General features: G+C 33.0%; 3 protein-coding genes across 4 annotated transcripts; 1 reads left to right on the top strand and 2 right to left on the bottom strand.

The window, feature by feature from the left end:
* The first annotated feature begins 3,035 nt into the window (after positions 1-3,035).
* LOC125074322 (NAD kinase 2, mitochondrial) lies at positions 3,036-25,679 on the top strand. The gene is made up of 11 exons (XM_047685619.1): positions 3,036-3,265; positions 15,177-15,309; positions 15,710-15,874; positions 17,899-18,000; positions 18,273-18,381; positions 18,741-18,850; positions 19,483-19,603; positions 20,035-20,168; positions 21,112-21,251; positions 22,318-22,443; positions 22,838-25,679. The coding sequence occupies exons 1-11, from the start codon at positions 3,217-3,219 to the stop codon at positions 22,954-22,956; spliced, it is 1,308 nt and encodes a 435-aa protein (XP_047541575.1). The 5' UTR covers positions 3,036-3,216; the 3' UTR covers positions 22,957-25,679.
* Positions 25,680-27,352: 1,673 nt separating this feature from the next.
* LOC125074278 (cuticlin-4) lies at positions 27,353-86,102 on the bottom strand. 2 transcript variants are annotated; one of them, XM_047685568.1, is made up of 10 exons: positions 85,771-86,102; positions 53,710-53,787; positions 50,474-50,624; positions 48,775-48,916; positions 33,221-33,399; positions 31,725-31,803; positions 30,979-31,121; positions 30,254-30,410; positions 29,444-29,578; positions 27,353-28,905 (listed from the first exon to the last, which is right to left on the bottom strand). In XM_047685568.1, exons 2-10 carry the CDS (start codon positions 53,777-53,779, stop codon positions 28,708-28,710), a joined length of 1,254 nt encoding a protein of 417 aa, XP_047541524.1. In that variant the 5' UTR covers positions 53,780-53,787; positions 85,771-86,102; the 3' UTR covers positions 27,353-28,707. The 2 variants fall into 2 exon arrangements, with proteins under 2 accessions (XP_047541524.1, XP_047541525.1); XM_047685569.1 differs by lacking the exons at positions 53,710-53,787; positions 85,771-86,102 and adding an exon at positions 57,036-57,040.
* Positions 86,103-96,409: 10,307 nt separating this feature from the next.
* On the bottom strand, positions 96,410-119,201 carry LOC125074294 (serine proteinase stubble-like). Its single transcript, XM_047685586.1, has 7 exons — positions 119,168-119,201; positions 113,706-113,885; positions 100,741-100,918; positions 99,646-99,838; positions 98,497-98,601; positions 97,203-97,310; positions 96,410-96,589 (listed from the first exon to the last, which is right to left on the bottom strand). Exons 1-7 carry the CDS (start codon positions 119,184-119,186, stop codon positions 96,410-96,412), a joined length of 963 nt encoding a protein of 320 aa, XP_047541542.1. The 5' UTR covers positions 119,187-119,201.
* Between the last annotated feature and the right edge of the window lie 13,861 nt (positions 119,202-133,062).

Raw genomic sequence — 133,062 nt, 5'->3', positions numbered from 1 at the left:
AATAAACATATAATTGGTTACTTACTGCTTTTCATCACATTATTGTTAAGGTAATTATTTGCGTTTTTTTTTTGTCTTAAAGTTATGTTCGGATCATACTTGTTTTTTTAGTATTCAAAGATCTAGCCGCAGCTTCATCTTTAAATCACTCATACTAATAGCATTTTTTTTTAATCTTTTTGATCTATTCTTAATGTCTATAGATGATTTTGAGATAGATTTTGTTGCAATATAGCTATATCGCATATATTTATCGTGCACTGAATAATTTTAAATATTGTTAAAAATAATCAAAATAATTTAGCATTGGACTAATATTTAAAACATTTTAATTTACTTATACGATTTGCTGACGATTATGTTTAAGATTAACAAAATGCAATGACTGGTGACCAGTAATGTTATTTTGATGATGACCAAACGTTAAAATATATTAATATAACAATGCAAATTCTCTGTTAATTAATGAAAAAGTTTTCACAACTGCGTTGAGCCGGCTTTGGATTGTTTGATACATTTGATTTACAGACTTTAGAGGAATATTATATGTTTAGACTTTATAGCATCAATTGCGATCAGTTTTTTTTGTCGCCATAATATAGTCCTTCGCTTAAGCATTTTTTTTAAATATGTAAAGTTGACATATGAAATGTCTATGTATAGCGAAACGTCACTTTTCCCGCTCTTTTTTAAATGTATAATTTAAGCAATTGACTCTAAATGTTTCTGTGTCTCATTAAAACTGAACATGGTATCGGCCCTTTAACTGCGTTAAAAGCTTTCTTTAAACATTTTAAGTACCACGCTAGTTACACTAAAATATACATATTTATGTTAGATTAAATTGGACTTTTGTTATACAACAATCTCCAAAAAAACCAGATGTATACATTTTTCAACTTTTTTAATTATTATCATACTTTCACTCATTTTTTTTTTTATTTAACAATATTTACATTGTAATAATCTCATATAAAAATCAGATGACTACAAGTTTTGTAAGACGTTAACATACATATTATTTATCGAACGATAAGTGATAATTATATAAGAGTTGAAGAGTGAATGGCAGAATTAATTAAAATTGTTGAATTGTTTGGACATGGGCAGTTAGGGGCCTTAAAAACGACGTTGTTTAAATTTGTCCACGAACGATGAATGACACTTAACTTTTTTATGATTCCAATTACTGCATATTATTAAGATGTAAAGACAATAATATTCATGAAAGAGGTTACATGAAACTGCATTTTTTAAATCGACAAACTTTACTCCAAGGATTTACAGTCACAGATAAAGAATAAGTTTTTTAAATCCTCCCTTGTGATCAAGGTGAAGTCGAATAATTAGCGTTGTTAAATTTGTTATTTATTGCTTGTATCGTTGATTAGCCGTTTTATAATGGAACTAATATATTATAAGAAACTATTTGTCTTTTTTTTAATCTGTACCAAATTTTTAATATAAAGCATAATGTTTTACTTACTTGAGCTTCATTTAAATTAAGGATTTTATTTCCTTTACACTGTTATATTGGATATATATATATATATAATGTGATATCATGAAATTATATATATATATGTATATATATATATATATATAATTTCATGATATCACATTGTGTATTCCTCATCTGCTGATCTCATTTTTCATACCTTTGTGCTCCGTAGGGTAGAGGTAAGAAGTATCTCTGGGTACATTTTTCTAGAGAAGGTAGGCGTACGAGCAATTGCCACGTGATGGTAAATAATCATCACTGTAGATGTCCATGGGCGGTGGTAATCAGTTTCTAACTGGAGAGCATCCTGCTTTTATTTAAAAAAAAAAGAAACAGCTTGCTCCCTTCAGCTTCAGTAGCGCAGTTCTAGCAATTTGAGGAAGCTTTATGGCATACATATCCGTAAACACTGTCGGGGAAATCTCATATGCTGATCACGTGATTAATTATTAACTTAAATAAAGCAGCCATTGCACAAGACCAAATCGGTTCGAACCACTGCTCTAAATAGACGTAGAATTATTTAGGTTCAAAGTACGCTTAAGAATAAGTTATTGTTGATGTTAAAATATATATTAATAAAATAGCTACGTTTTGCATTTTAAAATATAATTATAGATATATTATAATATATTTAATGATCAATATCATAATCTTTCATATTTTGATAAATTATAAAATGAATATAATTCATTATTGCGACATTCATACATACATAATAATTTACATAAAATATTTTTTAACAATTTAAGGAAGAGCACAATTACTAACCGTACTTGGCCTCTTAAAAGAAAGTATGATGACACAGATGATATCAAAAATATTATATTCTCATAGGTGATTGTGTTACGATTGTAAACGATTGGACCGATTCCGTAAACGGTCAAAATAATATGATATCCTTATATGGTATTTTTTAGAGACTGGTCGACTAATATCATCATAGAAACATTTATTAAAATGCAAAGGGGGCGCTGTAATCCGTTATTAAAGATATTATCTTTTATGTTCCTTTCTGATTAAATATCAGTGTATTTCAATAATAGACAGGTCAGTCCTGCTTAGTAATCTTTAATACATAAGTCATTAAAATTACTATGTTTGATTATTTAGGTAACATTAGGAGACTTACAACAAAAAATTACATGTATTTTGAAATAATTTATATATACAGTTCTATTATTATTATTCCGTTCAATGGCAATGTGACCAGGGAATTCAAAATATCTTATTATCCTTGTAATTACAATTGCTTCTAAAAACTTTATACTTTTTGCTAAACAAATCTATGGATATGTAAAGAAATTGTTGAAAACTAACTTTAACTTCGTTATTGACCAGTTACACATATAAATTCAATAATAATTATTCATAATATACGTGTGGCGTTGGGCTTAAAAATTACAAAAAAAAGCTTTAGAACGAAAAATATCTGTCAAAGTCAAAATGATTACCTTTTAATCTGTAGATATTCTGTAGGAATTAAATTCGCTATCAAATTTCACAAGGTCGTGCAAAAGATTTTAGGTTTTATGACAGTTTATCAAACACATTATTATCAATTATAACTGATTAAAAATATATGGAAATAATTTATCTGTTGGTCACGCCTCTAATCAACAGTTCATTCACAGCTGTGAAGGCGTGTACATGTATATTGGAGTAGTGAAAAAATAATATTTATATATTATTTACGTTTGGAAAAAGTGTTTAAAATGTCAGTGTTAAATAATTTTACAGTGTCGATAGCAAAGGGCTTGAGGCGTAAGTATTTATATTTTATTTTTGATTATGAATACTTTTTGTTGAACAAAATAACACGTCTTGTGATTACGGTAAAACTGTGCAAATTTTCGTATACGTATATTAAATTTTTTCTATCAATGTCTATATATATTTTAAATAAATTTATAATACTAAATGAAAATATTCTTTTTGTGTAAATGGGCAGACGTGTTTACCTTTGTAAAAAGTTATAAGAAAAAAAAGTAGAACATGTAGTTTAAATTCATTTTTGATAAGTTATATTAATCTATTTGTAGCATTACAATTTCATCATATATACATATATAATTATTTTAAAGAAGTAAATAAAATATATATAACATTCTGTTTGTAAACTTAGTTATTTCTACAAGGTAAAATTTATTTATCTGTTAAGTATACTTTAAACACTAGCAAGCATTGTTTGTAGCAAAACAAAAAACGTCATTATTGTCGAGAAGCTAATATTATAAAAAAAATAAAAATATTAAAACAAATAAATATTTCCAAGGTTTTTCTAGAAAATTCTATCCTGAAATTAATTAAAACTGTATAAGAGTGATAAAATATAAAACTAACTGCTATATTGTCTATTTTGGATGTTCACTGTTTTTATTGGCATCTGTATAAATTAGCATCCATAAAGTAATATTTTTGAATTGTGTCTTAGTCGGTCACATGCTTGATATAAGACCCATACAAGTCGTAGAAAAATGTCGGTCAATTCACAATATAATTATAGACCATCTATTTATACTTTATTTTTGGCAATTTATAATGAAAGCAATCATTGAATTAATCAATTAACCTTTTAACTTTGAAAAATCTATCGTTAATTGCATAATTTAATAAAGAAGGACACTATCAAGATCATTCTATTTGTTATTATACTAATGTTATCTTTCCGTATATAGATAAGGAACCAAAATAGCGATTAATTACCATAATATTATGATAATTAGTTGATTACTTTGGTATTCCTAGGGTTAAGGTTGAAACTATACATCTATCTAATCTAATACCTATCTAATACCCACGAGGTGAAGATGTAAAAAAAATTTATTGTTTTGCTGTAGTTAAGAAGTAGTAGAATATCCCTCTCATATGAATATTAAAAACATATCTAACTTAAAAAGTACTAATTGTCTATGGGTTCATCTTAATAATAAAATATACTATTTAGTTTATTTGAAAGTATACCCGAAGGATATATGTATATGAGTATGGAACAGGGTAAATTTGTTTGTTTGTATGTAGGGGTAAACTCCAGAATGAATAAATAAATTCAAAAAAAAAAAAAATCACTGGTAGAAAGCAACATTATTTCCGTGTACCATAGATAATAAATTATATTTATGTCATGTATTTTATTTTATCAATAAATTGCAAGCGAAGCCTTCAATCGTTATTAAGATATAAGAGACTTAACAATTCTTCTGATAATAATATACCGGAAAGAGTTTATTGTTTTTGTTAGAATGATATATTTACTGTTAATTAAAACTAGATTGAAATTGAGACAAAACATGATTCTTAGATCTAATAAGGGTCATAGGTCAACATAGTTACACATGTTATTCAACTATATATTGTATATTATATTACACATGTTTATAAACTATGTTTAAAAGAACAAACAGTTTAGATAACGCCGTTTAATATATAATCATGAATAGACATCAATATTATTATAAGTTAATAATAAATTGCTAATAATAAATCTATAGACATGTGTAATATTTTCGCTTGACTAAATTTTATGATATAAAAAAAATGTCCATAACAGGATGCTGATGTACGACATCATCAGAAATAAAATTATTAAAAAAAATAATAAATATATATAGAGCAAAATACCATAATAAAAAATATTTAAAAGTAAAAGTACCCATTGCCGGTCAAAGGCCTTATTTCAATTTTGAGTACAAATTGGAGCTTTCCATGCAGGTTTCCTCACAATGTTTTTTTTTACTGTTGAGCACGAGAATGTCGTTAATGAAGTTAATATATTTTACTTTTTATTATATTCATGTAAAGCAAAGAAATATACAGTAGCAACAAGATAAGGCTTATGTTATCTGTGATGTTTAATCAATTGAGATTTTTTGTTTTTTATCGGTACTAAACTTTACGAAACTAGTTCACTAAGCTGCTGCAGACTCATAACTTATGATATGTCACCTAAAGAGTCAGTGAACCCATCTTAAGAAACCCTGATCTATACAAATATGTTAACCCATCAGATTCATGGCTAGTATTAGGAGATAACTCGCTTTTAATATAGACTATTGACTTGTTGAAGAGTGAATTGCATATTCTTTTATGAAATAATCATCACCTTCTTATTCTACAAACATAATTGACTTTTAAAAAACGATATTATATTTTTTTTTTGTTCTTCATTAATTATATTTTTTACTTGATTACTGATAAAATAAAGTTTCTCTGACTATTTATAGAATAGAAATAAACAAATAAGTGATAAAAATAATAATTGTAATTACTTTTAAGAGATAGTAATATTTAAATAATTAAATATTGTTAAGTAAGCCGTGTTGCATAATCTCGAACTATATTATGTACTAGAGATAAATTATTTTAAAGTTTTTAAGGGTTTTCACATTCAGGGTCCGCCCTTGGATGCTCAGGCATTTTAATAGAACTGCGATATAATACATCAAGATCAATTAAGGGTACACGTGCGACAGAGACAAAGCGATTTGTAAATACAGACTTAAACTTACGCTAGCAGCAAAACTTATCTAGTCCAAAAAAAGTAATCCAAGTTTCACCCGCATTTTTAAGACATTTCCTGCCTCGCACAACCACTCTGTGGAACAAGCTTTCGCTCGTTTTTCCGAACCGGTACGACTTGGGAACCTCCAAGAAAAGAGCGTATCTACTCATTCCTTAAAGGCCGGCTATGCACCTACAAGCCCCACGGTGGCAGATGTCCATGGGCGGTGGTAATCACTTTCCATCAGGTGAGCTGCTCGTTTGCCACCTATAACATAAAAAAATATTTCTGTGTTCGGGTTTGAAGGGCGAGTGAAGTGTAGCTACAGGTCCAAAATACGTGACATCTTATTATTCTTCTTATGTATTACAACCCTTTAAGGTTTTAATAAGAAGTGACACCGTTGCACTGTGCTTTAATTGGTCAGTATCTTATTCTATGTCTTTAACATCCTGTAAATTTTATCTGTGGTCAAACAACAATGACAAGTTAGTTAAATAACTTTTTTAATTATAATAAAAACGTATGTACGCAAATTGTACAGTAATCTTATGTAGAGCATATTGTAGCGTGATTACCACGTGCGTATGTTTGTATCATGAGTTTATGTAATATTTATTAATTATTGCTTAGTATATTATGTAATAGAAGCAAAAAATAAATGAATATAAATTCGATAAGAAATCGTTACGCGTATTCGCGATCATTGAAATTCAACCTAGATAGTTCTTTTAGATTATAAAAATTGTTGATAAACAATTTTAAAGAAATAATTTTATCGTGGATTTGTAATAGATATAATTGTATATGACGTAATGATTAGTTTGTGTAATGTACGAGGATCCCGGACTTTGGAAGCTCCGAGTACGATTTATTTTACAATATAAAAAGGAATTAAAACTCGGTCTAATATTCCAATATTTGGAACAAACCTTATCAAGGATTGTGTTCGATTTCCATTTAAAAAAAAGTATGAATGATTCTATGTTTAAAATACAATGTAAGACTAAATAAGTAATATATGGTTAAAACTATATTAAATGCTTAGGAAATCATTTGGATAAAATAAACAACATTTGACATCGATTGACGCTATATCATTGGACTTGGTTAATCTATGACATTTATTATGGATATGCGGAAAATTGCCTTTTTGAACGTCGAAAAAGCTGAATATTTTGAAGTAAAATTAAAGTGGATATATATGTGACTTGCCATCAATTAGGTATTTTTGCCCGCCCACGCCAACTTATCTGTTGGCCGTTGAATGTAAAGAACGTCCCACAAAATAAAAATACAGTCGAGACATGCACTACAATTGGAAATCCATCTTAAAAATCGCAGTTATCGACACTAACCCTTTCTCAATAACCGTTGGGGTTCGCTAGGGCTCAGTTCTGAGGCCTTTTTTGTTTAGTGCTTAACGTTGGCACAGTAATAATAATTAATTTTTAATTTAAAGGTAAATAAAATAATAATAATACATATACTATTAATAAAATTGCCTACTTAGACTAAGACTTCCGTGTTCCGTATTGAAAGCAACGCTTAAAGACGAAGTAGCCTTTTATGATAGCGAATAATATAAGATACTCTACGCTTTAGGTGGTCGTTTTATCTAATCTTGGCTATATTGACGGTAATCATTATCGATTGAAAAGGTCAAATAGGCAATAAATACCTGACTGATAATAATTTATAATATAAGTATCAGATGGAAAAATGCCATGGAAAAAAGTGCCAATATACCCAAAAAATTAAGACAATCATGAGGATCAAGAAGTATTTACATCTTTACATTCACAAAGCCACCAGTAGTGTCACGATGACCTTTCCTTTTGTGCACGCCGATAATGTATTCTGTTTGTTTTCATTATCATGTGAATTTTATCTTTTAATTCATTACTAAGAACTTAAGGAATTAGACAAGACGATTAAGAGCGTTGGCGTCACAATTAATATTAATCTTACGTATAACCACAATAATATTGATTATTTTGATTGAGAAATATTGACAAATACTTTATAAACACATAGTGGAGATAAACAAAACACTAACCCTTGTTTTTGAAATGGAAATGGAGCTATCATGGCAGTTGGTAAACGTAGTAGCCGCAGTGCAACAACTCGCACTGTGTGGACGTACCGTACGAGTTACTCGCACTTGCGATTTGGATAGTAGCTTGCATCCTATCTTTAAGATTTTTGGCTTTCACTCGCTTTTCACTGCTTACATTTTCCCACCACTCGTCATGCAAATAGATTGCCAGTCAGTTGCGAGAGGACGATATAACGATATAACGATTATAACGATTTCGATACGTTGCCGTTTCTTATCCGATCCAACTTCGACAATTATATACAAGAATAATTCTCAGTGTATAACAGTTACGGTACAAACATTGATTATTTATATGTTTATATAGACCGTCGAAGCTGAGAACGCGTCGAAAAAAGTAGTGGCCAACGGTTGGTCGCTAAGTACACGCACACTCGTAAAGCGACATGACGTTTGGCGAGTGTCAATGTCAATTAGTTGTTATGCAAATAATAAAGTTTTGCTACTACTATACTTGTCTTCAAAATTTAATTATGTTTGTTATCTCAACCGTACCGATCAATCTCTTTCGTGTCTTCTCCATCCTACGTGACATTGGCGAAATAATCTGTGCCTTGTCGGCACAACTGAAAGCCAATAAACTAAGAATTGAATTGAATTGTTAATAAAGTTGGCCCGTTTGCTTTAGTTCCTCTGTAGTGTGACACTCTTATCAAGATGTAAGTAATCCAAGAAGTAGTCGTCCAGTTATATTTCTATATATTAGTTTCAAATTGTATTTCTACTATAGCTTGGAATGCGCTAGAACCTCGTTATTAAAATAGAATATTATAAACGAATTCTGGATTACATCAGATTACCTTGATATTGTTAACCTCAAACAACAACGAATGATTAATGTTTTCGAGTTATAATAAAGCGGAGACTACCCCTTCATAATTCCCCGTAACGTAACATAACGGCATACGGTTTCGAAGCTTATTAATCTAAAAAAATATCTATTACTAGCTGTGGCTCGCGTTTTGTGATTAGTCGTTATTTGTTAGGCTTAACAGAATTAAAGTAGCCTGTGTCCTTCATTGGAGTTCAAGCTTGGTTCATACTGATTTTCATCAAATTCGGGTCAGTGCTTTTAGTCATGAGAGCAACTGACAGACAGACAGACTTTCCCATTTAGTTTAAATATTAGTATATATATAAAGTCAAAGTCAAAAATCTTTATTCAATATAGAAGTGTTTACACTTGCTTATTGATTGTCAAAAATCTATCACCGGTTCGGAATTTAGCACCTCGGACCTGAGAAGAACCGGCGAAAGAAACTCAGCGGGATATATATATATATATTTATAGTATTGATATATATATGTCGGAGGAGCAGGATGCCGAACAGTTGGATTTGGGGATTGATCCGACATTCGGAAGACTATGTGGGCGTGCAATGGAGATATTCACAAAATAAAACTTATTTAATATCGTCTAATCACTGTATTAATTGATTCAATAATCGTACACCACAAAAATATCAAAGGATTACAATAATTCATCTCGATGAAGAGCAAATGGGTTTGCAAGCAACCATCGCATTCGAGTCGCTTGTCAAAACATAACAACTCGCGTTGCCATGACACTTACAACTCCATTCGGTGTGACCCGCTCTATATTCATTTATTATCCAATTCAACAACCAAAGTAACCGCGCCCCGTTATTTATATATATAAAATATTCCCACACCTATTGCACAAAGCGGTTACGTGACTTATCTTCTAAATGACCCAAAAAAATATGATCTAATGTTTGGCATTAAAAGTAAATACATAGTATGACGCAATAATACGATAAATCGTTAAATAATAGATATCAATACTTATCTATTTACTATTAAATATTATTTTAAAAATTGACGTTTTCTGTTTAGTTTATGTTTTAAGAAACTGCATGATTGAAACTTGTAGTAAATTTAATTTGATAATCTGCATACTTATTTGAAGGAAAATTGAGGCTGTTTTTGTTTTTCGCTGAAATGTTGAATGAATAGAATATGCCCTCAAGCCTGGTAAGCACTACTTGGAACATATATTTCTTGAATATTATACGCATTCGGTTTATATTATAAATAAACCGAATGCGTCTTCTGCTTCACGTACGTTTTTGGAATTGGTTGTCAGTAAAAACTGACGACCAATTCCTAAAAGGTATAAAATAGTGAACCAATGAGGTCCTTCCCTGAGGTTCAAGATTGTTTCCTACAAAATTTCATCAGTTCAGTGAAAGAGTAACAGGCAGACAAACTGATAGAGTTACTTTCGCATTTATAATATTAGTTTGGATAAAGTTTAGTACGTGTGCGTTATGAGCTGAAAGTGACTTATTTGTGGCTAAGACCACTAATAAGTAATTATATTCTTGAAAGAGAGCAGTCGTCATCTATTAATACTAAAAATGCAAAACCTCTGTTACCTCTTCACTCTTAAACCGCTGAACCAATTAAGATGAAACTGAAATATAAATAGTTTCGAGTCCCGGGGAAGGAGATAAGCTACTTTCTTTAATTCACCCCTAGAGGTAAAATTGAAGATGCCAGTTTGTGTGCTATAGGTAAAGTTTTATAAATTTCAAAGTGTAAAGCCGGTTCAGTTAATATGAACATCAATGAATTTTTTATATCCCATGAATTTCTAACTGTTTATCAACTATTTTATTACGCTTCAACTTGTTTGTAGATAATTAAAACATTAGGGACAAGTGGTCCATATTCAAACCTTCATGCTTAATATCTATTTAACTCTTGCAGACACAGGTTCAGCTACAGGTTATTTAATATATCGGAGTGCTATGCAAATGGCATTTTAATTATATGTGATTTGCTTGATGCCATATGGTTCCAGATTTCAAAGTGTATAATTTACCATTATGATAATTCCAATTGAAATTTTTGCCAATCAGATAGATAGCTTATCTCTGCTGTAATTTAAATATTCGTAACAAATCCAGCCATATAATTTATATACACTATAGTTTTAAAGTTAGCATTATTTATACTTCCGGGTCTTGGAAATCACGTAAATATCTCGGGTGCCTGAAATGTTTCCAATCCTAACCGATTTGTCGATATTATAGATCTCTGATGTTCTTCTGATCGATTCCGCCTTAACTATTACTTCTATGTGAGTGTAAAGCGATACCGTACGACGAGGCGTGCAAACTTTTGCTTTTACTTCTATGTAAGTGGAAACATTGTCAACGTAAGACGAGGCGTGCACACTTTTGCACTAGAATGTTCTGCGCATATCTGTCAATCAGAAATAAGTAATCAAAATCTATGGGCTTATTATTAATAGTATCATGACACTAAAATTAATTCTCAGTAATTTATTTAGAGCTCAGTAAATTAATGAGATAATTGGAATGATTAAAGATGAAATTAAATAGTCTGTAATATTGGTGCATAAGTAATACATGGTACTAGACTACATGCAGTAAGAAACCCTTTTGTGTGGTAATGTATACAGGCTTACAACAGGATCGGACAATACTTGATGGTAGGTTTTTTATTCCACTCACTCATCATATATTTTACCGCCAGTCAGCAATACTTGGTATTGTTGTGTTCTTGTTTGAAGGGTGAGTGATGCAGTGTCACTAGAGCTAGGGACGTAACATCTCAGTTTCCTAGGTTGGTGGCACATTGGCAATGAGAGAAATTGGCAAAGGAATGGTTGGTATTTCTTACAGCGCCAATGTCTATGGGCGGTGGTGACCATCCTCATCATCAGGTGGCCCATTTGTCTATCGTTTGCCTATACCATAAAATAAAGACTTGTGACCAGACAAGCGTGAACTTTATGTTCTTGTATTTAATAAAGGTATTTGAATTTTCATTCGAGCAATGTAATTCATTTGACAGGCAGTTGCATTAATTGAGGGCATGGTCAATGAGAACGATCGTATAAAGTTTCCTATCATAATAAATTGACAAAATAACGATACATACATGTTTCGTCGTAAACAAATAGCTTATCGTCACTATTTTGTCGATAAATAGAAATTCCTCGGTAAGTTTAAGCGGACATTATGTGTCATCGATATATTTGTTTACATTTTAGCCGCAAGCTGGAACTAGAGTTTAATAAACTGATTCAGAAAATCTGAAAAATTCTGGTTTATTTATCGAGCTAAAAATAAAAGAGGAAATCAATTCAGGATTTTTTTGTGTCGTTTGATTTGGCTACATGTGTTAGTCTGAGGTGCTTATTTTCGAAACTGAGGTAAATTTTTTTGACAAACACTCTTGAGTGTAACTTCACGCTTATATATTGATGTATTGTCTTTGCGTGGATATTGACGCAAGAATTGTCTTGTAACTGAAAATATTTTAAACTAGAATCAAAGTTTTAAACCACTTCCACTCGATTGAAGTGAAATTTTGCACACCATTGTGGTATTGGTGATAAAAAAATATGGTATACTAAATCTCGTAATTTATTAATGTCCGCAAAGTAAAGTTTTTAATTTTAACTTAATAAATATAACTTTTTACAATAATTTTAAAGTAACTTGTCTATAAAACGAAGTAAAATCTGCTTTGCTGTTAAGAAGGCTGCACATTACACTGACACTTTGAACGACGAAAGTGTCAGGCAAAAAAATATCTTTGTATTTAGAAGTATCAGACCATAGCCACGAGACCGTCATCAACCAATACGTTAAAGTTTTGTGCTTCGTCACAACGTGATGTTAAATCAAATCTATAACATCTTTCAATGTATTGACTATTTAACGCTAAAAAATTTTTCTAATAATAAATAAACTCTTCCTTTTTATGTATTGGTATAGATGTCTTAAATTGTTATATCAAAAGTGTAACGCTTATAAAAATTTTTAAAACACAATAATAAAATAATCTTTACGTCCCAATAAATACGAAATATTAATAAGACGAAACCGCTTCACGAAGTTTCTCTCGATTGCATTCCGAACAATTCCAGTGTTTATCGCGTACCCTCTGCCCTTCGTCCGGTCCGTGCGTTCGAACCAATTCTTTCCGGTGCCCGCTAAATATAGCAATCAATGGAAAATTACCAGTCTTAAGATAAAAGTATCATGCGGTTATTGGGTCGATATTAATCTTTCTTTATCAACAATAGAAGCTTCGTTTTTATCTGTTTCGTTAACGCAAATAAGTGATTCAGTTTTTCTGCACGAGTACAGAGATAAAGTTATTAAATGAATGCGTCTAAGTTGGTGATATGCGTTGTTTTATATTTATTTATTTTAACTTTAAGAACTGTCACGGTGTCTATTGGCTTATAAGGCTCATTCTGAAGTCCTCAGTCACCAGTTTGGGTTAGTAAAATCTTCAAGACCGTCGGAAGAAGCGTTTTCCTAGCAATAGTATACATACGAGCTCTTCGTTTGATACAAAAAATGTCGTAAAAAATGTATCTATTAATACGAATAAAATAACTGTGTCAGTGGTTTAGTGGCCTATAAATGCTGCAAAATTCTGAGGTCAAAGGTTAAAATCTTCAGGACCTTCAGAAGGAGTATTTTTCTATCACTAAGATATTTCTGAGTTTTTTTTCTGTTATACATTGTCTTATTACGATCTAAATATCGATGATACGAAAAACCCGTTTAAAATTATCGAGGAATTTCTATTTATCAACGGTAAATTGTTTTGTTATCGTAAATAGATACTATTACTGTAAACATGATGATGCTATGATATCTTATTGTGACTGATGAAATTCTTCTCCTTGTTAGAAGAAGTATCTAGCCCGGGATATTAATGGGCTTTTGGTAATCTCTTTGTGGTGGATGAAATTCTTCTCGTGGGATATTTATGGGTTGGACTGATTTCGGCCACGACCAACATTTTCAAGGAAAGCTAGCTATTAAAGGCGGAGGAGAGTACTCAGGCTGCTACTGAGAATTTTTCTAAACCCAATACCATTTTAATGGCCTAAAGTCCTGGTTTCAATCAGGACTTCATTTTTGTGGTTTCGAGTATTTATATGTAACCTAGACCAAATAAGCAGTAAATATTACCCAGTAAACAAATAAGCCACACTTGGACAGAGCCCTTTTTAAAATTGTAAAGCAGGAGTTTTAGGTCTAACATTTCATCGGGAATCATCGCACTCTGGATTATTTAGTGCATGTTAACTGCCCCATTGCTGTGCAAAAGTTTATCTTCTTATGGAAAAGGTTTTAGACCTTAGGACACCATACTGTCCACACGCGGGGGTGGATTCGTCATTGAAGATTTGTGAATACATTGAAGCACCATAGTAATCAGATGTATGCCTTTTCGCTGTATGTGATTAACAGGCACACCAAATAGGCTAACGTTTATTACATATACTACATTAAATAACAAATAATACCGCAAAATTAAACAAATATTCTTATGAATGTACAAAAAGTTACATTACAGGTACTAAGCCTTTTTATTTGGTATCACTTCTATGGTACCTCTTCTACTTCTAATGAATAAAAAATAAATTAATAAATAATTACACCATTGTTTTTCGGTGATTATTTCGTTAGATTATTATAAGCAAGTAACTTATCAGATGTTGTTGTAAACAAATGCGGACTACTTTATATTTATATATCTATAGTATTCCGTAGTTCTATATATAAATATAAGTCTAATGTATTGTGATTGGGTATAGAAAACAAAAAGAGATAGTGTTATGTTCAACGACGATCCTATGTCAATGTACGTATGACGACTTTTTGACAAATATTTTGCTATAACATCGAATCCTAATATACTAAGTATAAAAATAACATTTAAGTAGTGAATCACGTAAATAACAAAAAACAATCTTGGCTTGATTAGATATGCCTTCAAAACAATTAAATATAAGTACATTATATTAAGCCTGCTATTGTTGGCGAAATATAATAATTACTCTGTTTTTGTGTACATTACGTGGAGTAAATTGCCTGAATCGGCTAAAAAATTGAAATAAATTAAAGTACTACCTATCCAGTAACATATTTAAGCCTCGTGTATCTCGCCAAAAACTTTTGGACAAAATTCGTAAAAATACTGAACCAATCCTCAATTTTGTTGTATAATAAAATGCTGTAATTTACTTTTAGGTCTTCGTCAAAGTAAGGAGCTTTGCGATCGGGGCTCAGGTCTCACACGAAAACAGCACGGCTCCAATGAACAACGTCTGAAAATGCAGAAATGTCTCATCGTCTCCAAAGTTACCAGATATGAATATGAAAAGTAAGATTTATGATAAATAAATCTAAACTGTTTTAGTTTAACCTGTAGATATTCTACACGGAGCTAATGTTTTCTTACTGTTGGGGGTTGTTCCAACATGCTGCTTTATTGTGGGCTTATTCTAGTATCACATGTACCAAAATTTCAACGAATTCTACTACTTCGGACAAATTAAATAAAGAACGTAAAAAATCAGTGGTGTTGTCGTATTTGAACGGCTAAGGTCCATACGTTCTATCAACTGGGCCATTTTAGCTTTCATGCTGAAAGTAATTGTATTCTCTAAAACATACAAAAACACTCCTGAAGTAACATATGTTTAAAGAATAAGTTCAAGCTTTTCACTTTTCCTTGAATTTGTTATAAAAGTTCTACTTATATTTGCAAAAATATTTTTCAGGCACAGCCATGATAATATAGAAGATTCAAAGCTGGAGAAGATCTTGAGGAAGCGTGGATCAGATTATGACGCAATGATCAGCACTCATCGGGAACAGAAAGCGTTTGAGGAGAGTGTTGCCAGAAATTTGAAAGATATGGGACTTGAAGTCGAAATGGCTAGTAGGTAAGGTATTTAAATAATATTGTAAAAAATATAAAACCTCATGTTGAACAAATATAAAAAAATATTGCAAAGATGTATTTTTTTATTATTTAAAAAATAAATTGATTTCTTCGATAATGAAATGGAACGGATATAGATAACGATTTTCAATTGGGTTCTGTATCTGAAATAATAATAATTTAAATAACAATGACTTTCGGAAACACAATTTAAGTGTTTTTAGAAAGTCATCTTTTGTTATCAAAATTTAAGTCACTCGTCACATTGTACCGCCAAACAACAATATTGTTGTGTGAAGCTTGGTTATGTTATTGAGGTGTTGCATCGCCAATACCAAGAAATGGTCAATATTTCTTATAGCGCCAATGTCTGCTGTCGGCGCTAAGCACTTAATATCAGGGGACGCGTTGGCGTGTCCTTATAAAAAAAATTAAATTCTGCGAAAGACCGAGATATTTTGTCTCTTGATTTGGGACTGGTACTGATAGTTTAACTATTATGGGCTCGATTCGGGATTAAAAAGCAGGACTTCTGAATCCAAACACTTATAAATCAATGGGCATGTCCGGAATTGCAGTATTTTTTCTATACGTTGTATTAAGTTTTAATTATTTAAAAGTTAATTATGTTGACCTTGGATTATTCTCATTATTGGTAAGCAATCAGATAAGAGAATCGGTTTTGTTAATATTATTTAGGGTACACATATAACATTATCGGAAATTCCAATTCTTATGATCGAATAGTTTGATAAGATATATTCTCAAAATAATGTTATTTGCGGGATATTTTGTGCATAAAATAAATGATTCGATATCAATATCTATAATAGATGATCTCTGCATGTGATTGATCTTTATGATAAAAAAACTGTTTGAACGATTGGATTGCCTATTGGCATCATCATTGGGATTCTCCTACTTTGATGAAGTGTTAGTTTTGAGATAATTTTCTCTGTCTTTGTCTGTATTTTTACGTAACGGTAACGTTATCCAATTTACATATAAATAGGACACCGAATTTTCCTACAAACATTCATTTAATTTTTTTTCATTAAATTCTTATGGTTACGATCGACCTACGCGTAAATCATGCTCTCAAAAGTATTACAGAAATATTCTTGTCCAAAATTCTTATCTACTAATTATTTCATATCATAAGTAGACAAGTTATGTATTTTAATTTAACATAGATTTAAGATTGAATAATAATATCATACATTATGTATAGTCTATTCCAACCACGAGAGGACAAAACCAAAATAAACAACTTTTGACATTGAATTAGCGCGATATTATTGGCCGAGAGCTTGCATAAACTATGATATTCACTATGAATTTTCAAAAAATGTCGTTTTGAATGTCGACGAAGTTGTTATCGAAACTTTGGGAGTAAAACTAAAGTGGATATGAATAGATAAGTGAAATAGTGTGGTGTTATACATAAATAAATATTAATCAAGATCTGTTAGTAGTGTGCAATATATATAGTTGAGCTTTTAGCAAAACGCATGAAATATTTAAATCACAGGTTTGTTTATGTTTATTCCTTTTTTTTATGGCATTGGTTGGCGCACGAGCATATGGGCCACCTGATGGTAAGTGGTCACCACCGCCCATAGACATAGGCGCTGTAAGAAATATTAACCATTACATCACCTATGCGCCACCAACCTTGGGAACTAAGATGTTATGTCCTTGTGCCTGTGATTACACTGGCTCACTCACCGTTCCAACCGGAACACAACAATACGGAGTACTGTTATTTGGCGGTAGAATATCTGATGAGTGGTGGGTGGTACCTACCCAGACGGGCTTTAATTGAAGAATATTTCGTCTTAAGAAAGCAAAGATAGCATTCGACGTCTAGTTGTCTGGACGTCAATAAATGTCAATTATTAAGAAACTAATCATTCGTTTGTTCGTCAAATATGCTCATGCATTTGGGGATAAGATCGTTGTAAAATACGAAGGTCAATGTTTGTCTGCGCCTTTAGTAGTTTAAGATAATTTCATTCGTTTCAGATTAACATACAACGAAGAATTAATAAATTGGTGCGACGTAGTGGTACCGTGTGGTGGGGATGGAACGTTTCTTCTGGCAGCTTCTAGAGTTCGAGATGCGAAGTGAGTTTGGATGATTTTAAAATTATTGAATCTCTCTTCTTAGTTTAAATAAATTTTCTATTCATAGCAAAAATGCTGATGGGCAAAAAGTGACTTTATGTCAATAAAATAAGGTCCACTATCTTATGTGTAGTATGCTTAGAAGAATTTTATAGAAACCAATCATTACTTCTGCGTGTTCTTCTTTTGTTTATTTATCTTTTGCCAGTCAGTGGTCTCATTTACAGCGTTCAGGCAAACGGATGTAATTATTTGTAATTTATGTGTTTTAGTAAACCAGTCATCGGCTTCAATAGCGCTCCACACAAGTCAGTCGGTCGTCTCTGTCTGCCAACATGGTGTTCAAACGACGTTAAGGGTGCGCTGCAGGCGTTGAAAGAGGTAATACATCCATTTATACCATTTTCAGATAACCTAGACGTTTATTAAAGTCGTATATAGTAACAGAATACAGTCAAAATCAAAATGTGACACGGGTTTTATTAGGTCCTAATAGATATCTTTGCTCAAGTTTCCTCGTGAATTTAACTGTAAATGCCTCTGCATCGTTGGCGTTTCTAATTTGAGAATGGCTGCACGTGATTGGTGGATATCGTCACTAATGGCGTTTTTAATTTTATTCCAAATATATAGTAATTACCATTGTTGTGATCTAAGGAATGGTTAATATTTCTTACAGTACCAATGGCCATATGAATATATGTATACATTTGATAATCTACAATGCTGTATTATTTTAGGGCAGGTTCACATGGATGAGGCGTTCCAGGATAAGGACAACGATTAAATCTGAGCCGAAACTTCTGGACACAATAACACCAGTTGACCTGCACACCTTGCACTATTGCAGGTAAGAAATGTTTTGACTATTATCGTTTTTGTTGTGTGGGTAATAAATGCGTTTTTGAAGTGATAACTTCTTATGTAACCCGCTTCGTTACGTAACGCGTAACGGCGCCTGTCTGTCTGGTTTCTCTTTCTCTCACGCATACGGCAGCGGTAGGCAGGCTCGTCCTCTCTCACTCTAAGCCACAGCGCTAGCCGTATTTCGGACAGTTCAAATTATTACTTCTGTCGGGCGCACTGAGACGCACATTTAATTTTTTTATAATCTGAAATTTAAATTAAAATAATAATTGTTTATTGTATTTAACTGTGATATTTGGTAGCTGTCATGCAAAATATCTAAAAAATCTAAGTTACGTTCAATGTTATGTAGTCGTGAAATAAGGCATTGAATTGTAGTCAGAAGCATGTAGCCTTTTAGTAGTGAGCTTAAGGCCAATGCCCTATATTAATTTTTGGGAAAAAACCAAAAAGGTCTAGAATTAGAAAGCGATTATCCTGAAAATCTTTGTAAAATAAGATCAGGTCTTACATGTTTTCTGAGGCCTGAGAAGAGGAGGAGCAGTGTGAATGTCAAACTCTGTACTGATCTGAGAAGTTCTGCTTTAAATTTTATTTGTTTATTTTTTGATACAGGTATCCCCCAGTATCAAATCCACACGACAGTCCAGAAACGTCGAACAGTCCGAACTTCAGTACTGAGGAGTCGAATTCGACGTTAGCAACTAAAGTTCTACCGTTTCTAGCTTTAAATGAGGTAAAGACATTTTTGTATTTGAAATAATTCTCAAAGGCGTATTGAAAGTTTAATATTTCTTACAGTTTCTTATGAAGCCAATGCGTCACCAACTTTGGGAACTAAGATGTCATGTCCCGTGACTGTAGTTAACTGTACATTACTGAGTAATCATAGAATTAAACTGTCTCCAGGGTATTTGTATCTGACGCGTAAGAGCGTAAGGTAGTAGCTTCACTTCATATAGTTTTTAAAATGACAATTCAAAAGGGCTTGTAAAAGCATATTTAATATATGACTATATTTTGATTTTTGGTACGTACAGTACGTTGGTACTGGTACGTTCAACCGGATATTTGATGAGTATCTAAGTCAGTCAAGTAAAATAAAAATGTATATATAATCTGGTGAAATGACTTTGACAGTTGAAAGTATTTGTGCATACCTTCTAGGTATTCATAGGGGAGAGTGTGACGTCTCGCGTGTCTCTGCTCCGGCTACAGATCGACAACGGTCAGTGGACGCACACGAAGAGTTCCGGTCTGTGCGTCACTACCGGTACGGGCAGCACTTCGTGGCATTACAGGTATGGACTTTTTTTTTCAGTTGCGTACGCTTATATAAGAGCCCTGATGGTAAGTGGTCATCCCTGCACATAGACATTGACGCTGTATGAAAAAATTACCATTACTTACATCGCCAGTGCGCCACCAACCATGGGAACTATGATGTCCCTGGTGTCTGTAGTTTTCAGGAGGTTTATAGGTTCATTCACCCTTCAAGTCGGAACACATTGGGGTTTAGCTGAAGAATATGTGGAGGTACCACCTAAAACCAAGTAAAACACTCGTGATATAATATTATAAATGCAAAAGTGACCTAGTTTGTGTGTTCTCTACCAAAGACATGCCTAACATGAGTTAGGTTAGGCTGCTTCTCCCTTCATCATTAAACGCGGGCGAAGTCGCAGAGGTAACCAGTATACGATAAAGTGGCGATTGTTCGGTATGAACACGCACACTACGTTGGCGTGTACTTGACACGCACACTAGTAAATTTGTATGACGTTTGCGCGTGTCAATCGTAGTAGTTACGCACACCAAGATAATAATGTTGGTACGTTTGTTATAGTTCTTTTGTTGGGCGTCTCTCTATCAAAATATGTAAATAATTCAACGTCGTAAAACCGTCAAAGGGAACAGAACGTTAAGAATAACACAAAAGAATTATAACTTTTTCGTTTTGTCTGAATTATTTTGACACAACATTGACATAGTTAGAAGGAATGGTACGAAAGACTTTATCTTTAAAATAAATAGAGGCGAATTGCTGAATTAATCGTAAGGAATCCCTTTTACGCAAAAACTTTTTAACAAATATAGCCTGCAACGTTCATTCGTTTCCTATCAAATATTTTCATATTTCGATGTGTATTTAATGTAGTGGTATCACTGTCTTATTCCATAAAAAAGCGTTACATGGTAACTTTATCAAAATAACGATATTTAAGTTTTAAATTTGTTTTCCAGTATAAATTGCCTCCGAACCCACTCAGTACTGGAGCTGATGAAGATTCTCGGCGAGGAGTTCGGCGTAAAGATGGACAGCTCCTTGGAGAAGGCGAGAGAAGTGACCGAGAGATATAACCAGAAGTTGATGTTTCCAGCTGGTAGGTTTAAGATTATCACCACAATAGGCTATTTGACAATGCGAAAAATAAAGTGTCAATTTTTGTATATAGTATATATTATGAGTTTAAAAATGGTTATTTATTTACGAAAGTTAAAAATAATAATTAATTAATTCATAAATCCATAAATAAAAATGCATTTTTTTAAACGTTTGTCACGTGACACAAAACGCTCCTTTTTGGTCGGGCTTATGATGACGTCACTTGCGTGTTAACCTAGTTTGCCTACTGTATGTGGACTATATGTGCCACGGATTACAATACAGGAAAGTGACGTCACCGACCCCATTGCAGCGCCATATTGTCAAAGTAGCGTTTTCGCGCGCTATTTAAATGTGGAATTTTTAATTTGATATTTTTCAGCAAATATGTACTAGAATAAAAAAAAAAAACAACTTTTACTGGGTTTCTTAATGGATTTTTATTGTTCTTTTGATGATTTTGTGATGGATTTAGATTGGCCGCATCTTAAACCGAGTTAACGACTTTCCTTCCGCTTTTTGAGTCGATATGTGACGCTAATTTATTTTCGAAGTTTTCATAACTTTTATTTTGTTTTGAAGTTTGAATATTGTTGAAAATAATTGTTTAAATGAAAACTGAGTGAAGTAAATCCATGTCGGATTATCAAAATTAATTCCGATATCTGTCGCCTCGTGGGAATTTTTAGAATATTTCTCACGATGCATTTCGTTATTTGTGACCAAACCATGTTATTCCATCACTCTGTTCCATTGCGGGTTGGTAGATAGTCACCACACGAATGCCAACGGCTTTGCCTGATGTAACAGTTGGACCCTTTCGGCTCTATGGCATACGAGTAGAAGGCCACTCCTCATCAAACACTGACCGAAATCAAAATCACTAACTTGTGTTTAGTTATAGTTCGTGTAAATGCAATCGTAAGACAAAATTAAACCACAGCTATTGCCTTAAGGTATCTTCTTTTATTATTTTAAAAAAGTTTTGTCACTTTACTCTTTAGAATTGAGCCATTATTTTATAGTAAACATATACAAGCAGGCTAACGGAGGTGCGGTTTCAGACTCGGAGTACCTGGCGTACTCGGTGCGCGAGTACATCACGTTCGAGGAGTGGCCGGCGCCGCGCGGGCTGCGCGTGCGCGACCGCGCCGCCGCCGTGCGCGTGCGCTCGCACTGCACCGACGCCGGTCAGTACTGTTCCGAATTCTAATTTCAACTATTCATTTCGTTCGTATTGTACACGTGATGATAATGTTACTTAAATAATTTGTTCTGTGACAAATATTATTTCCAATTCGTACTAAATTAATCAAATTTCCTCTGAGGTAACTGAAAAATTAAAAATAAACATTTATTTTCAAGACTTCTACAGCCTTAAAACCTCACTAAAATATGTTTTACAACTGCCGCATATTTTTTAAAAGATAGAGATGAAGTCACGTCTCTTTAAAATTTCTTATAGATAATGCTAAAATACTTTTACTTTCAAGACCACCGGGCCATCTTAAACAAGGGCCTATCTACATAAATCTAGATTTTGCGTTTAGACAAAAAGTTTTAAGATAAACATTTGTGTTCCAGGCTTAGTCGTCGACGGCAGTGTATCGTTTCCTTTCAACGATGGAACGGAAGCGTTGCTCGAAATCCACCCGGAAGATTCACTCATGACAGTACACATGGATGACAAGTTGCCGTATTGATAACAACGTACATCGAATTCATTCGTATTTCTCCTCACTTTCCTCCGGGTAACCGTTATACAACGCGATGAAGAGTATATTTTTTGGTATCCCAGAATGATCCCGTGAGTGTTGCTAGTTTAATGATGCGCAAACGCAAATAATATTTAAGGAAACGTTTAAAGCTTCGATAATATGCTTTATGTTTTTTTTGTAGATTATTGCATTTAAGATCGACACTGAGAGTGTTCTTACCTGGGTTACCAGTTATATCCAGTGTAGTTGATACGGTGACCCAGGGCGCATTTTGGGCTTGCTATAAGATTTAGCCTTTCTGAGCGTGATGCACGGATAGAACAATAATTAAAAAAATTGTCTTTTTTTTATATACATATATATATAAGTCCCATGTATAATAACTATACTCTATACGAAGTTTTCTCTCTTATCTTAACGGAGACCAGTCAAATCCGCAAGCGCACAAATGTGCACACACACACAAGAGGTGCACAGTCTGTTCAATAACTCTTATAATCCGACGGGACGGCAAAGAGTTTTAGTAACTGTTATTTGTAGTGGTTGAAATTGTTATCACATAAACATGGAGTAACAATTTTATTTTATAGAGATATATTTTTTAAGTCTAATTCGTGTTGAAGCAATGCGGAGACAGTCAAGGTTATTAACATGTTAAATATACATGGTGATGCTGTACTATATAAATAATTTTAAAAATAACGATTTTTTTTTTAATTATAATTTAGCTCAAGGTAGCAACGTAGTCGGTTAAATAGAGTTTGAAGTACAAGCCTAAACACTTAGCGTGTTTTTTTAATTAATTTTTGGTTATACATGCAAAAAGTTTATAAATAAAATAGGTATGTCATAATTTATTTTTAAGATAAAATGGTTCGTAAATGTTCAATAATTCAAAATATGTTCAAATGAATTTATAATGAGATTAATTGCGAACTTTTAAAATTAAATTTAGTTTTTAAGTGTAAAGGAACGTTGAATTATTATGTATAATCGATTCCAATGGCAGAAGTTGTAAAGGTAAACAAACTACTTTGACCTTGAACTGACATAACATCATTGGTCGATATTTTTATAATCTGTGTTGTTATGGATTCGTAAAAAAATGGCGTTTTGAATATCGAATAAAATCGTTGTGTCGAAATTTAAAGATATTTAATCGAGAACTGTTTGTAGTGCTTAATATAATATATCATAAGATTAATATATATTTTGTTTATCTTAACTCCTGCTGTTGGTATATAGTATAGTATAAGACTGAATTTATGTAAGAAATACTTGCCTTATGTAAACAAATGTGCTACCTATGTGATAATTATATATTAGTATCCGTATTTCGAAGTGTTTGTTTTGATTTCGTCGTCTTATCGTATTGACGTCTATGGTACTAGGACAAAATGTCACAACTTAAAAATTTGGATTTTTCTTTTATAAGATTTTCGTATATCTCGGTTGTATTTCGATTGTACTTGATAAGGTTGTTTTGAGCGTGACTTTTAGTATCTGAAAGTTTGGGGTGAGATATGGTTCTGGGTTGATGTTTGTTCCGTGATTATAATAATACCGTGGAGTATTTACTTCACGTTACAAGGTAGGTTAGGAAGGTAGTTCTGGGATTAGTTGCATTTCAGATATGTTGACTGTTAATGTTTAAAAAGCCTTGTTTATGGTTTTTATTATTTTTTACCGTAACGAGAGTATCATGGTCAAGGATTAAACTTAAATCTAAAATAAAATTTAAACTTGCTTTTTTAAGTTTGATACACTATATACAGATACTATTTTTCATATATATGATACAGTACTATATATATGATACAGATACTATTTTTACCAAACTCTTGCTAACGATAACTAATGACAAACTGTTTCTTTATCACCCTGCTCATTGAGATATGTAAGCATTTATCGTCACAAATATAAACAAATTATTTTCCTTTTATATACAGAAAGACGTACCGACAAAGAGTCCTAAGGATAGATTTAAAAAATATATGATAATTGATTTTCATTATGTTTAACGTATGCCGTTTTCTCCCTTACCCTAAGAATTAACGCGATAAAATAACGGAACTTACTTATATTACAGTGAGTACTGATACATTTGAAAACATAGTCGTCAACAAAACATGTCATTTTAAATGTATTAAATATGTTCTTGCTTGATGAATATTTAATTTGACCTCATTGTAGTTATATAATCCTATTTTTCATAAGAGGAGAGACAAGCATTGGAATTGTGGTAGAAGTTATATACACTTATGTTACAGTCAGAAATCTTATGTTGGTTAAAATTAGTTGTGATCTTTAAAACTAGTTATTACTAGATTTACGATGGAGCGAGTGCATGGGGACCTCAGCCAAAAAACCTATGAATGTTCTGTGTTCTGGAACACCTAGATTGGGATTTCTAGGGATATCATAAATGAAGTGACTTGATAGGTTGAGTTTGTTTCTGTAAACGTGCCGTCTGACCGTATCTCAGTACAAGGATGATAGGCTTGCAGTACTCCTTTCTCAGATAACACGCTAACAGAAATAAGACTTACTTAACATATGACATAAGTCCATTGCATGATTGTGTTGCCAGTTAAAAGTAAGGCTTGCAGGACTAATCTCTCATGATATGACATATGTCTATAGCATGATTGTGTTGCTAGTTAAAAGTCTATTTGACGGAAGTTAGTTTCGACTGTAATATATTTTTTTACACTTTGTCGTCCTTATTTTTCCTAATAAGTAATCATATAATAATATTGGCCTTTTTACAAATGTTTTAAATATATTATTTGTATTAAATTTTTTAAAATTATTATTAATGAGAAAAAAAATCACAAATTGTATAACTGTAGCTTTGGTAAATCTTCGTTTATTTTAATTTCTTTAAACTAAGTTTAATTAATGATTAAGATGTAAAAATAGATCAAATTTAAATGTTTAATATAAGTATGAAATTATTTTAAGCTAAATTTACATTTGTGTATGTCTTGCTGATGTTATAAGTCGGTACTCACCTTTATATACATTATTTAAACAACTAAACAACGTACTTATCACAATTTTATTAATAAAATCAATTTATGTATTCTTATCAAGGAGTTATTAAAGACATTTTATTATTGATATATTTTTTTTGTTTTATTTTGTAATAACCATAAGGGTCTATATAGAGTCAGATCAAAGAATTAACATAACAAGAATAATTCTTGTTTTATTCCGGATAGGAAAGTTGAAGTTCTCTACTATAATATGTAAGTATTATACATGTATACCTTCCTCTTGAATCACTCTATTTATTGGTAATAATCGCATTAAAATCCTTTGCGTAGTTTATGAGATCGACGCGTACAGACGGCAGGCGCGTCTTTTGTTTTATACTATATAGATATTACTGTTGCATTCGAAACCTCTATCAAAATTAATCTCGAATTGTATTTTTTAGAAGATCTAAGCGTACAGATTAATTACTGGATGAGATTTTGTTTTGTACTATGGACAGATGTCACAGATCACGATCTGTCATTTCACGATCATGTTCTGAGTTGAGTTTTGAGTTTGTTCTCATGTAACTCTACAGTAATGAAACTTCACATGCTTTTATGCAATCGGTAGGTGGACGTGCTAATGGCCCACTTTGTGGTAAGTCAACATTCCGCATAGACATTAATGCTATAAGAATTAACCATTCCCTACATCGTCACTGCGCCACCAACCTGGGGAACTAAGTTGTCCCTTATGCCTGTAGTTACACTGGCTCACTTATATTTTCAACCAGAACACAACAACGCTAAGTATTGCTTCTTGGTAGTGGAATATCGTAAGTGGTTGGTTACTCAGACGGACTTGGAGAAAATGAACCTTCAAGTAAAACTAAAGCTATCTTAATGGACTTTTAAATACATTATTTAAGTAACTGCGTATTAATGACCCATAAATGGGGATAGATCCCCATTCCCCTTGAGGAGGAGGTTTCGAGTTCATTCTACAATGATTCGGGATTAATTTACAAAATAATACCGCCACAGGTATTCTGCAAACGCTTTTTAGAGGCAAATATTGCATGTTTAGGGCCCCAATTATTCCAAAACATGTATCATAATTCATAACTAATTATTCTAAGGTCAATCCCAGGCAAGAACCACTGACTTAATGCCTCATTTGTGTTTATAATCTCGTGCTCGTCGGAAAACATCGCAAGGAATCTCGCACGTGGCGAATCTGCCACGTGTATCCACCAACTCGCATTGGAGCAGCGTTGTGGAGCTCAAACCATCTCCTCAAAAAGGAAAGGATGTCTTTGACCAGCAGTGGGACATAATTTACTTTTACTTAAAGATCTAATTTACTTTAGGGCATAAGGGTAACAAAATTAAAAAAAGCATAATTTTTATGTCAGTATATTTGTTAAAAATTCGTACACATACAATTTAAACCTATGTTTTACGCTTCGATATGGTTCCAGAACTCCATTGTAACTAAAAAAAAAACTAGGTAAATTAGTCATATACTAAAAGACAATGGAGTAATTATGAAACACGTATCAAAATTCGTTGTTACAACGTTATAGGAAGCAAAAAGCATTTAAAAAGCTAGTTATATAAAAATAGCACCTATACTTGGACGGAATACTGGCTACTAAGAAGATTTAAAAATTAAATATGGCATCTATATGATGAAAAAAAATTCGATACAGATTATAATTACATATTTAAATAAAATGACTACAGACTGTACTTCGAGATAGTATTGAGTACCTGTGATATTAAACTATTCTCTTAAACAAATTAGCGCCATCTATTGGATTTGAGTTGGAACATTCAATAAACTATTATATTTATGAAAACTCTTTTGTAATTATAATTGTCAAATAGCCATGCTATCACAGACTATATATAATATTATGTAGTCATTATATTTTTCTACATAAAGAGGGACCTCTAACCATGGACAGATTTAGTTCCCGCCACCGAAAACATAAAAATAAGGCCCCGTGCAAACTATCAAGAAAGAAATTGAGATGGTCATTTGTTTTTCTTATGTTATTGTCAGTGATTGTAGTATTTTTACATACATTTATTTCAATAGTTAACACGGGTTCAAAGTTAAACTAAACTAAAATCACATAAAATATTGATATCGAAGAACAATTTATACATTCTTATAAATGAAGCTTCAATTTGTTTCTACACTTTATTACGTAATGCAAGGCAACCATTTGACGTAACTTAAGGGACGGATACGTTAATGCACGAATTATCACAAACGATGTATTAAATATATAATATCCCCGCTGTTTAAGACTTAATATTAATTTATTGGTAATACTTAACTAAAATTGACTGAATCGTTGTGGTTTCCGAACACAACATTCTATTTTTAAATAATACGTGAACCTAAATTAGAAATATCGACGTATCGATTAAACCGTCGAATAAATGATTATGTCATTAAGGTGTTATGACTGTACCTTAAAAAAGTATTAAGACGTTATTAAGATAATAGTATTTTGGAACACTCAAACACATCTTGAATACAAACAGACATTCAAACACACTAACATTTTTTTTCTCAATTGTCATTTATATTCGTTGTAATATTTTAAAACCAATTTATTTTATCCTAAATTACTATAACGAAATAGTCACGTTTACCCTATAATTTGTCTCTTACTGGTTACAAATTCAATACACAATGCAACCTCGTACGTAGGGTAAAGTAACTTATTCATGGGCAGTATTAACTCGTGTGTGAATATCCGGTGTTAGTGTAAGGTCCACTGTAGAGGGAGCTTCCGGTTCTTGAATACGTTTTAGGGTTTCTTCTCCTCGCGAGAATAAACGCAATGGCGGCGATCACGCATATCATCAAAATTACTCCGGCGACACATATACCGATGGCGAAGTTGCGCTGAGAAATGCAGATTTCATCTTCTTTCTGTAATATAAAAAATAAATTAAGTAGGAGTAAATAGAGTGTCGTATTGGGTTTGGTGAAGCGGACGACTGTTTGGGAGTAGCGTTGAGTTTCTGGAGCACAGGCACACACAATTACAATATGATAACACATAAATACACTTAATTAGGATAGGTTTCGCCACAGATAGCAAATAGTTTCTTTAGCTTAACACATAAAACGGGTGATGTGTCATAATCTACGCTGTGAATCTCAATAAGTACAATTAACGATTTCTGACAATTCGTTCAATAATTTGGATAAACCTTTATATATACTTTTACTATTCTATATACTGTTCCTCTCGATAAGGTAACTTACAATTATTGATTAAAATATGTGTTTATTTGTGTAGTTCTTTTAAAATATTAACCATTGAGTTCGGTTGTCGAAAAAAAATCTACTAATAGACCATATCCAATAGTGCGTGATTTTTGTTCTATATATGGGAACACTCTTAAATGAAAACAAAACATTAAAACATTGTACTTTTTGGATTATTCAAAGATCATGAACTAACCTTTTCGCTGGTAACCTCATCGTTATCAGGCGAGTCAGCTTCATTGACGTATAACCCTGAGAACACTTCCACTGTGGCTGGTGATCCTTCGTCCGATTGGCGACGTACTCGGTTCTTCTTATGGGAACATGGCTCCTGGAATTTTGTTAAAAAAAATTCACTAGCTTAATTATATTAAGTAAAATATATTTTTTATCGACGACTCTTGTATCTTATGTTATGATTAATAGATTTTTATTTAAATGTTCAAACCGAAAGGCAGAGGGTTAAACGGTTTAATTGTAAGTGGTCATCTTTGCTCGTAACCACATGGACTATTTTTTTTTAACATTAGCAGCCTGTAAATTTCCCTCTGCTGGGCAAAGGCCTCCTATCCCTTTGAGGAGAAGGTTTGGAGCATATTCCACCACGCTGCTCTAATGGTTAGTGGAATACACATGTAGCAGAATTTCATTGAAATTAGACACATGCAGGTTTCTTCACGATGTTTTCCTTCACCAGCGAGCACGAAATGAATTATAAACACAAATTAAGCACATGGAAATTCAGTAGTGCTTGCCTAGGTTTGGACTAAATAATAATAGTAATAATAGCTTTACTTAACATCTAAATACTTCAGGAAAAACTTCCTCACATAGTAATGTGTAGTATACAGCATTGTTCTGTTTTAATTTAGGACTATGTTTGAATTGAATTTTATTTATTTGAGCAAATCTCATCAACGAACACTAATAAAATAGTGCACCACGGTCCACGATGTTTAGATTATATCTTCGAGTTGCGATGCTGTTTCGGTATAATGTTACTTACGCAATCGGTCGGGTGATTAAGATCACAGAGTTTAACTTCGCACGTGTAGTACACGCTGGCAGTGTAGGGGAATTTGTGAGCGGGGAAGGACACGCGGGCCTCTTGCTTCTCGCGAGAATATTGGAACAATCCCATAATCTCACCGTCTAGTGGACATCTAGAATAAAATTATGGCATTAGTTTTTATTTTTTTAATTATCGTATAAATGTAATCTTGCAAATAGTTTTTTTGATGGCGACATCTTCAAAGCGTAACTAATCGTAGTTTCTAAAATGTTATACATGTTGTTTCCTAATTTTGTGTGTTTTCTACATCTATTTACTTCATTGAAACGACGTTTACGATTGAATGGAAACGTCGCAAAATGAAGAACTATTTTGTTATAAATTGACAAATGTATTAGACCATCGCTTACAAATTTCAACGTTCCTGTGCAGGATGTAGTTTAGTATACACATAAAGCTGTTGGCTTGCAGTTGATCTTTCTTCAGTGGTATCGGATTACAATTTTATTTTTCATATGGAAGTTTGTGCACAACAATATCTCCAGCCTTAGCAGTTGGATACCGTGGACAAAATTCGAGCACATCATTATGGAGTCATCAATTCCAAATGACTTAATAAACATAAACAAGTTCCAACTACGAAATATCAACAGCAAAGGATAAATAATTGGTTATGTGTGATTAATTCTCAACTATAGGATAGAATAAACAAATCTTACCCATCATCCGCTATAAGGCTCTGTTCAGCCCATCCCAGACCATCTCTAACGGAACATTCGGAGACCAGAAGACCATACTGCCGTTGCTTCTCCAACGAAACGACCAGGGTCAGAGTGTCACCAATTTTAACGTTTGACGCCACCTAGAAGAGTATGATACACATTAACAGTGATTTATCATTAAAATAAAATTAATACAAATTTTCCTTTATTAAGTATTTGTCAATATAATTTTTTTATTGAATATATATCTATGGCAAGGTGTTTCGTTATCTGAATGATTAATATCGAATATTATTAAAATATTTAATCAAAATTGTATCAACTTAATATATTTTAGCGTGGATTAATTGGTGATGATTTAGAGAGGGGAAAAACTACTCCTATAATGGCTTTTTTTAATTTTTCTGATAAAAATAATAATCAAATAGTATTATGTCATCTTTTAATTATTATATATATATATTTTTTTTAGGTTATTGGTAGGTGTACGGTCAAAAGAGCTCAACTATCAACTCGCCACCAACCTTGGGAACTAAGATGTTATTTCCATTGTGCCGGTAGTTACGCTGGCTAACTCACCCTTCAAACCGAAACACAACAATACTGAATACTGAATGGCGGAAGAATATCTGATGAAAGTGTGATACCTACCCAAACAGCAGAAAGCCCTACCACCAAGTGAACCTTTACCATTCAAGTTTTTATCTATATTTATGCACTAGGAGATCATAAATCAATCGTACCTCTTTATCTTCAGGGTCTCCTTTATATATCTTCATTGTGACTGATGGTAGCAATCCTGAGTCTTCATCGTATTCGTCGCTATTCAAAAATATAAATATATAATTAAAATTTGTCAATACTTATTCAACTAACCGTCCCCAAACGTTAGATAAAATGGTAGAGCAAATATCATTTAGATTTATCTGTGAAAATCACATCGCAGCGGACCAGCAATGTGTTATATCTACTAACCATGTCTTATAAGAAGACGTGACTTTGCCCAGCTGTGGGCAACATTAATGGGCATAATTCGTGGGACATTATTTATGTTGCACCTCTTTAAGTCCATGTTTTAAATATTGTATAAAATGTTAATTAATGTTAATATAATATTGATTTTATTTTATGATTACACGTTTTATATTCATTTTAATGAATACTATTTAATACAAAAGGTACCAAGTGAGATATTTCTATTTTTAATAAGATTCAACTGTATTGAATTATAAGGAAAAAAATGTCATATCCAATAATTCGTTAAAAGCTTGAACATTTAAATGTAATAGTTGGGAATCACCAAGTATGAACATTCATTTATCATTGACTTTACGATCGTCCTTGGTCGTAAGTAGATATGATTTTGTATTAAATGTCAATTCGAGAAATAAATAAGAGTCGTGAAATAGGTAAAAGTTTTCGAAACTATATAGTGGATTTAAAGTTGATTCCTGTCGTTGATTCCAATTTTGTTGTGTCATAAGCTTTCCGAAGCACGGGTGTATACACGCTTCCAATTTTGTGACGAATATACGGTAGAATAAGGGCCTACATAGAAAGAATGTAATTATTTTTCATACAAAATAAAAATAAAAATATACTTTATTCAAGTAGGCTTTTACAAGAGCTTTGGATTGTAATTTAAGAAACTATATTAAGTGAAGCTACCACCGGTTCGGAATGCAGATTCTACCGAGAAAAACTGGCAAGAAACTGTACGGCATAGTATAACACACAAACATTTGAAACAAAAATAAGTCACCAAATTTCCATTGTTACATAAAACAAATAATAATAATTAAAGATCAAGCATAAAAAGAAAAACAATTTTGGAGTCTGGAAAGATCCCTAGCGTACGCAAAATAACTCACCACAATTTCCATCAAAATCAATGGTTCAGGAACGCATGAACGACAAATAGGAAAACATTATTTTTTTCTTCAAAAGGTGTAAATATTTTCATTATTTAAGGTATTTAGTTTAATAATAATAAATTTATTATTAATATTGTTTTTGGAACTAGCTAAACTTTTAAATTTATTAACATAAGAATTGATAACATTAAGTGCTTAAATATATGTACAAATATGAATTAAAAATAGTTACTGTATAAATCTTGACCGCGGGGAATGGTGGAAAGAATGCTAGCAGCATTTCCCCGTTGAATCGCAATACAAAATATTAACCAAGCCTTCTGTCACTAGTAGAGGCAATAAAGCGAGCTGTTAGCTAAACTTACTTATTATAATTATCCCTGGTGTTAGTCAAACGGTCAGCGTGTGGTCGATGTAGATGGTAAAGGTTGAGGTCACGGCGACGGTAGCGGCAGCGAACGTGGTACCCTCGTCCTTGACCAGTCACGAGCCGAAGGTGTGGCTGAACGATTATGTTATTGTAATATTCTACAGTACCATCGTCCTGGAAGAGAAGAAAAATATTTGATTAAATAAATGTATGTTCGTTTGTATGTTACAGCTAAAACTTAAACTGCTCCAAATTGACATATGGTATCGTCGTGTTGATATACATTTAGTGATTAGATAAGTTGGACAAGTTAGGACGTCGAAATTTGAATCATTAGATGAAAATGACATCAAAATAATTTCTTTTTCAACATTTAAAAATTCAAAGTCATGTTAGTTAAATACAATTACATATGTATATAATACATCCTGTCTGGAAGTCAACAAGTATTAGCTCCACGCTTTTTTATCATCTATATATCTTCTATTGAATAATATTCCTTCTTTACCAATGATTTTTTTACAAATGATTTGAATTTATGAAACGGCAAAGATAAAAATATCTGCCGGATTAAAAAAAAACGGATACCTTGCGCCAATAGGATTTATTAACTTTGCGACAAGATACATTTTAATTTATCAATACGAAATGTTAAAGCAATGAATCTATATAAATATTGTAAATCTGTAACTTTGTTTGTCGGTCACTCCACGTTATAACACTTATAGACCATATCAAAGGCAATCAAAACCGCGAACGACAACTAGTACTAGTAGAGCGAACAACTGTTCGCTCTGTGGTCAATATCATATAAATCATCCATTTTAAGATTACTTTTTTACGTTCATTTCCATTTTTTATTCTAAACAAAAACAAAAACGGTTGACATACAGAAGTGAAAGATATACGGAACTGTTGTGTCTATATCTATCTATATAGACAAACATTGCACACAAACATACATGTAAAGGGGCGTGGCGGTTAATGTCTCTTTCTTATTTCAGCCTAGCTCTCATTCGCCAAGCCATGAATCTTGCGATAAGGAAGTTCATACGTCAAGTCAATTATAACACAAAAATATTCAAAATGAATGGTTTGAAGTAATAATAATAATAATAAGAATTCTATTAATACTAAATATTTATCGACTAGCTTTGTTTTCGTGTTAAGTATTAACAGAATTTGTGTTAAATATTTATATCGTGTTGAGCATTTCATGAATTGAGGAAATACTTTGTTTTAGATTGTATTCCAATGTCACGTCTGTATTAAATGCAGAATCATTTAGAATATATCTATTAATATCGTGAGGTGGAAAAAGAAATCCTGAAACGTCAAAATGATATTTCTGACATCTGTCAGGATTTGTTATCCCTTTTTAACCCCACGCAAATGAATGAAATAGCTATATTTGAACACATACCTAGGTGTCACCTGTTGGGTTGCTTGAGAGGGATATGCAAGTGAGTGAGATAGACATATATTAACTTACATAAGCATTACACGAATAAATATTCGTAGCAGGCGAAGGAGGTCGGGGTTGACAATCTGCCAGACTATTCTAGCCAAGTGTAATAGACACACGCTGTCCTTATTTACTTAACATAGCTCTTGAAGAGAAGCGGTAGCGAGTAGCGATTTCAGGACATTCTTTCTTATAAAAAAAAAATGTGTTTCTTTTATATAATAAATGGAACTATTTACAAAAAAAATATATTCACATAAAACTCGTTAGTCAAATTTACATGAGCTACACTTATCGCTTATTGATTACCAAAAATCGAACTCCTAACTTATTACTCATTAGCAGCCCGTAAATGTCCCACTGCTGGGATAAAGGCCTCCTCTCCCTTTGAGGAGAAGGTTTGGAGCATATTCCACCACGCTACTCCAATGCGGGTTGGCGAAATACACATGTGGCAGAATTTCGTTGAAATTAGACGCATGCAGGTTTCCTCACGATGTTTTCCTTCACCGCCGAGCATGAGATGAATTATAAACACAAATTAAGCACATGAAATTTCAGTGGTGCCTGACTGGGTTTGAACCCGAAATCATCGGTTAAGATGCACGCGTTCTAGCCACTGGGCCATCTCGGCTCATTACTTATCTTAATGAAAAGATCAAAAACAGCCAAATACATGTGTAAAAATATGAACTAATTTTCTTTTATGATTAATTTATTATTTGACTACATTTGTCCATGTGATTGGTGTGTCTGTGAAGTGTAATAGCACTGCGTTACATATCTTCGTTGCAATTGAAGTGATACGGAACCCTAGTTACTTCGGATGCTTATCAATTTATAACGATTTGGCTGATTTCCGTGAATCATATTTACCCGGTAGCGGAAACTACATGAGATATTTTAATTTTTTTTCATAAGTTTTCACTATATTATAAGGAACAGGGGTTCACAAAAAACATTCTCGTCTGGGTGTTAGGATATAAAAAGTAAAGTAATTGTACATGTCGCACCGTTGGGCTAAAGTCTCCTCTCCCTTTAAGAAGATTAGGAGCCAATTCAACCACGTTGCTCCAATTGGTGTATACACATGTAGCCGATTTTCATTGAAATTAGACACACGCAGGTTTTCCCATGACTTTTCTTTCATCGACAAGCGTGAAATTTATAATAATAAACACAAATTAAGGACATGACAATTCAGTGGTGCTTGCCTGAGTTTGAATCCACGAACATTGGCTAAGATGCGTACGTTCTAACCACTCGGATCTATGTAATTTATGCGTGTATATGTACTTCTATTGTTCCAATAAAACATTTCTCAACTGTTAAAACCTTCCGTTTAGTTTCTCCACGAATACGACTTGTGTAATTAAGGACGCTGAGTTTAGAAATGTTTTTAATGTTCCATAAAAAAAATTTAACCGAATTTTGGTCACGGTATCTTTTATTAACGGCGAGTACCGGCGAGTACTAGTATGTGTGTAATTACTCACTTCTATAGTTCCCAGAGACGATAACCCATCCAATTTAATCTCTAACCGAAGGGTCTATTCGGCAAAAATATTCGATCGTAATTCACGATCAATAATCATATCACATTGACAACTTTATAAATTTTGTTTGTCTGATTGAATTAAATATCAACATACTGTATTTATAACGACTGTATGAATTCGGATTGTTCGAATGGTATTTTTAGTATGTGATATTAAATATTGTAGCTGTATATTAAGAACTAAAGTGCTCCGAGCTATATTTCCTCCAAAATTGTATATTTTAATGATTTGTGATTTTATTTTTTCCATTTAGTCAGATAATATCAATGCATTGTTTAATTGTACTTATAAATTCCTACCACATGTGTCCGTTTCCTTCCGACAGCTGTAGGACCGGATGTGACGTCAGCTCCCCCTTCGTCATGGCCACTGCGCGGTTCTAACGATAATTACGCATTTTTGGGAGATTTTCAAAGTTTTACAAAATTTAAATATTTATATTAATGTTATTATTAAAAAATTAACTCTGTTTGTCTGTGAAGCTGTCACGGCTAGACTAGTGAACTGAAATTGATTGCTGGCGATACATTTATGGTATAAGGTGAAGAACATTTATGAAAAAAACATTAACTAGGATAAGGAAAAAAGTATAATCATCTTCTTTTGATTTATTTAGTTCACGGCGGCTAGAGAGACACAACTATGCAGAACATAATTTAGCTCAAATTTGTGCGTTATTAAAGACGCACTGTCTAATCCTTTACTCTCATATTCGATGAGAATGAATTAACTTGCTTTGCTTTACGTATTTTAGTAAGTTTTTTTCTTAGACACACTAACAAAGTTCAATCTTGAGAAGTATTAGAGGTTCTTTTTAATTGATTTTTGTTATGTAATAGGTAGGCGGACATTTCGCTAAATAGATATTTTGGCTACCTGGAAGTTTTGCTACTTAGACTTATTGATCACAAGCCGAGTACAAGACCACAGGGTCTGCAATCTTACAAATAGTTACAGGCGTAGTAACGGAAGTTACGCGAAGAATCTGACGTAGACCAAGTATCGAGGAACAGTTGAGACTAGTTGTGACAGAGCCAGCATTCTTTTTACAAAATGACATTAAGCCGGACTTACACATGCAGTGTAATTTGCGTCAGTTAATATTCATAAATTGTCCAAGCCGCCTCCACACAGCAAGGCCAACAAAAGGTCTCTTGATTCTTGCTTTTGAATATTTGACATTTTTACACAGATATTTAATTTATGAAAATGTTTCTGCTTGAATGTATACTTATAAATGAACCTAAATGGTTTTTTTTTTGGTTTGAACGCACTTATTTCTGGATCTATTCGGATTAGCAACAGTCTTCTCGTATTTGACAGCCCAGTTATTGAAGAAATTTATAAGCCTTTGTTAAATATAAGAAGTTTGACTTTGGTGAAAATGCACGGAGTAGCAAGTAAAATATTTTGATTGACATTTGATATTAATCTATGTAAAATTTAATTATATGTTATGAAAATTATAATGATTAGCACACTCTTAATTTTGTTTATTAGATAAAACATAGTTGACCGATTACGTTAAACATAATTTAATTGAATATAACGAAACTAGCTTGAATTCGAAATAAATTTCGTACAAAATACATTCTTATTTTTTAAATCGAAAAGATTTTTTTTTGTAATTCCTTGTTGAAAAATCGACTGCACCTATATACTACACAATACATACTACTTATGCAATGATATTAGAAGAGGCAGCCCGTATCGGAGAAGGTTTATATAATAGATAGCTGCGTTGCGTAATCACAACGGATTTAAATTAAAACTATTAAAAAAAGTTAATATAAATTTCTTATAAATAAATATAAAAAAAAAAATCTAAATTCATCTATATAAGAAGGATAATGTATTTATCTCATTTGCATGCTGACTACACCTTGAAACGTGTTAATTAATGTCAAGTTCAAAAATAATAATAAATACATCAAATTTAAATGTTAAACAGCGAATTAATATTATTAATTTTTATTAATTGTAATCTTTATAACTCAACATACAAAAGTTATTTAAGGGTAGAATAGTTAATGCTGTCTTCTTCTTTCGAATGACAAATCAATGATGACTGAGAGAGAAAACTGTGTTTAAATAAACACAGCTATACAACGAATATAGGTGAGACCGTTCATAAGCATCGTCAGTAAAAAGTAAGTAAACGCTAAAGCACCATTTTGGACTTTTTGAAAATTAGTTTTGCTGACTTAACTTTAAATCTAATTTCTCAAAAGTATAATCTTGGCGCATTAGTTTTTTTTCCTTTCCACTGACGATGCATAAATTTAAGAGCCAAGGAGCTCATAGAACTCAGGATGTTGGTCTTATTGATTATGATCTACCTTTTTTCTCGGTTGAGTCTCAGTACTCCCCCCCCCCACACAAACCATTGACGATGTCAAAGCCAGTAATGAGCAGAGGTAGAGTAATTTATTGGTGCAAAAGCGTTACCATTTATGGAACTGTGCCACCCACACAACAGTCATTATAGCGCCATATGTGACTTCGAGTCTGTGTGTCAATTTTAAGCTTGTATTATCTTTGATTCTATGGTTATAAACATTGTCGTTGCAAGAAATGTTTAGTCTAAACAACTTGACATTAGGTGTCAACAATTTTTATGTCGGTCTTCAAGTTTAATAATTCCAATTATTGACGTGGATCCCAATGAAGCTAACAGGTATAATATCATCAAGATCAGGTATCATTACTTACTAGTGAAAGAAATTACACATATAGCATATTTAAATTTGTTTTTAATTATTGTCAAATTAAATGACATAGAAAATATACGTGAATATTAAAATAAAAGGTCACTAAGAATTTATTATGTGTAAATTTTATTTTAAGACATAATGCACCCTCTTAATCTTCAACTTTACCTGATTGTTGTAGATTATTTTAAGCACAACCACACAGATATTTTTTTTTTTTACGTTTGTGAATTAGGAAATAGTCGCGATTATAACGCACTAAAACCTTTTTCAAAAACCCCGAGACAAAACCGCGAAGTTTTATAATATAAAATGTAGTAATATGTACCAGGTTAAGACAGGTCGTCTGTCTGTGGGCAATTACGAGATGGATAGAACAATGCCATTAGATAAGACGTGAGGTTAAAAATATTAACGAGTATATTTTTAGTATTTAGATTTAATCGACTGTTTTGTTCGTAACGCGATACACTTCGACCTTCGTTAAGGTACTTAGTAAACGCATCAAATAAATATACATACATCCTACGACGTTGTTGTTCTATATAAGGTACATTTTTTGGCATTACCAGCCTGAAAGTTTCCCACTGCTTGGCTAAGGCCTCCTCTCCCTTTGAGGAGAAGGTTTGGAGCATATTCCACCACGCTGCACCAATGCGGGTTGATGGAATAGAATGTAGCAGAATTTCGTTGAAATTAAACACATGCAGGTTTCCTCACGATGTTTTCCTTCATCGCCGAGCACGAGATGAATTATAAACACAAATTAAGCACATGAAAATTCAGTGGTGCTTGCCTGGGTTTGAACCCGAAATCATCGGTTAAGATGCACGCGTTCTAACCAATGGGCCATCTCGGCTATATAAGGTAAAGCTCGCGATTATTGACCTCTGTTAATTTTTCGTTGTTTTGCTTTAATTAAAATATGCAGATAACATTGAGTTAAAAATTTTAAAGATAGCTACTACTGTACCCTGCCTATTTCTGTACGCCTGACAACGTGTATGCAAAATTTCATGATGATCGTTTTAGTACTTAAGATGTGAAAGCGTAACAAATAAACAAATTCACTTTCATATATATAATATTAGTAAAAATGTACATTCATTATTTATGTGTTAAATTAATGAGAAAATAATGCATGTTTCTGTTCGTTGTCTATGCGTTCACGCATCGTTTATCTGATTAAGTTGTTTTTTATATTTATTGTTAATATTGCTTTTTCAATTTTTGCCTAATGTATATGGATAAAATTTTATAATATTTTTTATATTAAATATATTTATTATAAATAAGTAATCTTATTAGCTCCATAATTTAGTGAATCTATACTGATAATGGTTTCTCATATAAACCCTATTTAAAATAAAACAATCTCTTGGAGACAGTAATTGTATCTGTTACCCTACAATCATAAAATATTAATGAGATTAGTTTTTATGAATTATTGTAATTATTCAACGTCATCTAAATACTTTTACACTTAAGTACAGAGAACGTCTAAAGTTATTTAAAGCGGCATTCTTTCTCATACTTAGTACCATAATTGGCAATGTGTAGGCGCTGCTGGATATTTGCATTAATAATCTCGGTATTCTTAAAGAATTTCCAAGATTATGAAATGTTCTGTACACATAATTGTGAAAAGCAAAAGTATAAATGGAAATATTTATTCAAAGAAGGTTGTGAGGTGTCAAGGGACACCCGGATGGAACGATGTTCTTATAAGATTTTTTTTTTTATTATTATTTATTATGTACAAAAAACCCTGTATACACTCAACAAAAATAATCATCGTAACAGCACACTGTTCAATGCGAAATAGTAATGAAAATATCTGGCTTGCTTTCTATAAGAGAGAGAGAGAAAGAGAGAGAGAGAGAGAGAGACAGACAGAGAAACATGCGCACGCCGCACAGCTTACAATAGCAAAATGTGTCGTTACAACTTTTCGTGAGAATTTTTTCCCCTGTCACAACGCGCCGTAAGGAACTTCGTTCCAAAAGCTGGAGAAAAATAAAATATTAACAAAACAAAACCGACTTCATGTAATATCCTGAGAAAATAAACTTGTAAATAAAAATCGACTCCATGCCTTTTCATATTCCGTATTTTGTTGGAACTTTGGAAGTAAAATGAAACTTTTTTTTATACTTTTACTTTTTTTTAATATTTTCTTGGTGGTAGGGCTTTGTCCAAGCCGGTCTGGGTAGGTACCACCCATTCATCAGTTATTCTACCGCCAAACAGCAGTACTAATTATTCTTGTGTTTGAGCTTGAAGTGAGTGAGCCAGTGTTAAAGTTAAGTCAACAAAAGGGACGTAACATCTTGGTTCCCAAGGTTGGTGGCGCATTGGTGATGTAAGGAATGGTTAATTTCTTACAACGCCATTGTCCATGGGCGGTGGTGACCACTTACCATCAGGTGTCGCATTTGTTCGTCCGCCTACTAATATCAAAACAAAAAACCTGATGTTGCTAGTTAATTGGAGTAGTATCGTTTTCACTAACCACGAGTAATTTTGATGTTTGATATTGCTTACTGACACTTGAATACGTTGCTTCACAAAAAGGTCTTGCAGTGTGAATGCACCTTTACACCTTACTGATTCTACGTTTAATATATAAACTTAAATCAGCTTCGTTTCTTTCGAAAGTGTCTTAATGGTGGCAGATAAGGTCAAGGTCACAAAACAATTTGGCATTCGCTGGTTGAATTGGCAACGTTAGGCGTGATTAATGCCTCTTACAATGCACAGCTTGTCAGCAACGCTGATGTTAATCAGATCAACTTACCGCCTCCATCTTCTAGATGCAAAACTCCATTTAAAACCAGATAGGCTAGTCAGATGCAAATGAGCACCTGATGGTAAGTGACCGTTCGTATTGCCAATGAATGATCAATTTTGGGCACTGTACTCGTCTTTGTGGTTACGCTCAACTTTTAAAACTAGAACACTACAATGCTAAGAATTAATGTTAAGATCTACCTACATGGGCTTCTAACACCAAGGATAATAAGAATAATATAAATAAAAAACCTTCTACTCTTAAATACAGCTTAAGGATCTTGGATACAGATTCCATCTTGTTTCATTTGAATATGATCATAGTTTTGACGCTTAATAAAGACTAAGTATAATAATGTTATGACTTTACATTACATTAACAACCTGCAAATTTCCCACTAAGGCTAAGGCCTCCTCTCCCTTTGAGGAGAAGGTTTGGAGCATATTCTACCACGCTGCTCCAAAGCGGGTAGGTGGATACACATGTGGCAGAATTTCGTTGAAATTAGACAGACGCAGGTTTCCTCACGATATTTTCCTTCACCGCCGAGCACGAGATGAATTAATTATAAACAAAAATTAAGCACATGAAAATTCAGTGGTGCCTGCCTGGATTTGAACCCGAAATCATCGGTTAAAATGCACGCGTTCTAACCAATGGGCCATCTCGGCTCTCTCTCCGTTATGACATTAATATTGTTGTAATTTTGTAAAATTACAACAATTTGATGTATAAGTTGTCCATTTCGAATTCGTAAGGATTGGATTAAAATTTTATTCCGAGTTATTTTTTAAACGTCGACAGCATTAAATAAAAATCAAATTTAATTAAAAAATATCGAAGGGCTGATTTGTTAACGTTAATAACATACACTTCAAGTAAAACCTTAACAGTTAATAAAAGTAGATGTACTGAACATAATCAAGAACAAACTTCAAAATCGGTTCATAGCCGAAAAAGTTATACGCGAACATAAATAACAAAAAAAAAAACAAAGACGTGTTAAAAGTGTGTGATAATATTGTGACGACACAATACGAACTAATATTTGAATTTCGAATGTTTTTGAATTTCGAATGTCACTTTTTTAGAACTATTTATTTAGGTTCCGTTGTTTAAACATAAATAGTGTAACAATGACGGTATTAGTATGAAAACGGGGTCGTAAATATTTGAGTAAGAAATATACTGATTATTTGTATATTTAGATAGAGTGTCGTATTACAAAAGGACTAAAACAAACGAGCAATTTAAATACCAACCAATAATTGTCTCCAATTTTTTGACGCCAGTAAACCTTTCTATCTTTATTTAATAGTAGAGAGGATTTCTATTGCCTCATTAGTCTATGGGCTGGTCTCGAGGCTTAGAGTTCAAATCAGGTCTGGCCACTAAAAAGTTATTGCGTTTCCTATTGAAACGCGTATCGATGTGTATAAAACCGTTGGTACTACGCCTGAACTCTTTCCGGTCGTGATACATTTGCCGTCTCATCGGATATTGAGATTGAGCGAAAAGAGAGCCACATGTTTATTCCACCAACCCGCATAATGGGAGCAGCGTTGTGGAATATGCTCCAAACCTTCTCCTCAATAGGAGTAATGTAAATGTAATGAAAAGTGAGTGCATCTGTATTTGTGCGCACATTTGGCACTTTAATATGTTTGAGTAGTTGTTTCTCTCGAGATTGACGTCGTGGAAAAATCAATCAGGATGACATCATCATCAAAAATGCATAAACTTCGTAAGATTAAATTTAAATGTATGTACATCTCAAAATAACAGTTATAAAATTATTAACGGCTTGGCATTCAGCTGGTTTCCATCGACTATTGAGCATAGAGATAAAAAAAAAAACAATATAATGACAAAAAAAAAACAATAACATTAGCCCGATCCGATTTGAACCTGGGACTCATGATCCGTTCGTATATGTTACGCATCTAACATTTGCACAATGCACACTTATATCGATTTAAGACTTTATTTATCGTAATAATCTTTAATATATCACATGTTAACGAAATTAAAAAAAAAACTAAGAAGTATGTCTATAGATAATTTAACTTTTTTTTTTAATAAATATAAGTGTGTTTAGGCTCTCCTTTTTTATTCCGTCATATAAACATTTCAATAACCCGACAAGTTTTTTTTTTCTATTACGTAATATCAGTACAATTTAAAGTAACAAGTATCTATGAATTCGTGATCGTGATCTTTGCGTTACTCACGGTCGATGATGTTATAAATTCAAAACACCAAGTCATGCGAGCAAATAAGTAATATAAATTATATTAGCTGACGTAAAAAAAAAAAACTTCACCTGTCAACTGATTTAGATATATTCCAATAATGTATTACACTATACAGCCTAATATTGACCTAATATTATTGTTAATTTATGAATATCTTTTAAATAAATATTTAAACATAAAAAAAAACTTTTTTATTTAAATTTGTATTATAACGCGTTAAATAAGCGATTATCTAAAAGTTGAAATTTTTAGGATAATTTGGCTTTTAATTTTGGCTTGACGCCATTTTGATTCGTGATTATATCCATTACACTTTATACGTGTGATATCTTGTCTTGTCTATATTTCTATTGGAATAACTGTTGTACATTAATTATTTACTCAATGGTATATATAATATATGTAATATATATATATATATATATATTTATATTTTTTTTTCGCCTGTAATGAGTCGTTTTTATTGAATAGTTTATAGTTCAACGAAAACCCTTTTATTAATTTAAATTAAAAATCCATTGTCTGTCATTTGTTTTATAATTTGAGATTAACATCAAAAGTTAATACATATCAAATAAATTAATCCCAGTATAAATATTAGAGCATATTCCACTGCGTCACTTCAGTGCAGATCGGTCAATGACCGAATTAGCAACATAACAAAAAATCCATCCTCGCTGAGTACGATTTGAAACCAGTACATTCTGTTAGGATTCACATGTATCTATCCTCTAAACTACAACTGCGTTTAGGAGAATATAACATGAGATTTATCAAAAGCAATGCCGCTTATATGATTATATTGTACGGAATCTATGACTTATGACTTCACAGTCGTGACCTCCGTGAGGTTTTCGTCACGAAACATGAACATATATTGTTTGTTTTACATATTCTTACCAATCATGACATTTCCTGTTCCACGTTAGCTCGTGGGGTGGTACCACCCACTCAAGTTTAAATACAGTTCGTATACATTGTTGCGTTAGTAGAGGTCTTGTTATAGTGGTTATTTAAATCGGTACTCTAGTTGCTTATGTAAGTAATGTCGTGAAGAATTCTCTTAAACAGTCATCGTCACATTTGAGAGAAATATTGGTAACAATTTTTAGGGTTCCGTAAAAAAGGAAAAAAAGGATCCCTTATCAGATCACTTCGTTTTTTGTCTGTTCGTACATTTGTTTATCCTGTCTGTCTATGAGCCTGTCCGTCAAGATCCTGGTTGTCAAAAACGCGTAGAGTTATAGAGTTGAATACCAAATACGGTCGTTTACGTCGTATTTGCCATACTTCAGCAAAATAAATCAAACCTATATATGCTATTATAAGTATAGGAATGGCACCGAAAACTGGTACATCTTTCAGTATTGTATGGCGGTACGGAACCCTCAGTGCACGAGTCCAATTCGCTCTTGCTGGTTTTTTAAGTTAATTTGCACATATAGACGCGAACTTTTATTATGGTTAGTGGTGCAAACCACATTACTTTATTACATTTTACTTGGTGGTAGGGCTTTGTGCAAGCCCGTCTTCATATGTACCACTCATCATATATTCTACCGTCAAATACTGATAGAGTATTGTACTCTGCATTGTTGTGTTCCGGCTAGAAGGGTGAGTGAGCCAGTGTAATCACAGGCACAAGGGACATAACATCTTAGTTATTAATGTTGGTGGTGCATAGGTGATGTAAGGAATGGTTAATATTTCTTACTGCGCCTTTGTCCACTTACCATCAGGTGGCTCATATGCTTGTCCGCCAACCAATGCCTTAAAAAATATATTAAAACACTCCGCATTCAGTAGAAGATTTTCGGTGCAACTTTAGAAGTTAAGAGAAAGCTCCAAGTGTTACAAGTATCAACCTGTTACGTTTGATACCATACCGGGTAAGAAATTCTTTAACCACAGATAATAACGCTGTAAGAAATATTAACTATAACTACGTCCCCTGTGCCCGTAGTTACACTGACTCACTCACCCTTCAAACCGGAACACAACAATACTGAGTACTGTAACCTACCCAGACGGCTTGCACAAAGCCCAACCACCAAGAAAACTCCACCACTACTCCTGCAAAGATATAGAGTTTTATGTACCATAGCGCCATCTAGTGGCGAGCTACAACAAAAAATGATACTATAAAACAGTTCTCAATATTATATACAAGGTTTGACCTTATAGGTCAAAACAACTGAACCCGTAACGTTACCGGTGTGGAAAAGCCCGGGTTTTTCCTCGATCCTTGATTTGCGTATCCGGACTCATTTTTACAGATCAGTCAAGAAGTCACTCTATCGTTTTCTCAGTAGAAGAAATAAATTTAAGTGCGAGATCAAACATACCAACATCGATACAGTAAAATATTTTCATCTAATTCTTCAAAATAACAACTCCAATATTACTAATTGTTATAAAATGCCAAGGTCCGTTACGACGAACGTTTCCTTCGAATAGATCGTAAGAGATGCATCGATTCATATCACGTGTTTCCTCTTGCGTGCGCTTGCGCAACCACACGCACACATTTGCGTAGTGTTAGTGACTTTGATGATATGTAACAATACCTGTGAATTTGAGGAAGACCAAATAAACTGAATTTGTACTCGATGTACAAACCAGTTGAAGACAATGGAGAAAAAGTTCCGTATGATATATTAATTTACGTTCAGTTATATTTATGGAACTGGTCACGTAAGGAATAAGCGTAACATGACTCCAGGTAATCCTTTCCTCTCTCTCTATTTATCTTTGTCTCTTTCTATTATATACGGTTTTATAATAAACACATTTAGACTTAGTTTCTGTTATCATTTTAATTCATCCGATGTGTGAGTAACAAACTCAAACTCAAATTCCTTTTTTCAATATAGAAGCATTACACTTACTTATTGATAGTCAAAATAAACACAACCACACACCCTGACCTGAGAAGAACCGGCGAAAGAAACTCAGCGGGTTTTTTTTTTTTGTCAATCTAATAACGATTTGATTTCTTGTCATTTCAATATTTCAAACATTTTATTCTTGAAGTGAACAAACGATACTTGTAATCGTCTCTTATTCCAAATCATGTTTCTGTCCCATTTACTTATGTAAACGTTGTTAGTTTATTTAATTGTTTCTGTCATTACTATATAATAATATATGGCAACACTAACTTCGTTCCAAAAAGATGTCCACCACCTCTTTTTTAGATAACAGAGAAGAATTTACTTTAATATCAGTTAAGAACTCAAGTATACTTACATTTTTTTTTTAGTTTGTATTAACAAACTAAAATAAAAAAAGGCTAAATTAATTAAAAATAACTCAATTAATTTGAATTAAGTATTAATTGATTTTACTTAGGTAGGGAGCAAGCCTAAGTGGGGTATCACCCACTCATTATGTATTCTATCTCCAAGCACACTAACAGCCTGTAAATTTCCCATTGCTGGGCTAAGGTCTCTCCTTCTGAGGAGAAGGTTTGGAGCATATTCCACACACACACATGCAGGTTTCCTCACGATGTTTTCCTTCATCGCCGAGCATGAGATGAACAATAAACAGAAATTAAGTACTTGAAAATTAATTGGTGCTCGACTGGGTTTGAACCCGCAATCATCATCATAATTTACTTTTTACTATAGTTTAAAATATTTTATAAACTCAAAACGCTTCAAAAAAATGATTACGCAAAGAAACTTCATGCTGTTTAAAAAAAAATTGAATTATTTTATAATTTTACGCAAGATTCCTTTATAATTTACACGATTACTTTTTATTACGCTACGGCATATAACTTCTTGGATGGACCCCGTTAATTGAATTGCGTTAAATGTGAAAGTTTACGAACATTTTGTAACGCACAATGATGTTTTTGTAATTCCATGTATGAAGTGAGCTTGACGATCAAATTACATTAGGAAGTTAATGTAATATTCGATTATTTGGAGTATGAAGTTGACAGAACGCCATTTTTATTTTTTTAGTTACAGGCACAAGGGACATAACATCTTAATTTAAAGGTCGGTGGCATTGGCGATGTATGGAATGGATAACATTTCTTACAGCGCCATTGTCTATGATGGAGACCACTTGCCATTAGGTGGCCTATTTGTACTCGTTCGCCTAATTACATAATTTAAAAAAAAATATTGAGGTCAACAGAGTTCATACCGCCCTTTGATTCGAATCTTGATTTTGATGCTTTATATAAGAAAATTCAAATTTGAATTTCTTCAAAATATAAACATGATTTTTTTAGTTTTTATTTTGCTAGCAATATTTCGACCTACTTCAAAGTTATATTAAAATAATATCTGTACTAATATTATAAATGCGAAAGTATCTAGTCTGTTACCCAGGTTCGGCTACTATAGTATACAATTAAAGCGTGTACAGATTAACGCATAATTATTAATAAATAATTTACCCATTCGAAAAATACTTACATTTATGGGAAACTGATGAGAGATTTTTTGTATAAATTTTCTATACAGGTTCTGTCATTTGCATTATAAGTAGAATTTTTTTTTTTTATAATAAAAAGGAAGTTTCTTTATTATTATGACTGTTTCTAAGTTGAAGTATACGTGTGTCTGTATATGTACGAGCTTAAGTTATTTTTAAAGCTTATGTATTTGTTTATCGCTATAACCAATTATAATTACTAAAAACGATTTTCAGAATTTAACGAAATTTCTCCAGCATAGGAAAAGTGCGTTTTTTTTTATTTCATGAATGTTGTTAATTATAATTAAATAATAACAAACGTATGACTTACATTATCGATAGACATCGTATTGCATCCCTTTAGAGGTAGAGTGTATTGCAGATCTCCTCTTGCTGTTACGTATTCCCGGAGACACGTCGAGTTGCTCCCCAGTCCCGCTGGATACACGATGCCGTTGAAGGTGTCGTATATACTGGAAATTGTTTAGACGTCAGTTTCAGTGATATAAGAGCCCCCTGTCTCTATCGCTGGGGATTTACAAACTTTATAAGTTAAATAAAAGGTACAATCTGTAAACATCTTACACGCTGATGCCTCAATCTGGCTTAGATTAGACACAGGATAGAGGCAAATGGCAGAAGAGTGGCCTCTGCTCATTAGTAGGATAAAAAAGGCTGCTCATGATGAAACAGCTACATGTATAAAAAGGTCACTCTTCCAATCAAAGTCTAAAGATTTAATAAGAGAATAAATATTGAGTACTTTATTTAGCTTATTTCAATGGCAGGACGAGTAAAGATAAAAAAACCACTTAGACCTTGAATTGATATGACGTCAGTGGTCGAGATCTAAAATATACTAGTGGATTTCATTAAGGATTCGTGAATAAATATCGTTTTGTATCATAGCGAAGTTGTTATCAGAACTTTTAAACGATATATGTAGATTGGCGGACGGCCGAATGTGCCACCTAATAGTAAGTGGTAACCATTACCCATAGACAATAGCGCTATAAGAATTATTAACGATTCCTTGCTTCGCCAATGCATAATAATTTTGGGAACTAAGATGTTATCCTCCTTGTGCCTGTAGCTACATTGGCACACTCGCCATTTAAGGCAATAATACAAATACAACAATACTGAGTACTGATGTTTGGCGGTAGATTATTTGGAAGTAATCTTAAAGTTGATATAAATAATAAAGTGGAATAGTGTTGTATTATAAATAAAGATATATCGATCAAGAGCTATTCGTAGTGAGCAGAAATCGAATAGGATTTTTAAATATAAAGTTTGTTTATACTCCTCTTGCCATTGGAATGGACTTTAGATGTATTTTGATTGGGCGTAAATATAGAACGGAATGTCAGTAACACGAGTAGTGCGGTTGTGTGTATGTCTTCGTCTTCGTGGTTTGATTACTTAAACAAACCAGTGTACGTATAAAAATGTCGGTATATTTAATCGGTAGAAATATATATATATAATTTTTTTCGATTATTATTATTAAAATTATTATATATTGTTGAAATTATTTTATTAATTTGTTTACAAATACCTATTAGCTATGTTTGTTTTGATTGAATTAGTAATTGTAGTAATTGGAGGTGGGACTATAATGGTATAATGAGTCAGAAAGAGAGATGTTGAATCCCTCAGCGAATAATTTTTGAGCTAAGACTAAAATGTTACAGAAGAAATTACGCATTATTTTTTTTTTTTAATTATAATTTAAACAGAAATAAGGTTTACTGTTTCAAAAAATTTTTTTCGGTTTGGAAGATTTTTATATCGGACTAATTTAATGAATTGTAAACATATTACACAAATTGAACTAAAGTATAATTCAAAGTGCAATTAATAAGGTTATTGTAAAAATAACGCGCAAAATGTATTATATTTTGTTGACTGTACTTATAAATAAAAAAAGTAACTATTTATAAAACCTCTTTATATTATATTAAGGATTTTAACATTTCTTTGTACATTCTGTGAAAATTATCTGTGCGACAATTTTTGCACTATACCTGTTTGGATGTGACTGGATGTGTGCGAGGGAGATGGTGACATGCATGTTCTCTTTCTCGCAAGCAACTGCAAGAGTGTCGAGGGGCGCTAATGCTCCGGGCCATTCCGAGACCGGCTCCGTGGCCGTCGCTACAGTTGTAGTAGCTATTTCTGTGAACAAAAATAATTTAATTGTATCTGTTAAAGCAAAGAAAGATAATCTAGTTATAAAGAGGCAAAGGCGAAACAGTAATGTACTAAACGTTATGTCCTCTAGTTGTCAATCGTTGTATTTTGTTTGGTAGCTGTACTGTTTTTAAAAAAAATGGAATCAAGATTAGGAAAAATAAGTTCGATTTATGAAAATTCATAAATGTTCTTCGTTTTTGGTTGAACTTTGATCACGGGGCGAAAGCTAGTATTCATAGTATGGCAAATGTATTCAACTATACAGCCTACGATTAAAAAAAATACTGTTGACTAATGTACATTAGATACGACTCGCCTCGGTTTGTAATATGGGATAATTAAGCCTATATTTATAACTCCCACTCATCACATTCTACCCCCAAACAGCGATACTTGGCATATATGTTCGGTTTGCAGGGCGAGTTGCCAGTGTAATTATAGGCACAAGGGACATACCATCTTACTGTCTAGGGTTGGTAGCTGATTGATGACGTAATCACTTATTATTTCATTTAGCGCCAATGTCTTGACTGGTGGTGATCATCACATATCTTATGATCGATAAATATGAGGCTTCAATAATAATATATATTCTATAACATATATCTACTTTTTAAATAAAAAAGAACGTATATAAACTATATTGAGGTCATAAATCAGTGGTCCTTATCGTCTTACAATTAGTTACGGATCTCTAATTCATGTAACGTCTACTATATCGCATGTCCGGAACCGTGTTCACGGATGCGGAACTTACACTTGACTAATTTATACTTCCTTCGGGAGTACTGGACCAAATCGGTGGTGTTTTCTATCTGTTATAAATCATAATACTTAATGAAAAAATGCCTAAAAATATATACATAACTTAGCCAATATTTACAAATAAAATACGGACTTAATTTATTTTTTACAATGTTATTGAAAAGTGTATGTTGGTTTACTTGGTGGTATGGCTTTGTACAAACCCGTCTGGATGGTAAAACCACTGATGTGGTTGCGGAGTGGGTGGTACCAGCCAGGCAAGAATATCTGATGAGATTCTGTTGTTGTGTTTTGTTCTGGTTTGAAAGGCGATTGAGTCAGCGCAACTATAGGTACTATGGAAGTAATATCTTAGGTTCAAAGGTTGGTGGAACATTGGTGATGTAAGGAATGATTATTTCTTATAACGCCAATGTTTAGGAAGGTGATGAGCACTTACTATCACGTCCCGTTGCCTAATTATTAGATTATTTTTTTTATGGCATTGTTTGGCGGACGAGCATATGGGCCACCTGATGGTAAGTGGTCACCACCGCCCATAGACAAAGGCGCTGTAAGAAATATTAACCATTCCTTACATCACCTATGCGCCACCAACCTCGGGAACTAAGATGTTATGTCCCTTGTGCCTGTGATTACACTGGCTCAATATATCATAATTAGATAATATTAAATGTCTGTCCTTCAATGCAATGTAGAAATAAAACGACATGATTTGTAGAGAGTATCGCGACCGAATAGTGACTTGAATGTTTTACCACAGAAAATGAAATAGAAGATAAATCGTCTGTCAAACTTAAAAGTTTAATGTCGCCCGTTGAGAAGAAGGTTTGGAGTCTAACTCATCACCCCGCTTCTTATTGTTTGAAAGATTTTTATCCGACTCATGTTAGCATTCCACGATATTTTGCTCCAACAACGAGCACAACGATAAATGTTGATATTGTTCAGTAGAACAGATGTTCTAGCCTCTGGACCATCAGCGGTAAAACTGAGAATCAGTTAAATATTTATACCTTAACATTGGTACCACAAGTCACGTAATGTAAGTATAAGAGTGTATGTTGACATATATAAGCGTAGGTTATTTAAAATCTATAAATAATTTTCTCAAGGATCGTTATAATCGTGAAGGATCCGTCGCCGGCCGGTCATTGACCTGGTCGAGCACCCGGCTTAAGGTAGCTGTACTTTTGGACATCGTGCGATGGCGACAATAATGACACCGTTAACAACCACAAACTTATACGAATGTATTAATAAAACGAATAATAAAAATAAAGAGATATAACTGTTTATCACACAAACAGTACTTTTTTTTTTATAAATATTGGACAACATCACCTACATTACTCTGATCCCAATGTAAATAGCTAAAGCACTTGTGTTATGGAAAATCAGAATTAACGACGGTACCACAAACATCCAGACCCAAGACAACATAGAAAACTAATGAACTTTTTCTACATCGACTCGGCCGGAATCGAACCCAGGACCTCGGAGTGGCGTACCCATGAAAACCGGTGTATACACTACTCGACCACCGCGGTCGTCAAATATAATCTGTTCCAACTATTTGAATAAAGTTCCCATTTCAACCATAATTTATTTTAATGAAACGAGAGTTTTAATTAGACCCTGGTAAGCCACGGAGGTTTTATATGCTTGATGTCAATTAGGAAAACATATTTTGGAGAGAAGCATGTGTGAAATGAGAATCTGCCACATTTGTATCCAATAAGTACTAAGACTTGAGTACAATACTAAGACGTACATAGGTTGGACAAGGGTGGACCAACTCCACTCCATACATCGTCAATGCGCCACCAACCTTGGTAACTAAGGTGTTATATCCCTTGTGCCTCTTATACTAGCTCACTTATCCTTCCAACCAGAACATAACATATACTTAGTGTTGCTGCTTGGCGTTATATGTGACGAGTTCGTGTTTGAATCCTGAGCTTTGGTCTTGGTTAGCACAAAGTCGTTAAAGTAAATTACGTTCAGTTCAATAAGCTCCAAATCTTCTCGACATAAGAGGAAGCCTAAGTTTTGCTGTGGGACGTTTAGAGTACTATTAATAAATATATATGTACATACGTAGAGTGTCACACTATAAAAGAACTGAAATAAATGAGTTAACGTTATTATCTTGGTGTGCGTGAGATCTACGTTTGACATTCGCCAAACGTCCTACAACTTTACTAGTGTGCGTGTAATATGCACTTATTTTTTTTTCTGACGCGTTCTTCGCTTCGATTGTCTAGACATGTAAATTAAAGGTTTAAACAAATAATGTTACCGGTGTTGGAGGGTATTTGCTTAGAACGCGCGGTCGCGAACAGCGCTGCTACCATCAGTATACTCCACATATTTCAGTCTGAAAACAAAAAAATACATATATATTTATACATATTTAACAACCGAATAATTTAAAACTAATCGTAAAATAAAACTATATATATAAATAAATTCATAAAGGTTTGCCTGTAGCTATACAATTATTAACAAATGTTTGTGATGACAACTATATTTGACCGGTTAATATACCATTCGAAATCGGTACACTGACAGATATTAGGATGGTTATATAAATATTTAATCTACAATTATTAAAAAGATTTAGCGACCCGCCCCGACTTCTCACGGTTGCAATTTATATAGTAAGGGCGCACACTGTACCCTATAAAATTTAGCCATAATGTAGCTTTCTAGTACTCTTACGTACCAAGAAACCAAGTATACTATTTAGAATATCAGTATAGATTTGTAATATCAGACGAGTCTAGGTAAAAATTCCGCTTGATTTTTTACAGCAGTACTTAAAAATTCTAAAATAATTAAGATATGTGTACTTTACGTGTGTTTTTTGTTTACTCACGAATACATATTTTTATCTTTAAATTAATTAACTAATTTATGCACCATGAAATTTAATAAAGATTTTTTTTATAAATATTAATGAAACTTAATTATTTGTCTAAACTAGGTCATACGTCATTTTGAATAAATCACATAATGAATGTAATATATTCAAATATACACAGAGTTTACCAACCAAATATGGACCAGCTAAAGTAAACATTGTTTCAACAATTTCGTAACACATAATATTCTTTTGTGAGTAACAGTTGGTTAAATATGTCGACAGATAATTTTGTCTTACGTTGCACGAAATGGCAATTTTTTAAATACGAAATATGTAAACTATAATGACACAATTACTGGACGATTCACATTAAATACTTTTTGCGATGTACATTTTTATCCGGCCGTAAATATAACCATTTCGAAATGAAGCTTAGATAAGATAAAAGTATCAAAATCAAATTATTCTTTATTCAAGTCGGCTCACCGTAAAATCACATTTGAATTACATGTTAAATTCAAAGCTCACGATCGGAAAGTAGATTGTAGATTCTACCGAGAACCGGGCAAGAAACTCACTATCTACTCTTCTCTATCATTTTAATTACAGAGTATGTCAGTAAACGACAATTAATTTATTATATATCGTGCCTAGAAGTCAATAAATACTAAGTCCTCGCTTTTTTATCTTTACTATAATCTCGTATTGAGTAATATGCCTTATTTATCAATGTTTTTTTTTAAATGAGCTTTAATTTTTTTTAATAGGTCAACTTAAAAATAGCCGTGGAATCTTATTATTGAAACGACTAGTTTGAATTAGCTTCTTCGTTTTTAAGTCTGATTAATTAAAAAATTAAAGTACCGTGCGAAGCCCGGGAGGGTCGCTAGTCAATTATAAAATAAGGTACAAAAAATAAGTAAAGTTAAGTAATCGCTTGAAAACATTTCACTTCCATAGTAAAGCCTCCTTCCCTCCCTCGAGGCTTTTGGGTTTATTTATTTTATTATTTTTATTTGTATATTTCATCAAAATTGTTAGCTGGCTACATACTATGAACCTAACATTTATCGATTTAATATACAATTAGGAAGAGACTACCCCCAAAGTCATGGGGCTATACCAGTTGGTAGTCCAGTGTAATTTCGTGAACAAATAAAGACTCGTTTTTTTATTATTTGTAACGTTAAATTCTATACGATTGATATAACAGATACGTTTAATTTAGTATCCTAGGAGAGAAAGTTATACCTAGGCACTAGTCTAAACCTAGGCGTTACGCAATATATTCCGTTCACTTAGGTGCAGACTACGCCTACTTTAAAGTCCTTAGAACAAATTAATTAGAAGTGACACCAATTACAGTTAAATGGAGTAAGATTTTTATAAATTTTACTTCTTTGCATTTGTTTGTATCAAACATACGAAATATAATGTCATTCCAAATTTAAATGAAGTTTCTTTTATTTGATGTTTAATTCAGTTAATTATGTTTATTATTTAACTGTATTGGAATACCTTTTCTATTTAATCAATAAGTCTAAAATATCATTAAGTTTTATTATTATACTAGCGACCTGCCCCGGCTTCGCACGGGTACAATGTTGATACTAAATATATTACAGAATCTAAGACAACGTTCACAGTTTTTCAGACATTAGAAAATACAAACTATGTCTATGTCCTTGCGTTTTAAATCTGTATTATCTTCGAAAATATTCACTTAAATTACAAGATGTATAGGGTCATATTGATTTATATTAAATGCACAATGTATTTAATGATAAGGGTTAATTTTGTATTGCTTAAAATCGCTTCGAAAATAAAACATTATTTCTCGTAAAAAGTAAGGGATAAAAAATCCTTGTTGTGGGTTATCCCTAAGAGATAGACATATACCATCGCGGACTTTTTTGAATACCTTTTTGAGATGTACAACATGTAGGGGAGAGGAGGCGTTAGCCCGGAAATGTGACAGATTGACTCACTTTTTTTTTTAAATATCATTATTTTATTTTAAGAAGAATAGCTAAGAGTGTATGTTTAAACGGGGAAGCATTAGATGTTTTAGAATCAACAGAGTTCCTTGGTATGACAATAGACTCAGCTCTGCAGCCTATGCGGTAAAAAAAATTAGACTTTTGACTGATGTGGATACGGCTCGCCTTGTGTACTTCAGTTATTTCCATAGTATAATGTCGTATGGCATCCTACTCTGGGGTAATGCAGCTGACATTAATACTATTTTTGTACTTCAGAAGAGGGCTATTCGTGCAATTTATAACCTGGGCCCAAAAGATTCGTTAAGAGGTAAATTTAAAGAAATTAAAATAATGACTGTCGCTTCTCAATTTGTTTTTGATAATGTTATGTATGTACCCAAAAACATAAATGATTTTCCCAGAAATTGTGACGTACATTCTGTTAACACTAGGAACAAGAATAAACTTGTTACTCCAAGTACCCGATTACACAGGGTTAGTAACTCTTTTTTGGGGCAATGTATACGTTTTTACAACAGGATCCCAGAAAACGTTCAAAATTATTCAATTATAAAATTTAAAAGAATCGTTAAAGAGCGTTTGTGTGCTTAAGGATATTACAACACTAATGACTTTTTAGTTGACTGCACACCTTGGGAATGAAATGATCGCCTCCAGGCTGTTTCAAATAACTAAAATATAATTTTCATTGTACACGGAATATATATATCCCGCTGAGTTTCTTTCGCCTCAGGTCTGAGGTGCTAAATTCCGAACCGGTGGTAGATTTTTGACAATCAATAAGCAAGTGTATACACTTTTTATTGAATAAAGATTTTTGACTTTGACTTTGACTAAGCAATGATGGTAATTTTAAATGATTTCGAACCAATGTTCGCGTTATATTACAAACACGACGGCGCTGTTCGTCTTTCGCTCTTGGATGAGGAATTAAAGTGTTATATGAATTAAAAACAAAAATCAACTTACTAATACTAATTATATGTTCATTTAAAAATATTTTTTAATAGTGAAATTTACATTTTATGGCAACGTGAAGTATGTTGAAAAACAGTTCTCGGATTATCTAAATTCTTGACAAATCGCCTGTAATAGTATAATTATGCAATCAGGCTTTTTTGAATTAAGAATGCGAACCGATAATCTTACTCCACAAAGTTAAAATGCCGTAAGTACATCAGAAAGCACGTAAGCTATTGGTCTTTTTTGGATTGTCTGGAAGAGATTCATAAGTCCACCCGTTAATTCAATTTTTTTTTTATTTTTGCTTTTATTTTTAGTATTATTTCCTCTTTTGTCCTAAGATTTCTGTATTTTTTGTTTGTGGTACAATTTAGGTATATATTAACATATATTTTTTAAAGTATTGCGATGGTCGTCTTCATTACGGATCGGAGATCGGCTGCGAGATCGTGCTTATGTAACGCATCCGCGGCTCCTCTCGTGAAGCCATTCATAGATCCTGCGTAACCTGACCTTGTGTTTAGGTACACTACAATGCTGCTGGTGTTTTTGCCACCACGCGTTCCTGAATTTCACAGTAGCAAATTTTAATTTTTATAAATTTGAGGCCTTAATGTAAATACATTAAATATATAAAAAACTAAACTACTGACAGTTATTTTTTTAGGTTATCAAAAGAATCAAAATAAGTAGGTATGCGTTATTCCTATTGATCGTTAATATTTAAATTAAGAATGGCAACAATCGAAATTCAAAAACAAGAATAAATCTATCATATTAAACTTTAGTGATTCTTTGTAAAAAAAAAAACATTAAAAACAGAGAATTCACATGATAATGCTGATGAGAGTTATCACATATACCTCTATTACTGACACCCACAATTATTTTGATTCTTAGACCATTATTTCTGTCTGAATGTCATGCTTCGCGGAGTATGACCTCTTCCGCGTTTAAATGGATGTACGAATGGCTGTTTTTTAAATCTATACGTACAGATAATAAAATATATATGTTTTTTTTTTTTAAATAACAATAACATGTCAAAGTTCGCGGTAATAACACAAAAACAATATGTCAAAAATCCCTGTGAACTTCTTTTTTTTATTACAGTTTATCACGGATCACGGTGATACAGCCATGAATGAACTTCGAATAACTAATAATTTTATTTTATTAATGGGGTTATTGAGCTTATAATGTTTTAAATTTAAAGAGATAATATTATACTCGTCAATTTATAGAATACTCTTTGTGTAGAATGTTTTTGATCTGGTTTTAGCTTAAGCAGGGCGAGTTACAATTCAAAGTGCCCAAAAATAATATTTTATATTGGTATAGTTGAACTATTACTTCTTAACCAATTTTTATACCATTTATGCTTTTCCAACCACTTGCTCACTCACCCTTCAAATCGTATACATACACATTTGCAAATAGATATTCGCAAGTTACCGTCACTATTAATTCTTAAGAAAACAGACGACATTGTAGTCAAAATTAATATATACGTATTATTTAATATAAACCTACGGATGCAAGTTACGTAGGTACGTCTAAAATATACCGTATTGTAAATTAGAACGATTATGATAATAACACTAAAACGAACGTCTTCTATTATGAAAATTTTAAGTTTCATAACCTTTTAGAATTGCTTTTTTTTTGTTATTTGAAATAATCTTATAGTTCGTTTTTTTAATGGAATTGTTTCGCTACAGTCTTGCCAAATTTGATTAGCATATCTTCGTTAGTTTCTTGATATTTTATTCATCATGAGGAACTTACGTACAGATAATATAAAATAACATTAAAAAATATATTAACGCTTTTATTAGTACGTTTAGGAGAACTAAAATGCAAAAAATAATAATGTTGTCCGATGTCTATTTACCCTGTTGCAATCTATTGTGGCTTTGCTCGCGTTTTAGAGGTTGGGCGTTAGGTGTAAAAAAGTATGTTCTTGGGGTTTAAGCTTGCTTCATAACAAATTTCATCAAATTCGGTTCAGTAATTTGACCGTAAAAGCGTAGTGGACAGACAGACAAACAGACAGGGCTGGATCTAACGTATGGCTTTTTGGGCTTCAGCTCAGGGCCCCCTCGATTCAACGGGGCCCCAGTCAAAGTAAAAAATAGACGATGATGCCAAAGAATCCATAAAGTTATTAAATTAAACAGATCGTTTGGTTTGCAGCCCTGCGAATCCTGCAATTAATCAAACCCATTCAATCAATGTCTATGTATACGTCTTAGATGGGCCCCTAAGTAGTGTTAGCTCAGGGCCCCCTTAACTTATGGTCCGGCCCTGCAAACAAAGTTGCTTTTGCATTTATAATATTACTATAGGTATAAATGTAAAATCGTGACCATTACGAGACTAGATAATGATGTTCTGAAAAACAGAACAGTTCTGAAAAACCCTTAACGGGAGTGTACACGATACCTTAACCTACCTTATACCAGCCGGTTCTTCCCGATAGATTTTACATCCCGAACTGGTGGTAGCTTCGCTTAATATAGTTTGTAAAATGAATAAAGTATATTTTGATTTTATAGGCTCAGAGCTATTACTGAGAATTTCTCGACCAAAAAACCCATCTCTTGGCTTGAACTTAATCGGATTTGAACATACTTGAAGCCCTCAGTTCTGTCATACTAATTCTAGATTCTATATCTATACTAATATTATAAATGCGAAAGTAACTCTGTTACGCTTTTTCGACTTAAAGACTGACCGGAAATTGATATGGAACAACCTCCCCCCCAGGGAAGGTTACTTTTTTATACCTAACACCTAACGATCAGCCATTTAAACGCGAAAGAAGCCGCGGGCTTACTCAACTTACAACGAATAAATGGACATACATATTTATAAGAAATTATGGCATGACCTTTAGAGCAGATCCAATCATTATACGACATAATTATAATCACAAAAAGGTCACTTGCTGTACCGAAAACGATGATTCAAAAACGGTTATACATATTTAAGGCGAAGTCAGTGCTTGTGAAAGTAGGCCGCTTGCGTAACTAAGGACGCGTATGTGTGTCATACATAAAAAAAAAACAGCAGTAATATTTAGTGTCTGTGTTTCTTGTAAATCGTCTCGGAAACATTATTTAACATGATAATAGAGACACGTTACTTCTGTGTTACGAGAATGTACACTGTACATGTATTTAAACCGTGCTAAAATTTTCTAAAGTATTTTGTCTTGGAGTTTAATCTGGCGGATTCTCCAATGTTTGGTTACAACGTTACATATAGTTGAAAACCACCCCCATCTGTACTGATATTGTACATGCGAAAGTAACTCTGTCTTTCTGTCTGACTGTTATGCTTTCATGCGTAAACCACTGAACTAAATTTGAAGTCACGTATCCGTATTGGCGCAGCGTGTTGGAGTTAGCTCCCTTTCCTCAAAAGGGAGAAGAAGCCTTTGCCCAACACTGGGATAATAACAGGCTGTTACTTTACCTATATACCAATCGCAACATAAGCTTTACTTTTAACTGGAAGAAAACATATTAGCAACCCCTTGCAATAGAACTATTTAATCTCGAGTACGAATTGAATGGAATGGAATAACCCATACAGCCAACTATAGCCTATTCTAATGAAAGTAGGAAAAAAGATAAACAAACCTTAGATTTACGTATTCCATGCGATCGTCAGCGATCGGCGTTTCGTCGACGTTCAAAACGTCGTTTTTTCGCAAATCATAGTGAATATCATAGATTAATCAAGCTATCGACCAATGATATCGCGCCAATTTGCTGTCAAAAGTTGTTAATTTAAGTATAGGTGTTAATATTGTCGACGACAATGGCGCAAAGGGTCCTTAAGCTATTATGGTCCCCTCTTAAAATTCTAAGCATCATTCCATGCAAAAAAATATGACTGACTTTTTTTTAAATGTAAGTTTTAATCAATGGAATATATTTGAAACTAGTGTTCATTTAAACACTGTTTTCTCTGTCTATCATCCTCGATTTCACATTCGAAAGAAGAAGACAGAGCATTGTTTGACTAATCACACGTTAAGTAATATTTATACCTAATATTAAACCACATTAGCGTGTATAAAACCGTTTAAACTACATCGGTTAGTCTGAGTCAATATTTCATAACGTAAATAGTCGAAAGTAAGTTTATGAAAACTCAAACCAATGCCATTAGTACTGTAGAAAGAACACACCAATCTGTATTGGTTTTGAGAGTACTGTAAGCAAAAAAAATATTTTTTAATTATTTATTTAAATGACTATTATTATTTGACGACCTCTGTGGTCGAGTAGTGTGAACACCGGTTTTCCCGGCTTCGATTCCCGATCGAGTCGATGTAGAAAAAGTTCATTAGTTTTCTATGTTGTCTTGGGTCTGGGTGTTTGTGGTACCGGCGTTACTTCTGATTTTCCATAACACAAGTGCTTTAGCTACTTACATTGGGATCAGAGTAATGTATGTGATGTTGTCCAATATTTATTTTATTTATTGATTATATTATTAGTAACTAATTAACCTTCTTCTTGTCCAGAGGGTTATATACAGGCTGTGAAAAAAAACAATGTAAATTTTGTGTAAGGTGCGGACTATAAAAGACTATCAACGTAGTATTATCACATGACTCATTTTATAATAAACAGCGATGCGTAACGTAAAATTAATAATTTTAAATTTCAATATTTCAGTTCCATTGAGTAAGAGCCACGCCATGTTTGATTCATAAATATAAAAAAATACCCTTGACGTTTTTCCCTAAGCATTTAAGCTGAACTCCACGAGGTCGAATTACGCAATTGTGTGCTTCTTTTAACGATGAGTGGTCTCCATTCCATAACAGAATATTGCATTGATTTAATTAAATTCGTATTTTGTAATTAAATAAAAATAATAGTTTGTCTTTATTGAGTGTTTCAGTAAGAGTTTTGAGTGGGAATCAATTAGAATTGACGTGGGTATCTCATGAAGTAAAGTCTCACTGCCAGGCTAAGGTTAAGCCCCTTTTAATGAAGATCCCTAGCTTATTTCAAGGTGCTTTAATTTTGACCGATTTTCAACCGAAATACGATCGATCCACCCGCACGATTGTATCCGTAATAAACGGTAAAGATTCATGGCTCTTAATCACTGGACCATTTCTGGGCTCGAAGTACATGTCACACAAGAGTTTATTTTAAATTTAATATTAATGCTTTGGCTGTACTTGATTAATGTTTGATATTCGTATGACTTAACAATAAATGATATCAATTAAAATCTGTGTCGAGAAAAAAACCACAACATGGTTTTAATTGTGTTAATGTTATATAACACTATTGTTTTGCTGACTCTACTTAAGAGCCGGTTGCACAAGGTTACTTACGTCAGATTTCGGGGCGAGTGGTCGCCACTCGAGTATCAGATCAATGCTATGTGCCGTTAGTCCGATGTTCATTTTTTTATTTAGTTTAAAATGGTCTTAAATGTAACCATAGTTCTATTTTTAAATAGTCGAATGCATTATAAAATTTATGTCACATAGTATATGTAACTGCTCTTAAATATATAGATATATATTGTAGAATTATAGTTTTAGGTTTTTTAGTTTTAGTATTAAAAAAAATTTAATAAAAAAAAAAAAAATGCATGATATTTAAATCATAAGTTTATTGAGTAACTTTTTGGTATCCAGGAAGTACACTAATGACATCACGTTTCCTTTGATAGTTTGATATTAACAAATTAAAAAATATATTTTTTTTTTGGCTGCAACAACCGGATTTTATTTTGTTTATGTTCCGAGCGTTTCAAATGCAAACGGTTTTTTTTTTATGGCATTGGTTGGCGGACGAGCATATAGGCCACCAGGTAAGTGGTCACCACCGCCCATAGACAAAGGCGCTGTAAGAAATATTAACCATTCCTTACATCACCCATGCGCCACCAACCCTGGGAACTAAGATGTTATGTCCTTTGTGCCTGTGATTACACTGGCTCACTCACCCTTCTAACGTCTTATAAGTAAATACAGCAGTCTTTAAATAATAATGCATATATGTATACAATTAATTTCAATAATAATAATAATAAGATTGTAACGGAGTTATAAGGTAAAAATAATTGCAACGGATCAACGATATCATTTTAAAATACCATATTATGTCATATTAATAAAATAAATTTAAAAAAGGAACGCTTGTTTGCAAAAGTTTATTATTAGAGATAGGCTGAATGTGAATTGTACCGAATACGGAATTCGGCAGAACATTAGGCGAAAAAAAAAAAAAAAAAATCTTACATCGAATGTTCGACGTTTGAACCGAATTTCGGCCGAATGTCGAAGTTCGGCCCATCGCTAGTTATTATATAATAAGTTAATTCATAGTTGATTTGGAAATGGAACGATCGCCTCCTGGATATATGTTTTTTTTTAATCTTTTAAATCTGTAAAAAAACACAAATTCACTAAACGTTCTAAAACCAATTCATCGGTTCTTCTCAAGTCGGAGTATTTTCATTTCCGAACCGTTGGCTGTGTTTAATTTGACGATCAATAAGCAATTCTTGTATATTGAACAAAGGAATATGATTTTATTTTTCAAATCAAATCAAAATATACTTTATTTCAGTAGACTTTAACAAGAACTTTTGAAACGTAATTTAACAAACTATTTAAAGTAAAGCTACCACCGGTTCGGAATGTAGATTCTACCGAGAAGAACCGGCAAGAAAGTCAGTAGTTACTCTTTTTCAACGTCTAATAATACAGTAATGTTAGTTAAATACAATTATATATGTATATGTTATGTCTCCTGCCTGGAAGTCAACAAGCATTATCGAATAATATGCCTTCTTTACCAATGTATTTTTTACAGATAACTTGAATCTATGAAACGGCAACGTTAAAAATGTCTGCGGAATTTTATTATAGAAGCGGATACCTTGCCCTAAGAATGATTTATTTGATGTATTATCTAAAACAGAAAGCTATATATATTTCATAATCATTTTTAAATCCCACTAGACAAATTATAATCCGATACCCGACTAGTTCGTCCGGTATTGCGGTGGTCAGTTGGCAATCGACTTTAAAAAATCCGGATCGGTATAATATAGATAAAAAAAAAACACCGTTACTATTACGATATCGTTTCTAAATTTAATTTAAAAGTTCCATAACATTACACACACAAATAAATGTTTTAAGTGTACGTAATATCTTTAAGTAATTAGGTCGCATGAACATTTTAAAAACATATTAAACCTCGTTTGAAAGACTTCATTGGTTACAGAGGAGTTGGTTCTTTTTTCGTAAATTTAAATTGCGATTAAAACATTTCGCACTGTTATGATTTGTACAACTATTATGAGTTTTTATTCATATATTCTTACTATCAGATATATGGTCTACATAGAAAAATAAATCTCCTAATATAAATCTCTATTGGTCGTCATGTTTTTTCCGAGAATTTTAACAATAATACTCAGCCAATTTACAAAGAAATCTTATACATCTAAATCTTCCTCATTAATCACTCAATTTTGTAATATGTAATAATTTAATTGCTCAAAAATTAATTATTTATTATCAAGTTTTTGTCCTACTAAATTATTTTATATAATTCTGATAAAACCACGGGCCTGAACTAGTTTTTTTTCAAGTATAATATGTTAAAGAAGGTCAATACCGATATGCATCAGTGACAGTGCGTGCGCGCAGCCAATCAGTGATCGACTTATGTAACTAAATCACTTGTAGTCTGACTTTGCATTCAATATTAGTTTTATAGCTCCACACGATTTATTATTTACAATTTAATATAACTGATTTTTCAAGGTCGGTGGACATATTTATTTTTCCCTACAAAACTATTAGTAATCTACATTATAAGTTTTACAACCATACCTTATCATTACATTAGCAGCCTGTAAATTTCCCACTGCTGGGCTAAGGCCTGCTCTCCCTTTGAGGGGAAGGTTTGAATCATCCACTACGTTTCTCCAATGCAGGTTGGTGTTATACACCTGTGGCAGAACTTCGTTGAAATTAGGCACATGCAGGTTTCCTCACGATGCTCACCGCCGAGCACGAGATGAATTATAAACACGAATTAAGCATATGAAAATTCAGTGGTGCATGCCTGGGTTTGAACGCGAGATCATCGGCTAGGATGCATTATAATATTGACTGAATTAAAGTAAATTGTATTAATTAAATTTTTAGTGATTGTAAATTTTAAATCGGAATAATCAAATATTTTAATATTCCAATGTTTTTGTAATTCAATAGTCGATTGTACTGCGGTATGGTATATTTTTTTCAAGTGTTCCGTTGCCAGCATTCGTTTGCGAAAACGTTCGTTTCTCATAGGCCTTTGTTCGCTGGGAAAATTGTGAAATTAGAGTTGGTAACATTTTGTAACAGTCACACACAGGTGTTGGGAGTAAGTCGAGGCATTTTAAGCGAATTATTTAACAAATATTCTCCTTCAGAAGTCAGCTACGGCGAAGTTCTTGAGACTATGCTATCTGTACACAAACTCTTCACTGACTGAGTGAACTTCATTCAGATATGTTTTTTTGGAATGATGATTTTACCAAGAAAAACGTGCATTAACCTCAATTGGTCTTGTCAGTCCGATGACCTGGCAATCAGATGAGATTTGAGACAATTCATCAACAAGATGGTTTTCCCGGATAAATAAATTAGAGATCCGAAAGTTCTATAAGTTATAATATCCTAACCGATATAAGCCATTGCTCATTCTCAATTGAAGCTTGTTTATAATGCGATTATAATTATGGAATGTTTAAAATTTCGGCACCAATGTCTATGAGCAGTGGTGACCACTTGCCATCGGGTGGCCCATTTATATGCTCATTTGCTCGCTTAAGGAATGTTTAATATTTCTTAAAGTGCAAATCTTAAAATTAAAATGCTTAATAATTGTTACTGGCCTAAAATAAATTCATAGACTTCTTACATCATAAACTAAAGTACATCAGTCGACAAACAATGATATTAAGACTCCAAATTAAAAAGATGCAAATTTTCAAGAGACGAGATATAATCATTTATACTTTCATAAGTCCAGCCTTGATTTTAAAAAGGTAATGTAAAACGTGATAAAGCCGCTCTATATTGTCCATGGTGTTACAACACTGTAATTGCTTCGTTTGAGCACCAGTAGCTCAATAGTTAACGAGCTGGCATGGAGGCTATTATCGTGGGTTCAAGTAGTTCTAACCAGGAAGTAAGCTAATTAGTAATACTTAGGACTGTTGTGTTCCGGTTTGAAGGGTGAGTGAGGGTATAACATCTCAGTTCCCAAGGTTGATGCCGTATTGGTGTAGGTTATTTTATGGCATCTATGTCTACGGGCGGTGGCCACTTACCACCAAGTGGCCCATTTTCAAGTATGCCGTCCTAAATGAATTAAATAAAACTATTCAAACTGTTATTAGTAGTAGTTCGATTTATTACAAAAGCTTATATACATACTTATAAGAAAACGCGCAGAGGATAATACTAGAGGTATTATATGCTTTGTTATTTATAAACTTCAATACAGTTCAACCGACCAAATTAAGTTGGCTCACGTATGCAGTACGACTTCTATATTGCTTTAAGCTATAATAAATAAATATAACGATACTATTTAAAATTGTCGCACACACACAAAACAATATTGACAATTAATAATGACTATTTAAATTTCACGTATAATGTGTGGCGGAAAAACACAAAAGGTATTTTTTGCTATTAATATATAAATATATACTAATTATGAAGAGTTTTACTATTCTAGTAATTATTTAATTATTATATTTAATAATCTATGCATCTAATTGTCGGAGAAGAGTAACTTCTGAATTTATTGTCGCTTCATCTCAGCAGAATTTACATTCAGAACCGCTGGTTTTAATTTAACTTTATCATGTAAAATCACGATTTAAGATGCGGTGCCTATTTTATCAGGTGTATAGGTGTAAGTATATAGGTACGTCTGTGAGATGATCCATATATATATATATGTCGCAGCGTCAGATAATTAAAAACTTTGATTGTAATCTCTTAGTTTTGAGATTTGATTCTGGATGGCCAGTGAAGTCAATCACTCTATGTCACGTTAGAAAAACATAAAATATCAGTTGTCAAGAAGGATAAGACAGATGTGGTCGCGGCCAATGAAATATTTTAAAAATCAATATACGATAATCTAGCTATCGATTTGTTGTATTATTTGTGAACATGTATGACGAAGATGGTAACCCCGAACCAAACAATATTACCGGCTCACCTTTATATATATTATTATGAGTTTTTAATTTAGACTATTTATGTGACAAATAATTTCCATATATATGTTTTATATATTAACGAAATTCAATCCACGAAAACATCTCGTGATTCTTTTTATTACCGTGTAAGAGACCATGACGTTAATTGCGTGTTTTCGAATAAACTCCGAGACGTGTTAAATCGTCAATTTGCAACAGATCATCGTAAAAAACCTTCAAGTTATCATTGAATTAGAGAACTTTACTTCGGAAATATATAGGACGTTAAAAATAAATTTGATATATTACTAGCTAAACATGCGACTTTACCCGAACAAAATTTATAAAACTTTATATATAGCACATAAACCGTTACTTACAAATCTACCTCTTCGAGGGATGAATAAAAAAACTGTAGGTTATGTCCTTCCCCAGCGAAACGAAACCACGGCACAGCGGTTTAAGCGAGAAAAGGTAACAGACAGATTAACTATTTGACGACCTTGGAGGTCGAGTAGTGTGTACACCGGTTTTCATGGGTACGCTACTCTGAGGTCCCAGGTTCGATTTCTGGCCTGTCTTGGGTCTGGGTATTTGTGGAACCGTCGTTACTTCTGATTTTCCATAACACAAGTGCTTTAGCTACATACATTGGGATCATTTATTTATTTCTAATTATCGCATTTACATATATATTAGTTTAGATATAGTTTCTACCAGTATAAATTTAAAAAAAAATAATATAAAATCAAAACAAGATACTTCATGATCACGGATTTGTATAATAAATATTATATAACAAAGGAAGGAAGACGACATCAAGGTAAGAAGTCACCAACATATTAAGAACTATATGCTAAAACATTTCTATAGTTATTATGTGTCAAGTTAAAATTGTTAAAACCTTTAAATTTAACCTCGAAAATGACCTTACTGTCAATTGTTATATAAGTTTGCTTATGTAATGTTTAGCGAACTTATATGAAGTCCAATTTCCAGTATAGGTTATAATTACAACTAACCAGTTAAACTCACGGCGTTAACTGCGTGAAATTCAATCTGTGACAGAAACCCTTGAAGAACTTCCATGCAAACTCCTTTTTAAAATTATACCCTTGAAGGGTGAAGAAAAAGTAGTCTATGCCCTTTATTAGGCTTCAAACTTGCTTCATGAAATTCGGTGCATTATTAAGTACTAAAACGTAACAGACAGACGGAACTACTTTCCCATTTATAATATTAGTATGGATTTATAAAGTATTTTGTGTTAATATCGTTATTTTATTTTTAAGTGTGAAGTCGAGGGATTTCACTAGTCAACAATGAGAAATCATAAAATACATTGTCATGTTATTCGGAAAAAAAAAATTTGCGAGACAACCTACACGCGACGAATGAAATTCTGCCTCATGTTGATACACGAACTTCATTGAAATAGCACCAAAAAACAGCTTAAAATTATCTTGTTAAGAGGAGACAGCTATCTATAGCCTATTCCAACTACAAGAATATCAAGAAGACGAAATCATGAACATTTGACATTGAATTAACGCGATATAATTGTTCTTGAGCATGGATGATATATGATCTTCGTTATGTATTTGCGTAAAAATGGCATTTTGAACGTTGAGCAAACTGTCATCGGAACATTGGAAGTATAATTAAAGTGGAATAATATTGTATTGTAAATAAAAATATTTTCATCAACTGTTAGTAGGACAATATGGCTGAGCTATTAACAAACCGCATGGAATACGTATGTAAATCTACGGTTTGTTTATCTTCATTCCTTCTTCGAAAAACGACGACAGTAGAACATTTAAGGCCTTATTTACTTACAATAAAACAATCATTGGAATCGTTTTCGCATTTATGATTATAAAAATACGAACATTAATGAATCGCTGATAAATTCCTGCCCTACTGAGTCAGTATGCATATTGATGAAGGTCATAAAAACTGGTAAACATCCTGTGAACATTGTATTTGCTAGTTATAATACGAGTTTTCGACCGACTTTGTCTCTGGCAAAGCTTTTTTTTTTTGTTTCACATATTGGCAAATATGTGGATACTACCATAGACACTGTTAGAAATATTTACCATCGTTAGAATATTAATGCCATACAACAACAGCGACTACTATAAGAGCTACTAACACACACGACTCAAATTTATCACACACACAGACCTGGTCTTGTGGCTTTATGGTCTTTATGGTCCTTATGGCCGTGGATCAAGGCGCCCTATGGATCTAGGGCCCAGCTAAGTCAAGTCAAAGTCAAAAATAGACGATGATGCGAAAGAATTACCTAATTTTATTAAATTAAACAGATCCTATGGTTTGCAGCCCCTTTTTTTTTTTTTTTTTCGCTGGAAAAACGCGTTACGCGTTTCCCACGTGGAAGTGGGGGGGTATGTGGGACTCGCCGGTGCCCAAGATGTTAGCGGCACACCGGAATACCCACTAAAAAAGCAGCGGTACCCTCTCCGTCTCATCGGTAGGCGCCACGGGATCGCTTTCGCATACTACCGTGACGCCCTGACGGTCGGCCCACCTATGCGGGCCTCCAATTCCTAGGGGGGATTCCCGGGGTACTGAGAACCCTCCTAGCTCCTGTGGCGCCTATTGAGGCGAGGGGAGAAGGTGCGCGTAGCGTTGTTTCCTCCTCCCCGGTCTTCTTCGGCGGATCGGGTCTGCAGCAGCGTCAACCTCCCGCTCCCGTTCCGCTGCCTCCTTCTGCGACATAACGTTTTCGCAGAAGGAGCGCATTTCTGACCAGCACGCCTCGCTACCGAGCATTGCGTTGATGACGCTCGGCAGCGTGAGGTCTCCGCCCAAAGACGCCACCAGGGAATGCCTCTGGGGCCCCCACGCAGCACACTCAGTCAGGGTGTGGTACGCCGTGTCCACTGACGCGCCACACTGATGGCAGGAGGGTGACACCTCCCGCCGCGCTATCCCGTGCAGGTACTTACCGAAGCATCCGTGCCCGGTAAGTACCTGCGTCATCCTAAACGTGAGCGTGCCACGCTTTATCTTGACCCAGCGACTCAAGTGGGGACGAACCGCCTCCACTGTCGCCAGGCCTGCCGTGGGTGATCCCAGATCCTCCTCCCATCGGGCGATCAGGGCTTGCTGGGCTATGGCCCTGATCCGCCCGACCTCCGCCAAATGGTTTGCAGCCCTGCGGATCTTGCAATTAATCAAACGCATTCAATTCTACATTCAGGTGTACATCTAGGTGGGCCCCTAAGTAGTATTAGCCCAGGGCCCCCTAAACTCATGGTCCAGCCCTGCACACACAGACGGTAAAATATGTATATGAGTGGTTAACAACAACCACTCATACACATACCAACAAAATATTAGTATTAGTATCACTTTTCGCATATTAATTATAAAGACAGTTTAATTTTTTTTATGATATGGCCAACGATCAAGAGGCTCACCAGATGAAAAGCGACTAGCACCAGACATCTGCAACACCGAGAGTCTTACAGGTGAGTTGCCCGCTTATGAGAAATGTGTGGGTCTTTCCTTAACAGTTACCAATCGCATTGGTTCGGAAAAACCGCCAACGAAAGCTGGTTACACAAAGTGATTGTGCGGCAGAAAATACCTTAAAAATCGTGCTGTTGTGGATTCTCCTATATAATCACTATTCGTATGTCAATTGTATTATAAATAAATATTGGACAACATCAGATACATTACTCTGATCCCAATGTAAGTAGCTAAAGCACTTGTGTTATGGAAATCAGAAGTAACGACGGTACCACAAACACCCAGACCCAAGACAACATAGAAAACTAATGAAATTTTACCCGGGACCTCGGACCACGGAGGTCATCATTATAGTTTAATTAAAATCCCTTCATCATATATATATATATATATATATATATATATATATACAGTTTTAATATTCTAAAATATATTTTATTAAACAGACAAAAGCAATATATTTTTTAATTAATGTCTTCCGGGTGATGTTTACACAGACGATCACGTCATTTATAAAAATATAATCTATTGAAAATAATCCTTCTTCGTATATCCTGGTACTTGCGCTCAACTGACATTAAGGGGGTGATTGCGTTATGAAATCGACGACAAATTTTTTTTTGTTGCTGATAGGGCCACAGATTGTTGAACTCTTGCTACTGTTGTAACAATTTGTTAATACGTCAATAATTAATATTTAAATTGACAGCACTTTCGACGTATTATTAAAAAGTTGCGTCGTTTGGTACTACAGGGAATTTGTAATTTTTGTTGCTTCACTATATTGTTCCGAAAGCTCCACCTGTCTTTTGTTTTATGAGATACTCTACGCTTTAGGTGGTCGGTTTATTTAATCTGTGCAATATTAAATGTTAAATAAATGCAAAGAGGTCATATAATATGGTAAATATCTATATGTTATACTGATTTCTCTATGTTCAAATGTGAATTCTATATCAAATCAAATCCGGGGAACGCCATTGAGTTTCCATGTGCTTAATATTTTTTTATCACATGGTCAACGCTAAACTAAACATCTTGAGAAAATCTGCACATTTTATCCTTTCGAGTAGAGATTTTTAAACACTGGGGTCTTGTTGGTGTACTACAAGCCTTCAAGAAATGTGTAGGCTCTCTTAAAGGTGCCCAAGTATCGTGTAGTTGTGCGAGGCATAAAATGTTCAAATATCGCGTTTTTGTAGATTTACCCGACGTTACTTTTTACTTGACTATTCCATTATTTAAGTAAAGCGAATCTATTTCATGCTTCATTACGATTTATAGAATATTTTAGTCTTCATGAGGAAACAGACACATAGAGTGTTTCCCAATTCACAATAGTTCGATTGCTGTAAACGGACGCGATGAAATTGCAGTTCGTATTCTTGACGATGAGTTCGCAATGAACTTGACACATGAAACGACACTTCATTTTTTTTTAAATCATTGGTCTTCAATGAATAAAACACGATTAATAATCGATTTTTAAACATACTAATTCCTATCGCTCGATGACATTCGTATACCTGCCCACATGTAAAATGACGTAAACTTACGTGACATCATTGGGTTTTAAGGCTTGTCTACACTGTGTCTATATTAAATGCATTTTGTAATGAAACATTTTAGAGAACATTGGAAGTCATTTTTATGATTTTTTTGAGAGACTATTATATACTTTAAGTTAAACTTCCTATGATAAATAAAAAATAAATAAATAAGTAAATCCTATTTTGTTATTTACGCGTGCATCTTAACCGATGATTACGGGCTCAAACCCAGGCAAGCACCACTGAATTTTCATTTGGTTAATTTCTTTTTATAATTCATCTCGTGCTCGGTAGTGAAGGAAAACATCGTGAGAAAACCTGCATATGTCTAATTTCAACGAGATTCTGCCACATGTGTTTCCACTAACTCGCATTGTAGCAGCGTGGTGGTATATGCTTCAAATCTTTTTCTCGAAGAGAGAGGGGCTTTAGCCTAGAAGTGGGAAATGTTCAGTTTGTTAATGTTTTTGTTTGTTTGCGTCTTTCATGATATTGATGATATCGTAGATCTATCACCGCTAATTTTTTATATTAACAGTGTCCAATTTAAGGCATTAAATGTATGTATGGTCTTAAAATGTTGCGCTTCTTTTTCATCATCAAAAGAGGCATTTGCCTCTATAGACGCCTTGACCTCAGATGACTATACATATATAATCAGATCAGCTGTAATTTGAAAACTACGTAAATAAAAATATTTTATATTTGTGTATTTAGAAAAATTTTTATCGAACTCGATATATCTTCCGTGAACGTGCTAAAGACTATATATCAAACTTTAAATTTTTTAAAAATGATATGGACTTATAACTATAGTGTGAACCAATCTTTGTCAGGCAGAAGTCACAGGTGATTACGACCGACCTCGACTCGAGGACGTACAAACAGGCACACATATGCCATTAATTTGTGCCTTATCTCTAACTATTTATAGTTCATTTTCCCTTAAAAATGATTATGAATAGTTTTGTTACGCGGATTACATATTCAAATGAGTTTAACAGAATATAAAACTTATCATTTTGAGATAAGATTCATTTCGCAATGTAATAATGATTGCTTTTTGTTCATACACGTTTTTAGGCAAATAATCTGTTCCTTTAGTTTACTATGTTTGCGGGGGTTCACTTATTTGCCTTTATGTTAAAACGCTATTATGTAAAATTGTAAAAAAATCCATTAATATACATGCTGTAGGATAATTTGATAATTTGAATTTATCGAAAACCCTAAGGATATTGCGAAAACTCGAATGATTAGATAATAGTGAAACATATCTTACACATTTGTTTGTGCAAAATTCACACAAAACCCCAGCGCTGAATTTACACAAGTGCCAATCGGGGCTCGTGCCCAGGGCAGCGAAATTACTCGGAGGAAACACACACACAAATTACAGTAGATATTATTAGTAGGAACTTAGCGTTGACAATGAATTTGTATCTAAGTTCAAATTGTAAGAGATCGAAAACTTGCTCTACATTTTTTTTTAATTTTACTTAATATTATAAATGCAAAAGCAACTCTGTATGTCTGTTGTTCTACTGAACCTTCTTTCATGGCTAAACTACTGAAACGAGTTTTAATAAATTTGATATCCAACAAGCTTGAACTCCAAGGAAAGACAAAATTTTTTTATGCCTGATACTTATATATTGTTAAAACATTCTTATTTCAAAAATATTATGATTTATTTATTAATGACTAAAGTTTTATTAATAACATAGACTTTCAAGTCTAATTTCTGATCAACTGACTGCGTGTTCAAATTTAACGGAACTACGAAAAAAAAAAACAATTAGAAAAAAAAGGAAATTAATTATGTACGACAGCGGACGTCAGTGAAGAAACAAAATAAAAACGACAAATCTAAATCATTGGTACGATTTCTTAATTTCAATATTATTAAAATTCGGTTCCGGTTTGAAGGGTGAGTGACCCAGTGTAACTATAAGCACATACTATTCTATAATACTGACGCACAAGTGATACGCGGATTAATATATCATGCATTACCAATGTAGTAGTAGTGACTACTGATATACTATGACCAAAAAAAATCACGATATAAAATTGTGATTGTGATACTTTTATAATTAACTCACAATAATAATTTACAATTAAATCACACAAACCGTCAAACCCCATTTCAACCCTTCGATGAGTAAAATAAAAAAGTCGTAGCTAGTCGTAGTAGTCTGATGAGTGGATGGTACCTACCGAGACGGGTTTGCAGTTTTATGAAGTTTCGTTTTGCCATCTAGTTCTACTAATTTTTCGTCATGTAGATTGTGAACCACTTCAATATATATCTGCTTTATGTATTAGTGTTGCACGAATTAAATCTACTTTATTTCCACAGTATATAATTACGTTTGGGCATAAAATTTAGGACCAGTTTAGCCAGATAGTTTACCGTCGAAAATTTATGAACGGTTTTGTTTTTAATGTGACTAGTAAATTTGAGTTTAATTATAAACCTATTTACCTAATTTGACCTTAAATAAAATACTGTGGATATTTTATGCGTTCTTTTGTAAATGGAATGCTTCGTTTACAATATTTCGACAATTCAAAATCTGCCTAGATTTATTATAAACTAAAGGTCTTGAGAATTTTAAGGTGACATATACCTACGTACATAATTATTTTATAACTAGTTGTAGCTCGCGGTTTTGCTAGCGTTTTAGTGGTTAGTTGTCATGTGTTAAGCAAAAAAAGGAAGCCTATGAGGAGGAGGACCCATGCTTGGAGGTCAAGTTTGCTTCATACCAAATTTCGTCAAAATCGGTTCGTTGGTTTGGTAGTGAAAGAGCTACAGACAGACAGACAGAGTTACTTCCACATTTATAATATTAAGTATACAATATAGATATAGGTTGGCGGACGGTCAATTACCTATACAATATAAATGGGCCACCTGATCATCACCTGCGATCATCGGTTAAGATACACGCGTTCTAACCACTGGGTTACTTAAGCCCAACATTGTTTTTAATTTTGAGGTTATTATTTGGAATCATTTCAAAAGAAATTGACACAAAATTTAAACGATGATGAAAATGTTATACATTTATCTCAAAAAGTATGCCGGTCAAGGAGCCTTTAATAAAATATATAATATATTAATCCAAATTATTTTAACATTGATTTCATATTGTAATTTAAAACAATGTTTTATTGTCGATATATAAGTATTTTTTTCATCTTATTATTGCAACATCTAACTCTGTATTGCTTAATAGAACGGCCTTAAATATAAATACGTATTTGGCGATAAAACATATCTCTATGCTAATGTGCGAATGAATCATGTGAGTTAAATACATTATAGCTATTTTTGGTCAAGAGTGGGTAGATTTTGACAGTAGGCGGTATTGTCAAATATGTACAAAACCATATAATTTCGTATGCGATTACTTGACGTTTATTCACGTCTTAAGTTTTTATTTCAAATAATTAATATTTTGTTATTAAATTAATATATTATGAAACTGTGTTACGAGTCAAATAGTGTTAATATTGTTTTAAGTGATTTTCATCACGATGATCCCTTTTCTGATACTAGTTGTTCTGGGTACCACCCACTCATCAGATATTCTACCAACGAACAGCAATATCTACTATTGTTGTGTATCTATAGGTACAAGGGATATGACGTCTTAGTTTCCAAGGTTGGTAGCGCATTGGCGATGCATTGGCAATTTTAACCATTCCTTACATCGCATAGTAAGGAATGGTTAAAATTTCTTAATGTCTATGGGTCTAGTGATGACCTAACGGATACACCATTACCCATAAACATTCAGACCATCATTGGTTCATTTGCTCAAACGCCAACGAAATATTTAAGAAACTATTCAAATTATTTTGATAAAATTATCCATAATTCCAACAAGGCGTTTAACTTTATAATATTAAATAGGAACATCTACCTAACATAACTATTTATATCTCTATGCATTAATATACATTTGATAAAGAGACTGTATGACGCAACACCTTTGCCATTTTTGAGAGAAAGTTAATAAACAAAAAAAACAATTGACAGCTGTCAAAATAATATCGAGTTTGAAGTTCGAATTATGAACGAATGGAACGGAACGAACTTGCGTACTATTGCTTAACATTGCAAATAGTTATTCAAGTGGAAGACGCGGACAGTAAGGCCAGGATTCGAACCCGTTACGGTCGCAAGGGCGTGCGCGGGCGTGTAAGTTACCTTGGTCAAACCTTCCTATCTATTTTGTTTAAATGGCAGCAATATATTTTTAACCAAACAATTATCATGCCACTATTAAATAACTATTTTATATAAGCAAAGACCAGATAAAAGGTTAAATTAAATCTTACCGTGGACCTGAATGATTGGGGCTTCTCATTAAAATCCAAATCAAATCGAAGGTTAATATGTCAAATTAATTTTTTATAATCAGTTTTGAACTTACAAGACCAAAGATATAAAGCTATCGTCTATTTGTAATGTATATTCTTATTTCTTAGTAGTTTCTTTTAGTTTTAGTTAAATCCTATAAATATCCGGCAGCTGGGCTAAGGCAGTCTCTCCATTTGGGTAGAAGCTTATTCCTCGTAGCTACAATGAGGGTACAGATTCATCAAACAGATTTCCTCACGATGTTACCCATCATCGCGGAGCACGAGATTAATTACAATTTACACAAATACAACAAAATCACTGGGTTCAAATTATCGGTTAAGACTCACGTGATCTAAGCTCTGGACTCTAGTACGAAATTAGTAGTCACTGAACTAAAGAGAGAATCAATTCTTGTTTACATTCTAACACCATTTATATTATTCCTTACTTTATTAGCTGGCACGTGTTTTATATTCATATAAATCCATCCAATTATTTGCACTTTTGGGGTCAAGCAATACAATATATATGTATATACATGTGTATATATATACTTACTCTTAAACATCTACTGCTATTCTGTAATGTAACTGCTCCATATATATGACAAGACATTACCATAAATTTATAAGTTATGTTTCAAACTAAATTGGAAAATTTAGTTTGCTTAATTTTACAGATGTCACCCAAAACAGTCAACGAGACCAGTCACTGATCTTGTTGACTGTCTTGTTGGTGTAATGGCTAGGTTGTAAGGTTAATTCCGAGGTCTTGGGAAGAAACCCTGGAACGTATAATTAAAAGGTATATGGGGTTTTCTTTAGATCATAATAAGTAGTAGTTCGTACAGACTTTAGTGTTGCGCCGGAATTCTGATCAAACGGATCGTATCCTATCGGATTATTAGGAATACAGTGCTACTGTGTTTGGGCACACACTTGTGCACTATGTCAAAAAATGTCTTGCACAATCTGTGGCCGATTTCGGTCAGGAGGACATTATTATTATAAACTTCAACTGTTCAACCTTTCCAAACCCACAGTCACCAAATAACCTGAACTTTGATGTTCCGAATTGTACATAAGTATCCAATCAATAATAATCTTACAAAACAACTACTTCTAATGTTATACACGTTTGGCAATACTCCCACGATACTCGTCTTCGGCGTTCGTAAACTTACTAAATAAAATTCGTAACAGCAAGTGCGTACCGTGGGAATTATATTTCTTAACATTAAACCTAAATTAACTTTGCAGAATTGTGATGGCTCAGTGGACGAGGAGCTTAAGATTACCATCGCCGGCACTTATCAGAGCAGAGCCGTTATATCCACAAAATTCTTACTAAGAGAAGAACAGGTTTTTGTCTAGCTATGCGGCATTTGTGGGTAATTTTTTATTTTGATACATATTCTAATCTAATTACAATATAGATTTTCATGTTGTACATATAAAACTTATATATAAATGATTCTTTCGTCTATATTCGTTCGTCTAATAGATATTATGATGAACATTACAGAACTATAGCGTTCTGACAACTTCGTTGGTCCAGTGGCGTGATGTAAGACCACAGATCAAAATTTATTGGGTTTTTCTATTAATAAATATTCAGCAGCACTTCGGAGTCTGCAAGTTCGAAGCCAGAACCGAGATGGCCCAGTGGTTAGAACGCGTGCATCTTAACCGATGATTGCAGGTTCAAACCCAGGCAGGCACCACTGAATTTTCATGTGCTTAACTTATGTTTATAATTCATCTCATGGTCGGCGGTGAATGAAAACATCGTGAGGAAACCCGCTTGTGTCTAATTTCAACGAAATTCTGCCACATGTGTATTCCACCAACCCGCATTGGAGCAGCGTGGTGGAATATGCTTCAAACCTTCTCCTCAAAGGAAGAGGAGGCCTTAACCCAGCAGTGGGAAATTTACAGGCTGCTAAGGTAAAAAAAAAAGTTCGAAGTATGAACACTTGTCTATCTCTACTCTCTCTATCGCGGAAAGCACGTAAACTCGCTCGTCCTTTGCTTGAACTCTTTCCAATCTTCAATTTTGAATGAACATTTACATAAAAAAAAAAACCATAAAACCGATCTAGATGTTTGATTTATAGCGATTGTATTCATGCAAACACATAATAGAAATACTGTTTTATAAAAGGTTAATGAAACCGGGTCGTGTCGTCGCTCAAATATAAAACGAGATATTTCAATCATTAATTCGTACATGGATTACATTATGTAAGAGTCGTTCGACCTTATTTAATGAAAGGCCGTCCTTTATTGGTAGCTTAGACAGCCTTGTTGGTTTAGTGGCTTGTTTTTGAAGCTGAATGCTTCGAGGTCCTGGTCAACCTGCTGTGATTGAATCTGGAAATTGGTAGTATTATTGTGCATATTAATTTTGTGTGATTTTTTAATCTGTCGGATTTCAGATCCCATATGTGTACAAGAGACGGAATAGGGAGTTTATGTATAGTTTCACTTATGTAAACTTACACCCTTGTGTCCTTTAAAATAAACTACCGTGGTCGAAATCATGGATAAGGAGGATTTTGTCAACATCATTACATATTATAAAAAATATTACCGAGCGCCTCTGTCTAAACGCGACAACTCCAAAATCATGCAAAACACGCATTGATTCACGAGGAAGGTACGTATGTCTTATTCGAAATATAATTTTGAATATATCGGAAAAAAACACTTTTAGCTTACGCATCCATCACGTGAATTAATATATTTATATGAATTACGATACATAGACGTTTTATATGGTTATTCTACTCAGGGCGGGTAGCTGGTAATATACTATATAATAAAAAGGTTCTAAGGGTTTAGGGTGCTATAAACGTCAGACGCTCCTAGTCCTGGTTTCTCAAACTGTTTATTGAAATGAATTGTTAAAAATATTGGTACTGTACGATAACAAAAGGCTATAATATTTTATTTTTTTTATACTTTATATTTAAAACACCATATGGGGGGGGGATCAATTATAATGATCGCCATATACAAAGATGATTATACTATAGAACGTAAAGATGACATTGAAAAATTTGATATAACAAAGAAACATCAGGCCAACCTTCCCAGCAAATATGGCAGAACAACAATTACTCTATCGCGTGAACCGCGACATAATTGGAACGATCAGACAATACCTCGATACGTTAAATTTGTTTACAGACTTGTTGTGCGTCTGGTATATTTTATTTTTAATTTGTATTTTTTTATATTTGTGTGCCTGTACTTTTTATTACCAGACAGCATCAAAAATTATGTTTGAGGATGTTTTTAGGGTTCCGTACCAAAGGGTAAATCGGGAACCTATTACTAAGACTCCGTTGTTCGTCCGTCTGTCACCAGGTTGTATCTAATGAACCGTGAGTTGAAATTTTCACTGATGATGTATTTCTTTTGCCGCTATAAAAACAAATCCTAAAAAAACGACTAAATAAATATTTAAAGGCGCTTCCATGCAACAGACATAGTTTTTTTGCCGTTTTTATAGATACCATACGGAGCCATTCCTTCGTGAATTCGACTCGCCATTAGCTGGTTTTTTATGGTATTCATATTAATATCTGGCTGTCTAAATAAAAAATAAAAAAGTAACTTATAATCTTTGGGGTTCAAGAGTGCTTCGTACTCATCTAATTTTGTATAATAAAGCGTAACAGATAGAAAGACAGAGTTACTTTGATAATACTTGCCAATATTAGTTAATATTAAATGAATATTCCAATAAAAAAATTTTTATTAAAACTAAATGATTAAAAAAAGTACACGAACATCGGATGACGCGCCAAGATCCCAACCCGTGACAACGACAGGTGCAACTCGAATAAACGATAAAAATGATAAAAGGCCGTGCCGTCAAAATATTAAAACATTTTTTGTCAAGTAAGTCGAAATTACGGTTTAGATTTAGAGTTCCGTATCTGTTCAGGATGAAAAAAAGATACCCCTTACAAGATCTTTTCGTTGTCCGTCTGTTTGCATGTCTGTTCATCAAGACCCTTTTTGTAAGGAACGCGTAGAGGTATAAAGTTGAAATTAATACCAAACACTAAAATCTGCGGTCCCTTGGAGCTGTGAAGACATCGAACCTCTAAGTCTACGCAATTATAAGATAAGGTCGTTTATGAATCAAAACATTTTATAAAGTACTAGTCGCGTTGATCTCATCATGATATTTAGGAAGAAGCAATATATTGTAGTACAAGTACAGGAAAAAGTTCGAAAACCGTAAATTTCTCGTAACATCAGTATACGAAACCCTCAGTGCGCGAGTCCGACTTGCACTTATCCGAATTAGAAATGTTTAACTTAAAAGCGGAATAACACATATGCACATTTAAAAGAGGATACATTCGAAAAAGTTTCTTTTTAATTCTGGTTATTTGTTTTTATATTAAAGTCTAAGTCACCCAGGTGAACTTGCACTCTCCATGGTTTTATGTTATAATTATGTGTAAGAATTAAAGTGAATTAAAAATATATGAATTGGTTTTAATATAAAATTTCAAGACTAAATTTAAACATTCAGTTAAAAGCCTTATAAGAACAATTTAACAAACTTTTATATATTTATTTATTTAACTCACAATTATTAGTTATATTAATATATTAGATATTAGTTTATATTATCCAATGTATTTTTATGGTCTTCTATGAAAGAACAGCAAAGACCCAAAACTGTATATATAAACGTTTTTTTTTTTAAATAATATGTTTTACTATTGAATGAACTTACAGTTCATATTATTATTGTTACATAATTCCGTTTCAAGAACGTTTTTTTATCGAGGAATTGTAGACGCCTGACATGTAGAATGACTGGTTACATCATTATGAAACGAACGTATCTATCATTCAAATATTCCTCGACTACAAACCCAAGTAAAGACGTCTTAAATCATTTTGATAATATTCATTTTTTATTATTATGATTATTAAATGTTAATCTTAGTTTATAAAAAAATCTAAGAAGATTAATTAAGGAACCTTAGGAGTAACGGCCTGTAAATTTCCCAATGCTGGGCTAAGGCCTAATCTTCCTTTGAGGAGAAGGTTAGGAGCATATTCCACCACCCAATGCGAATCAAATACGAATTGGTGGATTCACATGTGGCAGAATTTCGTTGAAATTAGACTTAGATACAGATTTCCTCACGATGTTTTCTTTCACAGCTAAACTCGAGATAAATTATAAACACAAATTAAGCACATGAAAATTCAGTGGTGCTTACCTGGGTTGAACCCGCAATCATCGGTTAACATATTAGTATGAATAAATGTTTTGGTTGTCTTTGAATAAATACCTAAATTAAATAAATTAATAATCTTATTTTAATGAACATTTCGTAATAATTATAGGATAAAGTTAATTACTCTCAGTTTTTTGTTACAAAGTAATTACAAGAAGTGCTTAAGTTAGGAATTATAAGTCAAGGTTAAGTCGCCCACCGTCAGCCCACGCTGTGACGTCACAGCCGGAACTCGTTTGCAGGAGTGACTTAACGTGTACGTTAACTTTCCTAATCGAATTGTTAATAATTCAAGAACTTAAAACCTTAACGTACCTTTAAATATTATATTGGGTGTGATCAGTTTCGTCTTGCTCTTTCAAAATTGTTTAAGAACGCTTCTGTGCGAAAGGTTGTTATACAATTAGTGAGTTTATGATTCGATCGTCTCCTGCTAATTCCTATTCATATCGAATATTTGTAAATTATATAATAAAAATTGACCGGCTGAGTTTCTTTCTGAGTTTCCGCCGGTTCTTCTCAAATCAGGCTATTTTCTTTTCCGGACCGGTGGTATAGTTTAATTTGACAATCAATAAGAGTAATGCTTCTATATTGAGTAAGGGAATTTGAGTTTTTCGTATGACAAATCTATGATGATGCAAAGAGAAAATCAGTGTTCAACAATGTTTAATTTCCTATTAGGGGTTGGGCTAGTTATCCTTAACACGGGGTACATGTCAGTCACCTCCTCGTGGTGTACCCTGGGCAACGGGGCCGGCTTGAGCTTGCTCGTCGGCCACGGCTAAGACTGGCGGGAGGGATGCCGCGAGGCTGCTCCTGGTACGTCCCTGATCGGCGTCAGGGCGGACCATGTGAGTGGCTTCGTTGGCTAGGAGGGAGTGGGAGGGCTCGCTACTCGAGCCTGCCAGGTGTTTTACACCGGCGGTTAGCGGCGGAGCCTACCATCTTTACCGCCGCAAGGCGTCAGCTTCGTTGACGCCCTGCCTCCAGTGGCGGACTCGGGGGAGTTCGCCACATTCCCACGTGGAGGATGAGGGGGAAGGACAGGGCATTAGCACTAGCGTGCCCTGGCACGGTACCCCGACCGGGCGGCATGCGTAAATGCATTTCCTCCTCGTTAAATAAAAAAAAAAAAAAGTTATCCTTAACACAGGGCGTCACGGTAGCATGCGTAAGCGATCCCGTGGCGCCCGCCGAAAGACGAAGAGGGTACCGCTGGTTTTTTAGTGGGTAACGGCGTTCCTGGGCGCACTCGGCGTCCAGGGCTCCGGGGAGTAAGTAGAAGGACGAGTACAGATAAATAATCCGTAGTTTTTTTTTAATTGTATGTACAGGCAAAGAAAATAAATGGACCACCTAATGGTAAGTGTTATGTAAAATAATTTATATCGTCAATGCTTCACCAACCTTAGGAGATAATATGTTATGTCCCTTGTGTCTGGAGTTACACTGGCTCATTTACCCTTCAAATTGGAACACAATACTAAGTATTATTGCTTGACGGTAGAATATATTATGAGTTGGTGATACCCAGAAGAGCTTGCACGAAGATCTACCACCAACTTTCTGTATTAAATGAACTCAAAATATAAGGTATTTAAAAGAAGCTGCAAATGTAATTTATTAATTTATATTAGTAAAGGTATAAAATGCCATTACGTATACACAGAGTATGATTTTCCTTTCTATAAATCATCACCAATAAATACGCGCTGAAATTTATAGAGTTGATACAATTTTAATTAAATATTTAAATAATGATCGATATTATTCATTCGGATAACGAAACACCTCGACACAAATATAAATCGAATAAAAAATATATATATTGACAATTAGTTTCAGACAAAATTTATCAGAAAATTAATAAGAAACGTATATACCTTCCTATAAAACAAAATGACAGGTCCTGTTTAACTTAGTATAAAGTTATATCTGATTATTTTAGCGATGTGGAATATGCCCCGTACGTCACTGCCCACGAGTGTGAGGCTTAGGGCTGTTATTTGAATCATATATTTTATATAACTTTGAAATGACTACGTCACGAACGAATTATCGATTGAAAACTCTATTCGAAGGACTATATAATAACTTGCCAAATGATATAAGTACAAAAATAAATTAAGTAAATACTTATCAAATTGTTTTGTTTTTTAAATGTAATTATTATTCTTATTTATTCTATTATTTTATATATGTGTTTTTAAATTGTAATAATGTTTTGATTGTGCTTCAGATGTATAAAAATATTTTATAAATAAACTGTTTAAAGTTTATACATTATTGTAAATAAGATACTTGGTTTTAAGATAAATAAATCACTTAAGCCTTTTTAATACTTGACTAGTGACGACATATTCGGCCGTACTCTACCAAACCGTATTAACACTTGCATTGACCACAATACTATATGTCTTTACTTTTAAATCCTTTGATATATTATGCAATTTCTAATAAGCATAGTATGTAATTACATAGAGGAACTATTTATATATTAAGAAAAATAAACAATAACATAATTGCATAATGTTGTAACTTGTTTTAAACCGAACGTTGCCGATGGTGACGAGGTCAGAATACCCATGGGCGGTTTGGAATTAATATTATTAAAAGTAGGTTATAAGTTATTTATTTATTAGTTTATTAATATATTTTGTATTATAATAATAGTATATAATATAATAGTCCCTTCGAATAGTCTAGTTAATAAGTATTAAAGTTTTAAAAGACGAGATGCCGTCAATCTTAAACGAAGATTGTGGGTTCAAATTCGGGAAAGTATGTATGAATTTTCATGTGCTTAATTTGTGTGTATAATTCATTTCGTTTTAGGCGTGAGGAAATCTACTCTAGACGTTTGAATTTGCCACTAATGTATAAACCTAATTTACCTAAAAAACCTAAATTAAGTAATACCTTTTCCCCGCTTTTCCTCATCAATAGAGCAGACTTTAGTTCAGTTATGGAATTTTATTTTAAAAATATTAACAGGCAAATTTCTTGGCTTTATAGTTTTCAACATTGGTTTATTTTTTTTAATATTTGCAAACTTGACGTCACAAGACAGACGAACTGTTGCTTCACCTTTGTATCTTAAACTTTCAAGTAAGTCATAACATAACACTGATGTAATGAGCAAGTACTGAATAAACTGAGATAAGTTGTCCGGGTTGAGTAATACCTTCTTAGACTTATCGTTATAAATACCTAGGTTTTTACACGGTATAACCACATCTCTAAACCTAGTCATTATCCTATACTGAGGTACGGCCATGTACCTCTTGGGAATATTTAATTTGGTACATTAGTTTTTTTTATTTTATATTAAATAAGAATTTAAAAAAAAGCTTTCAGTCATAATTGAAAATCATAATGACACGTTGATTGAAATAATTTTGAATTTAGAATCAGTGTCTATGGAAGCAGTTAAAATTTAAATGCATTCCTTATGTATATTATGAAAGACAAAGAAAATTAACGTATTCTGGACTACAACCGCATTTGGCGCATGGTCAAGAAGTCAACAAGAATAAAACAAAGCCTTACCTTTTAAAACTTATTTTTAAACACAAAACTCAAATCGCAACCACACATACACACAACACACGTCCTTATGTGCATCGACACTAAGACCACATTCCTTTGCGACACAATATTTAAAAATAAAAAAAATAAATCACATCCTTGGAGCCATATGCTTTGAAACAATCAAGTTTTCTTCGTTCAAAACTCGATAGTAAGTTTAAAAAACATTTAGTTAGTAGATTTGATTTTTTTTCAAATTTGGAATGTATTAATTTGAAATTATGTTCGTTTTTCGTTGAGAATCGTTTTTATTACTCGCATGGCGACCGCGCGCTCGAGACTCGAGTTAGGTACTGGCTTCGAACCGGTTTGTATGGGCGAGAAGGTCGTATGTATCGATTTTTTGCCGAACGAAAATCGATTTGAGGAGATGATGTCAGAAAAGGATTTAAAAACTCGTTGTGCCATAACGGGAACGTTTTATGTTGGAGTCGAGGTTGAGACTGAATTTTAAGAAGGCTATTATTATGTACATTGAACATTATTTTCTTCTTAAAGTTTTTAGACTTTTTATTGATCTAAAAAATACTTTTGTTATAAGGTTCTAAGGCGGCGACTTCACACACGAATATGTATACACGTTTATAATCTTTTAGAAAACATTAATATTAATAATTAAAGTATTGTTCATTGCTAATCAATAAACTCACGTAATTAGACAAAGTTATGGCTCTACCCTTGCCATGTAGTCGTTTAAACCTCTTATTGACTAAAGTAGATAAAGTAACTAAAGTAATACTTGGGACTGATTACTGATTACTCTTACTCATCAAGTAATTCAGCATAAACTAATTTTTTTTTTAATTTTATAAAATACTTAGATGACCGAGAAAATAGACCCCTGATGGTAAGTGATACCCTTGGCTATAGACATTGGCGAAGCAATAAATATCAATCTATTCCATACAAGACCAATGCACAACCAACCTTGGGAAGTAAGACGTTATGTCCCTTGTGCCTGTAGTTTCACTGGCTCAGTCACCCTTTAAACTGGAACACTAAGTATTGCTATTTGACGGAAGAATATCTAATGCGTGGACCAGACCAATGGCAATCCAGACGAGCATGTAAAAAGCCAACTAAATCAACTTCAATATCAATATTTTGTAATGCTCTGTCTATGACCAGTCCAAGCCTCAGGTCGGGGCAATTGAAGTGATTGGTTTTTTTTTTGGAGAAATTGTCAGTAGTTTGGACGTTAGTAGTGTTTACACCCACGCCCAACTATTTTAACCATTTCTGGTCGTATATTGCCGTCTTTCTAAGTTATATGGGGGGAGGGGGGGTTTAAGAGTCTAAAACGTAAACATTAGTTGTTACTGAAACCGTATTACCTAAAACTAAACATAATGTATGGATTAGGACTTTGTGCTGACTCCCTGCTCGGTAAATAAAACTGTACTGTAAATTATTTTATTTTTAGTTTTCATGTTATGTTAAACTTCACAACGGTACTCGAGCCCTTGGTTGGGGAACCGGATTATGTGGTATTCCTAAGGTTACCCACTAAAATACTGACATAACCGTCTTTGGGAATCGGAATCGACTATGGGATCGTGTCCATATAACGCATATAGATATAACTCCTCCAGGGCTGTGCTCTCACAGGGCCGGACCGTAAGTTTAGGGGGCCCTGGGCTAATACTACTTAGGGGCCCACCTAAGATTTATCTGAACGTAGACTTCAATTAAATTAATTGAATGGGTTTGATTAATTGCAGGACTCGCAGAGCTGCAATCCATACGATCTGTTTAATTTATTAAAGTTATAGACTATTTCGCATTATCGTCTTTTTTTGACTTTGACTTGACTTAGCTGGGCCCCCCTTGAATTCAGGAAACCCTGGACCCAAATCCAAAAAGCCATATGGTAGATCCGGCTCTGTCCGCTCGACGGGGAATGGGAGAGCCATTAACGATACCTACTCTAAAGTATCGATTTGCTTAGATAATTAATATAACACACCACGAGAACTTAATTTTGAATAAAAAAAAATTGAGTTAAATTGAGTTTTAGAACAGAAAGTTTGGAATTTTGTCACCACGCTGCTCCACGCTGGTTTATAGGACACGTACAGACTCTTATAAGTTATAATCCCATATAGCGTTGTTTGGAGCTTATTAAAAATTGTATCGATACTTTTACTCCCACTAGGATCATTTATGAATTAATGAGAAACTTGATCCTTATTTATCGTCGTGGCTTGTCGTTCTCCCCGAATATAAGGGAGTAGATTACAGTTTCATCTTAAAAAAAAACCATATGTGTGTTAGGTCCTTAATCAACTCAAAATAAATTTAACATCTAGATATAGAACTATTAGCAAATATATCAATATTATCGATTAATTGATACTTTAGGATCCAGTTAGATATAATATAAAAGACCTAAATAATGAAAAGGTTACTGAACCCACTAATCATGATCTTACCGATATAGTCATTTGTGATGATACTGTTTTGTTCTAATTGATATCTGCCATATGGAGCCGGTTATGTATTTTTTTTTGTCATATTTAACTCCTTATAGAGATTTGTATATTTGGCATTATGAATTTTACACTCAGTTTTGATTTGTTTTATGCAAGTTAATAATTTTTTTTTAAATAGATATTAATTTTATTTTTCATATATATTGAAGTATTTACATATATTTGATAAACTGGGGGCAATTCTACTAACATAACGGTAATAATACGTTTCTGATTCTATCGATTCAACTTCGACTGTTCCTCACAATACCCTCCTCACCTTAAGGCTAGAGAAGGCTTAGGCTACCTAGGCTAATTAAGGCTAATTAATATTCTTTATGCATCTTTCCATCTTACTGGTCCTAAGTGTTGACGAAATCTCTTCTCTGTTGGCACGAACAACAGCATTTAACCCGAAAATCGAGTATTCTTGGCACACTTACATAATGTGGCTTGACCATTAATTTGTTTTTTTTTATATATTGGCACACATATAAACAATGTCTAGCAATATATTGAGTACATAAAGTTTTGAATTACTTGTCAAAGCTTCAAATAAATATCAATTTCATCAAATAACTAAATAGTAATATTGTTGTGTTGTAAGGCTGAGTGCAACTACACACACACACACAATACTTTGTTCCTATGGTTGGTAGAGCTTTGATGATGTATATCATGATATATCGGGATGATTAATATTTCTTAGTGCCAATGTTAATGGGGGTTGTTATTTGCCATCAAGTGACTTATTTTCCAATATGTTTAGACATTCGAAATAAATAAATACTACAACGATAATATATATATATATATATATATATATATATATATATATATATATATATATATATATATATATTGCCATTTTAAATTAATTTAACAGTAAGTTAACTTGTAGTATTCAATCACTGCCATGAGACGTTCAACGCACGTTACAACATGTGACATCGTTAATCCTTACGCAAGGATTGGTTTAAACGTGTCTAATTAATTTAAAATTACTATGGGGAAAACTGATGATAGAGTATTTATTGATTATAGAACGTAGTATTAATAAATCTGTCTGTATGTCTGTTGCTCTATCAAGACTAAACTACTGAAACGAATTTGATGAAATTGTCTATGCAGCAAACTTAAGAGAACCTAGCAAGAACACAGGCTACTTTGTATCTCTAAAACCTACGATCATCCGCTAAAACGAGAACGGAGACGCGGTTTACAACTAGAATATACATAAAAAGGTATGTTGATATTTATTTTCTATTCACACTAATACAAAGGTTCCGTGCTCAAAAAAACATGAGTTGATCTTTGTATTAAAATGCTTTAATACATTATTTACCAGTGTAACGGGACGGTGTGCTTAGTATATTTATAATTTAATTATTATCTACAAATATAAATTACTCGAATACTAAAAATGTAGTAGGATAATATGTTCTATACTATTATTTATTAATTATGTATGGTATTTAAATAAATGTATCTTGTTGGAAGGTTTTTGTGCAAGACCAAAGAAGAAGGATCCAACACTCTCACAAAACATAAGTCACATGAACTTTATTACGAGAGTAAAAAATAAGTGTAATAGTTTATACTATACTATACTATAAACAAATACTTTTAAAATATACGGAAAGCAATTCTTTAGCAATATCAATCTTTAGATCATGTACCGAGGCAATTTTCTCGGTAATGTTTTTTTGCAATGCAAATATTATTTTTAGTTCTAGTAAACCAAGCTTAAGCCTAGCCGCTATGGAAGATAACGTGACACACGAATACCATCATTATACCCATAGCATTTGTGAATAATTTAGCTTAAACACTAATCTGCTTACGACGTTTTGAGATAATATCCTCGATTTACAAACAAATCAATATAAATACGTTTCTCAAAGAAAAATAGTACTTATTTTTTGGTCATTTCGGTTTAAACTCGCTTTGTAAAACATGTACTTAAGACATTATTTTAATTGATTTAAAAATAAACGACCAATACAACTCAATGTACGAGACAAGCAGGTTTGCTACGTACTCGTCTTCTTATTTTTATTTTAATAATTTTATATTAAATAATTGCGGATATTTAAAATTAAATATTCATAAAAAAAGATATTTCAAAGAATATATGAATAAAATTATCGTAGTCGTATGATAATTAATATTCCTTTTTTTTATTATTAAAATCACAAATAGAGTTTATAGGTTTCCTTGTCCCATATATAAAAAATAATTTGTGACAAGTAGCCTGTCCTTCATTCAGGTTCAGCTTGCTTCATTCTAAACTTCGTCAAATTTGGTTTAGTTTTTTAGCCGAAAGCGTTACATACAGACAAACTAACAGAGTTACTTTCGTATTTATAACATATAATATTGATGACGATGAGACATGAAAAAGAGTAACTACTGAGTATGTGAGTAGTATTCAGTAGAATCTACATTTCGAACCAGTTTTAATTTATCTTATAAAATTTGAGTTTTCTGAGTTAAATATAGTTTTGATTTGATATTAATCTATTTAATACATAATAAATTAAGTTAATCGGCTCGAAAAAAAAATTTTTTTTTTGAACGCACTTCTTGCAAAAAGCCACTGAATATTTTCATATGAAGTTTATATTTAGCGTGTTTGTAGTAATGCGTGGCCGAGTCTGCTGTATTCTTATAAAAAGTAATCTAAACGTAAGGTTTAACCTTGATCTATGAAATTATGTTCATTGTGCCGGTAGTTACACTGGCTCACTCACCCATTCTTATGGGTGAGTTATCACAACAATACAAGTATTGCTATTTTTATTTTTTTATGTCAAAGGTGGCAAACGAGCAGGAGGCTCACCTGATGGAAAGTGACTACCACCGCCCATGGACATCTGCAACACCGGGGGGCTTGCAGGTGCGTTGCCGGCCTTTCAGGAAAGAGTACGCTCTTTTCTTGAAGGTTCCCAAGTCGTATCGGTTCGAAAAAACGGCCGGCGAAAGCTGGTTCCACAGAGTGGTTGTGCGAGGCAGAAAATGCCTTAAAAATCGTGCTGTTGTGGATTTACGGACGTCTAAGTGGTGCGGGTGAAATTTGGCGTTAGACAGTATGATGAGTAGATGGTACACACCCAAACGGGTTTGCACAAAGGCAACCAAGTATAAAATTTAAAAGCAGAGTAGGGTACAGACCGATGCGTCTTCCCGGAATAACTTCGCCTCACACAAAGTCTTCTCTGAAGACGAGAGAACCAGTCTTACGGCTATAGAACTGCCTCACGATTTAAAACAAAGGATACCTTGATAACTTTACTCATTATATTAGCAATTTATTGCAATTCCACCCATGAGTAAGTATGAGTTGCTCACAAAAACATAAATTGTGATGCTGCCTGGTAATACAAATATTCGGACAGACTAAATTAAAAATAAAATAAATTTATATTATATACAAACACCAAAGTTAAGGATAATATCTGTGGAGATACAAATTTAAAAATAATAATAAAAAAAGACATCGTTAAGCTTCAAAAAGCAATACATTAAATTATACTTATAATTAATGTTTAAAGGCGAAGGTTATTTAAGTTTTTATTTGTAATTTTTTAATAAATACCACAGTAACAAGTCACAAAATTCAAAACAAATATATATAAAAATATTCTTTATTATATATATATAAAAATATAATATAGTACATATAATAAAGAAAATTTGTTTACCAAATTAGTTTGACATGTTTTTGTATTGTATTCTTTTCTTTTTTTTATCTTTCTTTGTACTATCCTAATATATTTAAGCACAAGTTAAAACTTAATAATAAGTCTAATAAATGTAAACACTGATTGGGAAGTCACTGGCCCCTAAGATACGGGTTCCCCTAGTATAGGGGTATAGGGCCTCCTTGATGTATGTAATTTGAAGTATTAACAATGAATATATTTGATATTTGATTTGATTTGATATTCAAGTAGGCTCATAAAAGTACTTTTAAATCATCATATAACAATATTGAATTAAATGTAAATCTAGTATATTAGGTTTGTAGTCTTAAGTTCATTGACCTTTCTGACGTCAACTTAACTCATGCATTTTTTGGCTGTCATGTCATTGTGATGCTAAGTGACCTAAAGTCTTTCAGCCGGCTCTTACCATAATAGTTGAAATGAGACGTTTCTATTCGAGTCTACTGGAAACTGTGATTATACGTAGTAAGTACAATTATGCGAATAATATAAAGGAAAACCGTTTTTTTATACTTATCGAATTTTCAAATGAAAACTCAAAATATGCTTTGGAGAAGAAGAATTCTAAATTCAGAAGTTTGGAAAACATAAATGTATCTTAATTAAGGCAAACTGACAGTATTTATTAATAAAATTTAGACAATTTTACACATATCCTAAGTATACTATATTTATCCGGTCTTTGTTTGTCGAGCAAAAGCAAATTATTTACATTAATTAAATCAGAGTATAAAAGACATCAACGCGTAACGAGCGTCAAGGTTATTTCTCGTCAGACGAGTTTTAAGAAAAATTATATAATGAGTCATACTTACAACTTACTTAATTACTTTATATATTAACACCTTTTTATGCTTAGTACTGTATGAGTAACTTGCAATTGTTCTTTATGATTTCTAAACTTCAAAACTAATATCATTTAATTATTTAGGTTTAAATCATAATTTTGTAGAGATTATTAAGTATAAAGCTTAATAGTACAAATAACAATTGTAATACCTTCTATTTGAATAAAAATGAAGTATTTAGTTTATTCTGAAATATAACCTGTAAACGTTTATAGAAGTTAAATCAAATTGTCTCCTCGTGGAGGTTTAAATATTTTCCAGTAAACTGTTCTAATACAGGCTAAATACATATTAACACAAATAAAACACATTAATAACACAATGGTGAATTGGTGGTATGGCTTTGTGCCAGCCTGAGCAGGTACGAGGAGTAGGAGTAAGCCAATACAATATGTTTATTTTCATCAGATCTTGGGCATAAAAAGTATCTCCTGTCCATCCCTAAAGTTCAAGTATTCTTTAAACAAAATTTCATCAAATATGGTTCAGTGGTTTGGCGTGAAAGATCAACAGACAGAGTTACTTTCGCATTAATAATATTAGTGTAGATTCCGTTTTTATACTTTATAAAGTATGATGTCAATTATAGGGGTAGGTTTAAAAAATATATATTAAAACACTGTTTTGAAGTGGTGCCATCTATCTCATAAATGTGTAACCAGGTTGGGTTTAATAACTTATTCATTACTTACTACTTAGGACATACCACTGGGTGAATAAGACCCTGACTCACTGGGTCAGAAACTAATGGCGCGGTAGCTGAGGCTACCGGGGAGTATCAGCTCGGGCAAGGAGGGCAACCTCGAGGCCAAGCAGGAGCTACCCCACTCTCTTTTATTCACTACTTTGTAAGTGTTAGTTCCAACACATAGATGGCGCGGAGGCTAATGACGTACATATTTGTGCTTATGATATTTTAATCGCAACTATATATATCTCATTTAGAAATTGGAACTGCCATCGCCACCACCATGGGGATATAGTAAAGCGCTAAAAAGATGTACTTTTCACTCAGAATATAAACAATGAACAGATGTTTGTTGATTTATATAACTCTAGTTCACTCGCGGTCTCGCCTCGTGTTGGGATTTGGTTTTAGGTATAAAAAAGTAATACGTTCCAAAGTTACTTGTAGCAGACGGACAGCCAAAGTTATTATTGTAGATAAAACTTTTTTGGGTAATATTGTTGGTATGGTAATGTTGAGCTTGTGTTTTTAAATGATCTTCCTATTCGCCAAAAACTACATTTCTGAATATGTTGTTTACATTTTATTCAAAAGTATACTTTGGAGACCAGGCATTACACCTTGGGAGTCGTGAAAGCCTTTTTCTATTATTTTAATAAGTATTTTAATTACAAGCAAATTATTGTATATTTTTTTACTATAATGGAAATCAAGCATTAATCAAAAATTACTCTGTGCAAACCCTGTGTCTGGGTTGGTATCACACACTTATCTTCTTTCGTCAAATAGTACTCAGTATTGCTACGTTCTGGTTCGAAGGGTGAGTGAGCCAGTGTAACTAGAGGAACAAGAGACATAGCATCTTAGTTTCCAAGTTTGGTAGTGCATTTGCGATACAAATGTCTACAGGACCATTTACTATCAGGTGGTCCAGTAGCTCATCTACCTATTTTATGAAAATTGTAATAAAATAAAACTAGTGTTGAATTACTTGATGTTTAAGAGGAACCTACGCAGAAAATCTTGCACAATATACTAGACCCCTATTTTTCAGTATTAGGTAATACTTTTACTCCCTTAATGTAATTTACTATATGGCGAAGATAGAGCCGTAACTTAGGTTATCCCCCATAGCTACCTCTCCTCTCACCAATTTTTGTCTAATATACATTTTTATTTCTATAATCTACGGTCACTATACTTACTAATAAATTGTATGCTACAAAATTTCATCAAATGGTTGTAAGTCACTAATTAGTCGAATAGGTGCTTCTATAGATACTAAATAATATAACTGACTTGGTTTTACATTCGATCTCAGATTATTTTTTCAATGTAGGACTGCGTTGCGAGACTGTCTGTTTTTGATTGGATACTTTTTATCGCGTTATGAAAAACGATTAAATGATTTTTATATAAAGCTGTTTCCGCAAATTAAGTGTCAAGTCGTACGAAATCACGAGACAACGCCACATTTTATCTGTTGCTCAATTAATATTTTACTACAGGTAATTACAGTAGTTCGGGATGGCAAAATAAAATTATGTTGTACAATGATGTTTCAATCTCTCTCTATATTTTTACAATGCCCACAATCATCCAATTGTTTTTCTTATAACAGCTCAATCACTTTTAAAATAAGAAATAGTGTTAAATGCTTACTGGCATTAAACTTAAATGTTATAAAATAATATCAACTAAAGTTGTACAAATTATTGATCAATTAATTACAATAATAATTGTAATAATATGTAATAATAATAATGTGGCATTATTAATGATATTATTAATTATGATATCCTATGACGTAGCACCGTATTGGAGGCTAGGGCTAGTCTCGTAACATACAAATTTAAATTGTGAACGTTTAAATTTATAGATAGTGTTATAGTCATGATGAAAATAGCACGATATTGCATTTATCATATTAATAATTTTATTTTAATTATTTATTTTCATGAAATTAAAAATAATTTTGATTACGATTATTATAAGAGTTAATTAATTACATGCCCTTCTTTATTTATATTTCATTAATTAGAATAAAAAAATAGTTTGTATTATTATTATTTTTTATTTTAAAAAAGCGTAAAACTAATTTTACAAAAACAATTAGTCTAAAAATAAATTATTTAACTTAAAATGAAAATATTTAGACCACATAGTCTTTAACATCCTAATTTAGGATTTTTATTTAATTCAGAGTAAAATCTTAACAATAAATAAATATACATATATATTAAACAATAATTTAAAAAAATAAATTCGATTTTATACAAAAATAAATCTCTAAAATACATTATTTTTTTTATATAAATATAAATTCGAGTATATATTTTATTTATAATATGTAACGCTATGTTTTACGAATATATTATATAGCACCTATTTACAAATACATGAAAATAAAAAGATTATCAAAAGAGATCTTTTATAAACGTTTAATCAAATATGAAAGTTAAATTTTAAGGTAAAAATATTTTTTTGAGTTTCGTTCATAATTACCTTTGTCATATAGGATAAAAATGTGTAAAGGTAAGTTTCATTAATACTCAACTTTAGCTAAAATTTTTTGCGAATATCAATCTGAAACTGTGATCGCTTTGTAGAATTAGTTTTTTTTAGTAAATAATATATAATTAAATATATCACAGCATACGAACATCAATTCGATGTTATGAAATTTAAGGGCTAGAAAATAATTAACACATTAGTTACACTTAAAAAAAAGGTATTTTTCTTTACAGTATTTTGGTAGGAATGACAATTTGTCATATTTACGAAAGTTAGTAATCAAGGTAAGGTAAGTTACATTAATATTTCAGAAAGTTACCTTTACCAGAAGGTAAATGTGATTAAATAGAATTAAGTGTTTATCAATTTATCAACCCACGGTACAAATTTCTGTATGTTTGTGTAAACACCCGGTAAATGTTCTCTGCCGCAGCCGATGCCCCAAGAGACCAGTCCAATCAGGGTGCTTCGCCCCTCATATTTCATTGTCAGCGGCCCTCCAGAGTCACCTTGACACGAATCTCTTCCTCCCTAAAGTTGGATATTAATCGTATTTAATTTGGAATTGATAGGTTTTCGCCACGGCGGCAAATCTCAACGGAGAATGGACAAAAAATAATGACTAATGGGTTAATTGTGTTTTTGGCAATCAGTTTATTCGATACACATTGGGAAGTACTAAATACGTGTATTTGATTATACAGATTTTAGAACAGTAATTTTGGTAAAATTGTCTATGGTAAATTTTTTGCTCCTGTAAATAGTAGCTTAGAAGTATTTTTTTTTATTTATTTGTAGTGTCTGGGCAACGCATTCAAGCATATAAACATAAAATAATTTAAACTTACCTTCTAATAACTTGTATGCTACTTAGTATTAAAGTTATATTCTTGATAATTTTATAAATATGAATATAAATGAAAAAAAGAGGCAAAGGGAAGGTCAATGAACTATATTCGATGTTTGTGATTATTCCTAAATATCGTGCTATGGAAAAGGCTTTTCCTCGTGTATTGAGCTGAAATACACACATTCATATACGTAATTGTCTGAGATGATTATCTAATAAGATGAGTCTTTTTCTAAATAAATTATAATGATATGGAGGCATCGTTATATTAGTAATTCCCATTGGATTGTGTACCTCTTTATATCCAGCGCAGATGAAGACATCGTGTATGGTCTCCCGTCTGCCTGCAGCGCGGAACCAGCGCTGACAGCGCTCGTTGGGTATGACTTCCACGTCTACTTCCTGAAATAATTAAATTATATTACGTAAAAACAAAACATTCTGTTTAAAAGCCTAGAAATACTAATTTATTTTCTAACTAATTGTCGACTACGGCTTTGCTCGTGATTTAATGGTTGATTGTCAGGTTATATGCATAAAAAAAAACATCAAATTTGGATTCGTGATTTGGCCGTAAAATTGCAACAGACAAACAGACAGACAGAGTTACTTTCGCTTTTATAATATTAGTATAGATAGGCAAATAAGAAACATATTTATGTAAGCGTACTTAAGTATGAGTAACCAGTGGTAACTTGTTACGCTGTATTTAAAAATATTTGTAACTGATTGTTGAAGAGTGACTACTGAGTTTCTTGTCTTGGTTTTACGTTTAATTTAATTATTTAAATGATTTTCATAAATTATCGCAAGAGCCTACAGTAATATATCAAAATTAACTTTATTCAAAGTATATTTTGATATATTAATGCTTGGTTCAGACACACATTTCTTTAGCGAAAATTAATAAAATACATGCTTGAGATGACCTATTTACAAAAAGTAAATTTTAACTATGATTTAAGTTTAATAATACATCTCGTAAATGGAAATCATATCACGAGGAAACCAGGAAGTATATTTTGCATGAAAACCAACCAAATGTCTAGGAACCCACATGGAATAGAATGGTTGAATAACCTTAAAGATCACAACAAGAAAGGATTTCAATATAATACTAGATTTTTATCCAGCCTTTTATCCTGCCTTGCCTGCCATGCTTTGACTGAAGAATAATGATTGTCCAAGAGAGGTGAGCTTGTTATGTTGTCGTCCTGACTGATTTACGCCACAGCAGCCAATCTCATGGGAGACCAGCCAACGCAGGACACATAATAGTGCACAAGAGTGTGCGCCAAAAAAGGTGCACTCTCTATTCCATGACTCTCATGATCCGATGAGACGATAAGTCCGACACGACCGGAAAGAGTTCAGGCGCAAGACCAACGGCTTTGCGTGCTCTCCGAGGCGCGGGAACACACTTCCAACTTCCAGACTTGATGAGAATAATATATAGTACTGAGAATTTTTCGACAGATAAATCCAATAACTTTTATCAGTGGTGTGGTTTGAATCCAGAACCTCGGGATCATTGGTCTAGATCAGTCCAGTCGCTCTAGTTCTGTAATGGTGATCATAATGTAATTACCTGTAATACCGAAGGCACCGTACTCTGTCCGTGTCGCGTTCGCCCCCACCCCGCGACAGTCGCCATTTTTCCTGCTAATTTCATTTGCTTCTGAGGAAGGCACACCTGAAATGCGGAAATCAACGATTGTGATACATCTTCGGAACAGACCTCATTGTACTTGGATCTTTATGAATAACAAGTGGTTGCCTTCAGCTTTTTTTTTATACGCGGAGGAGCAAATTGGCCACCTGATGGTAAGGGGTCACCACCACGCATAGACAATGGCGCTGTAAGAAATATTAACCATACCGTACATCACCAATGTGCCACCAACTTTGGGAACTAAGATGTTAAGATGTCCCTTGTACCTGTTACGTTCGCCATATATTGGGGTACCGAGAAAGTGATTTTTGTTCATAGAAATATATAAAGTTAACAAGACTATTATTGAAATAAGCTGTCGACCACGGTTTCGCTCATGTTTTAGGGTTTGGTCTTCAGGCCTTTGCCATAGAAATATCGTTCCTTGGAGTTTAAGCTTGGTTAATACGAAATTCCATCAAATTTAAAGAGCATAAAGAGCAACAGACAGACCGAAAGACAGAGTTACTTTCGCATTTATAATATTAGTGATGATGTCATACTTGATTCAAATAAATAAAATGTAGGAAATAGATTTGGCTTGTACTTTAAAAATACTTTTATATTATTTTTTGTGTTATATTTTTTTTCGTTTATTGTTGTTGACTTCCAGGCAGGATATATTACATGCATATATAATTGTATGTAACTAACATGACTGTATTTTTAAATGTTGAAAAAGAGTAACTACTGAGCTTCTTGCCGATTCTTTTCGGTAGAATCTAACATCTTATCCATCTTAACCAATGATTTCGGGTTCAGACCCAGGCAAGCAACACTGAATTTTCATGTGCTTAATTTGTGTTTATAATTCATCTCGTGCTCGGCAGTGAAGGAAAACATCGTGAGGAAACGTGCATGTGTCTAATTTCGACGAAATTCTGCCACATGTGTATTCCACCAACCCGCATTTGAGCAGCGTGGTGGAATGCTCCAAATCTTTTCCTCAAAGGAAGAGGAGGCTTTAGCCCAGCAGTGGGAAATTTACAGGCTGTTAATGTATATCCATAAAAAGTTTACACTTACAGGTATTATATGTTGTTTGAACACGACTCCTTTGTCCAGTTGGACTAGGGCGACGTCGTTCCTGAAGTCTGAAGGCTCGTAGGCCGGATGGACCTCCTTGCGTTGGACAGCGAACTCCTCGTGCGAGTATCTTTCGCCAGTGTCACGTACGTCCCATTCGCCGAGACGAACTCGGAGTTGAGAATTTGGTGTGCTGGGGAGGGGGTAAAATATTATTGGCTATTAACTAATTATTTAAAACAATCTATCACTCTGGTCTCATTAGATTTGCTTGTTTATGAAAGTAATATTGTATGCACTTGTGCATAAACTTATGCACTATCTCGTGCAATATATATCCTGATATATCCGGCCACTAAGGGCGAAATATGTGTCTCGATAAATTCAAATTCAACTGCTCAGGAGCAGTTTACGTAATAAAATGGACTTTAGAAAACTATAACTAAGTTTCCAGTACTATTGGCCTACGACCCCAAGTTTTCGATTTTTCGATCATCGATCATCGATCGATGTGCACATAAGTGTATGATTACAGAATATATTTTCAACAAAATATATATTTATAAATTTGGACAAAATTATATCGAATTTTTATTGCAAATGCTTGACGCATACTTTATTTCATGATGAAAATTTCTACAGAAGATGCACAAGTCAAAAATTATTCCATACGACTTGAGGATTTGTTTGCTATGTACTATTTGATTAATACGTCTAAATTGATGCATCCTTTCTCATATATATGTTTTTTATTTAGTTTTTTTCTGTTTGAATAACATTTCTTTTTAAGTACTTTTAAAATTAAGAAGCTACACTAGGTTAAGATGTTGATTGTCTTCTTTTAATGCATGCTGTGTCCTTCTTTAAGTACTTGTGACACTTAGAATAGAATTTTCCTTTTGTTATATTATATTATTTTAATCAGTGTACACATTGTTGAACGGAATAAAATAGATAAATAAAATGTGATAAGATAAAAATAAAAAAACCTATCGAAAAAATAATAATGTTATTGTACAGGATCATAATTGTTAAAATTATATATTATATTAAACTTCTAATTTTTTTTATGCTTTGTAATATGGCTTTACTCACGTAGCGACACAGTGCGCAGCCGTGATCACCCATCTATCGGATATAAGAGCACCACCACACGCTAACTTCTTGCTGAGGAAGCCAGACTTGATGAGAGCGGCTTGCCATGGGTGGGAACCAAAACCCGTCGAGTGACCCCCTACTATCCGATTTGAGCGAGTGTAATGTTCACCGCAACCTGGAATTTTAATTGTTTAATTAAAATTTAATAAGAATAAAAGTTAAATTGATAGTAGATTTAAAAATTGGGAGTAAAATTGTAGTTGTGTGTACATATGTTGCCATATAAAAAATGTTCTTTGTAATAAAATATATGTAAATAATAAGAAAATAAAATATTTATAACAGATATATTGTAAAATAACACATAAAAATACAAAACATAATAATAGTGCAAGTTTAGTCTGTAAACAAAGTTGTCAGTCTATGAAAATCTGGCGAAGCACAGGTTTCACACGTGTACACAGTAAGATGTTCGAACTTGCGCGCGGATCCTCGAGTAAAAACGCGATTCTGCGCGATTTTGCGACATTACGTCATTATTTGCGCATGGCCGCTTTGATGCTCTCGATTAATCGTTTGATTTATTATTTCAATATAAGTGTATGTACACCAAAAAAACCTCTGTGCTGCGCTTCGACAGATGTGCGAAGAGCCTTAATGTTAAAAGTACCGAAATCTTATCCCAGAAAGGAACTGTGCTTAACATGCAAATTAATAAATTCTCTAATTGCGTTCTTTGTTTGGCGTGGTTATTTACCTATGAGCCATTAACGACGTATTTTCTTATCACACTAATGATTACGATTGTGTTCATTAAACATCCAACTTTGGTTTTCCAAGTTGTGTCCAAGTTGTTATTCTTAAATTTGATGTTTGATTTTTTGAATATAATTACGAGAAAATTTCCTTGGGATAACAAAAGGTAATTGTTTCTCATTATCTTATAAAGACAAGTTACTTTATAAATTAAACATACACGTGGCCTCTACTGGTGATTCATTTTTCGTCCAGAGAATCGAAACTGCGGTCTAGCAGGGAAATTATGATAGAATTCTGGCGACCATTTCACGCGATCATAATTTTTTTGCAGTAGCTTTTAATAATATAACCAAAACAAAGAAAAATCAACTATAGCTATTTAGCGGTAGAAGAATCGATTAGAGATTGGTACCTACCCAAAGTATAATGGTAGGGCTTCACAAAAAGCCCTACCACGAAGCAAGAACTACAAGGAGTGATTAATTCCATCACATATAACTTAAAATGTTTCTATCAAAGTTTCTACATACTTACTTATATTTATTTAAATTAAATTCGGTCAAATTAATAAAAAAAAAATTTAAATATCAAATCAATCAAATATATAAATGTTGTCTTTTTTAGTAAATATTTTAATGTTTACTAAAAAAGACAACATTTTTACTAATTATAATCAATATTTTAAATAACAATCAATTATATTAAATTTGAATTTAATATCATCCACTGATTTTTATTGGATGTATCGAATGATGAATCTTGGAAATGCGAATTCAACATCTAAAATTTCGTCTTTACTAATACTTCATAAGCTGGATGATGTTTTCACACTAGAGTACAACGTTGAATTATATCATTTGTTGGTCAAATACTATGCTCCAATATAATATCCGCCGAAACCACTCATTACATATTCTACCGCCAAACAGCAACACTTACTCAAAGTCAAAAATCTTCATTCAATATAGAAGTGTTTACACTTGCTTATTGACAGTCAAAAATCTACCACCGGTTCGGAATTTAACACCTCGGACCTGAGAAGAACCGGCGAAAGAAACTCAGCGGGATATATATTTTTTTTTCCATTTTGCATGTACAATAATAATTATATTTTAGTTATTTGAAACATGAAAGGATTGCTGTTTGAAGGGTGAGAGTGTGAGGCTAGTGTATAGTTACACTAGCCAGTTACACTAGCCTCTCTCCAGCTCTAGACACCAGGGACTTAGCATCTAAGTCCCCAAGGTTGATGGAATGATTCATATATTTCCTTATAGTTATGTATATGGGCAGTGTCTACCACATACCATCAGGCAGCATATTTCCAGCCTACCTACGACATAAAAAATATATACATATGCAAAATGCTAAATAGATTAAATAGTCTAGTTGCTGTTGTAAGTTCTAAAAGCAGGTGCTGTACAAAAAAACAGAAAAGTGCACGATGATTATAAAAACGCAGTGCGGTATTAACAAGCAAGAGACAAACGGCCATATTGGAGAAAACTCAAGAAAATCGGCAACTATCATTAGTTATATAACGAAAAATCAACTTGGGATAAAAAATAAATTTGACCACCTGAGTGGTCACCACCACATGTAAGAAATGATACCATTCCTCACAATGCCAATGCACCACACACACCACAAATTTCTACCTCAAATTACTAAGCACACAATATTTACTATGGAGGTAGAAAGGTTTGCGGTACCATTCTGAATTTTTCTAGAAATAATCCCTTAATTCAATGTTCTATATAAAAAATAAGTAATATGCATTTAAACTAACCAATAACTAACATCAAACTTCATTATACATGAAGTAAATGACACAACTCTGTGTGACTAACAATTATTTTTATTAGACACATGCATTTATTTATATATTAACGGATCTAATTATATATTTGTTTATATAGCGATTAATAATGTAAAGAAGGATGTGTCATTTTTAAATGCAAGAGGTCAGCGTTGAGCAAATGTGTCACCTAATTTTTAGTGATTTTGCTCATAATTAATGGCATTGTAATAAATCTTAGTCGATTATTTCAGTAGCAATGTACGTGTAAGACAATATTGTTATCATTTTTTTCCTTTATTACTCATATTATATTGTATATTACAGTAATATTTATATATATATATAAATCTATAAAAAAAGTTCTTGAGTTTTCTCATCACCAAAATAAGAAAGAAGAATATAACCCGATTTTACAAAATGTATCTCACCCGGGTAGCTAGGTCTCTGTGGCTTATGACCGTTCGTGTGCACCGGTACATAATCATCATCACTGTCCGGTTTATTCGAACCTACATCCGGGTAGAATGAATCCGGTAAACGTGTTGTGCTTTCATGATACGACGGTTTGACGTGGTAATAGTGATTCTGATCGTAGTCTTGTATGTTCCAATCTGGTTTCTGAAATCCGGTTTGATCCGGTTCAGGGCGGTCTGTGACCGGCTTTGGGCGGTTGTAGTGCGGTTTCGGGCGGTTTGTGTCCGCGTAGATGATGATCGGGTCCTCGAATTGTGTATTTGTTTGATAATCATACGTTTCGTGTGGGAATGTACCAATGAAGTCTATTAGATCACCTGTTGTGAAATGTTTGATTTACTATCTATTGCTTAACTACATATATTAATATCTATATTCAAGAAAAAAAACAATAGAAATATATACGAGGAAGGAATTGTATTTATATTATATACATTAAAGATAAAATATTTAATAAAAAGTATCTATTATGTTGGGCGTTTGGGATTTTTTGATGTTTAGGGTATGGCCGATGTTAGGGCATCAATAAAATACATAAATATTAATTAACAAAGATTCGTCGCTACTTCACATTACATAGTGTCGTTTGCAGAAACGTCAAAACTCGTCATCACCGAGTCTCTGAGTTACAGCCGTCTTGTTCATCAGCTTATAGCCTACCCTCTATTGGGGCTCTGACAGAATTGCCGTGATCTCACCACGACACATGCTGGTACATTTTTTTTCTTTGGCAAGTTTATAAAATCTTTATAAATATCTTTCATTTATGGCACTGTTAATATGCCAGGCGTGATATTAAAATTTTTAATCCAAAGCGGAACATATTAATACAATATATAGCGGTAGACTTACATAAGTGCCTACCCTGACGAACCTGTATAAAACTCAAACACTAGTGTAAGCTAGATGGCAGCAGTGAGCATTCACCAATGGCATTCATCAACCAATAGCAAGCAAGGCACGATTATTGCTATCTCCTTATTGTTTGTGGTTGAAAAGGGATAGCAAGTCGCTATTTAATTGCAATTAAAATATGCTCTATTATTTGTACCCTATATTTCAGTCTATTCACATAATTTATATCAGAAGCAAATGTGCCGAATGCATTGTAAAGCCTATCTTTATTCTAAGCATTAATTTTGTGTGACAGATGTCACCTACTTTCCATTGAAGGAAATTAAGAGTAAGGGCATCAACATGTAAAGTTTCCACTGCTGGGCTAAGGTCTTGGGAACTTATTCGATACGATGATCGATGATCGATGCATACGGTACAGAAAACGTTTTTGGGCAATCGTATACGCATATATAATAAGATACCGGGAAATATAATCAATTTACCATTTAATAAATTTAAAAAGTTTATTAAGAGTAAATCTTATTAATCATTAAAATAATACTTTTTTTAGAAAAAAAACGCCAGGATTTAGGCTCGGGTTCCAACACAGGACAGTAATTATTGTAAAAAAACAGCATTGTAAATCTGTTTATTTGAAAAGAGCAAAGATGCGAGTTTCTTGCCGTTTCTTCTCGCTGAAAGCTGCTTTCCGAAACGGTGCTAGTGTTCAAATATCGACGATTCAAAAAATCTTCGGCTTGATACCGATATATTATTTTTGAATTCAAGTAATCTAACCACTAGGCCATAAGGTACTTTGCAAATGTTGAATGTTACGTTCAAAGTTACAACTCAACTGGATCAACGATGCGTGAACATGTGATGCGTGCATAAACGAACAGACAAGAAGTATTAATTTGTAATAGATAATTAAAATAGTCGACGTAACTAATTATATCACCAAGCTGCTTCCTAAAACTGTACGTAATTGTTCGTTATACTTACGTAAGTTTAATTGCATGTATTGTATTTCCTTTTTTTTTATTTATTTACCTAATTGTAAAGTACTAATTGTATACGATTTCAGTTTAGTGATTTAATAACAGTTTTATTTTCATTCAAAATATTTTATTTACTAGTACTAATGTAAAAAAAAAGTAAATGTCACAATGGTAGGCAAAGAAATTCTGTATTACGCGTGTAATAATATAATTTAATATCTTATAATGGTTTTTGAATTTTCATTTTATATAATATATAATAAACACAGCCTCGATATGTGATCGAGGCTGTGGATTCTGACGAGAAGAACCGACTAGAAACTATGTAGTTACTCAGTAACTTATAATAATATCATGGGAACAATTTTTTGTAATAGATCCTTGAAAAAAGGTTACCATAATTATATTTAAACTTTGGTAATGATAATTCTTATTGATTTAATTTTTTTTTATCAGTTTTGGAAGGCAAAGAACTAAATTAAACATTTGATAGTAAGTATAACGTTAACCAAAGATTACAACTGTTCGAAATATAAATCACTCAATATATCATCAATTTAGCTTTTCTCCAATCAAACGATCACCAGACAATTCCTTTTTCGAATATCAGAATTCTCTCCTCTTATAATTCGCCATCATAATCTCTTCTAATTTCGAATTATTATTATGAACCAAATCTATAATGAAATTCTATAATACCGTGTAATTATGGACATTAACGTACTTTCCAAACTTAGATAACTCGTCCCGGATATACAATTACTTTTTTTTTTAAGTGTCGTCCAAGACTATTGTGTTAACGCTCGACTAGGCGTGTTGCTGCGACTTTCACCGGATTTCTCTTAAATGTAACTTCTTTGACCAGAAAATTGGGCAATTTCTCTCTAATTCGTAACTTTTGTCTTAGTTTTTTTTTTTAATGTACTACAGACTATAAACGTGTTCATTCGGAATTATGAAATTCCTGTAAGAATATCTTATTTTTGGCATTTTAATAACGGAAAAGAAATCATTTAGTTCGCTGTAAGCTTGTATTGCTTAGTAAAGTTTGGTAAATTTTATACTTAGAAATTCTATATTCTTTAAAATTTTAATTAATAATTACCACCCGATTATTTTATCGACATAACTGTCAACTAGCTTTTACACGTTACTTCGCTCTTCGTGGATGTTTGTTTGTGACAAATTTTCACAGCGCGTGTAAAAAGCGACTGTCTCATTATATTATTACAAAAATGACTGTCTTATATAGAATATTAGTTGTGTTTGATGATCTGTATGTTATTTTCTCCTGTCTATAAATGTCTGTAAATTGTTTTTTTCAATTGTGTACTCATGTAAGTGATGTAATTGTCTTTATGAGAATAAATAATCTTTAAAACTATACTCGACAAGTCGTAGATATAAACTATATAAAAATTTAATCCAATTAAACTTTTTAATCTGAGATTTAAATATTAATTGTCATTTAGTGTTTGCCGGATTTCATTAATAAAAATAATGCACTCTTATTTTATTGACTGAGCGATCTTGTATATTATAATTTTTCTTGAAACTGACTACGAGATAATGGCTAACAAAACCAATGGCTATTTTTGGGAATTATATTTATTTATTTTTATCATTAAGGACAACTTACAAAACATACACCATTTATAGTTTAAAAATAAAGGTAATTACATATTTAGCTTAGTGTTGTTTCAATTAAAAGTTATCACGGCATGGAAAAGGACAGTTTTATCTATTAACCTAACACAACTTTTTTCTACTATATTGTATAAAAAGGGAGAACAGACAAGACAATTACAAATTACTAACTAATTACTAAACAATTAATATATTCATAATGTAGTAATTTAAAATAATTAGTATAAAGTCACTCTATAACAATTTTGTTTTAAATAATTTCATTGAATAAACGATTAGTTTTATACAATATTATTAAGCTTAGACTATTTTGATATATTTATTAAGCATCTAAAATACACATTAAATTTAATATAATAGATATTTATTACTTATTAAGAAACTATGATTTCGGTCTGCCTTAGGAAATGATATATCTGTCTGTGATACATCTGTGATACATCTGAGACGTGTCGTGAAAATCTGTAGTAGAATTAAGCAATAAAGGACTTTTTCCTTTTTTTTCAACCCATACTTAAGTCAACTGGTAGTAGTGCTTGGTGGTAGAGCTAGGGCAGAGTGTAAGCCCGCCTTGGTAGGTACTGCCTACTTATCAGATATTCGACCGCCAAGCAACAGTGCTTGGTATTGTTGTGTTTTGATTTCAAGAGTTTCAAGATTTTGAGAGTGAGCTAGTAACAAAAGGACATAACTCACAAGGTTGGCGACGAAGACTATTTACAGCGCTTACAACATTTACAATTTAATAATGGTTTCGACGAGTATGAGCCGAGGTGGCTCACTGGTTAGAACGCGTACATTTTAACCGATGATTTCAGGTTCAAACCCAGGCAAGCACCACTGAATTTTCATGTGCTTAATTTGTGTTTATAATTCACCTCGCGCTCGGCGGTGAAGGAAAACGTTTTGAAGAAACTTCAAACCTCAAAGGCAGAGGAGGCCAGCAGTGGGAAATTTACAGGTTGTTAATGTAAAAAAATGTAATAAGGAATGATTTCTATTTCTCACAGAGTCTACAGGCTGCTTTCGACTTGCTGGCCGCCTATAAATATTATACAAATATAAAAATAAAAACATGTAATTGTAACAAACGTATTTATTTCCCATTAATAATATTATTGAGGAAAGAACTCGCATTCTTCAATTTTAAATTCTTGTAACAATTATACAATTCGGGCCACATTTTCGTTACGTAACGTTATAAAAATACAAACGTTATTATAAACGCTCGAGAAAGTGTAAACATAATACATTACGAAATGTGCCGACGAGATAATGAATCGTAAAAATACAGATCCGGAAATAATACACTCATTAATTGTAGTTAAGTTCGAACAATCGACGCGTTAACTTGTTAGGCTTGTGGTACAAGACATTGAAGATAGAGAAAGTATGAAAATATAATATATGACGGAGTAGCATATCTCGGCTTGTTTTTAAAAAACATGACGTCAGCATGGCTGACGTCACGACTGTCAGGGTTTGGATCCATCCTCGAAGGTATGAAATTAAACTCAGGAAATATTCATCTCTGATTTATTCCAATCTGAAGAGGACCGATCGCTCCGACGGCTCGAACAAGTCGATACCGCGGGCGGGCGGCGTTCGGCCTTTTATAACAAAAATGAGTGGGGGCACTATTCACTCAATTTGATAACACCTATTTATGGACGGTGAAATATTTCAAACTAATTTAACATCTCAAAATCCACTAAATATTATTAATTTAATAATCAAACAGTTTTCAATTATCAAAAATAATTAAAACAATAATTTTCGGGCACGTGTTCCTAAATACGATTAATATTTTTATGACGAACAAACTTAAACCACGAAACACTCTCAAAATAATAAAGAAAACGATTCGTTAGTTTTTCTATATTATTTTCTGAGTCTGTGTTAGTTTTTACTTCAAAGTAAAAACTAACACGTGAAGCTTCTTAACATAATATACAAAAAAATCGCTTCCCACTGTCTGTCCGCTTGGATCTTTTAAACTAAGCAACGGATTTTAATGGGGTTGTCATCAATAAACAGAGTTATTTAAAAGGAATATTAATATGTATAATACATGTGTATTATAATAGAGATAAGATAATAATATCAAATTACCTAAAAATTTGGGAAAAAAATAAGTTTGTTCATCAATATAAAAGTTTGTATTAAATATTAAAAATAGAACCACGAGCCAACTATTTGTAAGTGGTCATCTTCACACAATGGTATTTTTTTTATAGCTCAGGTGACAAACGAGCATCACCCGACAGGCTCATCTGAAAATGACAAGCCGCCCATGGACAATTACTCAACCAATTTGCTCCAAGCAAATTTCTTAACAAAATTTTTGTCTGCAAAAAATCGCTTGTAATTAATTCTTATATATTACCACTATGTATATATGTAAGATATTATATATATATATTACAGTAGAGACTATAATAAAATTTGAGTGTCTTTTTGTAATATTTAATAACCCATTTTTACTAAAGGCATATGTATACACGGTACATATATCAAAATATTTTTTTTTACAATTTTTGTATTCGGGACTTTCACTAGCAGATAGCGGATGTAATAAGGAGTACCTTAGGCTTCTTTTATTTTAGAATTATATATAGAATAAAAATAAAGTCACGCTACAATATCCAAATAACTTAAATTCAAACAACGCGCATGAAGTCGCGGGCACAGCTAGTTAAGAAATAAATTCCAAGCCCATTAGGACAACGTTTAATTAGAAATACTAATATTACGAATTAATAATTTTTAAATTATTACGTATTTAGTTAAATCGCTTTCCGTTTGTAACTCGCGCGTGTAACTCAGCGAGAGAGAGTATTTTGTACTCCTACATAACACAGTTTCATAATTCAATGTCTTGTGATAAAACTTCGCCATTCGTTTCGGTGCGCACGAAATAAAAACTAGGTCAGTTTTGCAAGAATATTGTATAGAATTAAAAATTGCGCTCAAAAATATTCGCAACTGTACAATGCTTTGTCTCTAGCAAGTAAATATATAAAGACGGAAACACTAACTAACATGACTGTATTTTTAGATGTTGAAAAAGAGCAACTACTGAGTTTCTTGCCGGTTCGTCTCGTTAGAATCTACATTCCGAACCGGTGGTAGCTTCACTTAATATCGTTTGATAAATGACGATACAAAAGTGCTTGTAAAAGCCTACTTGAATTAAATTTATTTTGATTACGATTTTGCTGCTTCCACAGTGAAGCATATTTCTCTTAGTGGTGTGGTTGTAACGTAAAATCAAGTAATATACTTGGAAAACAATCATTATCAATGATTTACATATGAAACTCAAAGTCAAAGTCAAAGTCAAAAATCTTTATTCAATATAGAAGTGTTTACACTTGCTTATTGATTGTCAAAAATCTACCACCGGTTCGGAATTTAGCACCTCGGACCTGAGAAGAACCGGGGAAAGAAACTCAGCGGGATATATATATATATATTTTTTTTAACCTTTTTCCATGTACAATTTTAGTTATTTGAAACAGCCTGGAGGCGATCATTTCATTCCCAAGGTGTGCACTCAACTAAAAAGTCATTAGTGTTGTAATATCTTTTAGCAACTACCACCGAGCTTCACTTAATATAGTTTTTTAAGTGACGATTCAAAAGTGTTAAAAGCCTTAATCAAAATATACTTTAATAAAGTGTATTTTGATTTTGATTTTTGATTATGTCGATTAAGCTTTTCTAAATCACAGACCATATAAAATATGTATTTAGTTAAATATTTATAGTTTAATAATTTTAATCGATTTGATCATTGGCGATTTCAATAAAACGTTGGAATTACCTATAATCAAGTAGTATGTTTAACAGTTTGTTTTTTTTCGAATGACAGTTGCGGTTGGCCTGAGTGGCCTCTACAGCGTCACCGGGCGGGTGGGCGAATCGCGGAAGACTCTGGCGGATGTTGAGAGCCCACTGAAGGGCTTAGAGTACGCGCGTCCTAAGGGCGCCTCCGGACCGCGGACGGTTAATAATAAACGAGGGACCTCGAGTGTGTCAAATCAGTCAGCGTTCGCCGATGTGATAGCATCGACGGGAAATGTTTAACAGTAAGATATAATTTGTTTTTTTTTTAGCATTAGCAGCCTGTAAATTTTCCCACTGCTGGGCTAAAGGCCTCCTCTCCCTTTGAGGAGAAGGTTTGGAGCATATTCCACCACGCTGCTCCAATGCGGGTTGGCGGAATACACATGTGGCAGAATTTCGTTGAAATTAGACACATGCAGGTTTCCTCACGATGTTTTCCTTCACCGCCGAGCACGAATTATAAACACAAATTAAGCACATGAAAATTCAGTGGTGCCTGCCTGGGTTTGAACCCGAAATCATCGGTTAAGCGTTCTAACCACTGGGCCATCTCAGCTCTTTGTAATTTGATTGTATTAATAAAACTATTTGTTGATAATTCAAATATAATTATTTAATTTATTGAGTCGTGATAGCCCATTGGTTAGAACACATGATCTTAATTGTTGATTGTGTTTTCAAACTCGAGTTAGTAATTTACATTCTATCCTACTACCAAAGTTCAAGCTAGCGATACATAATCTAACATTAATAATTTTTTTTTAGATATACTTGGCCATGGGCCACTTGATGGTAAGCGGTCACCACCGCCCATGGACAATGGCGTTGTGAGAAATATTAAAATTTGGCGTTGTGAGAAATTAACCATATCACGTAATAATAAAATTGGTCGAATCGACTTTCTTTTTAAATGTTGTAATCGCTTCACAAGAGATTTGATTTCAATTTCTACTCAAGAATTAAATATAACTATAACGACTTTACCTATTATTAATTTAACTCTGGGTTCTATTATTAATTTAATTCTAGTAAAAGATTGTCATTTTAAGGCAATCGAATAGAAACGTAATCGATACCGATATCGATAAAAGTAATCGACTCAACAACAATCCAGTTGCGATTTAGTCGAAGTTGGATCGAACTATAATTAGGATCGTTTCGTAACCGATATAAATATATAAGGTATAGTATATTCCAATGGAAGTAGGAAAAAAGATAAACAAACCTTACATTTACTTATCTCATGCGATTTGCTAATAACTCGGCTATGTTGTGCACTACTAAGAGTTTATGATTAATATATCTTTATTTATAATACAACACTACTACAATGAACTACTTATTTCCATATTTCATTTTACTTCCAAATTCCGATAAAAGTTTCGTCGACGTTCAAAACGATTTTTTTTTCGCAAATTCGTAGTGAATATCACAGATTAATCAAAATGTCAACCAATGATATCGCGTCAATTTGCTGTCAAATGTTGTTTATTTGGCTTTTTTTCTGTTACGGCTAGAAAAGAGTTTCAGTTGAATTGCCCACATTTACGATTAATTTGGACCGAAATAGAATCGAGATCGTATCATGATTGTTATTTGTTAATAGAATCGCCCCCTGCTCTGCTATTTAAAAACACACAAATACATTTAAACGGATTATTCGAATAAAATAGAGTTAATTAATAATTAAAACACAAAATTAGAGTGTTATCACAATATGAAAGAGTGCAATTATAAATATGAAATAATATAATAATCATATGAGTTTTGTAAATCTAGACACGCGGTAGCGTGTCAGCCAAGTTCTAGTAACAGAACTGGCGAGCAGCACCGTGTATACACGAACCATTTGGAGCCACTTTTGACCTCCTTATAACTCAAAAACTATTTGACATAAATCTGTCAAATTTGGCTCATATAATAGTCTTACACAATATGATATACATGTATAAACGCACATACTTCTATTGCAAAATATACAATAAATAAAACAAATTTAAAGTATCCCTAAAACTAAATCCACCTGGATTAATAGTGTTTTATTGCCTTCACTGATAAGAGGGCTGGTTCAGTTTTAGCCCAAAAGTACGGAATTGTGATTCAAGGGGGAAATTCTTCTAGAATTATTCCCACAATTCCTGTTACGATTTCTTATGTGACTATTTTTAATTTTTAATTTGTGTATAATTAAAATCTTAAAATAAGAGTTACTCTCAAAATGTCAAACACACTCATTATAAAAACGTCTAATTGGTTAATAAAATGGAATAATTATTTATGAGCCATATTTTAAAGCTAAATAATTACATACTTTAAGCTTTAAGCATGTACGAGTTTACACGTTGATATACTGTCCGGGGTTTTAACGTTAATATGTAAATAAAAATAATTTAAAGAAATAATTAATATATAGCATAAAAATGTGTTTTTTGTTTTGTCTTCAAAATAATTTTTAAAAGATATCAAAGATTATATATTAAAGAAAATTTGTCCGTTAAGAATTTTCGCTTTTGCTACAAACTACCAAACTCCATCAGAATATTATACCAAGATTCGTGTATGCAAATGATAGATTTAAAATGACTAGTACTCACTGGCATTGTGCACAACCGGAGCAATCTCCGTCGGCCGTTCCGTCGTGTCCTTGTCCACACAGCACGCCCAGATCATACCCCCAGAACACAGATCCATGGGTTTCCCACCCCCGAGCACGCAAGATATGCTCAAACCGCATGGGTACCTTGCTCCTCTATAACGGCACGTTTGAGGTATCACTGTAAAGGAAAAGGATAACGATGTTTAATGAAAACTCAACATTCTTTACTGTTAGACAATAGTTAATCTTACTACGGAAACAATGAGATATTTCTTGTTCAAATCGAGTATCAGCTTAATCTGTTAGGAGTTCTAGAAGTTTCTTAACGTTTTTGAGTGAAATCCATTTTTTTATGTCATAGGTTGGGCGGAGAAATGGGCCATATACATTGTCACTGTAAGAAATATTAACCATTCAGTACACCACACCGATCCCAACAACCTTGACAGCTAAGATGATTATTTCCCTTGCATTTACACACACAATAATCTTATATTCGTGCTTGTAATTTCTCTTGGTCTCTGTATAACGGTACGAAAAGTGCGTAGCCCTTCATATCAGAGCACAATAATCAAAATAAAATTACCTGTTTAAAAATTTAGTTTCAAGGTTGGACCCACACATACTAACAACAAACGTTAAATAAATGGGATATCTTCGTGACTTATTATCTTCGTATCAAATTTGAAAACAATTTGTTGAATTACTAGGGCGTAAAGGAAAGTCAAAGAATCACACGACCTGAACGAACATCATTAAAGATATCAATGATTAAATATATGAATAAAAAAACTGTACAAAAAGACAAATGTCTTGAAGAAACTCTATCATGCATGTTAGAGTACTAGGAGAGTTCCGAACCAGATTTAAGTTTGGTATATTTTATCGATATAAAATAAAGGTTTATGTTAGGATATTAGCCATAGTTCACAAACTATCTGATCATTTCAACCAGACCTTATTAACGACCTCCTTAGAAGTCTTTTATAGAATAAAAGAATCGAAGAAATCTGTGATAGAGTATCAGGATTATACGATATTCGTATGGTTTTAATCAAGGTACGGAACCCTAAGACGATTATAATACAAAACAAAATAAATATTCAATTTGATAAACATGTACAACGAACAAATAACTTTAAAGCATCATCCATATTTCTGGTAAAAAATAAATTATGCTAATTAAAAAAGGCAAAACATTCGCGTGTTTACAAACATCACAACGTGAATGAGAGTAAAAGTGCGCGTGCGCAGAGAAATTGATCTATAGAGGCCATTCACCGCCATAATATCGATCTATCGTTGCGTGAATTATGCTATTTATGTAAGCATTATACTCCCGAAACGTATTGCTGCTTTTTTCCTAAAATATATTGTTTATCACGAATGACCTGCTGTATGCTACTGTTGGCCAAATTATTTTGAACTCCCTTTCCACGTTGCATCTCTTTCATGCTAGACCAATTGTTCGCCACTTCCGTCGAGATTTGCCGCTACAATGAAACCATTTGGATGTACATTGCTTTGGCCCAAACATCGTATTCCACACATATGTCCCACACACTTCTGCAGCACTTCTTAACTTGGTCTGATATTAATGAACTATAATAATAATACGTGTCGTTATTTTTATACCACTTGTATTTCCTATATCCAAAATAAATCTACCCCCTCCTGACTTCGTATACGTAAAGTTCACCCTTAAAGTTGAAATTACCAAAATTTCTGGTGAGCGTTACATAATAAAATGATGTTATCATCTTTTTAGTTTTGATTGCATGTTTATAGGATGTCACCGACTCTCCCATTGGTTTGAGATATTAAAAGAATATCGAGTGCACTTGCCTGGCAATTCACTTGTGCAACATAGTACCTTAGTACCTGTCATAGGTAGTCTTAAGCCTACCTATGACATAAGTGGTCATTGGCTTTGTAACAAAATTTTACCATTCCTTACATGGCCAATGCACCAACCTTGGGAGCTAAGATTGTGTTATATCCCTTGTGTTGTAGTTACACTCACTAAGCCTCCGAAACACAATACAACTATACTAAGTATTGCTGTTTGGCGATAGAATATTTGATGACTGGGTGATACATCGAACTTGAGGGCTTGCACACCACCTCTGAGAAAATGTTCGTCGTGTATGTTTTTAGTGTATTTCTTTATTGGTTCAAATGTTCACGGATACTTTGTTCCGAACAACTTTGTATGTCTGTCCTTCAATATCAATGTTTTATGTAGACAAGTTGAGTTAGAGACTAGATAACGTCACGCTACGACGCAAAGAGCAGACCAGTAATGTTGATCGTGGGTAAAACTGAATGATCTGGTATATAAAAATATTTTAAAGAGATATTCCAAATCCTTAAGAAGTAGAAGCGAACAAACTTCATGAAATCTATAGAATACTCCCAATTATCTTCATGATAAAAGATTAATGTAACGAATTACATAAAATTGATTTAATAACAGTTCTAATATCAGCGTTATTAAGGAAATAATTTGTACATGGAATCAACTTTCACGATGTAATAATATCATTATAAAATAGAAAGGTAAGTTTGACATTTTCGTTTCTACTTTCAGATCGATACAGTCAGGCAGAGTAGCCATTTTCTTTGCACTTATTTTTATATACCATTGCTGGCCTCCTCTAGATACTACACCAAGCAGCATACTTACAGCCGATTCCAATCGAAATAGGAAAAAAGATAAACAAACCTTAGATTTGCGTATTTCAAGCCATTTGCTAATAACTCAGCTATATTGTGCTCTAATAAGAGTTTATGCTTAATATATCTCAATTTATAATACAACACTATTACACTAAACTGCTCATACCCACTTTAATTTTACTTCCAAAATTCCGATAAGAGTTTCGTCGACGTTCAAAACGCATTTTTTTCAATCCATAGTGAATATCATAAATTAATCAAGCTCGACCAATGACATCGCGTCAAATGTTGTTTATTTTGCTTTTCCCTCTTATGGTTCGAATAGAGTATACAATGCGATTTAGAATGCATCTTAGAATTTCTCGTGAATTTTCTTCCACCACCGAGCACGAGATGAATTGTAAAGAGATTAAGCTGGGGAAAAAAGCTTGTCCGGATTTGAAACTGAAATTATTTGACAAGGTTTAAGTATTCTAGCCAGTATGAGTCGAGGATTAATTTACCAGGAAAATCTTATTTGCTTAGGATTGAACTTGTTTTATGATTTAGGTAAGTGGAAGCCTCAATAATGGCGATATAAGAAATATTAACCATCCCTTGACATTGAAGATGATATGTATCTTGTGCCTATAGTTACACTGGCTCACTAACCCTCAAAACCGGAACACTGCTGTTTGGCGGAAGAATATCTGATAAATAGGTGGTACCTTGATGAACTTGCATGATACCCATCACCGATAAATTTGTAGTCATGTATTGGAGATACAGTTCCCAGGTACGCGAACTGGTTCATATTAGTAAAAGTTATGAAGTTCTACATTCAAGACATACTTTGGTACAGCCAGAATTCAACGATATTCTTCTATTCATAATTATCTAAAAAGGTTCATTAAAGTACAGGTCCTGTGTACTTGAAACGATAGTGATATCTGATTGAATGGTTTAAGAGTCAGAAAAGAGAAAGTGAGCGGCTTAATATCTCCCGCGGTTAATCTCCGCTGAGATTAGCAACCGTGACCGAAATTTGGTGAAGAAAATTCGTCTGAGTTCAAAAGTCAGATAAGTCTTTATATGTTTGTATGTGGCATTTTATCCAACAAGGACGAAAAATACACGTCTATAGTCGCTTGTGATAAATCACTTAGAGACCATATCTGAGGATTATTTTCACTCTAACAAGAGTTCCGTTACTAATTTGATATGAAATTATATCCATTGGGGTAACTTCCTATTCTTCTTCCATCCTACTGTAAATGTTAAATGTAATTAAGTATCTTTTGCTTCTTATGAGTGTTAAGAAAGCCAGTTAGTACAGATGACATCACTTTGACTTCTAAACACTTGAATTTTACATACTAAATTTTACACCAATGTCTTTCAATTATTTCAATGAGCGAGTCGACATTTTTTTTTTATTACCCCGTAGATTGGTTGGCAGGTTGACAAATAGGGAAACGTGAGTGGTTAACACTACCCTTAGACATTCTAACCAAGAAATATTAACTATTCCTAACATGCGCCACCAACCTTGGGAACCAAGATGTTATGTCCCATGTACAAACAACCAATATTGGTCTTTGGCGATAGAAAATGTGGTGACTGGTCAGCACCTACTCAGCTTAGACAAAGTGATACCTTCCTAAAAGAATACTATAGACTTAGCTATAAAATAATTATGACATTATAAATAAACTTAATTTATATAACTTTAAAATATTAAATTGCTGTCTACCACTATGCAGCATAAAATAAACTATAAGACTGTTTGTGTAATCAAGAATTTATATAGTCTAGGAAAGTATACCAGTTATTGTGCCATCTTTTATACCTATTAATATCTTGCCTATTACACTAACTAACCTCACAAATTAGTAATAAATAAGGTAATTATACGCTTTCTGTGTAGTGGCTTTTAGATTTGAAATAAGAGTGAATTAGTATTTTTGTGCGAAAGGTGAAAATTATAAGTGAAAAGTAAGTATAGAAATGATAATCCTTGAAAATCGATCGTCTCCTCGCTATTTATTTCCAGTAATGGACATTTTAAAATAAAACGGAACCCGCTGAATTTCTTACGTCTGTTCTAAGGTTTTACCCATATTGGTAATTCCTTTTCCTTTGGTAGATATTTGCCTTGCCTAGCAATAGGAGTTAAAGTGAAAAAGTAGACAAGAGGACAAACAAAAATAATGTTTTTTTTTTTAAACAATTATAATAAATATTATAATTGTTGCCACATTCAATTATTAAACATCTTTGCTATTTGCCCATCATACGACTGTTGCTCTTTAGTCTGCCGTGTAATGCATATTTTATTACATATTAGAATACAATGCGTACACAAAAGGTCTGGATGTAGTGAATAACTCAATCTAGATGAGTAATTGCCTACTTTCTATGAAGACTTAGTATGTTATTATTGATAAATATTATCATAAGTGAAGTACTAGATAAGATGCTAATGATTAATTAAATTAAAGGGTCAAATTTAGCAATTGAATATTAAAACTACTTCCACAGATAACACAAAAATTAATGCACACGCTTTTAGTGCTGGTGATAATACAATCGATGTGACGATTTTTTCGTTAAAATTAAGCATTTTTTTACCTGGCAACTTTCTATAAATGTATTTACTAGACTAAATTTACGTTCATTTGATTAATAAATATTAATCAAGCAATAAATTATTATTTATGAAAAAAAATATATAATTTAAAAAAAAATTCAAAATCTACTAACAAAATAAATATTCCTTATTGATATTTTTAAAATACTTACTTTTTCCTAATAAATCCATTATAGAGTCGTCTTCCTGTGAAGAACTACTGCTATACGAACTTTGGTATGAACCTTTCCTTCTGCCCAACGCATCTAACAATAGAATATCCTTCTCTTGACCGTTTATAGGTCTCCGTCTATCGGACACTTCGTCACTCAAATCTAAATTATCTTGTAAAGTCAAAACGTCATTACCAATATCGGAACACGTACAAATATCGAGTGCGATAAATAAAAAAACAAAAACGAATCTTCTTCGAATTTTAAAATTCTGTTTTCCCGCCATCCTGATTGTAAACACGCACATATCACTGACAACACTTTTGGCACATGTTATGCTATACGAACTCTTTGGTACACTGTAACTTTTTTTTTAATAATTTTAAGCACTCGATAAGAAATTTTATTTTTATAGTATATTCTTGTAAGTTTTGAACTGTTTTCGTATTTTATTTTTTTAAATATTTTTTTTATTTTGTTGTAGATTTTTTTTTAATGTTGCATCTTATTTAATCTGTGCAAGACGTCCATGCGCGGGAAGTCAGAATTCGGAAGTAAGCGTTAGGCGCGAGCGTCACGTGCCTTTTTCACTTTCGTTGGTGTAACATTTTCTCTGAGTTACGTAGCTAAAACAAACATTTATTTATGTTAATCTAACGCGTACAGAATACTGATTGATGATGTCAGATTATTTCGTAATATCATAATTATAAAACGTTACACTGACGTTTCATTGATGCGTATTTTTTTTTTTTTAGAACGTTTTTTTGGAGATGAAAGTAGGATATTTTATATAAGAGATAGTTTATTTTTAATTAATTTTAATGTCATTTTTTTAAGATATATTTGGTTTATTATTTTTTTAATTATTTCATTGCTATTTTATTACGAAATAATATTGTACAGTTATAATATTTCTAAATTAGAATTTTCTTCTATTTTAGAAAACGACTTTAGTAATAATAATAATTAATTAAACAAGTGCCATTCGTCAAATCGTGCTGTTGACATTAGGACTACTATTCAACATATTAAAACATGCTTGATACGTAATCGAATAATCTTGATCGTTGAAATCCACTCGGAGAACATAAAATTAGTAATTTTATACATCATTAATGTTAATGTTATGCGTTTATTTAATGAGAATATAAAATTTATGACGGATGAGTATCCATAATATTTTAATTAAAAGTATTATGGTTTGAGAAAAAAAAAGTTAAATATAGAAAGTATTTATAATTATATACATATATATGTATATATAGATACATATAGATTTTTCAAATGCCTTTTTGTAATAGAGTGGCTTGTCGGATTAAGTACTAAGTTTTTCTTTACACCCAACTGTGGGTATTACTGAGCTATTTTTAAATAAATCGAATCATAAAAATGACCACATAAATGTACAAAATTATAATGCGTAATTATTAATGTTTATCTGAAGCTATTTCAAAATTTAGTATTATGCACCGGATAAAATAAAACAAATAAAATTATAATTTACGATAAGTATCAATACGATGCAGTCGCACTACAGTCAGCTTCTACTTTCGCTTTAGCTTTCCAAAACATGCCTTTAAATAATTGCAAAACGCCTTAAATTACATCACATTATTCAAGGTAATTTGAACTCTATTTCTTTATTATAAAGTTGATATTGCTTTGTCTCGTAGTAATTATATATTATTCATCTATAGGCGGATATGATAAATTTAAACTTAAACACTTTGAATATAGAATTTAAATTCGAATGAAAAGTATGTTAAGGACTGCTTTCTTTAATGACCGATGCTAATGATATCGCGGCTGGATCAGTTAAAAAAATTAAATATGAATATTTAAATATTATTTTTCTTTTATTTGTTTATGTAATTATTATAGTTTACTTGAAATCGTACACTGTTACTTGAAACCGTAACACAATTACAAATAATTCTATGTTGTTTAATGAAAATCTATAATTACATAAATAAACCACGATAAACGGCATTTTCATTTATTTACGCTTAATATAATCCTTTAGTTTATGATGATGCTGATTACACCTTATGGATTATCCTCCATCCTAAACATAAATGCAAAAGTGACTATGCTTGTTTGGCCTAAGCACTTGACATTTTCATTAAATTTAGCCTATATTGGCAGGGGATACAAAAAAGGCTACCTAGGGCTCTCACATAGTGGAGTCCGTGGGGGGAATCGAATGTCCTGATAAAATGCCCAATAACGTTCAGGTTGGGTAAACTTGTCTTGTCAGATTGGGTTTTTCTGGAAAGAACCTCTTAGAAGCATCAGGAAATTTAGACATTAGTAATCTTTGCCTAACAGAGCATTAGGGCCGTTAGTCCAGCGTTTGATTTTTTTAAATAACTTCTCAGAATCATATCTCGAATTTTGGATATTGGTAATCATTGCTTGCCTTGCCCAAGAGCACTTAGAGCCGCTGTTCCCCGTCTGATCTTTCTCCTGTTGAATCTGATTTGCCGTGCTATCGGATTATGTAACGTTTTGACGTCTAAGCCCTACCAATATCTAATATAAAATATATTGAATAGAAATTTTGCAAAACCGTCGTGGTTGGATCCGCCCACTCAACAAATACTCCATATTGTTGTGTTCCGGTTTGAAGTTTGAGTGAGGCAGTGTGATTCCAGGCACAAGGAACATAACATCTTAGTTTCCAAGCTTGGTTTTGATGTTTTAAGGGATGGTTAATATTTCATCACTTCAGTTCAACACTTGAGTATGAGCACTTTTGTACAATACGAATTCTCCAAATTTATTTTTATTGATTAACCATGTAGGTATATTAAATAAGGACAAGTTTACAACGGCACTTAAGTCCAGTGAAATCAGGCATCTCGTCGGATTATGAGATCGTTTGAATAGCAAATCCACATTTATTTCTACACCATGTATAAAAAGAGACAATTGTGCACACGGTCGCTCTGTGATTGGTCTGTTCTTGGGACATTTATGAGTGTTACGTCTACATCCGGTATGCAAAATTACTCTCAGTTCTTTGCAATGGTTACGAAAACCAGAGACATATGCGTACCGTCACGTTCTGTTTCACGTGATGGTACCACGTTTAAAGTATAAATGAAATCTTTGAAAATATCATTTGTATATTGTGAAGTAATTCTATTATCTAGAGCGTGAGATAATTGGATCTCGGTGTATCTGTTTGATACTAAATGTTTGACAAATTACCATGAAAGTTGGTACATATATTTCCATTTATAATGAAGATTATTTTTATATAATCCAAGAACCGGTTCTAACTCACCAATAGATAACTTTGCAGAATATTAACTTTTGTACCTTTCAATATAAGAATTGATAACAAAAAGTGCTTAAATATATACAAATATGAACTAAAAATAGTCACTGTATAAATCTTGACCGCGTGGAATGGTGGCAAGAATGCTAGCTGCATTTCCCCGTTGAATCGCAATTCCGATCCCCTGGGCTAAAAACGAACCAGCCCTCCTGTCACCAGTGGAGGCAATAAGGCGAGATGTTATACTTTTGATGAAGCTTTCAATTGATTGGAGTAATCTAACAATAATTGATTTTGATCTTGTGTCATAAATAATCGTAAAATTATTTATGACACAAAATGAAAATCAAAAGTCAAAATACATATTAAATAATTTTACGATTATTTATGACACAAAATCAAAAGTCAAAATACATATTCTTTATTTAAGTATACTTTCATGAGGAAAGTAATTTTATATCGTCATGTTACAGAGTTGAATTATAAGTAAAACTACCACCGTTTCCAAAAGTAGATTCTACCGAAAATAATCCGCAGTAAACTAAGTATTAACTCTTTACCGACATTTCAATTACAGAGTATGACAGTAAAGTACAATATTTTTTTTACATTAACAGCCTGTTAATTTCCCACTGCTGGGCTAAGGCCTCCTCTCCCTTTTAAGGAGAAGGTTTGGAGCATATATGTTGGTGGAATACACACGTGGCAGAATTTCTTTTAAATTAGACACATGCTGGTTTCCTCACGATGTTTTCCTTCACCGCTGAGCACGAGATGAATTATAAACACAAATTAAGCACATGAAAATTCAGTGGTGCTTGTCTGGGTTTGAAGCCACAATCATCGGTTAGGATGCACGTGTTCTAACCACTGGGCCATCTCGGCTCTTTTTTTATATATCCTGCTTAGAAATCAATAAATTCAAGTCCACCCTCATTTCATCTTCAATTTAATCTTGGACTAAGTAATATGCCTTATTTATCGATGTACTTTTGACGTCAGCTTCAAAAATTTTATTAAGCTTAGTAAAATATGTTAATAAAAATAAAAATAACTGCGTATCTCACTCGAGAATTTTGAAAACCGACAGTGATACGTTATTACAATACGTGTATTATTAAACGTTGTAATAAGTACATTCAATGTTGCATATCACTCTAACATTTCACACTCGTGTTATGCGGTGAGTTTCGAGTTTTCGCCTTGCTTACATCGTATTAGTTCTACATAATTAATCTTTACTAACATTACCAATGCGAAGCTTAATCTGTGAAAATTCTTAAACTGCTGAATCGATTTAGATGAAATTTTGGTATGGAGATAGTTTGAGACCCAGAGAAATACAAAGACTTCTTTTAATTCATCCCTCGAGTTATTAAAATGAGCAACAGTTTGCGTGCTATCGTTAAAGTTCAATTAATTTCGCACGGCTAAAGCCATGACATATACAATTTTTATCTGTGGTAATCCTAGTAATAATATAAAAATCAACGTTTGTTTGTTTCGATATTTCTTACCCAATCACTCTTAAACTTTTATTTATAAAGTCAATAAATTATTTATACGTTATATTTATTGAATTATTATAAATTTTATTTTAATAAATATTAGATAATATTAATTTGTAATGAAGTGTTTAATCGTTTATATTTAAGCAAACTTACCAATGTTTATTTATTATTAAACTGTGTGGACGGATTTTGAATAGAGATAGATTCCACCCAGATAACATAAAGGGTATTTATTATATGTAAGTAAATATGTATATTTTTGGTATTATTAATTAACGCCCCATGTTTTTTTGTTTGACCTAAAGGTTGACGGGCAGATAATGCCTTAAAGCATTAAGTAAGGCATTAAATCTTATGATCCATTTACTTTGAGGTGTTCAATAGTCTTTAAATAAAATAAAAAATAGTACCTAGCACCAGTCTCTAACTTTGGTTTAATCATACCTTTATATCTTTAATAAATATACCTAATAGTTATATTTTTAATATATTATCAATTCAATAATGATATTAATATTGTTTTAATATTTAGTTACATAATAATTATTTGAGACATTTTAACAATTATTTATTTTTAAAATATGTGTTTAAAAAAATAGTTTATTATTATTATTTTGTAGCGTATATTTTTATGTAGCGTATTGATTTATAAAGTCAATAAATTATTGTTAATTATTAAAAATTTTATTTTAATGAATATTAGATAACATTAAATTGTAATAAAGTGTTTAATCGTTTATATCTAAGCAAACTTACCAATGTTTATTTATTAAATAAAATAAATATAATTAATCACATTTTCAAGTAAGTCATTTAGGGCACATTTATTTTATTTATTTATTATTTATATTATATAAAAATAATTATTATATTACACGTGCTATTGTATGTGTCACACCCGCGCTACTGTCGCTCGTGAGACGATACGTTTACCTGATGCAGGGGCGGTAAACATTATGTTAATTTTAAAAATAAAATAATCATAGACTCTAATGTTATGTATGATTGCAAAATTATTAAAGAATTTATAAGAAAGTGTGACATTTTCTAACATTGGTTTATGAGTTCAAGGAACACTAACTTGCGACTCTTGTTACTGTGACTGTAGATGTAATGTAAAAGTTTTATAACATGGTTCCGTATTGCGTTGAAAGGCATTATGTCTAGGATTCTAAGTTAAAAAAAATATGAATAAATGTTTCTGGTAGATATATTTTATAGATGTCTAAAGAGACAGAGAGAAAAAAAACAGAGTTTATAGATAACAGTAAACCTTGGAAATTAAATATACGCGTATTCCTTGCTATTTCTTTATTTATTTTTTCAATAAAATAGGTACAGGAATGTATCACCATGGTTAGTGGTCATCATTGCCCACATTTTTGAAGTCTCGTTTAAAATTGTTTTATGACTCGTCATTAAAACATACATACATTTTATGTCATATATATTAAATAAATTGAAAAGCCTCATATCAAAATTAAAATATTACATTATTTAATTCGTTAACACAGTTAAGTTGCCACCGTAATAGCAACTGTTTTTTTCTAGATGATATATGTTTGCTTTTCTTTTTTATATTTTATAGTTTTAGTTAATTATTAATCAACATTTAAGGAAACCAAGATATTGTCTGTAGCTTGTCAATGTATATTCTCTCATGCTATTCAAGTAAGTACGGAAAATATTACAGATTTTTTGGGAAAAATCAAATAAACTAATAACATTACTATATTTATTGAGTGTATTGAGTTAGTAAATCTTTTTTTTTTTGAGTATTATTGAAGTATATTATTTTACAACAGGATCCCCAAAGCGAACAGAATGCCTTTGTTGCGTATTGAAATCGAGCCGAGATGGCCCAGTAGTTAGATTTCGGGTTCAAACCAAGGCAGGCTAACTACTGAATTTTCATGTGCTTAATTTGTGTTTATAATTCATCTCGTGCTCGACGGTGAAGGAAAACATCGTGAGGAAACCTGCATGTGTCTAATTTCAACGAAATTCTGCCACATGTGTATTCCGCCAACTCGCATTGAAGCAGCGTTGTGGAATATGCTCCAAACCTTCTCCTCAAAGGGAGAGGAGGTCTTTAGCCCAGCAGTGGGAAAATTTACAGGCTGCTAATGCTTAATGCTTATGCTAAAATGCGTATTAAAATATACATATATAAAGAAACATGTTCAAGGACTGTGCAAATGGTTATTGTACAATTAGCGAGGTAAGGTTTGATAGCACGCCTTGGTAAATACTTTGATATATTGAACATATTATTTAAACAAACTGACGAAAAAATAAACCCGCTGAGTTTGTTTTCGCCCATTTTTTTTCAGGTGATAGTTTATAATTTGACAATCAATACGCAAGTACGAGTATAACGCTTCTATATTGAATAAAGGAATTTGAAAAATATATTTGATATTGAAACCACAGGCTGCAAAGCCCTGCCGGCGCCAGAGAGAGGCGTCTATTCGCGAGAGCGACTCGAAAGCTGCTGGTTTTACTTTTTAATAGTCAAAATGAGATCATTCTAACTTCCGATCTAGATTTGTAGATTAGAGCACTATTAACGAGTCCGTACTAACTAAACCGGTTTTTGGCGCCTCAAACTTATAAGAACCAGTTCGGAGCCGTCCTAACTTAGCCCAGATGAAATACTAATTTTATTTACGTGTTGACTAATCTCCTAGGTCCAAACTAAATCAACCAGTCAAATACACCCAATTTTTTTATCGAAATTGATCCAATCTTTAAGGAGGAGTTCATTCCACCACCCTGGACACCTGCATCACCGTGGTGCTTGCAAGTACGTTGCCGGCCTTAGACACTTTTTTGAAAGATGATTTTTATTAGAATATAATTTATGGTATTGTGTGTGTGCGTAAGACGATATGGTTAGAAAGAATGTTACTTGTGAGATGACGTCAGAGAAGTATGGAAGAAGAAGGCATGCTATGCCGACCCAAGTAAAACTGGGATAAGGGCAGGAGGATGAATTTGTGGTATTGCTATAACTCCGAGATGGCCCAGTGGCTAGAACGCGTACATCTTAACCGATGATTTCGGGTTCAAATCCAGGCAAGCACCAATGAATTTTCATGTGCTTAATTTGTGTTTATAATTCATCTCGTGCTCGGTGGTGAAGGAAAACATCGTGAGGAAACCTGCATGTGTCTAATTTCAACGAAATTCTGCCACATGTGTATTCCACCAACCCGCATTAGAGCAGCGTGGTGGAATATGCTCCAAACCTTCTCCTCAAAGGAGGGGGAGGCCTTAGCCAAGCAGTTGGAAATTTACAGGCTGTTGTAATAATATATATAATATAATGTAAATTGTAATGTATAACGCTAAATGTAAATTTAGATGATAATGATATCTTCCTAGCCCATTTCGCTTATGTCTCGGCGACAATTCTTAAGGAAGACTGCAAGGAAGAAGTGTGCGCAAACTCAATTCAAAGCAAGGAAATTCGCCGCAGGATCAACGGCTTTATGCGCTTTTCCGTGAATTTCCATACACCAGAGTTCTTCGAAAGCAAAACCCAATACATTTTATTGGATCGAACCTAAGACCCCTGGATCTGCAGCCCTAAAAGGTTTCAAAATCATGCAAATCATGCGAAAGTGGTTTAAGCCAAATATTGATTTTAGGATTTAGATGATGTCGTTGAGCTTGATTTCAGCTATGGCAGCCAGTTTCAATGTGCTTACATTTTTTCAGTTTTAATGTGTTTCAATGTGCGCACATACTTGTGCTCTATATGCAGGACACATAGAGCACAAGTATGTGCGCATAAAAAAATTTTCTATTCACTCACTCTCATAACTCGGTTGAGTGGCAAATCCGACAAAAATGCTTTATTGTAAATTTTATGGAATATGGAAATTACTGGAATAAAATACATTTAAATTCACTTGATTTGAAAATCGAATAGAATTCACGCACGGAACCGATGATTTTATGAAAGTTCCGAGATACTTGAATGAGGGAATATGTCCCGTTGTGAACACACAAACTTCAGAGTCCGGGCTTTTGCAGAATTTTTCTACAGATAAACCCAATGATTTTTTATTGGCTTATCCTGGATCCAGGATCATGGGATCTGCGGTCTTATATATTGTCACTAAACCAATGAATTATATCATATCTCGCCACATATTTAAATTTATTTGCCAAATTTCTTTATATTTTTCAAAAAACAGACTCCGACTCCGCTAATTAAATACTTCCTTTCTAGGGCATGGTATTAGTTTCTAAAATAAGATACCGTATATATTTAACTACACTCACCTTAAACAATATAACTTAAAGCATACTGTTTGTTGTTTTTATTAAAAAGAAAATTGAGGTCACGCACAAAAACTCTAGATCAATAATGGATTAATAGATTCAAAAGAATGTTTTAGCTGTATAGTTTAAGGTTAAAACCTTAAGGTTTTGAATCAATTGGCTAAATTATGACGAATTAAGCTTTCCAGCAGTACTCAGTATTGTTGTTTTCCGGCTTGAGTGAGCCAGTGTAACTACATGCCGATTGAGAGGTTTGCCGTGCGTCAACCCATTGGTATAAATATATTTTCTTATTCAAAGTTACACAAACAGAATATAATCAGAGCATAAGTACATTAAAATTATGGATTTTAACTATTTTTAATATATATATATATTAAAATATCCTTATCAATATAGATAAGGCTTGATAAATTTGTAACTTTGTGTAACGATCTGGTTTTAGTCGCAATAATTACTTTTAATTAGTTCCGTTTACCTCAATAACTCAAAATAGGGGCTACAATTTGAAAAGCATGTTTCCCACTTGTTCCCTACCTACAATAGATCGGACTGTGTAGAAGTTGTTTCAGCGCCATCTAGCGACAAATTATAACAATATAGATATTACAAAAACCAGCAGTGACTAGCTAAACGGTGTCAAAGTGTATTAGCCTACTTACATCCAGTATTATAAAAGTCTAGCAAATCCATGCAGACATGTGTCGTATCTGTGTAATTATGTCGTACGTGTGTGATAGAGTTTTGCATAGTTGATATGCTTTAGCGCCACCTAGCGGCGAATTATAACAATAAAACTTCAAACGGTGAAAAAATACTCTTATTCTTAAACAACATCAATTTTTACGTACATAAAAAAATACAAAAAAGTTCAGTAACCTTTATCCGTCTGTTCATAAATAATACGTGCAAATTCGGAAACGTTTTAACATTTCAATACTAGTAATAGTATGGTCGAATTTCGACCAATGGGCGTTCACTAGCTTAAGTAAAAAGCCGGCTTAAAACTTAAACGTCGAACCGAAACTAAATCTTTCTCTCCGAGACTTTCTCTTACAATAATACGATTATAAAATCGTTGTTATATTTTAATAATACGCTCATTACAAATGATAACGTAACTTAGAAAGTTGTGTTTAGATATTGCACTAAATAAACCATTACGGCCGTTAAGATGGTCGATCCGAGGGAAAATTTTAAGATCTACGTGCCAAGATTTATCGTGGCTTTAAATGTAATGTTATGTGTTACTAAAGAGAGAAATGCTTTAACATGGGTAGATACGCTTTTATTAAACACAATACACGTCAAATAAATGCAGGAATACTTATTATATTCACGTTTTGAATATTAAAGAATTGTTGCAATGCCTATTTATAAGGATTTAGAAATATTTCTATTTAACCCCCCCCCCCCCCCCGCTTTTAAGCTTGAAAACTTGTGTTAGGAGTAGAGACGACAATAGGACTCTAACCTGAGACTTTTTTACTTCCTTAGTCGGCCCTTAAGTCACTGCGCTATTAACGCCTTTAGCCTTTATTTATTAAAAATAGTTACGCGGTGCAGTAAAACATATCACGAAATTACTACATATTTTAAAAGAAATTTCATCACGTAAGTCTATCTTTCTGTACGCGAAAAACTCGTGTTTTATGTAGACATCTAACTTATACTATTTTAACTTGTATGTATATATGTATACTTATAGTTTAGATCCTAAACTGTTGATAGGGTTTTGTGCAAACTAATTTTATAAAAACTGTATTGTGATGATAAGTTTGTGCTGTTACAGACCCGAAGGATACACTAATCTTCGATTAGAAGATCGGCAGCGCAATGACAACGTTAGAAGTGGAATGATTGCAAAATGGCTGAAAACGAAGTATCTTCAGGCTCAGTTAAGTGCCAACAAAACATTTTAGGTAGTTGATGGTAGTGATCTAGTATTTTTTTTTTATGATTCTGAACTGTATCGATGTTGGATACATGCAGCAGAGTTGCATCCATTATACAGGTTTCCTCACGATGTTTTCCATCACATCTCAACGGTGCCCGGTTAGAGCTCCTGAGCTTCGCTTAAGTTTGTATCTACTAGGATTCATGTAATCTCAGCTCTAACAGAATAATGACTGATGTATACTCACGTCCGATTTCATCGAAGAATTTCGACTTCTTCGTGTTTGGTACGTCACTATTGTGTCCTAAATTCACATCCTTGTCACTTTCACCGTTAACGTCACTGTTACTGATTAAATTATGTAATTCGACCGGTACCTTTGCTTTTGCGGATTTGTATTTTAAATTTTTCAATTCGCCATTTTCGTCCAGGATCGTTATGTCTTCGTATGAGTTCACAGCATCGTTATCGTTTCCGAACGTTTTTATAATGTTTTTATCAAATTTTTGATCGTTTAAAAGTCTGATTAAGGCACTGTTCAAATTATTGTTCGCTAAATTTTTATTTTCTTGTAAGTTTTCGTTAATAACATCTGTATTTTCAACGGATTTGACAAAGTTATCCTTTAATAGAATCGTTACTATAACTAAAGCCACATTATTAGCATAACCCATGTTATTGGATAAATATTTTTATTTATGTTGAAAACTCTGTTAGAAAAACATCACTTTAAAACAACGCTTATTGAATCGTTAACATCCCTTTAAAGTTATTTAAAAATCGATCTTACATCTAAGGTTTAAAGTCAATTTTTATATGTGTATTATGCCACAACTATTTTTTCAATTTAACTTATTTTATTACACTTAACAAAACTCTTTAATTCCACGATAAGTCCAACAATATTAATGTTTTTTTTTTTACACTAAAATGTCAAACGTCTTAAAATTCACAGTAACTGTATTTCAATATCCTACAAATCTTTTTATTTTTTATAACACTTAATTGTCAAAAGTCTTGAAAATCACTTCACGGTTACTTTTAAATGGTAGTAAATTTTATAAAAAGCGAAAGTGGCCGCTACGTTGAGACGTCGTTCTTGTGACGAAAAATCGATTCGTTTGAGACGAGTTTCGGAGATATGTGACGTTTACGTAACTGCTTTAGGCTCTGTCGCACTCAGCCCAAAGCCTTATAGACGCTTCGACTATCTATCGATAATAGCTGAATAATATCTATATATACCTAATTTTATTTTGTATTTTTTCTTAAATATGTATATATATATATTTTTATGGTATAGGCAGGCAGACGAGCAAATGGACCACCTGATGGTAAGTGGTCACCACCGTCCATAGATTTTGGCGCTGTAAGAAATATTATTATTAACCATCCTTTACTTCGCCAATGCATCACCAACCTTTGGAACTAAGACGTCATGTCCCTTGAACCTGTAGTTACATTAGTTCAAACCGGAACACAACAATACCAAGTATTGCTGCTCGGCGGCAGAATATCTGATGGGTGGGTGGTACCTACCCAAGGGTTTAAACCTAGCTCAATCTTACTTATATTATAAATAAGAAAGTTTGGATGGATATTTGTTACTTTTCAGTCAAGAACGGCTGATAGGATTTGAGTGATATTTGGTACAGAAAGATTATACTGGAATAGACCGTAGGTTACAATTTATCCGTAATTCCTGCATCCGCCCTCCCCTCACACACGGGCAAAGGCACTGGCGGAAATAATAGGTATATTATAAAAAAAAGGGTCCTTTTATCCAGAGCCGGAAAAAAGATTGACTACAATGATGCTGATGACGTGGAGTACCTCTTCTTCTAAATAACGGTATGGAATCCTGTGTTCCTTGGACTGACATACAAAACAACCAAACGGAACGCTTACCTACTTATATATTTTTGTTCGAAGATGAAACTACTTTAACACTGTTAAACTATTTAACGGGAAAGTACTCGTTCAAAAATTAAAGGTAAGGTGTTAATTGATTCTGTAAACGTAATATCGTCGCATGTAGCGCCTCTAATAGTGCTATCGACCTCATATTTTTATGTGACATACAGACAACAGATGTCTGTTTATGCGTCTTGGGGATAAGACCGTTTTGTGTGCCGTGACGGCAAACCGCATGACGCCCTCATACGACGTCATGCCCCCACTCCGCCCTCGTATGCCGTCCGGGAGGACTCTTTGCCGCTATTGCGTATTTCCTTGTGTGTATGACGCATGTGCTATATACTTCGTTGCTTCATATTATAATCATGAATACTTGACTGCCCCGATAGTTTAATGGACCACAGACCCGAGGTTCTTCCAGGTTCAAATCCCATGTCAAAAGTTATTGGGTTTATTCGTAGCAAAATTCTCAGCCTGTCTAGAATCTGGTAGTTGGAAGTGTGCCTAACTCCGTAAAATAACGTAAAGCCGTTCGTCTTCCGTCTGCACTATTTCCGGCAGTTTCAGATATGCCGTCCCATCAGATTATGAGACTTAGAGAATCGAAAGTGGACCTGTATCTACGCACACATTTGTGCACTAGTCCTGTGTAGTTGACTGGTTTCCATTGAGATTCAAAAACGCTTCATTGTGAAGTTTACTTTCATAAAATTGGTTTGATTTGATTTGATAGAAAAATGCAAAAATTCCGCAGACATTTTTAACTTTGCCGTTTCATAGATTCAAGTCAATTGTAAAAAATAAATTTGTAAAGAGGGCATATTATTCGATACAAGATTACATTGATGATAAGAAACGTAGAGTTAATGCTTGTTGACTTTCAGGCAGGAGACATAACATACATATATAATTGTATTTAACTAACATGACTGTATTTTTAGATTTGTTGAAAAAGAGTAACTACTGAATTTCTTGCCGGTTCTTCTCGGTA

This window comes from Vanessa atalanta, chromosome 27 (assembly GCF_905147765.1).
Source record: "Vanessa atalanta chromosome 27, ilVanAtal1.2, whole genome shotgun sequence".
In the NCBI taxonomy this organism is placed as follows: Eukaryota; Metazoa; Arthropoda; class Insecta; order Lepidoptera; family Nymphalidae; genus Vanessa; species Vanessa atalanta.
The sequence above is the reverse complement of the archived record's forward strand: the minus strand, read 5'-3'. Positions and strand labels throughout refer to the sequence as shown.

Bases quoted from the DNA above. Each gene is read 5' to 3' on its own strand.
- LOC125074294 (XM_047685586.1), bottom strand. The intron at 99,839-100,740 runs GTGAGTAAAGCC...CCCCCTCCCCAG, and splicing joins GCTGCGCACTGTGTCGCTAC to CACACCAAATTCTCAACTCC. The intron at 97,311-98,496 runs GTAATTACATTA...TAATTATTTCAG, and splicing joins CGGTGCCTTCGGTATTACAG to GAAGTAGACGTGGAAGTCAT.
- LOC125074278 (XM_047685568.1), bottom strand. From the start codon at position 53,779: ATGTGGAGTATACTGATGGTAGCAGCGCTGTTCGCGACCGCGCGTTCT. The intron at 30,411-30,978 runs GTAAGATTTGTT...ATTTTATTCTAG, and splicing joins AGCCTTATAGCGGATGATGG to ATGTCCACTAGACGGTGAGA. The intron at 29,579-30,253 runs GTAAGTAACATT...ACAAAATTCCAG, and splicing joins TTAATCACCCGACCGATTGC to GAGCCATGTTCCCATAAGAA.
- LOC125074322 (XM_047685619.1), top strand. From the start codon at position 3,217: ATGTCAGTGTTAAATAATTTTACAGTGTCGATAGCAAAGGGCTTGAGG. The intron at 15,310-15,709 runs GTAAGATTTATG...AATATTTTTCAG, and splicing joins ACCAGATATGAATATGAAAA to GCACAGCCATGATAATATAG. The intron at 18,382-18,740 runs GTAATACATCCA...GTATTATTTTAG, and splicing joins CGCTGCAGGCGTTGAAAGAG to GGCAGGTTCACATGGATGAG.